Source organism: Vanacampus margaritifer, unplaced genomic scaffold (genome assembly GCF_051991255.1).
Source record: "Vanacampus margaritifer isolate UIUO_Vmar unplaced genomic scaffold, RoL_Vmar_1.0 HiC_scaffold_21, whole genome shotgun sequence".
In the NCBI taxonomy this organism is placed as follows: Eukaryota; Metazoa; Chordata; class Actinopteri; order Syngnathiformes; family Syngnathidae; genus Vanacampus; species Vanacampus margaritifer.
This window is the reverse complement of record NW_027520731.1, coordinates 2483369-2626625: the sequence shown is the minus strand read 5'-3', so window position 1 is coordinate 2626625 and position 143257 is coordinate 2483369.

Here is a 143257-nt window from a genome sequence, read left to right as displayed (position 1 = left end):
AACATCCAGAGCCTTCAGGAACTCCGGGCGGATCTCATCCACCCCCGAGGCCCTGCCACCGAGAAGCTTTCCAACCACCTCGGCGACTTCGACCCCAGAGATAGGGGAGCCCACTTCAGAGTCCCCAGACCCTGCTTCCTCAAAGGAAGGCGTGTTGGTGGAATTGAGGAGGTCTTCGAAGTACTCTCCCCACCGGTTCACGACGTCCCGAGTCGAGGTCAACAGCACTCCGTCTCCACTATACACAGTGTTAACGGTGCACTGCTTTGCTCTCCTGAGACGCCGGATGGTGGACCAGAATTTCCTCGAAGCCGTCCGGAAGTCGTTTTCCATGGCCTCACCGAACTCCTCCCATGCCCGAGTTTTTGCCTCAGCGACCGCCAAAGCCGCATTCCGCTTGGCCAGCCGGTACCCGTCAGCAGCCTCCGGAGTCCCACAGGCCAAAAAGGCCCGATAGGACTCCTTCTTCAGCTTGACGGCATCCCTTACCGCTGGTGTCCACCAGCGGGTTCGAGGATTGCCGCCACGACAGGCACCAACCACCTTACGGCCACAGCTCCGATCGGCCGCCTCAACAATTGAAGCGCGGAACATGGTCCACTCGGACTCAATGTCCCCCGCCTCCCCCGGGACAATGGAGAAGCTCTGCCGGAGATGGGCGTTGAAACTCTTTCTGACAGGGGATTCTGCCAGACGTTCCCAGCAGACCCTCACAGTACGTTTGGGCCTGCCTGGTCGGACCGGCATCTTACCCCGCCATCGGAGCCAACACACCACCAGGTGGTGATCAGTTGACAGCTCCGCCCCTCTCTTAACCCGAGTGTCCAACACATACGGCCGCAAGTCCGATGACACGACTACAAAGTCGATCATCGAACTACGGCCTAGGGTGTCCTGGTGCCAGGTGCACATATGGACACTCTTGTGTTTGAACATGGTGTTCGTTATGGACAGTCCGTGGCGAGCACAGAAGTCCAGTAACAAAACACCACTCGGGTTTCGATCGGGGGGGCCATTCCTCCCAATCACGCCCCTCCAGGTCTCACTGTCATTACCCACGTGAGCGTTGAAGTCCCCCAGTAGAACGAGGGAGTCTCCAGGGGGTGCGCTCTCCAGCACACCCTCCAAGGACTCCAGAAAGGGTGGGTACTCTGAGCTGCTGTTCGGTGCATAAGCACAAACAACAGTCATGACCCGTCCCCCCACCCGAAGGCGGAGGGAGGCTACCCTCTCATTCACCGGGGTAAACCCCAACGTACAGGCGGCTAGCTGGGGGGCAATGAGTATGCCCACACCTGCTCTGCGCCTCTCACCGTGGGCAACTCCAGAGTGGAAGAGGGTCCAGCCCCTCTCGAGAGGATTGGTACCAGAACCCAAGCCGTGTGTGGAGGTGAGTCCGACTATATCTAGTCGGAACTTCTCAGCCTCGCACACCAGTTCGAGCTCCTTCCCTGTCAGAGAGGTGACATTCCATGTCCCCAGAGCTAGCTTCAGTAGCCGGGGGTCAGACCGCCAAGGCCCCCGCCTTTGGCTGCCACCCAACTCACTGCGCACCCGACCCCTTTGGCCCCTTCCACCGGTGGTGAGCCCATGGGAAGGGGGACCCACGTTGCCTTTTCGGGCTGTGCCCGGCCGGTCCCCATGGGTATAGGCCCGGCCACCAGACGCTCGCCTTCGAGCCCCACCTCCAGGCCTAGCTCCAGAGGGGGGCCCCGGTGACCCGCGTCCGGGCAAGGGAAACGAAAATCCAATGTTTGTACTCATCATTGGGGTCGTTTGAGCCATGCTTTGTCTGGTCCCTCACCTAGGACCTGTTTGCCTTGGGTGGCCCTACCAGGGGCATGAAGCCCCGGACAACATAGCTCCCAGGCTCATTGGGACACGCAAACCCCTCCACCACGATAAGGTGATGACTCACGGAGAGGTACATTAGGGTCAGGGTTTCAAACTAGGGTTTTGCATTAGGGTTAGGGTTTCAAATTAGGTTTTATCATTAGGGTTAGGGTTTCAAACTAGGGTTTTACATTAGGGTTAGGGTTTCAAACTAGGGTTTAACATTAGGGTTAGGGTTACAAACTAGGGTTTTACATTACGGTTAGGGTTTCAAACTAGGGTTTTACATTAGGGTAAGAGTTTCAAACTAGGGTTATAATTTAGGGTTATTGCTTCAAACTAGGGTTTTACATTAGGGTTAGGGTTTCAAACTAGGGTTTTACATTAGGGTTAGGGTTTCAAACTATGGTTTTACATTAGTGTTAGGGTTACAAACTAGGGTTATACATTAGGGTTAGGGTTTCAAACTAGGGTTTTACCTTAGGGTTAGGGTTTCAAACTAGGGTTTTACATTAGGGTTAGGGTTTCAAACTAGGGTTTTACCTTAGGGTTAGGGTTTCAAACTAGGGTTTAAATTTAGGGTTAGGGTTTCAAACTAGGGTTTATCGTTAGGGTTAGGGTTTCAAACTAGGGTTTTACATTTGGGTTAGGGTTTCAAATTAGGGTTTAACATTAGGGTTAGCGTTTCAAACTAGTGTTTTACATTAGTGTTAGTGCTTCAAACTAGGGTTTTACACTAGGGTTAGCGTTTCAAACTAGTGTTTTACATTAGTGTTAGTGCTTCAAACTAGGGTTTTACACTAGGGTTAGGGTTTCAAACTAGGGTTTTACATTAGCGTTAGGGTTTCAAACTAGGGTTTTACATTAGGGTTAGGGTTTCAAACAAGGGTTTTACATTAGGGTTAGGGTTTCAAACTAGGGTTTAACATTAGGGTTAGGGTTTCAAACTAGGGTTTTACATTAGGGTTAGGGTTACAAACTAGGGTTTAACATTAGGATTAGGGTTTCAAACTAGGGTTTTACACTAGGGTTAGGGTTTCAAACTAGGGTTTAACATTAGGGTTAGGGTTTCAAACTAGGGTTTTACATTAGGGTTAGGGTTACAAACTAGGTTTTAACATTAGGAGTAGGGTTTCAAACTAGGGTTTTACATTAGGGTTAGGGTTTCAAACAAGGGTTTTACATTAGCGTTAGGGTTTCAAAACAGTCATTTTACATTAGGGTTAGGGTTACAAACTAGGGTTTTACATTAGGGTTAGGGTTTCAAACTAGTGTTTTACTTTAGGGTTAATGCTTCAAACTAGGGTTTTACATTAGGGTTAGCGTTTTAAACTAGGGTTTTACATTAGGGTTAGTGTTTCAAACTAGGCTTTTACATTTGGGTTAGGGTTACAAACTAGGGTTTTACATTAGGGTTAGGGTTTCAAACTAGAGTTTTACCTTAGGGTTAGGGTTTCAAACTAGGGTTTAAATTTAGGGTTAGGGTTTTAAACTAGGATTTATCATTAGGGTTAGGGTTTCAAACTAGGGTTTTACATTAGGGTTAGCGTTTCAAACTAGTATTTTACATTAGGGTTAGTGCTTCAAACTAGGGTTTTACATTAGGGTTAATGCTTCAAACTAGGGTTTTACATTAGGGTTAGGGTTACAAACTAGGGTTTTACATTAGGTTTAGGGTTTCAAACTAGGGTTTCAAATTAGGCTTAGGGTTTCAAACTAGGGTTTTACATTAGGGTTAGGGTTTCAAACTAGGGTTTAACATTAGGGTTAGGCTTTCAAACTAGGGTTTTACATTAGTGTTAGGTTTTCAAACTAGGGTTTTACATTTGGGTTAGGGTTACAAACTAGGGTTTTACATTAGGTTTAGGGTTTCAAACTAGGGTTTCAAATTAGGCTTAGGGTTTCAAACTAGGGTTTTACATTAGGGTTAGGGTTTCAAACTAGGGTTTAACATTAGGGTTAGGGTTTCAAACTAGGGTTTTACATTAGGGTTAGGGTTACAAACTAGGGTTTAACATTAGGATTAGGGTTTCAAACTAGGGTTTTACATTATGGTTAGGGTTTCAAACTAGGGTTTATCATTAGGGTTAGGGTTTCAAACTAGGGTTTTACATTAGGGTTACGGTCTCAAACTAGGGCTTATAATTAGGGTTAGGGTTTCAAACTAGTGTTTTACATTAGGGTTAATGCTTCAAACTAGGGTTTTACATTAGGGTTGGGTTTCAAACTAGGGTTTTACATTTGGGTTAGGGTTACAAACAAGGGTTTTACATTAGCGTTAGGGTTTCAAACTAGGGTTTTGCATTAGGGTTAGGGTTTCAAACTAGGGTTTAACATTAGGGTTAGGTTTTCAAACTAGGGTTTTACATTAGGGTTAGGGTTTCAAACTAGGGTTTAACATTAGGGTTAGGGTTACAAACTAGGGTTTTACATTACGGTTAGGGTTTCAAACTAGGGTTTTACATTAGGGTAAGAGTTTCAAACTAGGGTTATAATTTAGGGTTAGTGCTTCAAACTAGGGTTTTACATTAGGGTTAGTGCTTCAAACTAGGGTTTTACATTAGGGTTAATGCTTCAAACTATGGTTTTACATTAGGGTTAGGGTTTCAAACTAGGGTTTAACATTAGGGTTAGGGTTTCAAACTAGGGTTTTACATTAGGGTTAGGGTTACAAACTAGGGTTTTACATTAGGTTTAGGGTTTCAAACTAGGGTTTCAAATTAGGCTTAGGGTTTCAAACTAGGGTTTTACATTAGGGTTAGGGTTTCAAACAAGGGTTTTACATTAGGGTTAGGGTTTCAAACTAGGGTTTAACATTAGGGTTAGGGTTTCAAACTAGGGTTATAATTTAGGGTTAGTGCTTCAAACTAGGGTTTTACATTAGGGTTAGTGCTTCAAACTAGGGTTTTACATTAGGGTTAATGCTTCAAACAAGGGTTTTACATTAGGTTTAGGGTTTCAAACTAGGGTTTCAAATTAGGCTTAGGGTTTCAAACTAGGGTTTTACATTAGGGTTAGGGTTTCAAACTAGGGTTTAACATTAGGGTTAGGTTTTCAAACTAGGGTTTTACATTAGGGTTAGGGTTTCAAACTAGGGTTTTACATTAGGGTTAGGGTTTCAAACTAGGGTTTAACATTAGGGTTAGGGTTACAAACTAGGGTTTTACATTACGGTTAGGGTTTCAAACTAGGGTTTTACATTAGGGTAAGAGTTTCAAACTAGGGTTATAATTTAGGGTTAGTGCTTCAAACTAGGGTTTTACATTAGGGTTAGTGCTTCAAACTAGGGTTTTACATTAGGGTAAGAGTTTCAAACTAGGGTTATAATTTAGGGTTAGTGCTTCAAACTAGGGTTTTACATTAGGGTTAGTGCTTCAAACTAGGGTTTTACATTAGGGTTAATGCTTCAAACTATGGTTTTACATTAGGGTTAGGGTTTCAAACTAGGGTTTTACATTAGGGTTAGGGTTTCAAACTAGGGTTTTACATTTGGGTTAGGGTTTCAAACTAGAGTTTTACCTTAGGGTTAGGGTTTCAAACTAGGGTTTAAATTTAGGGTTAGGGTTTTAAACTAGGATTTATCATTAGGGTTAGGGTTTCAAACTAGGGTTTTACATTAGGGTTAGCGTTTCAAACTAGTATTTTACATTAGGGTTAGTGCTTCAAACTAGGGTTTTACATTAGGGTTAATGCTTCAAACTAGGGTTTTACATTAGGGTTAGGGTTACAAACTAGGGTTTTACATTAGGTTTAGGGTTTCAAACTAGGGTTTCAAATTAGGCTTAGGGTTTCAAACTAGGGTTTTACATTAGGGTTAGGGTTTCAAACTAGGGTTTAACATTAGGGTTAGGCTTTCAAACTAGGGTTTTACATTAGTGTTAGGTTTTCAAACTAGGGTTTTACATTTGGGTTAGGGTTACAAACTAGGGTTTTACATTAGGTTTAGGGTTTCAAACTAGGGTTTCAAATTAGGCTTAGGGTTTCAAACTAGGGTTTTACATTAGGGTTAGGGTTTCAAACTAGGGTTTAACATTAGGGTTAGGGTTTCAAACTAGGGTTTTACATTAGGGTTAGGGTTACAAACTAGGGTTTAACATTAGGATTAGGGTTTCAAACTAGGGTTTTACATTATGGTTAGGGTTTCAAACTAGGGTTTATCATTAGGGTTAGGGTTTCAAACTAGGGTTTTACATTAGGGTTACGGTCTCAAACTAGGGCTTATAATTAGGGTTAGGGTTTCAAACTAGTGTTTTACATTAGGGTTAATGCTTCAAACTAGGGTTTTACATTAGGGTTGGGTTTCAAACTAGGGTTTTACATTTGGGTTAGGGTTACAAACAAGGGTTTTACATTAGCGTTAGGGTTTCAAACTAGGGTTTTGCATTAGGGTTAGGGTTTCAAACTAGGGTTTAACATTAGGGTTAGGTTTTCAAACTAGGGTTTTACATTAGGGTTAGGGTTTCAAACTAGGGTTTAACATTAGGGTTAGGGTTACAAACTAGGGTTTTACATTACGGTTAGGGTTTCAAACTAGGGTTTTACATTAGGGTAAGAGTTTCAAACTAGGGTTATAATTTAGGGTTAGTGCTTCAAACTAGGGTTTTACATTAGGGTTAGTGCTTCAAACTAGGGTTTTACATTAGGGTTAATGCTTCAAACTATTGTTTTACATTAGGGTTAGGGTTTCAAACTAGGGTTTTACATTAGGGTTAGGGTTTCAAACTAGGGTTTTACATTTGGGTTAGGGTTACAAACTAGGGTTTTACATTAGGGTTAGGGTTTCAAACTAGGGTTTCAAATTAGGCTTAGGGTTTCAAACTAGGGTTTTACATTAGGGTTAGGGTTTTTAAACAAGGGTTTTACATTAGGGTTAGGGTTTCAAACTAGGGTTTAACATTAGGGTTAGGGTTTCAAACTAGGGTTTTACATTAGGGTTAGGGTTACAAACTAGGGTTTAACATTAGGGTTAGGGTTTCAAACTAGGGTTTCAAATTAGGCTTAGGGTTTCAATCTAGGGTTTTGTTTTAGGGTTAGGGTTTCAAACAAGGGTTTTACATTAGGGTTAGGGTTTCAAACTAGGGTTTTACATTAGGGTTAGGGTTTCAAACTAGGGTTTTACATTAGGGTTAGGGTTTCAAACTCGGGTTTTACATTAGGGTTAGGGTTTCAAACTAGGGTTTAAATTTAGGGTTAGTGTTTCAAACTAGGGTTTATCATTAGGGTTAGGGTTTCAAACTAGGGTTTTACATTAGGGTTAGGGTTTCAAATTAGGGTTTAACATTAGGGTTAGCGTTTCAAACTAGTGTTTTACATTAGGGTTAATGCTTCAAACTAGGGTTTTACATTAGGGTTAGGGTTTCAAACTAGGGTTTTACATTAGTGTTAGGTTTTCAAACTAGGGTTTTACATTTGGGTTAGGGTTACAAACTAGGGTTTTACATTAGGTTTAGGGTTTCAAACTAGGGTTTCAAATTAGGCTTAGGGTTTCAAACTAGGGTTTTACATTAGGTTTAGGGTTTCAAACAAGGGTTTTACATTAGGGTTAGGGTTTCAAACTAGGGTTTAACATTAGGGTTAGGGTTTCAAACTAGGGTTTTACATTAGGGTTAGGGTTACAAACTAGGGTTTAACATTAAGATTAGGGTTTCAAACTAGGGTTTTACATTAGGGTTAGGGTTTCAAACAAGGGTTTTACATTAGGGTTAGGGTTTCAAACTAGGGTTTTACATTAGGGTTAGGGTTTCAAACTAGGGTTTTACCTTAGGGTTAGGGTTTCAAACTAGGGTTTAAATTTAGGGTTAGTGTTTCAAACTAGGGTTTATCATTAGGGTTAGGGTTTCAAACTAGGGTTTTACATTAGGGTTAGGGTTTCAAATTAGGGTTTAACATTAGGGTTAGCGTTTCAAACTAGTGTTTTACATTAGGGTTAATGCTTCAAACTAGGGTTTTACATTAGGGTTAGAGTTTTAAACTAGGGTTTTACATTAGGGTTAGCGTTTCAAACTAGTGTTTTACATTAGGGTTAGTGCTTCAAACTAGGTTTTTACATTAGGGTTAATGCTTCAAACTAGGGTTTTACATTAGGGTTAGGGTTACAAACTAGGGTTTTACATTAGGTTTAGGGTTTCAAACTAGGGTTTCAAAATAGGCTTAGGGTTTCAAACTAGGGTTTTACATTAGGGTTAGGGTTTCAAACTAGGGTTTAACATTAGGGTTAGGCTTTCAAACTAGGGTTTTACATTAGTGTTAGGTTTTCAAACTAGGGTTTTACATTTGGGTTAGGGTTACAAACTAGGGTTTTACATTAGGTTTAGGGTTTCAAACTAGGGTTTCAAATTAGGCTTAGGGTTTCAAACTAGGGTTTTACATTAGGGTTAGGGTTTCAAACTAGGGTTTAACATTAGGGTTAGGCTTTCAAACTAGGGTTTTACATTAGTGTTAGGTTTTCAAACTAGGGTTTTACATTTGGGTTAGGGTTACAAACTAGGGTTTTACATTAGGTTTAGGGTTTCAAACTAGGGTTTCAAATTAGGCTTAGGGTTTCAAACTAGGGTTTTACATTAGGGTTAGGGTTTCAAACTAGGGTTTAACATTAGGGTTAGGGTTTCAAACTAGGGTTTTACATTAGGGTTAGGGTTACAAACTAGGGTTTAACATTAGGATTAGGGTTTCAAACTAGGGTTTTACATTATGGTTAGGGTTTCAAACTAGGGTTTATCATTAGGGTTAGGGTTTCAAACTAGGGTTTTACATTAGGGTTACGGTCTCAAACTAGGGCTTATAATTAGGGTTAGGGTTTCAAACTAGTGTTTTACATTAGGGTTAATGCTTCAAACTAGGGTTTTACATTAGGGTTGGGTTTCAAACTAGGGTTTTACATTTGGGTTAGGGTTACAAACAAGGGTTTTACATTAGCGTTAGGGTTTCAAACTAGGGTTTTGCATTAGGGTTAGGGTTTCAAACTAGGGTTTAACATTAGGGTTAGGTTTTCAAACTAGGGTTTTACATTAGGGTTAGGGTTTCAAACTAGGGTTTAACATTAGGGTTAGGGTTACAAACTAGGGTTTTACATTACGGTTAGGGTTTCAAACTAGGGTTTTACATTAGGGTAAGAGTTTCAAACTAGGGTTATAATTTAGGGTTAGTGCTTCAAACTAGGGTTTTACATTAGGGTTAGTGCTTCAAACTAGGGTTTTACATTAGGGTTAATGCTTCAAACTATTGTTTTACATTAGGGTTAGGGTTTCAAACTAGGGTTTTACATTAGGGTTAGGGTTTCAAACTAGGGTTTTACATTTGGGTTAGGGTTACAAACTAGGGTTTTACATTAGGGTTAGGGTTTCAAACTAGGGTTTCAAATTAGGCTTAGGGTTTCAAACTAGGGTTTTACATTAGGGTTAGGGTTTTTAAACAAGGGTTTTACATTAGGGTTAGGGTTTCAAACTAGGGTTTAACATTAGGGTTAGGGTTACAAACTAGGGTTTTACATTACGGTTAGGGTTTCAAACTAGGGTTTTACATTAGGGTAAGAGTTTCAAACTAGGGTTATAATTTAGGGTTAGTGCTTCAAACTAGGGTTTTACATTAGGGTTAGTGCTTCAAACTAGGGTTTTACATTAGGGTAAGAGTTTCAAACTAGGGTTATAATTTAGGGTTAGTGCTTCAAACTAGGGTTTTACATTAGGGTTAGTGCTTCAAACTAGGGTTTTACATTAGGGTTAATGCTTCAAACTATGGTTTTACATTAGGGTTAGGGTTTCAAACTAGGGTTTTACATTAGGGTTAGGGTTTCAAACTAGGGTTTTACATTTGGGTTAGGGTTTCAAACTAGAGTTTTACCTTAGGGTTAGGGTTTCAAACTAGGGTTTAAATTTAGGGTTAGGGTTTTAAACTAGGATTTATCATTAGGGTTAGGGTTTCAAACTAGGGTTTTACATTAGGGTTAGCGTTTCAAACTAGTATTTTACATTAGGGTTAGTGCTTCAAACTAGGGTTTTACATTAGGGTTAATGCTTCAAACTAGGGTTTTACATTAGGGTTAGGGTTACAAACTAGGGTTTTACATTAGGTTTAGGGTTTCAAACTAGGGTTTCAAATTAGGCTTAGGGTTTCAAACTAGGGTTTTACATTAGGGTTAGGGTTTCAAACTAGGGTTTAACATTAGGGTTAGGCTTTCAAACTAGGGTTTTACATTAGTGTTAGGTTTTCAAACTAGGGTTTTACATTTGGGTTAGGGTTACAAACTAGGGTTTTACATTAGGTTTAGGGTTTCAAACTAGGGTTTCAAATTAGGCTTAGGGTTTCAAACTAGGGTTTTACATTAGGGTTAGGGTTTCAAACTAGGGTTTAACATTAGGGTTAGGGTTTCAAACTAGGGTTTTACATTAGGGTTAGGGTTACAAACTAGGGTTTAACATTAGGATTAGGGTTTCAAACTAGGGTTTTACATTATGGTTAGGGTTTCAAACTAGGGTTTATCATTAGGGTTAGGGTTTCAAACTAGGGTTTTACATTAGGGTTACGGTCTCAAACTAGGGCTTATAATTAGGGTTAGGGTTTCAAACTAGTGTTTTACATTAGGGTTAATGCTTCAAACTAGGGTTTTACATTAGGGTTGGGTTTCAAACTAGGGTTTTACATTTGGGTTAGGGTTACAAACAAGGGTTTTACATTAGCGTTAGGGTTTCAAACTAGGGTTTTGCATTAGGGTTAGGGTTTCAAACTAGGGTTTAACATTAGGGTTAGGTTTTCAAACTAGGGTTTTACATTAGGGTTAGGGTTTCAAACTAGGGTTTAACATTAGGGTTAGGGTTACAAACTAGGGTTTTACATTACGGTTAGGGTTTCAAACTAGGGTTTTACATTAGGGTAAGAGTTTCAAACTAGGGTTATAATTTAGGGTTAGTGCTTCAAACTAGGGTTTTACATTAGGGTTAGTGCTTCAAACTAGGGTTTTACATTAGGGTTAATGCTTCAAACTATTGTTTTACATTAGGGTTAGGGTTTCAAACTAGGGTTTTACATTAGGGTTAGGGTTTCAAACTAGGGTTTTACATTTGGGTTAGGGTTACAAACTAGGGTTTTACATTAGGGTTAGGGTTTCAAACTAGGGTTTCAAATTAGGCTTAGGGTTTCAAACTAGGGTTTTACATTAGGGTTAGGGTTTTTAAACAAGGGTTTTACATTAGGGTTAGGGTTTCAAACTAGGGTTTAACATTAGGGTTAGGGTTTCAAACTAGGGTTTTACATTAGGGTTAGGGTTACAAACTAGGGTTTAACATTAGGGTTAGGGTTTCAAACTAGGGTTTCAAATTAGGCTTAGGGTTTCAATCTAGGGTTTTGTTTTAGGGTTAGGGTTTCAAACAAGGGTTTTACATTAGGGTTAGGGTTTCAAACTAGGGTTTTACATTAGGGTTAGGGTTTCAAACTAGGGTTTTACATTAGGGTTAGGGTTTCAAACTCGGGTTTTACATTAGGGTTAGGGTTTCAAACTAGGGTTTAAATTTAGGGTTAGTGTTTCAAACTAGGGTTTATCATTAGGGTTAGGGTTTCAAACTAGGGTTTTACATTAGGGTTAGGGTTTCAAATTAGGGTTTAACATTAGGGTTAGCGTTTCAAACTAGTGTTTTACATTAGGGTTAATGCTTCAAACTAGGGTTTTACATTAGGGTTAGGGTTTCAAACTAGGGTTTTACATTAGTGTTAGGTTTTCAAACTAGGGTTTTACATTTGGGTTAGGGTTACAAACTAGGGTTTTACATTAGGTTTAGGGTTTCAAACTAGGGTTTCAAATTAGGCTTAGGGTTTCAAACTAGGGTTTTACATTAGGTTTAGGGTTTCAAACAAGGGTTTTACATTAGGGTTAGGGTTTCAAACTAGGGTTTAACATTAGGGTTAGGGTTTCAAACTAGGGTTTTACATTAGGGTTAGGGTTACAAACTAGGGTTTAACATTAAGATTAGGGTTTCAAACTAGGGTTTTACATTAGGGTTAGGGTTTCAAACAAGGGTTTTACATTAGGGTTAGGGTTTCAAACTAGGGTTTTACATTAGGGTTAGGGTTTCAAACTAGGGTTTTACCTTAGGGTTAGGGTTTCAAACTAGGGTTTAAATTTAGGGTTAGTGTTTCAAACTAGGGTTTATCATTAGGGTTAGGGTTTCAAACTAGGGTTTTACATTAGGGTTAGGGTTTCAAATTAGGGTTTAACATTAGGGTTAGCGTTTCAAACTAGTGTTTTACATTAGGGTTAATGCTTCAAACTAGGGTTTTACATTAGGGTTAGGGTTTTAAACTAGGGTTTTACATTAGGGTTAGCGTTTCAAACTAGTGTTTTACATTAGGGTTAGTGCTTCAAACTAGGTTTTTACATTAGGGTTAATGCTTCAAACTAGGGTTTTACATTAGGGTTAGGGTTACAAACTAGGGTTTTACATTAGGTTTAGGGTTTCAAACTAGGGTTTCAAAATAGGCTTAGGGTTTCAAACTAGGGTTTTACATTAGGGTTAGGGTTTCAAACTAGGGTTTAACATTAGGGTTAGGCTTTCAAACTAGGGTTTTACATTAGTGTTAGGTTTTCAAACTAGGGTTTTACATTTGGGTTAGGGTTACAAACTAGGGTTTTACATTAGGTTTAGGGTTTCAAACTAGGGTTTCAAATTAGGCTTAGGGTTTCAAACTAGGGTTTTACATTAGGGTTAGGGTTTCAAACTAGGGTTTAACATTAGGGTTAGGGTTTCAAACTAGGGTTTTACATTAGGGTTAGGGTTACAAACTAGGGTTTAACATTAGGATTAGGGTTTCAAACTAGGGTTTTACATTATGGTTAGGGTTTCAAACTAGGGTTTATCATTAGGGTTAGGGTTTCAAACTAGGGTTTTACATTAGGGTTACGGTTTCAAACTAGGGCTTATAATTAGGGTTAGGGTTTCAAACTAGTGTTTTACATTATGGTTAATGCTTCAAACTAGGGTTTTACATTAGGGTTGGGTTTCAAACTAGGGTTTTACATTTGGGTTAGGGTTACAAACAAGGGTTTTACATTAGCGTTAGGGTTTCAAACTAGGGTTTTGCATTAGGGTTAGGGTTTCAAACTAGGGTTTAACATTAGGGTTAGGTTTTCAAACTAGGGTTTTACATTAGGGTTAGGGTTTCAAACTAGGGTTTAACATTAGGGTTAGGGTTACAAACTAGGGTTTTACATTACGGTTAGGGTTTCAAACTAGGGTTTTACATTAGGGTAAGAATTTCAAACTAGGGTTATAATTTAGGGTTAGTGCTTCAAACTAGGGTTTTACATTAGGGTTAGTGCTTCAAACTAGGGTTTTACATTAGGGTTAATGCTTCAAACTATGGTTTTACATTAGGGTTAGGGTTTCAAACTAGGGTTTTACATTAGGGTTAGGGTTTCAAACTAGGGTTTTACATTTGGGTTAGGGTTACAAACTAGGGTTTTACATTAGGGTTAGGGTTTCAAACTAGGGCTTATAATTAGGGTTAGGGTTTCAAACTAGTGTTTTACATTAGGGTTAATGCTTCAAACTAGGGTTTTGCATTAGGGTTAGGGTTTCAAATTAGGTTTTATCATTAGGGTTAGGGTTTCAAACTAGGGTTTTACATTAGGGTTAGGGTTTCAAACTAGGGTTTAACATTAGGGTTAGGGTTACAAACTAGGGTTTTACATTACGGTTAGGGTTTCAAACTAGGGTTTTACATTAGGGTAAGAGTTTCAAACTAGGGTTATAATTTAGGGTTATTGCTTCAAACTAGGGTTTTACATTAGGGTTAGGGTTTCAAACTAGGGTTTTACATTAGGGTTAGGGTTTCAAACTATGGTTTTACATTAGTGTTAGGGTTACAAACTAGGGTTATACATTAGGGTTAGGGTTTCAAACTAGGGTTTTACCTTAGGGTTAGGGTTTCAAACTAGGGTTTTACATTAGGGTTAGGGTTTCAAACTAGGGTTTTACCTTAGGGTTAGGGTTTCAAACTAGGGTTTAAATTTAGAGTTAGGGTTTCAAACTAGGGTTTATCGTTAGGGTTAGGGTTTCAAACTAGGGTTTTACATTTGGGTTAGGGTTTCAAATTAGGGTTTAACATTAGGGTTAGCGTTTCAAACTAGTGTTTTACATTAGTGTTAGTGCTTCAAACTAGGGTTTTACACTAGGGTTAGCGTTTCAAACTAGTGTTTTACATTAGTGTTAGTGCTTCAAACTAGGGTTTTACACTAAGGTTAGGGTTTCAAACTAGGGTTTTACATTAGCGTTAGGGTTTCAAACTAGGGTTTTACATTAGGGTTAGGGTTTCAAACAAGGGTTTTACATTAGGGTTAGGGTTTCAAACTAGGGTTTAACATTAGGGTTAGGGTTTCAAACTAGGGTTTTACATTAGGGTTAGGGTTACAAACTAGGGTTTAACATTAGGATTAGGGTTTCAAACTAGGGTTTTACACTAGGGTTAGGGTTTCAAACTAGGGTTTTACATTAGCGTTAGGGTTTCAAACTAGGGTTTTACATTAGGGTTAGGGTTTCAAACAAGGGTTTTACATTAGGGTTAGGGTTTCAAACTAGGGTTTAACATTAGGGTTAGGGTTTCAAACTAGGGTTTTACATTAGGGTTAGGGTTACAAACTAGGGTTTAACATTAGGATTAGGGTTTCAAACTAGGGTTTTACATTAGGGTTAGGGTTTCAAACAAGGGTTTTACATTAGCGTTAGGGTTTCAAAACAGTCATTTTACATTAGGGTTAGGGTTACAAACTAGGGTTTTACATTAGGGTTCGGTTTTCAAACTAGTGTTTTACTTTAGGGTTAATGCTTCAAACTAGGGTTTTACATTAGGGTTAGCGTTTCAAACTAGGGTTTTACATTAGGGTTAGTGTTGCAAACTAGGGTTTTACATTTGGGTTAGGGTTACAAACTAGGGTTTTACATTAGGGTTAGGGTTTCAAACTAGGGTTTTACCTTAGGGTTAGGGTTTCAAACTAGGGTTTAAATTTAGGGTTAGGGTTTTAAACTTGGATTTATCATTAGGGTTAGGGTTTCAAACTAGGGTTTTACATTAGGGTTAGCGTTTCAAACTAGTGTTTTACATTAGGGTTAGTGCTTCAAACTAGGGTTTTACATTAGGGTTAATGCTTCAAACTAGGGTTTTACATTAGGGTTAGGGTTACAAACTAGGGTTTTACCTTAGGTTTAGGGTTTCAAACTAGGGTTTCAAATTAGGCTTAGGGTTTCAAACTAGGGTTTTACATTAGGGTTAGGGTTTCAAACTAGGGTTTAACATTAGGGATAGGCTTTCAAACTAGGGTTTTACATTAGTGTTAGGTTTTCAAACTAGGGTTTTACATTTGGGTTAGGGTTACAAACTAGGGTTTTACATTAGGTTTAGGGTTTCAAACTAGGGTTTCAAATTAGGCTTAGGGTTTCAAACTAGGGTTTTACATTAGGGTTAGGGTTTCAAACTAGGGTTTAACATTAGGGTTAGGGTTTCAAACTAGGGTTTTACATTAGGGTTAGGGTTACAAACTAAGGTTTAACATTAGGATTAGGGTTTCAAACTAGGGTTTTACATTATGGTTAGGGTTTCAAACTAGGGTTTATCATTAGGGTTAGGGTTTCAAACTAGGGTTTTACATTAGGGTTACGGTTTCAAACTAGGGCTTATAATTAGGGTTAGGGTTTCAAACTAGTGTTTTACATTAGGGTTAATGCTTCAAACTAGGGTTTTACATTAGGGTTGGGTTTCAAACTAGGGTTTTACATTTGGGTTAGGGTTACAAACAAGGGTTTTACATTAGCGTTAGGGTTTCAAACTAGGGTTTAACATTAGGGTTAGGGTTTCAAACTAGGGTTTAACATTAGGGTAAGAGTTTCAAACTAGGGTTATAATTTAGGGTTAGTGCTTCAAACTAGGGTTTTACATTAGGGTTAGTGCTTCAAACTAGGGTTTTACATTAGGGTTGGGTTTCAAACTAGGGTTTTACATTTGGGTTAGGGTTACAAACAAGGGTTTTACATTAGCGTTAGGGTTTCAAACTAGGGCTTTGCATTAGGGTTAGGGTTTCAAACTAGGGTTTAACATTAGGGTTAGGTTTTCAAACTAGGGTTTTACATTAGGGTTAGGGTTTCAAACTAGGGTTTAACATTAGGGTTAGGGTTACAAACAAGGGTTTTACATTACGGTTAGGGTTTCAAACTAGGGTTTTACATTAGGGTAAGAGTTTCAAACTAGGGTTATAATTTAGGGTTAGTGCTTCAAACTAGGGTTTTACATTAGGGTAAGAGTTTCAAACTAGGGTTATAATTTAGGGTTAGTGCTTCAAACTAGGGTTTTACATTAGGGTTAGTGCTTCAAACTATGGTTTTACATTAGGGTTAATGCTTCAAACTAGGGTTTTACATTAGGGTTGGGTTTCAAACTAGGGTTTTACATTTGGGTTAGGGTTACAAACAAGGGTTTTACATTAGCGTTAGGGTTTCAAACTAGGGTTTAACATTAGGGTTAGGGTTTCAAACTAGGGTTTAACATTAGGGTTAGGGTTTCAAACTAGTGTTTTACTTTAGGGTTAATGCTTCAAACTAGGGTTTTACATTAGGGTTAGCGTTTCAAACTAGGGTTTTACATTAGGGTAAGCGTTTCAAACTAGGGTTTCAATTTAGGGTTAGGGTTGCAAACTAGGGTTTATCATTAGGGTTAGGGTTTCAAACTAGGGTTTTACATTAGGGTTAGGGTTTCAAACTAGGGTTTCAAATTAGGGTTAGGGTTACAAACAAGGGGTTTTACATTAGGGTTAGGGTTTCAAACTAGGGTTTTACATTAGGGTTAGGGTTTCAATATCGGGTTTCAAACTAGGGTTAGGGTTTTCCAAACTAGGGCTTTACATTAGGGTTAGGGTTTAAAACTAGGGTTTCAAATTAGGCTTAGGGTTTCAATCTACGGTTTTGTTTTAGGGATAGGGTTTCAAACAAGGGTTTTACATTAGGGTTAGGGTTTCAAACTAGGGTTTTACATTAGGGTTAGGGTTTCAAACTAGGGTTTTCCATTAGAGTTAGGGTTACAAACTAGGGTTTTACATTAGGGTTAGGGTTTCAAACTAGGGTTTTACATTAGGGTTAGGGTTTCAAACTATGGTTTTACATTAGGGTTAGGGTTACAAACTAGGGTTTTACATTAGGGTTAGGGTTTCAAACTAGGGTTTTACCTTAGGGTTAGGGTTTCAAACTAGGGTTTAAATTTAGGGTTAGTGTTTCAAACTAGGGTTTATCATTAGGGTTAGGGTTTCAAACTAAGGTTTTACATTAGGGTTAGGGTTTCAAATTAGGGTTTAACATTAGGGTTAGCGTTTCAAACTAGTGTTTTACATTAGGGTTAATGCTTCAAACTAGGGTTTTACATTAGGGTTAGGGTTTTAAACTATGGTTTCAAATTAGATTTGGGAGTTCAAACTAGGGTTTTACATTAGGGTTAGCGTTTCAAACTAGTGTTTTACATTAGGGTTAGTGCTTCAAACTAGGGTTTTACATTAGGGTTAATGCTTCAAACTAGGGTTTTACATTAGGGTTAGGGTTTCAAACTAGGGTTTTACATTAGTGTTAGGTTTTCAAACTAGGGTTTTACATTAGGGTTAGGGTTACAAACTAGGGTTTTACATTAGGTTTAGGGTTTCAAACAAGGGTTTCAAATTAGGCTTAAGGTTTCAAACTAGGGTTTTACATTAGGGTTAGGGTTTCAAACAAGGGTTTTACATTAGGGTTTCAAACTAGGGTTTAACATTAGGGTTAGGGTTTCAAACTAGGGTTTTACATTAGGGTTAGGGTTACAAACTAGGGTTTAACATTAGGATTAGGGTTTCAAACTAGGGTTTTACATTAGGGTTAGGGTTTCAAACAAGGGTTTTACATTAGGGTTAGGGTTTCAAAACAGTCATTTTACATTAGGGTTAGGGTAACAAACTAGGGTTTTACATTAGGGTTAGGGTTTCAAACTAGGGTTTTACATTAGGGTTAGAGTTTCAAACTAGGGTTTCAAATAAGGCTTAGGGTTTCAAACAAGGGTTTTACATTAGGGTAAGTGTTTCAAAACAGGGGTTAAAAATTAGGGTTAGGGTTTCACACTAGGGTTTTACATTAGGGTTAGGTTTTCAAACTAGGGTTTTACATTCGGGTTAGGGTTTCAAACAAGGGTTTTACATTAGGGTTAGGGTTTCAAAACAGTCATTTTACATTAGGGTTAGGGTTACAAACTAGGGTTTTACATTAGGGTTAGGGTTTCAAACTATGGTTTTACATTAGGGTTAGGGTTTCAAACTAGGGTTTCAAATTAGGGTTAGGCTTTCATACTAAGGTTTTACATTATGGTTAGGGTTACAAACTAGGGTTTTACATTAGGGTTAGGGTTTCAAACTAGGGTTTTACATTAGGGTTAGGGTTTCAAACTAGGGTTTCAAATTAGGGTTAGGGTTTCATACTAAGGTTTTACATTAGGGTTAGGGTTACAAACTAGGGTTTTAAATTAGGGTTAGGGTTTCAAACTAGGGATTCAAACTAGGGTTTCAATTTAGGGTTAGGGTTTCAAACTAGGGTATAACATTAGGGTTAGGGTTTCAAACTAGGGTTTAACATTAGGGTTAATGCTTCAAACTAGGGTTTTACATTAGGGTTAGGGTTTCAAACTAGGGTTTTACATTAGGGTTAGGGTTTCAAACTAGGGTTTCAATTTAGGGTTAGGGTTTCAAACTAGGGTTTATCATTAGGGTTAGGGTTTCAAACTAGGGTTTTACATTAGGGTTAGGGTTTCAAACTAGGGTTTTACCTTAGGGTTAGGGTTTCAAACTAGGGTTTAAATTTAGGGTTAGTGTTTCAAACTAGGGTTTATCATTAGGGTTAGGGTTTCAAACTAGGGTTTTACATTAGGGTTAGGGTTTCAAATTAAGGTTTAACATTAGGGTTAGCGTTTCAAACTAGTGTTTTACATTAGGGTTAATGCTTCAAACTAGAGTTTTACATTAGGGTTAGGGTTTTAAACTATGGTTTCAAATTAGATTTGGGGTTTCAAACTAGGGTTTTACATTAGGGTTAGCGTTTCAAACTAGTGTTTTACATTAGGGTTAGCGTTTCAAACTAGTGTTTTACATTAGGGTTAGTGCTTCAAACTAGGGTTTTACATTAGGGTTAATGCTTCAAACTAGGGTTTTACATTAGGGTTAGGGTTTCAAACTAGGGTTTTACATTAGTGTTAGGTTTTCAAACTAGGGTTTTACATTAGGGTTAGGGTTACAAACTAGGGTTTTACATTAGGTTTAGGGTTTCAAACAAGGGTTTCAAATTAGGCTTAAGGTTTCAAACTAGGGTTTTACATTAGGGTTAGGGTTTCAAACTAGGGTTTAACATTAGGGTTAGGGTTTCAAACTAGGGTTTTACATTAGGGTTAGGGTTACAAACTAGGGTTTAACATTAGGATTAGGGTTTCAAACTAGGGTTTTACATTAGGGTTAGGGTTTCAAACAAGGGTTTTACATTAGGGTTAGGGTTTCAAAACAGTCATTTTACATTAGGGTTAGGGTTACAAACTAGGGTTTTACATTAGGGTTAGGGTTTCAAACTAGGGTTTTACATTAGGGTTAGAGTTTCAAACTAGGGTTTCAAATAAGGCTTAGGGTTTCAAACAAGGGTTTTACATTAGGGTAAGTGTTTCAAAACAGGGGTTAAAAATTAGGGTTAGGGTTTCACACTAGGGTTTTTTCATTAGGGTTAGGTTTTCAAACTAGGGTTTTACATTCGGGTTAGGGTTTCAAACAAGGGTTTTACATTAGGGTTAGGGTTTCAAACTAGGGTTTAACATTAGGGATAGGCTTTCAAACTAGGGTTTTACATTAGTGTTAGGTTTTCAAACTAGGGTTTTACATTTGGGTTAGGGTTACAAACTAGGGTTTTACATTAGGTTTAGGGTTTCAAACTAGGGTTTCAAATTAGGCTTAGGGTTTCAAACTAGGGTTTTACATTAGGGTTAGGGTTTCAAACTAGGGTTTAACATTAGGGTTAGGGTTTCAAACTAGGGTTTTACATTAGGGTTAGGGTTACAAACTAGGGTTTAACATTAGGATTAGGGTTTCAAACTAGGGTTTTACATTATGGTTAGGGTTTCAAACTAGGGTTTATCATTAGGGTTAGGGTTTCAAACTAGGGTTTTACATTAGGGTTACGGTTTCAAACTAGGGCTTATAATTAGGGTTAGGGTTTCAAACTAGTGTTTTACATTAGGGTTAATGCTTCAAACTAGGGTTTTACATTAGGGTTGGGTTTCAAACTAGGGTTTTACATTTGGGTTAGGGTTACAAACAAGGGTTTTACATTAGCGTTAGGGTTTCAAACTAGGGTTTAACATTAGGGTTAGGGTTTCAAACTAGGGTTTAACATTAGGGTTAGGGTTTCAAACTAGTGTTTTACTTTAGGGTTAATGCTTCAAACTAGGGTTTTACATTAGGGTTAATGCTTCAAACTAGGGTTTTACATTAGGGTTAGGGTTTCAAACTAGGGTTTTACATTAGTGTTAGGTTTTCAAACTAGGGTTTTACATTAGGGTTAGGGTTACAAACTAGGGTTTTACATTAGGTTTAGGGTTTCAAACAAGGGTTTCAAATTAGGCTTAAGGTTTCAAACTAGGGTTTTACATTAGGGTTAGGGTTTCAAACAAGGGTTTTACATTAGGGTTTCAAACTAGGGTTTAACATTAGGGTTAGGGTTTCAAACTAGGGTTTTACATTAGGGTTAGGGTTACAAACTAGGGTTTAACATTAGATTAGGGTTTCAAACTAGGGTTTTACATTAGGGTTAGGGTTTCAAACAAGGGTTTTACATTAGGGTTAGGGTTTCAAAACAGTCATTTTACATTAGGGTTAGGGTTACAAACTAGGGTTTTACATTAGGGTTAGGGTTTCAAACTAGGGTTTTACATTAGGGTTAGAGTTTCAAACTAGGGTTTCAAATAAGGCTTAGGGTTTCAAACAAGGGTTTTACATTAGGGTAAGTGTTTCAAAACAGGGGTTAAAAATTAGGGTTAGGGTTTCACACTAGGGTTTTACATTAGGGTTAGGTTTTCAAACTAGGGTTTTACATTCGGGTTAGGGTTTCAAACAAGGGTTTTACATTAGGGTTAGGGTTTCAAAACAGTCATTTTACAATAGGGTTAGGGTTACAAACTAGGGTTTTACATTAGGGTTAGGGTTTCAAACTATGGTTTTACATTAGGGTTAGGGTTTCAAACTAGGGTTTCAAATTAGGGTTAGGGTTTCATACTAAGGTTTTACATTATGGTTAGGGTTACAAACTAGGGTTTTACATTAGGGTTAGGGTTTCAAACTAGGGTTTTACATTAGGGTTAGGGTTTCAAACTAGGGTTTCAAATTAGGGTTAGGGTTTCATACTAAGGTTTTACATTAGGGTTAGGGTTACAAACTAGGGTTTTAAATTAGGGTTAGGGTTTCAAACTAGGGATTCAAACTAGGGTTTCAATTTAGGGTTAGGGTTTCAAACTAGGGTATAACATTAGGGTTAGGGTTTCAAACTAGGGTTTAACATTAGGGTTAATGCTTCAAACTAGGGTTTTACATTAGGGTTAGGGTTTCAAACTAGGGTTTTACATTAGGGTTAGGGTTTCAAACTAGGGTTTCAATTTAGGGTTAGGGTTTCAAACTAGGGTTTATCATTAGGGTTAGGGTTTCAAACTAGGGTTTTACATTAGGGTTAGGGTTTCAAACTAGGGTTTTACCTTAGGGTTAGGGTTTCAAACTAGGGTTTAAATTTAGGGTTAGTGTTTCAAACTAGGGTTTATCATTAGGGTTAGGGTTTCAAACTAGGGTTTTACATTAGGGTTAGGGTTTCAAATTAGGGTTTAACATTAGGGTTAGCGTTTCAAACTAGTGTTTTACATTAGGGTTAATGCTTCAAACTAGAGTTTTACATTAGGGTTAGGGTTTTAAACTATGGTTTCAAATTAGATTTGGGGTTTCAAACTAGGGTTTTACATTAGGGTTAGCGTTTCAAACTAGTGTTTTACATTAGGGTTAGCGTTTCAAACTAGTGTTTTACATTAGGGTTAGTGCTTCAAACTAGGGTTTTACATTAGGGTTAATGCTTCAAACTAGGGTTTTACATTAGGGATAGGGTTTCAAACTAGGGTTTTACATTAGTGTTAGGTTTTCAAACTAGGGTTTTACATTAGGGTTAGGGTTACAAACTAGGGTTTTACATTAGGTTTAGGGTTTCAAACAAGGGTTTCAAATTAGGCTTAAGGTTTCAAACTAGGGTTTTACATTAGGGTTAGGGTTTCAAACTAGGGTTTAACATTAGGGTTAGGGTTTCAAACTAGGGTTTTACATTAGGGTTAGGGTTACAAACTAGGGTTTAACATTAGGATTAGGGTTTCAAACTAGGGTTTTACATTAGGGTTAGGGTTTCAAACAAGGGTTTTACATTAGGGTTAGGGTTTCAAAACAGTCATTTTACATTAGGGTTAGGGTTACAAACTAGGGTTTTACATTAGGGTTAGGGTTTCAAACTAGGGTTTTACATTAGGGTTAGAGTTTCAAACTAGGGTTTCAAATAAGGCTTAGGGTTTCAAACAAGAGTTTTACATTAGGGTAAGTGTTTCAAAACAGGGGTTAAAAATTAGGGTTAGGGTTTCACACTAGGGTTTTTTCATTAGGGTTAGGTTTTCAAACTAGGGTTTTACATTCGGGTTAGGGTTTCAAACAAGGGTTTTACATTAGGGTTAGGGTTTCAAACTAGGGTTTAACATTAGGGATAGGCTTTCAAACTAGGGTTTTACATTAGTGTTAGGTTTTCAAACTAGGGTTTTACATTTGGGTTAGGGTTACAAACTAGGGTTTTACATTAGGTTTAGGGTTTCAAACTAGGGTTTCAAATTAGGCTTAGGGTTTCAAACTAGGGTTTTACATTAGGGTTAGGGTTTCAAACTAGGGTTTAACATTAGGGTTAGGGTTTCAAACTAGGGTTTTACATTAGGGTTAGGGTTACAAACTAGGGTTTAACATTAGGATTAGGGTTTCAAACTAGGGTTTTACATTATGGTTAGGGTTTCAAACTAGGGTTTATCATTAGGGTTAGGGTTTCAAACTAGGGTTTTACATTAGGGTTACGGTTTCAAACTAGGGCTTATAATTAGGGTTAGGGTTTCAAACTAGTGTTTTACATTAGGGTTAATGCTTCAAACTAGGGTTTTACATTAGGGTTGGGTTTCAAACTAGGGTTTTACATTTGGGTTAGGGTTACAAACAAGGGTTTTACATTAGCGTTAGGGTTTCAAACTAGGGTTTAACATTAGGGTTAGGGTTTCAAACTAGGGTTTAACATTAGGGTTAGGGTTTCAAACTAGTGTTTTACTTTAGGGTTAATGCTTCAAACTAGGGTTTTACATTAGGGTTAGCGTTTCAAACTAGGGTTTTACATTAGGGTTAGCGTTTCAAACTAGGGTTTCAATTTAGGGTTAGGGTTGCAAACTAGGGTTTATCATTAGGGTTAGGGTTTCAAACTAGGGTTTTACATTAGGGTTAGGGTTTCAAACTAGGGTTTCAAATTAGGGTTAGGGTTACAAACAAGGGGTTTTACATTAGGGTTAGGGTTTCAAACTAGGGTTTTACATTAGGGTTAGGGTTTCAATCTTGGGTTTCAAACTAGGGTTAGGGTTTTCCAAACTAGGGCTTTACATTAGGGTTAGGGTTTAAAACTAGGGTTTCAAATTAGGCTTAGGGTTTCAATCTACGGTTTTGTTTTAGGGATAGGGTTTCAAACAAGGGTTTTACATTAGGGTTAGGGTTTCAAACTAGGGTTTTACATTAGGGTTAGGGTTTCAAACTAGGGTTTTACATTAGAGTTAGGGTTACAAACTAGGGTTTTACATTAGGGTTAGGGTTTCAAACTAGGGTTTTACATTAGGGTTAGGGTTTCAAACTATGGTTTTACATTAGGGTTAGGGTTACAAACTAGGGTTTTACATTAGGGTTAGGGTTTCAAACTAGGGTTTTACCTTAGGGTTAGGGTTTCAAACTAGGGTTTAAATTTAGGGTTAGTGTTTCAAACTAGGGTTTATCATTAGGGTTAGGGTTTCAAACTAGGGTTTTACATTAGGGTTAGGGTTTCAAATTAGGGTTTAACATTAGGGTTAGCGTTTCAAACTAGTGTTTTACATTAATGTTAATGCTTCAAACTAGGGTTTTACATTAGGGTTAGGGTTTTAAACTATGGTTTCAAATTAGATTTGGGGTTTCAAACTAGGGTTTTACATTAGGGTTAGCGTTTCAAACTAGTGTTTTACATTAGGGTTAGTGCTTCAAACTAGGGTTTTACATTAGGGTTAATGCTTCAAACTAGGGTTTTACATTAGGGTTAGGGTTTCAAACTAGGGTTTTACATTAGTGTTAGGTTTTCAAACTAGGGTTTTACATTAGGGTTAGGGTTACAAACTAGGGTTTTACATTAGGTTTAGGGTTTCAAACAAGGGTTTCAAATTAGGCTTAAGGTTTCAAACTAGGGTTTTACATTAGGGTTAGGGTTTCAAACAAGGGTTTTACATTAGGGTTTCATACTAGGGTTTAACATTAGGGTTAGGGTTTCAAACTAGGGTTTTACATTAGGGTTAGGGTTACAAACTAGGGTTTAACATTAGGATTAGGGTTTCAAACTAGGGTTTTACATTAGGGTTAGGGTTTCAAACAAGGGTTTTACATTAGGGTTAGGGTTTCAAAACAGTCATTTTACATTAGGGTTAGGGTTTCAAACTAGGGTTTTACATTAGGGTTAGGGTTTCAAACTAGGGTTTCAAATTAGGGTTAGGGTTTCATACTAAGGTTTTACATTAGGGTTAGGGTTACAAACTAGGGTTTTAAATTAGGGTTAGGGTTTCAAACTAGGGTTTCAAACTAGGGTTTCAATTTAGGGTTAGGGTTTCAAACTAGGGTATAACATTAGGGTTAGGGTTTCAAACTAGGGTTTAACATTAGGGTTAATGCTTCAAACTAGGGTTTTACATTAGGGTTAGGGTTTCAAACTAGGGTTTCAATTTAGGGTTAGGGTTTCAAACTAGGGTTTATCATTAGGGTTAGGGTTTCAAACTAGGGTTTTACATTAGGGTTAGGGTTTCAAACTAGGGTTTTACCTTAGGGTTAGGGTTTCAAACTAGGGTTTAAATTTAGGGTTAGTGTTTCAAACTAGGGTTTATCATTAGGGTTAGGGTTTCAAACTAGGGTTTTACATTAGGGTTAGGGTTTCAAATTAGGGTTTAACATTAGGGTTAGCGTTTCAAACTAGTGTTTTACATTAGGGTTAATGCTTCAAACTAGAGTTTTACATTAGGGTTAGGGTTTTAAACTATGGTTTCAAATTAGATTTGGGGTTTCAAACTAGGGTTTTACATTAGGGTTAGCGTTTCAAACTAGTGTTTTACATTAGGGTTAGCGTTTCAAACTAGTGTTTTACATTAGGGTTAGTGCTTCAAACTAGGGTTTTAAATTAGGGTTAATGCTTCAAACTAGGGTTTTACATTAGGGTTAGGGTTTCAAACTAGGGTTTTACATTAGTGTTAGGTTTTCAAACTAGGGTTTTACATTAGGGTTAGGGTTACAAACTAGGGTTTTACATTAGGTTTAGGGTTTCAAACAAGGGTTTCAAATTAGGCTTAAGGTTTCAAACTAGGGTTTTACATTAGGGTTAGGGTTTCAAACAAGGGTTTTACATTAGGGTTTCAAACTAGGGTTTAACATTAGGGTTAGGGTTTCAAACTAGGGTTTTACATTAGGGTTAGGGTTACAAACTAGGGTTAAACATTAGGATTAGGGTTTCAAACTAGGGTTTTACATTAGGGTTAGGGTTTCAAACAAGGGTTTTACATTAGGGTTAGGGTTTCAAAACAGTCATTTTACATTAGGGTTAGGGTTACAAACTAGGGTTTTACATTAGGGTTAGGGTTTCAAACTAGGGTTTTACATTAGGGTTAGAGTTTCAAACTAGGGTTTTACATTAGGGTTAGGGTTTCAAAACAGTCATTTTACATTAGGGTTAGGGTTACAAACTAGGGTTTTACATTAGGGTTAGGGTTTCAAACTAGGGTTTCAAACTAGGGTTTCAATTTAGGGTTAGGGTTTCAAACTAGGGTATAACATTAGGGTTAGGGTTTCAAACTAGGGTTTAACATTAGGGTTAATGCTTCAAACTAGGGTTTTACATTAGGGTTAGGGTTTCAAACTAGGGTTTTACATTAGGGTTAGGGTTTCAAACTAGGGTTTCAATTTAGGGTTAGGGTTTCAAACTAGGGTTTATCATTAGGGTTAGGGTTTCAAACTAGGGTTTTACATTAGGGTTAGGGTTTCAAACTAGGGTTTTACCTTAGGGTTAGGGTTTCAAACTAGGGTTTAAATTTAGGGTTAGTGTTTCAAACTAGGGTTTATCATTAGGGTTAGGGTTTCAAACTAGGGTTTTACATTCGTGTTAGGTTTTCAAACTAGGGTTTTACATTAGGGTTAGGGTTACAAACTAGGGTTTTACATTAGGTTTAGGGTTTCAAACAAGGGTTTCAAATTAGGCTTAAGGTTTCAAACTAGGGTTTTACATTAGGGTTAGGGTTTCAAACAAGGGTTTTACATTAGGGTTTCAAACTAGGGTTTAACATTAGGGTTAGGGTTTCAAACTAGGGTTTTACATTAGGGTTAGGGTTACAAACTAGGGTTTAACATTAGGATTAGGGTTTCAAACTAGGGTTTTACATTAGGGTTAGGGTTTCAAACAAGGGTTTTACATTAGGGTTAGGGTTTCAAAACAGTCATTTTACATTAGGGTTAGGGTTACAAACTAGGGTTTTACATTAGGGTTAGGGTTTCAAACTAGGGTTTTACATTAGGGTTAGAGTTTCAAACTAGGGTTTCAAATAAGGCTTAGGGTTTCAAACAAGGGTTTTACATTAGGGTAAGTGTTTCAAAACAGGGGTTAAAAATTAGGGTTAGGGTTTCACACTAGGGTTTTTTCATTAGGGTTAGGTTTTCAAACTAGGGTTTTACATTCGGGTTAGGGTTTCAAACAAGGGTTTTACATTAGGGTTAGGGTTTCAAAACAGTCATTTTACATTAGGGTTAGGGTTACAAACTAGGGTTTTACATTAGGGTTAGGGTTTCAAACTATCGTTTTACATTAGGGTTAGGGTTTCAAACTAGGGTTTCAAATTAGGGTTAGGGTTTCATACTAAGGTTTTACATTAGGGTTAGGGTTACAAACTAGGGTTTTACATTAGGGTTAGGGTTTCAAACTAGGGTTTTACATTAGGGATAGGGTTTCAAACTAGGGTTTCAAATTAGGGTTAGGGTTTCATACTAAGGTTTTACATAAGGCTTAGGGTTACAAACTAGGGTTTTAAATTAGGGTTAGGGTTTCAAACTAGGGTTTCAAACTAGGGTTTCAATTTAGGGTTAGGGTTTCAAACTAGGGTTTAACATTAGGGTTAGGGTTTCAAACTAGGGTTTAACATTAGGGTTAATGCTTCAAACTAGGGTTTTACATTAGGGTTAGGGTTTCAAACTAGGGTTTTACATTAGGGTTAGGGTTTCAAACTAGGGTTTCAATTTAGGGTTAGGGTTTCAAACTAGGGTTTATCATTAGGGTTAGGGTTTCAAACTAGGGTTTTACATTAGGGTTAGGGTTTCAAACTAGGGTTTATAATTAGGGTTAGGGTTTCAAACTAGTGTTTTACATTAGGGTTAATGCTTCAAACTAGGGTTTTACATTAGGGTTGGGTTTCAAACTAGGGTTTTACATTTGGGTTAGGGTTACAAACAAGGGTTTTACATTAGGGTTAGGGTTTCAAACTAGGGTTTTGCATTAGGGTTAGGGTTTCAAACTAGGGTTTATCATTAGGGTTAGGGTTTCAAACTAGGGTTTTACATTTGGGTTAGGGTTTCAAACTAGGGTTTAACAATAGGGTTAGGGTTACAAACTAGGGTTTTACATTACGGTTAGGGTTTCAAACTGGGGTTTTACGTTAGGGTAAGAGTTTCAAACTAGGGTTATAATTTAGGGTTAGTGCTTCAAACTAGGGTTTTACATTAGGGTTAGGGTTTCAAACTATGGTTTTACCTTAGGGTTAGGGTTTCAAACTAGGGTTTAAATTTAGGGTTAGGGTTTCAAACTAGGGTTTATCATTAGGGTTAGGGTTTCAAACTAGGGTTTTACATTAGGGTTAGGGTTTCAAATTAGGGTTTAACATTAGGGTTAGCGTTTCAAACTAGTGTTTTACATTAGGGTTAATGCTTCAAACTAGGGTTTTATATTAGGTTTAGGGTTTTAAACTATGGTTTCAAATTAGATTTGGGGTTTCAAACTAGGGTTTTACATTAGGGTTAGCGTTTCAAACTAGTGTTTTACATTAGGGTTAGTGCTTCAAACTAGGGTTTTACATTAGGGTTAGGGTTTCAAACTAGGGTTTTACATTAGCATTAGGGTTTCAAACTAGGGTTTAACATTAGGGTTAGGGTTTCAAACTAGGGTTTCAAATTAGGGTTAGGGTTACAAACAAAGGGTTTTACATTATGGTTAGGGTTTCAAACTAGGGTTTTACATTAGGGTTAGGGTTTCAATCTCGGGTTTCAAACTAGGGTTAGGGTTTTCCAAACTAGGGCTTTACATTAGGGTTAGGGTTTAAAACTAGGGTTTCAAATTAGGCTTAGGGTTTCAATCTAGGGTTTTGTTTTAGGGTTAGGGTTTCAAACAAGGGTTTTACATTAGGGTTAGGGTTTCAAACTAGGGTTTTACATTAGGGTTAGGGTTTCAAACTAGGGTTTTACATTAGAGTTAGGGTTACAAACTAAGGTTTTACATTAGGGTTAGGGTTTCAAACTAGGGTTTTACATTAGGGTTAGGGTTTCAAACTTTGGTTTTACATTAGGGTTAGGGTTACAAACTAGGGTTTTACATTAGGGTTAGGGTTTCAAACTAGGGTTTTATCTTAGGGTTAGGGTTTCAAACTAGGGTTTAAATTTAGGGTTAGTGTTTCAAACTAGGGTTTATCATTAGGGTTAGGGTTTCAAACTAGGGTTTTACATTAGGGTTAGGGTTTCAAATTAGGGTTTAACATTCGGGTTAGCGTTTCAAACTAGTGTTTTACATTAGTGTTAATGCTTCAAACTAGGGTTTTACATTAGGGTTAGGGTTTCAAACTAGTGTTTTACATTAGGGTTAGTGCTTCAAACTAGGGTTTTACATTAGGGTTAATGCTTCAAACTAGGGTTTTACATTAGGGTTAGGGTTTCAAACTAGGGTTTTACATTAGTGTTAGGTTTTCAAACTAGGGTTTTACATTAGGGTTAGGGTTACAAACTAGGGTTTTACATTAGGTTTAGGGTTTCAAACAAGTGTTTCAAATTAGGCTTAAGGTTTCAAACTAGGGTTTTACATTAGGGTTAGGGTTTCAAACAAGGGTTTTACATTAGGGTTTCAAACTAGGGTTTAACATTAGGGTTAGGGTTTCAAACTAGGGTTTTACATTAGGGTTAGGGTTACAAACTAGGGTTTAACATTAGGATTAGGGTTTCAAACTAGGGTTTTACATTAGGGTTAGGGTTTCAAACAAGGGTTTTACATTAGGGTTAGGGTTTCAAAACAGTCATTTTACATTAGGGTTAGGGTTACAAACTAGGGTTTACATTAGGGTTAGGGCTTCAAACTAGGGTTTCAAATAAGGCTTAGGGTTTCAAACTAGGGTTTTACATTAGGGTTAGGGTTTCAAACAAGGGTTTTACATTAGGGTAAGTGTTTCAAAACAGGGGTTAAAAATTAGGGTTAGGGTTTCACACTAGGGTTTTACATTAGGGTTAGGGTTTCAAACTAGGGTTTTGCATTAGGGTTAGGGTTTCAAACTAGGGTTTATCATTAGGGTTAGGGTTTCAAACTAGGGTTTTACATTAGGGTTAGGGTTTCAAACTAGGGTTTAACAATAGGGTTAGGGTTACAAACTAGGGTTTTACATTACGGTTAGGGTTTCAAACTGGGGTTTTACATTAGGGTAAGAGTTTCAAACTAGGGTTATAATTTAGGGTTAGTGCTTCAAACTAGGGTTTTACATTAGGGTTAGGGTTTAAAACTAGGGTTTTAAATTAGGTTTTCGGTTTCAAACTATGGTTTTACCTTAGGGTTAGGGTTTCAAACTAGGGTTTAAATTTAGGGTTAGGGTTTCAAACTAGGGTTTATCATTAGGGTTAGGGTTTCAAACTAGGGTTTTACATTAGGGTTAGGGTTTCAAATTAGGGTTTAACATTAGGGTTAGCGTTTCAAACTAGTGTTTTACATTAGGGTTAATGCTTCAAACTAGGGTTTTATATTAGGTTTAGGGTTTTAAACTATGGTTTCAAATTAGATTTGGGGTTTCAAACTAGGGTTTTACATTAGGGTTAGCGTTTCAAACTAGTGTTTTACATTAGGGTTAGTGCTTCAAACTAGGGTTTTACATTAGGGTTAGGGTTTCAAACTAGGGTTTTACATTAGCGTTAGGGTTTCAAACTAGGGTTTAACATTAGGGTTAGGGTTTCAAACTAGGGTTTTACATTAGGGTTAGGGTTTCAATCTCGGGTTTCAAACTAGGGTTAGGGTTTTCCAAACTAGGGCTTTACATTAGGGTTAGGGTTTAAAACTAGGGTTTCAAATTAGGCTTAGGGTTTCAATCTAGGGTTTTGTTTTAGGGTTAGGGTTTCAAACAAGGGTTTTACATTAGGGTTAGGGTTTCAAACTAGGGTTTTACATTAGGGTTAGGGTTTCAAACTAGGGTTTTACATTAGAGTTAGGGTTACAAACTAAGGTTTTACATTAGGGTTAGGGTTTCAAACTAGGGTTTTACATTAGGGTTAGGGTTTCAAACTTTGGTTTTACATTAGGGTTAGGGTTACAAACTAGGGTTTTACATTAGGGTTAGGGTTTCAAACTAGGGTTTTATCTTAGGGTTAGGGTTTCAAACTAGGGTTTAAATTTAGGGTTAGTGTTTCAAACTAGGGTTTATCATTAGGGTTAGGGTTTCAAACTAGGGTTTTACATTAGGGTTAGGGTTTCAAATTAGGGTTTAACATTAGGGTTAGCGTTTCAAACTAGTGTTTTACATTAGTGTTAATGCTTCAAACTAGGGTTTTACATTAGGGTTAGGGTTTCAAACTAGTGTTTTACATTAGGGTTAGTGCTTCAAACTAGGGTTTTACATTAGGGTTAATGCTTCAAACTAGGGTTTTACATTAGGGTTAGGGTTTCAAACTAGGGTTTTACATTAGTGTTAGGTTTTCAAACTAGGGTTTTACATTAGGGTTAGGGTTACAAACTAGGGTTTTACATTAGGTTTAGGGTTTCAAACAAGGGTTTCAAATTAGGCTTAAGGTTTCAAACTAGGGTTTTACATTAGGGTTAGGGTTTCAAACAAGGGTTTTACATTAGGGTTTCAAACTAGGGTTTAACATTAGGGTTAGGGTTTCAAACTAGGGTTTTACATTAGGGTTAGGGTTACAAACTAGGGTTTAACATTAGGATTAGGGTTTCAAACTAGGGTTTTACATTAGGGTTAGGGTTTCAAACAAGGGTTTTACATTAGGGTTAGGGTTTCAAAACAGTCATTTTACATTAGGGTTAGGGTTACAAACTAGGGTTTACATTAGGGTTAGGGCTTCAAACTAGGGTTTCAAATAAGGCTTAGGGTTTCAAACTAGGGTTTTACATTAGGGTTAGGGTTTCAAACAAGGGTTTTACATTAGGGTAAGTGTTTCAAAACAGGGGTTAAAAATTAGGGTTAGGGTTTCACACTAGGGTTTTACATTAGGGTTAGCTTTTCAAACTAGTGTTTTACATTAGGGTTAGTGCTTCAAACTAGGGTTTTACATTAGGGTTAGGGTTTCAAACTAGGGTTTTACATTAGGGTTAGGGTTTCAAACTAGGGTTTTACATTAGGGTTAGGGTTACAAACTAGGGTTTTACATTAGGGTTAGGGTTTCAAACTAGGGTTTTACATTAGGGTTAGGGTTTCAAACTAGGGTTTCAATTTAGGGTTAGGGTTGCAAACTAGGGTTTATCATTAGGGTTAGTGTTTCAAACTAGGGTTTTACATTAGGTTTAGGGTTTCAAACTAGGGTTTAACATTAGGGTTAGGGTTTCAAACTAGTGTTTTACTTTAGGGTTAATGCTTCAAACTAGGGTTTTACATTAGGGTTAGCGTTTCAAACTAGGGTTTTACATTAGGGTTAGCGTTTCAAACTAGGGTTTCAATTTAGGGTTAGGGTTGCAAACTAGGGTTTATCATTAGGGTTAGGGTTTCAAACTAGGGTTTAACATTAGGGTTAGGGTTTCAAACTAGGGTTTCAAATTAGGGTTAGGGTTACAAACAAGGGGTTTTACATTAGGGTTAGGGTTTCAAACTAGGGTTTTACATTAGGGTTAGGGTTTCAATCTCGGGTTTCAAACTAGGGTTAGGGTTTTCCAAACTAGGGCTTTACATTAGGGTTAGGGTTTAAAACTAGGGTTTCAAATTAGGCTTAGGGTTTCAATCTACGGTTTTGTTTTAGGGATAGGGTTTCAAACAAGGGTTTTACATTAGGGTTAGGGTTTCAAACTAGGGTTTTACATTAGGGTTAGGGTTTCAAACTAGGGTTTTACATTAGAGTTAGGGTTACAAACTAGGGTTTTACATTAGGGTTAGGGTTTCAAACTAGGGTTTTACATTAGGGTTAGGGTTTCAAACTATGGTTTTACATTAGGGTTAGGGTTAAAAACTAGGGTTTTACATTAGGGTTAGGGTTTCAAACTAGGGTTTTACCTTAGGGTTAGGGTTTCAAACTAGGGTTTAAATTTAGGGTTAGTGTTTCAAACTAGGGTTTATCATTAGGGTTAGGGTTTCAAACTAGGGTTTTACATTAGGGTTAGGGTTTCAAATTAGGGTTTAACATTAGGGTTAGCGTTTCAAACTAGTGTTTTACATTAGGGTTAATGCTTCAAACTAGGGTTTTACATTAGGGTTAGGGTTTTAAACTATGGTTTCAAATTAGATTTGGGGTTTCAAACTAGGGTTTTACATTAGGGTTAGCGTTTCAAACTAGTCTTTTACATTAGGGTTAGTGCTTCAAACTAGGGTTTTACATTAGGGTTAATGCTTCAAACTAGGGTTTTACATTAGGGTTAGGGTTTCAAACTAGGGTTTTACATTAGTGTTAGGTTTTCAAACTAGGGTTTTACATTAGGGTTAGGGTTACAAACTAGGATTTTACATTAGGTTTAGGGTTTCAAACAAGGGTTTCAAATTAGGCTTAAGGTTTCAAACTAGGGTTTTACATTAGGGTTAGGGTTTCAAACAAGGGTTTTACATTAGGGTTTCAAACTAGGGTTTAACATTAGGGTTAGGGTTTCAAACTAGGGTTTTACATTAGGGTTAGGGTTACAAACTAGGGTTTAACATTAGGATTAGGGTTTCAAACTAGGGTTTTACATTAGGGTTAGGGTTTCAAACAAGGGTTTTACATTAGGGTTAGGGTTTCAAAACAGTCATTTTACATTAGGGTTAGGGTTACAAACTAGGGTTTTACATTAGGGTTAGGGTTTCAAACTAGGGTTTCAAATTAGGGTTAGGGTTTCATACTAAGGTTTTACATTATGGTTAGGGTTACAAACTAGGGTTTTACATTAGGGTTAGGGTTTCAAACTAGGGTTTTACATTAGGGTTAGGGTTTCAAACTAGGGTTTCAAATTAGGGTTAGGGTTTCATACTAAGGTTTTACATTAGGGTTAGGGTTACAAACTAGGGTTTTAAATTAGGGTTAGGGTTTCAAACTAGGGTTTCAAACTAGGGTTTCAATTTAGGGTTAGGGTTTCAAACTAGGGTATAACATTAGGGTTAGGGTTTCAAACTAGGGTTTAACATTAGGGTTAATGCTTCAAACTAGGGTTTTACATTAGGGTTAGGGTTTCAAACTAGGGTTTTACATTAGGGTTAGGGTTTCAAACTAGGGTTTCAATTTAGGGTTAGGGTTTCAAACTAGGGTTTATCATTAGGGTTAGGGTTTCAAACTAGGGTTTTACATTAGGGTTAGGGTTTCAAACTAGGGTTTTACCTTAGGGTTAGGGTTTCAAACTAGGGTTTAAATTTAGGGTTAGTGTTTCAAACTAGGGTTTATCATTAGGGTTAGGGTTTCAAACTAGGGTTTTACATTAGGGTTAGGGTTTCAAATTAGGGTTTAACATTAGGGTTAGCGTTTCAAACTAGTGTTTTACATTAGGGTTAATGCTTCAAACTAGAGTTTTACATTAGGGTTAGGGTTTTAAACTATGGTTTCAAATTAGATTTGGGGTTTCAAACTAGGGTTTTACATTAGGGTTAGCGTTTCAAACTAGTGTTTTACATTAGGGTTAGCGTTTCAAACTAGTGTTTTACATTAGGGTTAGTGCTTCAAACTAGGGTTTTACATTAGGGTTAATGCTTCAAACTAGGGTTTTACATTAGGGTTAGGGTTTCAAACTAGGGTTTTACATTAGTGTTAGGTTTTCAAACTAGGGTTTTACATTAGGGTTAGGGTTACAAACTAGGGTTTTACATTAGGTTTAGGGTTTCAAACAAGGGTTTCAAATTAGGCTTAAGGTTTCAAACTAGGGTTTTACATTAGGGTTAGGGTTTCAAACAAGGGTTTTACATTAGGGTTTCAAACTAGGGTTTAACATTAGGGTTAGGGTTTCAAACTAGGGTTTTACATTAGGGTTAGGGTTACAAACTAGGGTTTAACATTAGGATTAGGGTTTCAAACTAGGGTTTTACATTAGGGTTAGGGTTTCAAACAAGGGTTTTACATTAGGGTTAGGGTTTCAAAACAGTCATTTTACATTAGGGTTAGGGTTACAAACTAGGGTTTTACATTAGGGTTAGGGTTTCAAACTAGGGTTTTACATTAGGGTTAGAGTTTCAAACTAGGGTTTCAAATAAGGCTTAGGGTTTCAAACAAGGGTTTTACATTAGGGTAAGTGTTTCAAAACAGGGGTTAAAATTTAGGGTTAGGGTTTCACACTAGGGTTTTTTCATTAGAGTTAGGTTTTCAAACTAGGGTTTTACATTCGGGTTAGGGTTTCAAACAAGGGTTTTACATTAGGGTTAGGGTTTCAAAACAGTCATTTTACATTAGGGTTAGGGTTACAAACTAGGGTTTTACATTAGGGTTAGGGTTTCAAACTATCGTTTTACATTAGGGTTAGGGTTTCAAACTCGTGTTTCAAATTAGGGTTAGGGTTTCATACTAAGGTTTTACATTAGGGTTAGGGTTACAAACTAGGGTTTTACATTAGGGTTAGGGTTTCAAACTAGGGTTTTACATTAGGGATAGGGTTTCAAACTAGGGTTTCAAATTAGGGTTAGGGTTTCATACTAAGGTTTTACATTAGGGTTAGGGTTACAAACTAGGGTTTTAAATTAGGGTTAGGGTTTCAAACTAGGGTTTCAAACTAGGGTTTCAAACTAGGGTTTCAATTTAGGGTTAGGGTTTCAAACTAGGGTTTAACATTAGGGTTAGGGTTTCAAACTAGGGTTTAACATTAGGGTTAATGCTTCAAACTAGGGTTTTACATTAGGGTTAGAGTTTCAAACTAGGGTTTTACATTAGGGTTAGGGTTTCAAACTAGGGTTTCAATTTAGGGTTAGGGTTTCAAACTAGGGTTTATCATTAGGGTTAGGGTTACAAACTAGGGTTTTAAATTAGGGTTAGGGTTTCAAACTAGGGTTTCAAACTAGGGTTTCAATTTAGGGTTCGGGTTGCAAACTAGGGTTTATCATTAGGGTTAGGGTTTCAAACTAGGGTTTTACATTAGGGTTAGGGTTTCAAACTAGGGTTTCAAATTAGGGTTAGGGTTACAAACAAGGGGTTTTACATTAGGGTTAGGGTTTCAAACTAGGGTTTTACATTAGGGTTAGGGTTTCAATCTCGGGTTTCAAAATAGGGTTAGGGTTTTCCAAACTAGGGCTTTACATTAGGGTTAGGGTTTAAAACTAGGGTTTCAAATTAGGCTTAGGGTTTCAATCTACGGTTTTGTTTTAGGGATAGGGTTTCAAACAAGGGTTTTACATTAGGGTTAGGGTTTCAAACTAGGGTTTTACATTAGGGTTAGGGTTTCAAACTAGGGTTTTACATTAGAGTTAGGGTTACAAACTAGGGTTTTACATTAGGGTTAGGCTTTCAAACTAGGGTTTTACATTAGGTTTAGGGTTTCAAACAAGGGTTTCAAATTAGGCTTAAGGTTTCAAACTAGGGTTTTACATTAGGGTTAGGGTTTCAAACAAGGGTTTTACATTAGGGTTTCAAACTAGGGTTTAACATTAGGGTTAGGGTTTCAAACTAGGGTTTTACATTAGGGTTAGGGTTACAAACTAGGGTTTAACATTAGGATTAGGGTTTCAAACTAGGGTTTTACATTAGGGTTAGGGTTTCAAACAAGGGTTTTACATTAGGGTTAGGGTTTCAAAACAGTCATTTTACATTAGGGTTAGGGTTACAAACTAGGGTTTTACATTAGGGTTAGGGTTTCAAACTAGGGTTTTACATTAGGGTTAGAGTTTCAAACTAGGGTTTTACATTAGGGTTAGGGTTTCAAAACAGTCATTTTACATTAGGGTTAGGGTTACAAACTAGGGTTTTACATTAGGGTTAGGGTTTCAAACTAGGGTTTCAAACTAGGGTTTCAATTTAGGGTTAGGGTTTCAAACTAGGGTATAACATTAGGGTTAGGGTTTCAAACTAGGGTTTAACATTAGGGTTAATGCTTCAAACTAGGGTTTTACATTAGGGTTAGGGTTTCAAACTAGGGTTTTACATTAGGGTTAGGGTTTCAAACTAGGGTTTCAATTTAGGGTTAGGGTTTCAAACTAGGGTTTATCATTAGGGTTAGGGTTTCAAACTAGGGTTTTACATTAGGGTTAGGGTTTCAAACTAGGGTTTTACCTTAGGGTTAGGGTTTCAAACTAGGGTTTAAATTTAGGGTTAGTGTTTCAAACTAGGGTTTATCATTAGGGTTAGGATTTCAAACTAGGGTTTTACATTCGTGTTAGGTTTTCAAACTAGGGTTTTACATTAGGGTTAGGGTTACAAACTAGGGTTTTACATTAGGTTTAGGGTTTCAAACAAGGGTTTCAAATTAGGCTTAAGGTTTCAAACTAGGGTTTTACATTAGGGTTAGGGTTTCAAACAAGGGTTTTACATTAGGGTTTCAAACTAGGGTTTAACATTAGGGTTAGGGTTTCAAACTAGGGTTTTACATTAGGGTTAGGGTTACAAACTAGGGTTTAACATTAGGATTAGGGTTTCAAACTAGGGTTTTACATTAGGGTTAGGGTTTCAAACAAGGGTTTTACATTAGGGTTAGGGTTTCAAAACAGTCATTTTACATTAGGGTTAGGGTTACAAACTAGGGTTTTACATTAGGGTTAGGGTTTCAAACTAGGGTTTTACATTAGGGTTAGAGTTTCAAACTAGGGTTTCAAATAAGGCTTAGGGTTTCAAACAAGGGTTTTACATTAGGGTAAGTGTTTCAAAACAGGGGTTAAAAATTAGGGTTAGGGTTTCACACTAGGGTTTTTTCATTAGGGTTAGGTTTTCAAACTAGGGTTTTACATTCGGGTTAGGGTTTCAAACAAGGGTTTTACATTAGGGTTAGGGTTTCAAAACAGTCATTTTACATTAGGGTTAGGGTTACAAACTAGGGTTTTACATTAGGGTTAGGGTTTCAAACTATCGTTTTACATTAGGGTTAGGGTTTCAAACTAGGGTTTCAAATTAGGGTTAGGGTTTCATACTAAGGTTTTACATTAGGGTTAGGGTTACAAACTAGGGTTTTACATTAGGGTTAGGGTTTCAAACTAGGGTTTTACATTAGGGATAGGGTTTCAAACTAGGGTTTCAAATTAGGGTTAGGGTTTCATACTAAGGTTTTACATAAGGCTTAGGGTTACAAACTAGGGTTTTAAATTAGGGTTAGGGTTTCAAACTAGGGTTTCAAACTAGGGTTTCAATTTAGGGTTAGGGTTTCAAACTAGGGTTTAACATTAGGGTTAGGGTTTCAAACTAGGGTTTAACATTAGGGTTAATGCTTCAAACTAGGGTTTTACATTAGGGTTAGGGTTTCAAACTAGGGTTTTACATTAGGGTTAGGGTTTCAAACTAGGGTTTCAATTTAGGGTTAGGGTTTCAAACTAGGGTTTATCATTAGGGTTAGGGTTTCAAACTAGGGTTTTACATTAGGGTTAGGGTTTCAAACTAGGGTTTATAATTAGGGTTAGGGTTTCAAACTAGTGTTTTACATTAGGGTTAATGCTTCAAACTAGGGTTTTACATTAGGGTTGGGTTTCAAACTAGGGTTTTACATTTGGGTTAGGGTTACAAACAAGGGTTTTACATTAGGGTTAGGGTTTCAAACTAGGGTTTTGCATTAGGGTTAGGGTTTCAAACTAGGGTTTATCATTAGGGTTAGGGTTTCAAACTAGGGTTTTACATTTGGGTTAGGGTTTCAAACTAGGGTTTAACAATAGGGTTAGGGTTACAAACTAGGGTTTTACATTACGGTTAGGGTTTCAAACTGGGGTTTTACGTTAGGGTAAGAGTTTCAAACTAGGGTTATAATTTAGGGTTAGTGCTTCAAACTAGGGTTTTACATTAGGGTTAGGGTTTCAAACTATGGTTTTACCTTAGGGTTAGGGTTTCAAACTAGGGTTTAAATTTAGGGTTAGGGTTTCAAACTAGGGTTTATCATTAGGGTTAGGGTTTCAAACTAGGGTTTTACATTAGGGTTAGGGTTTCAAATTAGGGTTTAACATTAGGGTTAGCGTTTCAAACTAGTGTTTTACATTAGGGTTAATGCTTCAAACTAGGGTTTTATATTAGGTTTAGGGTTTTAAACTATGGTTTCAAATTAGATTTGGGGTTTCAAACTAGGGTTTTACATTAGGGTTAGCGTTTCAAACTAGTGTTTTACATTAGGGTTAGTGCTTCAAACTAGGGTTTTACATTAGGGTTAGGGTTTCAAACTAGGGTTTTACATTAGCATTAGGGTTTCAAACTAGGGTTTAACATTAGGGTTAGGGTTTCAAACTAGGGTTTCAAATTAGGGTTAGGGTTACAAACAAAGGGTTTTACATTATGGTTAGGGTTTCAAACTAGGGTTTTACATTAGGGTTAGGGTTTCAATCTCGGGTTTCAAACTAGGGTTAGGGTTTTCCAAACTAGGGCTTTACATTAGGGTTAGGGTTTAAAACTAGGGTTTCAAATTAGGCTTAGGGTTTCAATCTAGGGTTTTGTTTTAGGGTTAGGGTTTCAAACAAGGGTTTTACATTAGGGTTAGGGTTTCAAACTAGGGTTTTACATTAGGGTTAGGGTTTCAAACTAGGGTTTTACATTAGAGTTAGGGTTACAAACTAAGGTTTTACATTAGGGTTAGGGTTTCAAACTAGGGTTTTACATTAGGGTTAGGGTTTCAAACTTTGGTTTTACATTAGGGTTAGGGTTACAAACTAGGGTTTTACATTAGGGTTAGGGTTTCAAACTAGGGTTTTATCTTAGGGTTAGGGTTTCAAACTAGGGTTTAAATTTAGGGTTAGTGTTTCAAACTAGGGTTTATCATTAGGGTTAGGGTTTCAAACTAGGGTTTTACATTAGGGTTAGGGTTTCAAATTAGGGTTTAACATTCGGGTTAGCGTTTCAAACTAGTGTTTTACATTAGTGTTAATGCTTCAAACTAGGGTTTTACATTAGGGTTAGGGTTTCAAACTAGTGTTTTACATTAGGGTTAGTGCTTCAAACTAGGGTTTTACATTAGGGTTAATGCTTCAAACTAGGGTTTTACATTAGGGTTAGGGTTTCAAACTAGGGTTTTACATTAGTGTTAGGTTTTCAAACTAGGGTTTTACATTAGGGTTAGGGTTACAAACTAGGGTTTTACATTAGGTTTAGGGTTTCAAACAAGTGTTTCAAATTAGGCTTAAGGTTTCAAACTAGGGTTTTACATTAGGGTTAGGGTTTCAAACAAGGGTTTTACATTAGGGTTTCAAACTAGGGTTTAACATTAGGGTTAGGGTTTCAAACTAGGGTTTTACATTAGGGTTAGGGTTACAAACTAGGGTTTAACATTAGGATTAGGGTTTCAAACTAGGGTTTTACATTAGGGTTAGGGTTTCAAACAAGGGTTTTACATTAGGGTTAGGGTTTCAAAACAGTCATTTTACATTAGGGTTAGGGTTACAAACTAGGGTTTACATTAGGGTTAGGGCTTCAAACTAGGGTTTCAAATAAGGCTTAGGGTTTCAAACTAGGGTTTTACATTAGGGTTAGGGTTTCAAACAAGGGTTTTACATTAGGGTAAGTGTTTCAAAACAGGGGTTAAAAATTAGGGTTAGGGTTTCACACTAGGGTTTTACATTAGGGTTAGGGTTTCAAACTAGGGTTTTGCATTAGGGTTAGGGTTTCAAACTAGGGTTTATCATTAGGGTTAGGGTTTCAAACTAGGGTTTTACATTAGGGTTAGGGTTTCAAACTAGGGTTTAACAATAGGGTTAGGGTTACAAACTAGGGTTTTACATTACGGTTAGGGTTTCAAACTGGGGTTTTACATTAGGGTAAGAGTTTCAAACTAGGGTTATAATTTAGGGTTAGTGCTTCAAACTAGGGTTTTACATTAGGGTTAGGGTTTAAAACTAGGGTTTTAAATTAGGTTTTCGGTTTCAAACTATGGTTTTACCTTAGGGTTAGGGTTTCAAACTAGGGTTTAAATTTAGGGTTAGGGTTTCAAACTAGGGTTTATCATTAGGGTTAGGGTTTCAAACTAGGGTTTTACATTAGGGTTAGGGTTTCAAATTAGGGTTTAACATTAGGGTTAGCGTTTCAAACTAGTGTTTTACATTAGGGTTAATGCTTCAAACTAGGGTTTTATATTAGGTTTAGGGTTTTAAACTATGGTTTCAAATTAGATTTGGGGTTTCAAACTAGGGTTTTACATTAGGGTTAGCGTTTCAAACTAGTGTTTTACATTAGGGTTAGTGCTTCAAACTAGGGTTTTACATTAGGGTTAGGGTTTCAAACTAGGGTTTTACATTAGCGTTAGGGTTTCAAACTAGGGTTTAACATTAGGGTTAGGGTTTCAAACTAGGGTTTTACATTAGGGTTAGGGTTTCAATCTCGGGTTTCAAACTAGGGTTAGGGTTTTCCAAACTAGGGCTTTACATTAGGGTTAGGGTTTAAAACTAGGGTTTCAAATTAGGCTTAGGGTTTCAATCTAGGGTTTTGTTTTAGGGTTAGGGTTTCAAACAAGGGTTTTACATTAGGGTTAGGGTTTCAAACTAGGGTTTTACATTAGGGTTAGGGTTTCAAACTAGGGTTTTACATTAGAGTTAGGGTTACAAACTAAGGTTTTACATTAGGGTTAGGGTTTCAAACTAGGGTTTTACATTAGGGTTAGGGTTTCAAACTTTGGTTTTACATTAGGGTTAGGGTTACAAACTAGGGTTTTACATTAGGGTTAGGGTTTCAAACTAGGGTTTTATCTTAGGGTTAGGGTTTCAAACTAGGGTTTAAATTTAGGGTTAGTGTTTCAAACTAGGGTTTATCATTAGGGTTAGGGTTTCAAACTAGGGTTTTACATTAGGGTTAGGGTTTCAAATTAGGGTTTAACATTAGGGTTAGCGTTTCAAACTAGTGTTTTACATTAGTGTTAATGCTTCAAACTAGGGTTTTACATTAGGGTTAGGGTTTCAAACTAGTGTTTTACATTAGGGTTAGTGCTTCAAACTAGGGTTTTACATTAGGGTTAATGCTTCAAACTAGGGTTTTACATTAGGGTTAGGGTTTCAAACTAGGGTTTTACATTAGTGTTAGGTTTTCAAACTAGGGTTTTACATTAGGGTTAGGGTTACAAACTAGGGTTTTACATTAGGTTTAGGGTTTCAAACAAGGGTTTCAAATTAGGCTTAAGGTTTCAAACTAGGGTTTTACATTAGGGTTAGGGTTTCAAACAAGGGTTTTACATTAGGGTTTCAAACTAGGGTTTAACATTAGGGTTAGGGTTTCAAACTAGGGTTTTACATTAGGGTTAGGGTTACAAACTAGGGTTTAACATTAGGATTAGGGTTTCAAACTAGGGTTTTACATTAGGGTTAGGGTTTCAAACAAGGGTTTTACATTAGGGTTAGGGTTTCAAAACAGTCATTTTACATTAGGGTTAGGGTTACAAACTAGGGTTTACATTAGGGTTAGGGCTTCAAACTAGGGTTTCAAATAAGGCTTAGGGTTTCAAACTAGGGTTTTACATTAGGGTTAGGGTTTCAAACAAGGGTTTTACATTAGGGTAAGTGTTTCAAAACAGGGGTTAAAAATTAGGGTTAGGGTTTCACACTAGGGTTTTACATTAGGGTTAGGTTTTCAAACTAGTGTTTTACATTAGGGTTAGTGCTTCAAACTAGGGTTTTACATTAGGGTTAGGGTTTCAAACTAGGGTTTTACATTAGGGTTAGGGTTTCAAACTAGGGTTTTACATTAGGGTTAGGGTTACAAACTAGGGTTTTACATTAGGGTTAGGGTTTCAAACTAGGGTTTTACATTAGGGTTAGGGTTTCAAACTAGGGTTTCAATTTAGGGTTAGGGTTGCAAACTAGGGTTTATCATTAGGGTTAGTGTTTCAAACTAGGGTTTTACATTAGGTTTAGGGTTTCAAACTAGGGTTTAACATTAGGGTTAGGGTTTCAAACTAGTGTTTTACTTTAGGGTTAATGCTTCAAACTAGGGTTTTACATTAGGGTTAGCGTTTCAAACTAGGGTTTTACATTAGGGTTAGCGTTTCAAACTAGGGTTTCAATTTAGGGTTAGGGTTGCAAACTAGGGTTTATCATTAGGGTTAGGGTTTCAAACTAGGGTTTAACATTAGGGTTAGGGTTTCAAACTAGGGTTTCAAATTAGGGTTAGGGTTACAAACAAGGGGTTTTACATTAGGGTTAGGGTTTCAAACTAGGGTTTTACATTAGGGTTAGGGTTTCAATCTCGGGTTTCAAACTAGGGTTAGGGTTTTCCAAACTAGGGCTTTACATTAGGGTTAGGGTTTAAAACTAGGGTTTCAAATTAGGCTTAGGGTTTCAATCTACGGTTTTGTTTTAGGGATAGGGTTTCAAACAAGGGTTTTACATTAGGGTTAGGGTTTCAAACTAGGGTTTTACATTAGGGTTAGGGTTTCAAACTAGGGTTTTACATTAGAGTTAGGGTTACAAACTAGGGTTTTACATTAGGGTTAGGGTTTCAAACTAGGGTTTTACATTAGGGTTAGGGTTTCAAACTATGGTTTTACATTAGGGTTAGGGTTAAAAACTAGGGTTTTACATTAGGGTTAGGGTTTCAAACTAGGGTTTTACCTTAGGGTTAGGGTTTCAAACTAGGGTTTAAATTTAGGGTTAGTGTTTCAAACTAGGGTTTATCATTAGGGTTAGGGTTTCAAACTAGGGTTTTACATTAGGGTTAGGGTTTCAAATTAGGGTTTAACATTAGGGTTAGCGTTTCAAACTAGTGTTTTACATTAGGGTTAATGCTTCAAACTAGGGTTTTACATTAGGGTTAGGGTTTTAAACTATGGTTTCAAATTAGATTTGGGGTTTCAAACTAGGGTTTTACATTAGGGTTAGCGTTTCAAACTAGTCTTTTACATTAGGGTTAGTGCTTCAAACTAGGGTTTTACATTAGGGTTAATGCTTCAAACTAGGGTTTTACATTAGGGTTAGGGTTTCAAACTAGGGTTTTACATTAGTGTTAGGTTTTCAAACTAGGGTTTTACATTAGGGTTAGGGTTACAAACTAGGATTTTACATTAGGTTTAGGGTTTCAAACAAGGGTTTCAAATTAGGCTTAAGGTTTCAAACTAGGGTTTTACATTAGGGTTAGGGTTTCAAACAAGGGTTTTACATTAGGGTTTCAAACTAGGGTTTAACATTAGGGTTAGGGTTTCAAACTAGGGTTTTACATTAGGGTTAGGGTTACAAACTAGGGTTTAACATTAGGATTAGGGTTTCAAACTAGGGTTTTACATTAGGGTTAGGGTTTCAAACAAGGGTTTTACATTAGGGTTAGGGTTTCAAAACAGTCATTTTACATTAGGGTTAGGGTTACAAACTAGGGTTTTACATTAGGGTTAGGGTTTCAAACTAGGGTTTCAAATTAGGGTTAGGGTTTCATACTAAGGTTTTACATTATGGTTAGGGTTACAAACTAGGGTTTTACATTAGGGTTAGGGTTTCAAACTAGGGTTTTACATTAGGGTTAGGGTTTCAAACTAGGGTTTCAAATTAGGGTTAGGGTTTCATACTAAGGTTTTACATTAGGGTTAGGGTTACAAACTAGGGTTTTAAATTAGGGTTAGGGTTTCAAACTAGGGTTTCAAACTAGGGTTTCAATTTAGGGTTAGGGTTTCAAACTAGGGTATAACATTAGGGTTAGGGTTTCAAACTAGGGTTTAACATTAGGGTTAATGCTTCAAACTAGGGTTTTACATTAGGGTTAGGGTTTCAAACTAGGGTTTTACATTAGGGTTAGGGTTTCAAACTAGGGTTTCAATTTAGGGTTAGGGTTTCAAACTAGGGTTTATCATTAGGGTTAGGGTTTCAAACTAGGGTTTTACATTAGGGTTAGGGTTTCAAACTAGGGTTTTACCTTAGGGTTAGGGTTTCAAACTAGGGTTTAAATTTAGGGTTAGTGTTTCAAACTAGGGTTTATCATTAGGGTTAGGGTTTCAAACTAGGGTTTTACATTAGGGTTAGGGTTTCAAATTAGGGTTTAACATTAGGGTTAGCGTTTCAAACTAGTGTTTTACATTAGGGTTAATGCTTCAAACTAGAGTTTTACATTAGGGTTAGGGTTTTAAACTATGGTTTCAAATTAGATTTGGGGTTTCAAACTAGGGTTTTACATTAGGGTTAGCGTTTCAAACTAGTGTTTTACATTAGGGTTAGCGTTTCAAACTAGTGTTTTACATTAGGGTTAGTGCTTCAAACTAGGGTTTTACATTAGGGTTAATGCTTCAAACTAGGGTTTTACATTAGGGTTAGGGTTTCAAACTAGGGTTTTACATTAGTGTTAGGTTTTCAAACTAGGGTTTTACATTAGGGTTAGGGTTACAAACTAGGGTTTTACATTAGGTTTAGGGTTTCAAACAAGGGTTTCAAATTAGGCTTAAGGTTTCAAACTAGGGTTTTACATTAGGGTTAGGGTTTCAAACAAGGGTTTTACATTAGGGTTTCAAACTAGGGTTTAACATTAGGGTTAGGGTTTCAAACTAGGGTTTTACATTAGGGTTAGGGTTACAAACTAGGGTTTAACATTAGGATTAGGGTTTCAAACTAGGGTTTTACATTAGGGTTAGGGTTTCAAACAAGGGTTTTACATTAGGGTTAGGGTTTCAAAACAGTCATTTTACATTAGGGTTAGGGTTACAAACTAGGGTTTTACATTAGGGTTAGGGTTTCAAACTAGGGTTTTACATTAGGGTTAGAGTTTCAAACTAGGGTTTCAAATAAGGCTTAGGGTTTCAAACAAGGGTTTTACATTAGGGTAAGTGTTTCAAAACAGGGGTTAAAATTTAGGGTTAGGGTTTCACACTAGGGTTTTTTCATTAGAGTTAGGTTTTCAAACTAGGGTTTTACATTCGGGTTAGGGTTTCAAACAAGGGTTTTACATTAGGGTTAGGGTTTCAAAACAGTCATTTTACATTAGGGTTAGGGTTACAAACTAGGGTTTTACATTAGGGTTAGGGTTTCAAACTATCGTTTTACATTAGGGTTAGGGTTTCAAACTCGTGTTTCAAATTAGGGTTAGGGTTTCATACTAAGGTTTTACATTAGGGTTAGGGTTACAAACTAGGGTTTTACATTAGGGTTAGGGTTTCAAACTAGGGTTTTACATTAGGGATAGGGTTTCAAACTAGGGTTTCAAATTAGGGTTAGGGTTTCATACTAAGGTTTTACATTAGGGTTAGGGTTACAAACTAGGGTTTTAAATTAGGGTTAGGGTTTCAAACTAGGGTTTCAAACTAGGGTTTCAATTTAGGGTTAGGGTTTCAAACTAGGGTTTAACATTAGGGTTAGGGTTTCAAACTAGGGTTTAACATTAGGGTTAATGCTTCAAACTAGGGTTTTACATTAGGGTTAGAGTTTCAAACTAGGGTTTTACATTAGGGTTAGGGTTTCAAACTAGGGTTTCAATTTAGGGTTAGGGTTTCAAACTAGGGTTTATCATTAGGGTTAGGGTTACAAACTAGGGTTTTAAATTAGGGTTAGGGTTTCAAACTAGGGTTTCAAACTAGGGTTTCAATTTAGGGTTCGGGTTGCAAACTAGGGTTTATCATTAGGGTTAGGGTTTCAAACTAGGGTTTTACATTAGGGTTAGGGTTTCAAACTAGGGTTTCAAATTAGGGTTAGGGTTACAAACAAGGGGTTTTACATTAGGGTTAGGGTTTCAAACTAGGGTTTTACATTAGGGTTAGGGTTTCAATCTCGGGTTTCAAAATAGGGTTAGGGTTTTCCAAACTAGGGCTTTACATTAGGGTTAGGGTTTAAAACTAGGGTTTCAAATTAGGCTTAGGGTTTCAATCTACGGTTTTGTTTTAGGGATAGGGTTTCAAACAAGGGTTTTACATTAGGGTTAGGGTTTCAAACTAGGGTTTTACATTAGGGTTAGGGTTTCAAACTAGGGTTTTACATTAGAGTTAGGGTTACAAACTAGGGTTTTACATTAGGGTTAGGCTTTCAAACTAGGGTTTTACATTAGGGTTAGGGTTTCAAACTATGGTTTTACATTAGGGTTAGGGTTACAAACTAGGGTTTTACATTAGGGTTAGGGTTTCAAACTAGGGTTTTACCTTAGGGTTAGGGTTTCAAACTAGGGTTTAAATTTAGGGTTAGTGTTTCAAACTAGGGTTTATCATTAGGGTTAGGGTTTCAAACTAGGGTTTTACATTAGGGTTAGGGTTTCAAATTAGGGTTTAACATTAGGGTTAGCGTTTCAAACTAGTGTTTTACATTAGGGTTAATGCTTCAAACTAGGGTTTTACATTAGGGTTAGGGTTTTAAACTATGGTTTCAAATTAGATTTGGGGTTTCAAACTAGGGTTTTACATTAGGGTTAGCGTTTCAAACTAGTGTTTTACATTAGGGTTAGTGCTTCAAACTAGGGTTTTACATTAGGGTTAATGCTTCAAACTAGGGTTTTACATTAGGGTTAGGGTTTCAAACTAGGGTTTTACATTAGTGTTAGGTTTTCAAACTAGGGTTTTACATTAGGGTTAGGGTTACAAAATAGGGTTTTACATTAGGTTTAGGGTTTCAAACAAGGGTTTCAAATTAGGCTTAAGGTTTCAAACTAGGGTTTTACATTAGGGTTAGGGTTTCAAACAAGGGTTTTACATTAGGGTTTCAAACTAGGGTTTAACATTAGGGTTAGGGTTTCAAACTAGGGTTTTACATTAGGGTTAGGGTTACAAACTAGGGTTTAACATTAGGATTAGGGTTTCAAACTAGGGTTTTACATTAGGGTTAGGGTTTCAAACAAGGGTTTTACATTAGGGTTAGGGTTTCAAAACAGTCATTTTACATTAGGGTTAGGGTTACAAACTAGGGTTTTACATTAGGGTTAGGGTTTCAAACTAGGGTTTTACATTAGGGTTAGAGTTTCAAACTAGGGTTTCAAATAAGGCTTAGGGTTTCAAACAAGGGTTTTACATTAGGGTAAGTGTTTCAAAACAGGGGTTAAAAATTAGGGTTAGGGTTTCACACTAGGGTTTTACATTAGGGTTAGGTTTTCAAACTAGGGTTTTACATTCGGGTTAGGGTTTCAAACAAGGGTTTTACATTAGGGTTAGGGTTTCAAAACAGTCATTTTACATTAGGGTTAGGGTTACAAACTAGGGTTTTACATTAGGGTTAGGGTTTCAAACTATGGTTTTACATTAGGGTTAGGGTTTCAAACTAGGGTTTCAAATTAGGGTTAGGGTTTCATACTAATGTTTTACATTATGGTTAGGGTTACAAACTAGGGTTTTACATTAGGGTTAGGGTTTCAAACTAGGGTTTTACATTAGGGTTAGGGTTTCAAACTAGGGTTTCAAATTAGGGTTAGGGTTTCATACTAAGGTTTTACATTAGGGTTAGGGTTACAAACTAGGGTTTTAAATTAGGGTTAGGGTTTCAAACTAGGGTTTCAAACTAGGGTTTCAATTTAGGGTTAGGGTTTCAAACTAGGGTATAACATTAGGGTTAGGGTTTCAAACTAGGGTTTAACATTAGGGTTAATGCTTCAAACTAGGGTTTTACATTAGGGTTAGGGTTTCAAACTAGGGTTTTACATTAGGGTTAGGGTTTCAAACTAGGGTTTCAATTTAGGGTTAGGGTTTCAAACTAGGGTTTATCATTAGGGTTAGGGTTTCAAACTAGGGTTTTACATTAGGGTTAGGGTTTCAAACTAGGGTTTCACCTTAGGGTTAGGGTTTCAAACTAGGGTTTAAATTTAGGGTTAGTGTTTCAAACTCGGGTTTATCATTAGGGTTAGGGTTTCAAACTAGGGTTTTACATTAGGGTTAGGGTTTCAAATTAGGGTTTAACATTAGGGTTAGCGTTTCAAACTAGTGTTTTACATTAGGGTTAATGCTTCAAACTAGAGTTTTACATTAGGGTTAGGGTTTTAAACTATGGTTTCAAATTAGATTTGGGGTTTCAAACTAGGGTTTTACATTAGGGTTAGTGTTTCAAACTAGTGTTTTACATTAGGGTTAGCGTTTCAAACTAGTGTTTTACATTAGGGTTAGTGCTTCAAACTAGGGTTTTACATTAGGGTTAATGCTTCAAACTAGGGTTTTACATTAGGGTTAGGGTTTCAAACTAGGGTTTTACATTAGTGTTAGGTTTTCAAACTAGGGTTTTACATTAGGGTTAGGGTTACAAACTAGGGTTTTACATTAGGTTTAGGGTTTCAAACAAGGGTTTCAAATTAGGCTTAAGGTTTCAAACTAGGGTTTTACATTAGGGTTAGGGTTTCAAACAAGGGTTTTACATTAGGGTTTCAAACTAGGGTTTAACATTAGGGTTAGGGTTTCAAACTAGGGTTTTACATTAGGGTTAGGGTTACAAACTAGGGTTTAACATTAGGATTAGGGTTTCAAACTAGGGTTTTACATTAGGGTTAGGGTTTCAAACAAGGGTTTTACATTAGGGTTAGAGTTTCAAACTAGGGTTTCAAATAAGGCTTAGGGTTTCAAACAAGGGTTTTACATTAGGGTAAGTGTTTCAAAACAGGGGTTAAAAATTAGGGTTAGGGTTTCACACTAGGGTTTTTTCATTAGGGTTAGGTTTTCAAACTAGGGTTTTACATTCGGGTTAGGGTTTCAAACAAGGGTTTTACATTAGGGTTAGGTTTTCAAAACAGTCATTTTACATTAGGGTTAGGGTTACAAACTAGGGTTTTACATTAGGGTTAGGGTTTCAAACTATCGTTTTACATTAGGGTTAGGGTTTCAAACTAGGGTTTCAAATTAGGGTTAGGGTTTCATACTAAGGTTTTACATTAGGGTTAGGGTTACAAACTAGGGTTTTACATTAGGGTTAGGGTTTCAAACTAGGGTTTTACATTAGGGATAGGGTTTCAAACTAGGGTTTCAAATTAGGGTTAGGGTTTCATTCTAAGGTTTTACATTAGGCTTAGGGTTACAAACTAGGGTTTTAAATTAGGGTTAGGGTTTCAAACTAGGGTTTCAAACTAGGGTTTCAATTTAGGGTTAGGGTTTCAAACTAGGGTTTAACATTAGGGTTAGGGTTTCAAACTAGGGTTTAACATTAGGGTTAATGCTTCAAACTAGGGTTTTACATTAGGGTTAGGGTTTCAAACTAGGGTTTTACATTAGGGTTAGGGTTTCAAACTAGGGTTTCAATTTAGGGTTAGGGTTTCAAACTAGGGTTTATCATTAGGGTTAGGGTTTCAAACTAGGGTTTTACATTAGGGTTAGGGTTTCAAACTAGGGTTTATAATTAGGGTTAGGGTTTCAAACTAGTGTTTTACATTAGGGTTAATGCTTCAAACTAGGGTTTTACATTAGGGTTGGGTTTCAAACTAGGGTTTTACATTTGGGTTAGGGTTACAAACAAGGGTTTTACATTAGGGTTAGGGTTTCAAACTAGGGTTTTGCATTAGGGTTAGGGTTTCAAACTAGGGTTTATCATTAGGGTTAGGGTTTCAAACTAGGGTTTTACATTAGGGTTAGGGTTTCAAACTAGGGTTTAACAATAGGGTTAGGGTTACAAACTAGGGTTTTACATTACGGTTAGGGTTTCAAACTGGGGTTTTACATTAGGGTAAGAGTTTCAAACTAGGGTTATAATTTAGGGTTAGTGCTTCAAACTAGGGTTTTACATTAGGGTTAGGGTTTCAAACTAGGGTTTTAAATTAGGTTTAGGGTTTCAAACTATGGTTTTACCTTAGGGTTAGGGTTTCAAACTAGGGTTTAAATTTAGGGTTAGGGTTTCAAACTAGGGTTTATCATTAGGGTTAGGGTTTCAAACTAGGGTTTTACATTAGGGTTAGGGTTTCAAATTAGGGTTTAACATTAGGGTTAGCGTTTCAAACTAGTGTTTTACATTAGGGTTAATGCTTCAAACTAGGGTTTTATATTAGGTTTAGGGTTTTAAACTATGGTTTCAAATTAGATTTGGGGTTTCAAACTAGGGTTTTACATTAGGGTTAGCGTTTCAAACTAGTGTTTTACATTAGGGTTAGTGCTTCAAACTAGGGTTTTACATTAGGGTTAGGGTTTCAAACTAGGGTTTTACATTAGCGTTAGGGTTTCAAACTAGGGTTTAACATTAGGGTTAGGGTTTCAAACTAGGGTTTCAAATTAGGGTTAGGGTTACAAACAAAGGGTTTTACATTATGGTTAGGGTTTCAAACTAGGGTTTTACATTAGGGTTAGGGTTTCAATCTCGGGTTTCAAACTAGGGTTAGGGTTTTCCAAACTAGGGCTTTACATTAGGGTTAGGGTTTAAAACTAGGGTTTCAAATTAGGCTTAGGGTTTCAATCTAGGGTTTTGTTTTAGGGTTAGGGTTTCAAACAAGGGTTTTACATTAGGGTTAGGGTTTCAAACTAGAGTTTTACATTAGGGTTAGGGTTTCAAACTAGGGTTTTACATTAGAGTTAGGGTTACAAACTAAGGTTTTACATTAGGGTTAGGGTTTCAAACTAGGGTTTTACATTAGGGTTAGGGTTTCAAACTTTGGTTTTACATTAGGGTTAGGGTTACAAACTAGGGTTTTACATTAGGGTTAGGGTTTCAAACTAGGGTTTTATCTTAGGGTTAGGGTTTCAAACTAGGGTTTAAATTTAGGGTTAGTGTTTCAAACTAGGGTTTATCATTAGGGTTAGGGTTTCAAACTAGGGTTTTACATTAGGGTTAGGGTTTCAAATTAGGGTTTAACATTCGGGTTAGCGTTTCAAACTAGTGTTTTACATTAGTGTTAATGCTTCAAACTAGGGTTTTACATTAGGGTTAGGGTTTCAAACTAGTGTTTTACATTAGGGTTAGTGCTTCAAACTAGGGTTTTATATTAGGTTTAGGGTTTTAAACTATGGTTTCAAATTAGATTTGGGGTTTCAAACTAGGGTTTTACATTAGGGTTAGCGTTTCAAACTAGTGTTTTACATTAGGGTTAGTGCTTCAAACTAGGGTTTTACATTAGGGTTAGGGTTTCAAACTAGGGTTTTACATTAGCGTTAGGGTTTCAAACTAGGGTTTAACATTAGGGTTAGGGTTTCAAACTAGGGTTTCAAATTAGGGTTAGGGTTACAAACAAAGGGTTTTACATTATGGTTAGGGTTTCAAACTAGGGTTTTACATTAGGGTTAGGGTTTCAATCTCGGGTTTCAAACTAGGGTTAGGGTTTTCCAAACTAGGGCTTTACATTAGGGTTAGGGTTTAAAACTAGGGTTTCAAATTAGGCTTAGGGTTTCAATCTAGGGTTTTGTTTTAGGGTTAGGGTTTCAAACAAGGGTTTTACATTAGGGTTAGGGTTTCAAACTAGGGTTTTACATTAGGGTTAGGGTTTCAAACTAGGGTTTTACATTAGAGTTAGGGTTACAAACTAAGGTTTTACATTAGGGTTAGGGTTTCAAACTAGGGTTTTACATTAGGGTTAGGGTTTCAAACTTTGGTTTTACATTAGGGTTAGGGTTACAAACTAGGGTTTTACATTAGGGTTAGGGTTTCAAACTAGGGTTTTATCTTAGGGTTAGGGTTTCAAACTAGGGTTTAAATTTAGGGTTAGTGTTTCAAACTAGGGTTTATCATTAGGGTTAGGGTTTCAAACTAGGGTTTTACATTAGGGTTAGGGTTTCAAATTAGGGTTTAACATTCGGGTTAGCGTTTCAAACTAGTGTTTTACATTAGTGTTAATGCTTCAAACTAGGGTTTTACATTAGGGTTAGGGTTTCAAACTAGTGTTTTACATTAGGGTTAGTGCTTCAAACTAGGGTTTTACATTAGGGTTAATGCTTCAAACTAGGGTTTTACATTAGGGTTAGGGTTTCAAACTAGGGTTTTACATTAGTGTTAGGTTTTCAAACTAGGGTTTTACATTAGGGTTAGGGTTACAAACTAGGGTTTTACATTAGGTTTAGGGTTTCAAACAAGTGTTTCAAATTAGGCTTAAGGTTTCAAACTAGGGTTTTACATTAGGGTTAGGGTTTCAAACAAGGGTTTTACATTAGGGTTTCAAACTAGGGTTTAACATTAGGGTTAGGGTTTCAAACTAGGGTTTTACATTAGGGTTAGGGTTACAAACTAGGGTTTAACATTAGGATTAGGGTTTCAAACTAGGGTTTTACATTAGGGTTAGGGTTTCAAACAAGGGTTTTACATTAGGGTTAGGGTTTCAAAACAGTCATTTTACATTAGGGTTAGGGTTACAAACTAGGGTTTACATTAGGGTTAGGGCTTCAAACTAGGGTTTCAAATAAGGCTTAGGGTTTCAAACTAGGGTTTTACATTAGGGTTAGGGTTTCAAACAAGGGTTTTACATTAGGGTAAGTGTTTCAAAACAGGGGTTAAAAATTAGGGTTAGGGTTTCACACTAGGGTTTTACATTAGGGTTAGGGTTTCAAACTAGGGTTTTGCATTAGGGTTAGGGTTTCAAACTAGGGTTTATCATTAGGGTTAGGGTTTCAAACTAGGGTTTTACATTAGGGTTAGGGTTTCAAACTAGGGTTTAACAATAGGGTTAGGGTTACAAACTAGGGTTTTACATTACGGTTAGGGTTTCAAACTGGGGTTTTACATTAGGGTAAGAGTTTCAAACTAGGGTTATAATTTAGGGTTAGTGCTTCAAACTAGGGTTTTACATTAGGGTTAGGGTTTCAAACTAGGGTTTTAAATTAGGTTTTCGGTTTCAAACTATGGTTTTACCTTAGGGTTAGGGTTTCAAACTAGGGTTTAAATTTAGGGTTAGGGTTTCAAACTAGGGTTTATCATTAGGGTTAGGGTTTCAAACTAGGGTTTTACATTAGGGTTAGGGTTTCAAATTAGGGTTTAACATTAGGGTTAGCGTTTCAAACTAGTGTTTTACATTAGGGTTAATGCTTCAAACTAGGGTTTTATATTAGGTTTAGGGTTTTAAACTATGGTTTCAAATTAGATTTGGGGTTTCAAACTAGGGTTTTACATTAGGGTTAGCGTTTCAAACTAGTGTTTTACATTAGGGTTAGTGCTTCAAACTAGGGTTTTACATTAGGGTTAGGGTTTCAAACTAGGGTTTTACATTAGCGTTAGGGTTTCAAACTAGGGTTTAACATTAGGGTTAGGGTTTCAAACTAGGGTTTCAAATTAGGGTTAGGGTTACAAACAAAGGGTTTTACATTATGGTTAGGGTTTCAAACTAGGGTTTTACATTAGGGTTAGGGTTTCAATCTCGGGTTTCAAACTAGGGTTAGGGTTTTCCAAACTAGGGCTTTACATTAGGGTTAGGGTTTAAAACTAGGGTTTCAAATTAGGCTTAGGGTTTCAATCTAGGGTTTTGTTTTAGGGTTAGGGTTTCAAACAAGGGTTTTACATTAGGGTTAGGGTTTCAAACTAGGGTTTTACATTAGGGTTAGGGTTTCAAACTAGGGTTTTACATTAGAGTTAGGGTTACAAACTAAGGTTTTACATTAGGGTTAGGGTTTCAAACTAGGGTTTTACATTAGGGTTAGGGTTTCAAACTTTGGTTTTACATTAGGGTTAGGGTTACAAACTAGGGTTTTACATTAGGGTTAGGGTTTCAAACTAGGGTTTTATCTTAGGGTTAGGGTTTCAAACTAGGGTTTAAATTTAGGGTTAGTGTTTCAAACTAGGGTTTATCATTAGGGTTAGGGTTTCAAACTAGGGTTTTACATTAGGGTTAGGGTTTCAAATTAGGGTTTAACATTAGGGTTAGCGTTTCAAACTAGTGTTTTACATTAGTGTTAATGCTTCAAACTAGGGTTTTACATTAGGGTTAGGGTTTCAAACTAGTGTTTTACATTAGGGTTAGTGCTTCAAACTAGGGTTTTACATTAGGGTTAATGCTTCAAACTAGGGTTTTACATTAGGGTTAGGGTTTAAAACTAGGGTTTTACATTAGTGTTAGGTTTTCAAACTAGGGTTTTACATTAGGGTTAGGGTTACAAACTAGGGTTTTACATTAGGTTTAGGGTTTCAAACAAGGGTTTCAAATTAGGCTTAAGGTTTCAAACTAGGGTTTTACATTAGGGTTAGGGTTTCAAACAAGGGTTTTACATTAGGGTTTCAAACTAGGGTTTAACATTAGGGTTAGGGTTTCAAACTAGGGTTTTACATTAGGGTTAGGGTTACAAACTAGGGTTTAACATTAGGATTAGGGTTTCAAACTAGGGTTTTACATTAGGGTTAGGGTTTCAAACAAGGGATTTACATTAGGGTTAGGGTTTCAAAACAGTCATTTTACATTAGGGTTAGGGTTACAAACTAGGGTTTACATTAGGGTTAGGGCTTCAAACTAGGGTTTCAAATAAGGCTTAGGGTTTCAAACTAGGGTTTTACATTAGGGTTAGGGTTTCAAACAAGGGTTTTACATTAGGGTAAGTGTTTCAAAACAGGGGTTAAAAATTAGGGTTAGGGTTTCACACTAGGGTTTTACATTAGGGTTAGGTTTTCAAACTAGTGTTTTACATTAGGGTTAGTGCTTCAAACTAGGGTTTTACATTAGGGTTAGGGTTTCAAACTAGGGTTTTACATTAGGGTTAGGGTTTCAAACTAGGGTTTTACATTAGGGTTAGGGTTACAAACTAGGGTTTTACATTAGGGTTAGAGTTTCAAACTAGGGTTTTACATTAGGGTTAGGGTTTCAAACTAGGGTTTCAATTTAGGGTTAGGGTTGCAAACTAGGGTTTATCATTAGGGTTAGTGTTTCAAACTAGGGTTTTACATTAGGTTTAGGGTTTCAAACTAGGGTTTAACATTAGGGTTAGGGTTTCAAACTAGTGTTTTACTTTAGGGTTAATGCTTCAAACTAGGGTTTTACATTAGGGTTAGCGTTTCAAACTAGGGTTTTACATTAGGGTTAGCGTTTCAAACTAGGGTTTCAATTTAGGGTTAGGGTTGCAAACTAGGGTTTATCATTAGGGTTAGGGTTTCAAACTAGGGTTTAACATTAGGGTTAGGGTTTCAAACTAGGGTTTCAAATTAGGGTTAGGGTTACAAACAAGGGGTTTTACATTAGGGTTAGGGTTTCAAACTAGGGTTTTACATTAGGGTTAGGGTTTCAATCTCGGGTTTCAAACTAGGGTTAGGGTTTTCCAAACTAGGGCTTTACATTAGGGTTAGGGTTTAAAACTAGGGTTTCAAATTAGGCTTAGGGTTTCAATCTAGGGTTTTGTTTTAGGGTTAGGGTTTCAAACAAGGGTTTTACATTAGGGTTAGGGTTTCAAACTAGGGTTTTACATTAGGGTTAGGGTTTCAAACTAGGGTTTAACATTAGGATTAGGGTTTCAAACTAGGGTTTTACATTAGGGTAAGTGTTTCAAAACAGGGGTTAAAAATTAGGGTTAGGGTTTCACACTAGGGTTTTTTCATTAGGGTTAGGTTTTCAAACTAGGGTTTTACATTCGGGTTAGGGTTTCAAACAAGGGTTTTACATTAGGGTTAGGGTTTCAAACTATCGTTTTACATTAGGGTTAGGGTTTCAAACTAGGGTTTCAAATTAGGGTTAGGGTTTCATACTAAGGTTTTACATTAGGGTTAGGGTTACAAACTAGGGTTTTACATTAGGGTTAGGGTTTCAAACTATCGTTTTACATTAGGGTTAGGGTTTCAAACTAGGGTTTCAAATTAGGGTTAGGGTTTCATACTAAGGTTTTACATTAGGGTTAGGGTTACAAACTAGGGTTTTACATTAGGGTTAGGGTTTCAAACTAGGGTTTTACATTTGGGATAGGGTTTCAAACTAGGGTTTCAAATTAGGGTTAGGGTTTCATACTAAGGTTTTACATTAGGGTTAGGGTTACAAACTAGGATTTTAAATTAGGGTTAGGGTTTCAAACTAGGGTTTCAAACTAGGGTTTCAATTTAGGGTTAGGGTTTCAAACTAGGGTTTAACATTAGGGTTAGGGTTTCAAACTTGGGTTTAACATTAGGGTTAATGCTTCAAACTAGGGTTTTACATTAGGGTTAGGGTTTCAAACTAGGGTTTTACATTAGGGTTAGGGTTTCAAACTAGGGTTTCAATTTAGGGTTAGGGTTTCAAACTAGGGTTTATCATTAGGGTTAGGGTTTCAAACTAGGGTTTTACATTAGGGTTAGGGTTTCAAACTAGGGTTTATAATTAGGGTTAGGGTTTCAAACTAGTGTTTTACATTAGGGTTAATGCTTCAAACTAGGGTTTTACATTAGGGTTGGGTTTCAAACTAGGGTTTTACATTTGGGTTAGGGTTACAAACAAGGGTTTTACATTAGGGTTAGGGTTTCAAACTAGGGTTTTGCATTAGGGTTAGGGTTTCAAACTAGGGTTTATCATTAGGGTTAGGGTTTCAAACTAGGGTTTTACATTAGGGTTAGGGTTTCAAACTAGGGTTTAACATTAGGGTTAGGGTTACAAACTAGGGTTTTACATTACGGTTAGGGTTTCAAACTGGGGTTTTACATTAGGGTAAGAGTTTCAAACTAGGGTTATAATTTAGGGTTAGTGCTTCAAACTAGGGTTTTACATTAGGGTTAGGGTTTCAAACTAGGGTTTTAAATTAGGTTTAGGGTTTCAAACTATGGTTTTACCTTAGGGTTAGGGTTTCAAACTAGGGTTTAAATTTAGGGTTAGGGTTTCAAACTAGGGTTTATCATTAGGGTTAGGGTTTCAAACTAGGGTTTTACATTAGGGTTAGGGTTTCAAATTAGGGTTTAACATTAGGGTTAGCGTTTCAAACTAGTGTTTTACATTAGGGTTAATGCTTCAAACTAGGGTTTTATATTAGGTTTAGGGTTTTAAACTATGGTTTCAAATTAGATTTGGGGTTTCAAACTAGGGTTTTACATTAGGGTTAGCGTTTCAAACTAGTGTTTTACATTAGGGTTAGTGCTTCAAACTAGGGTTTTACATTAGGGTTAGGGTTTCAAACTAGGGTTTTACATTAGCGTTAGGGTTTCAAACTAGGGTTTAACATTAGGGTTAGGGTTTCAAACTAGGGTTTCAAATTAGGGTTAGGGTTACAAACAAAGGGTTTTACATTATGGTTAGGGTTTCAAACTAGGGTTTTACATTAGGGTTAGGGTTTCAATCTCGGGTTTCAAACTAGGGTTAGGGTTTTCCAAACTAGGGCTTTACATTAGGGTTAGGGTTTAAAACTAGGGTATCAAATTAGGCTTAGGGTTTCAATCTAGGGTTTTGTTTTAGGGTTAGGGTTTCAAACAAGGGTTTTACATTAGGGTTAGGGTTTCAAACTAGGGTTTTACATTAGGGTTAGGGTTTCAAACTAGGGTTTTACATTAGAGTTAGGGTTACAAACTAGGGTTTTACATTAGGGTTAGGGTTTCAAACTAGGGTTTTACATTAGGGTTAGGGTTTCAAACTTTGGTTTTACATTAGGGTTAGGGTTACAAACTAGGGTTTTACATTAGGGTTAGGGTTTCAAACTAGGGTTTTATCTTAGGGTTAGGGTTTCAAACTAGGGTTTAAATTTAGGGTTAGTGTTTCAAACTAGGGTTTATCATTAGGGTTAGGGTTTCAAACTAGGGTTTTACATTAGGGTTAGGGTTTCAAATTAGGGTTTAACATTAGGGTTAGCGTTTCAAACTAGTGTTTTACATTAGTGTTAATGCTTCAAACTAGGGTTTTACATTAGGGTTAGGGTTTTAAACTATGGTTTCAAATTAGATTTGGGGTTTCAAACTAGGGTTTTACATTAGGGTTAGCGTTTCAAACTAGTGTTTTACATTAGGGTTAGTGCTTCAAACTAGGGTTTTACATTAGGGTTAATGCTTCAAACTAGGGTTTTACATTAGGGTTAGGGTTTCAAACTAGGGTTTTACATTAGTGTTAGGTTTTCAAACTAGGGTTTTACATTAGGGTTAGGGTTACAAACTAGGGTTTTACATTAGGTTTAGGGTTTCAAACAAGGGTTTCAAATTAGGCTTAAGGTTTCAAACTAGGGTTTTACATTAGGGTTAGGGTTTCAAACAAGGGTTTTACATTAGGGTTTCAAACTAGGGTTTAACATTAGGGTTAGGGTTTCAAACTAGGGTTTTACATTAGGGTTAGGGTTACAAACTAGGGTTTAACATTAGGATTAGGGTTTCAAACTAGGGTTTTACATTAGGGTTAGGGTTTCAAACAAGGGTTTTACATTAGGGTTAGGGTTTCAAAACAGTCATTTTACATTAGGGTTAGGGTTACAAACTAGGGTTTACATTAGGGTTAGGGCTTCAAACTAGGGTTTCAAATAAGGCTTAGGGTTTCAAACTGGGGTTTTACATTAGGGTTAGGGTTTCAAACAAGGGTTTTACATTAGGGTAAGTGTTTCAAAACAGGGGTTAAAAATTAGGGTTAGGGTTTCACACTAGGGTTTTACATTAGGGTTAGGTTTTCAAACTAGTGTTTTACATTAGGGTTAGTGCTTCAAACTAGGGTTTTACATTAGGGTTAGGGTTTCAAACTAGGGTTTTACATTAGGGTTAGGGTTTCAAACTAGGGTTTTACATTAGGGTTAGGGTTACAAACTAGGGTTTTACATTAGGGTTAGGGTTTCAAACTAGGGTTTTACATTAGGGTTAGGGTTTCAAACTAGGGTTTCAATTTAGGGTTAGGGTTGCAAACTAGGGTTTATCATTAGGGTTAGTGTTTCAAACTAGGGTTTTACATTAGGGTTAGGGTTTCAAACTAGGGTTTAACATTAGGGTTAGGGTTTCAAACTAGTGTTTTACTTTAGGGTTAATGCTTCAAACTAGGGTTTTACATTAGGGTTAGCGTTTCAAACTAGGGTTTTACATTAGGGTTAGCGTTTCAAACTAGGGTTTCAATTTAGGGTTAGGGTTGCAAACTAGGGTTTATCATTAGGGTTAGGGTTTCAAACTAGGGTTTAACATTAGGGTTAGGGTTTCAAACTAGGGTTTCAAATTAGGGTTAGGGTTACAAACAAGGGGTTTTACATTAGGGTTAGGGTTTCAAACTAGGGTTTTACATTAGGGTTAGGGTTTCAATCTCGGGTTTCAAACTAGGGTTAGGGTTTTCCAAACTAGGGCTTTACATTAGGGTTAGGGTTTAAAACTAGGGTTTCAAATTAGGCTTAGGGTTTCAATCTAGGGTTTTGTTTTAGGGTTAGGGTTTCAAACAAGGGTTTTACATTAGGGTTAGGGTTTCAAACTAGGGTTTTACATTAGGGTTAGGGTTTCAAACTAGGGTTTAACATTAGGATTAGGGTTTCAAACTAGGGTTTTACATTAGGGTTAGGGTTTCAAACAAGGGTTTTACATTAGGGTTAGGGTTTCAAACTAGGGTTTTACATTAGGGTTAGGGTTTCAAACTAGGGTCTAACATTAGGATTAGGGTTTCAAACTAGGGTTTTACATTAGGGTTAGGGTTTCAAACTAGGGTTTAACATTAGGATTAGGGTTTCAAACTAGGGTTTTACATTAGAGTTAGGGTTACAAACTAGGGTTTTACATTAGGGTTAGGGTTTCAAACTAGGGTTTTACATTAGGGTTAGGGTTTCAAACTATGGTTTTACGTTAGGGTTACAAACTAGGGTTTTACATTAGGATTAGGGTTTCAAACTAGGGTTTTACCTTAGGGTTAGGGTTTCAAACTAGGGTTTAAATTTAGGGTTAGTGTTTCAAACTAGGGTTTATCATTAGGGTTAGGGTTTCAAACTAGGGTTTTACATTAGGGTTAGGGTTTCAAATTAGGGTTTAACCTTAGGGTTAGCGTTTCAAACTAGTGTTTTACATTAGGGTTAATGCTTCAAACTAGGGTTTTACATTAGGGTTAGGGTTTTAAACTATGGTTTCAAATTAGATTTGGGGTTTCAAACTAGGGTTTTACATTAGGGTTAGCGTTTCAAACTAGTGTTTTACATTAGGGTTAGTGCTTCAAACTAGGGTTTTACATTAGGGTTAATGCTTCAAACTAGGGTTTTACATTAGGGTTAGGATTTCAAACTAGGGTTTTACATTAGTGTTAGGTTTTCAAACTAGGGTTTTACATTAGGGTTAGGGTTACAAACTAGGGTTTTACATTGGGTTTAGGGTTTCAAACAAGGGTTTCAAATTAGGCTTAAGGTTTCAAACTAGGGTTTTACATTAGGGTTAGGGTTTCAAACAAGGGTTTTACATTAGGGTTTCAAACTAGGGTTTAACATTAGGGTTAGGGTTTCAAACTAGGGTTTTACATTAGGGTTAGGGTTACAAACTAGGGTTTAACATTAGGATTAGGGTTTCAAACTAGGGTTTTACATTAGGGTTAGGGTTTCAAACAAGGGTTTTACATTAGGGTTAGGGTTTCAAAACAGTCATTTTACATTAGGGTTAGGGTTATAAACTAGGGTTTTACATTAGGGTTAGGGTTTCAAACTAGGGTTTTACATTAGGGTTAGGGTTTCAAACTAGGGTTTCAAATAAGGCTTAGGGTTTCAAACTAGGGTTTTACATTAGGGTTAGGGTTTCAAACAAGGGTTTTACATTAGGGTAAATGTTTCAAAACAGGGGTTAAAAATTAGGGTTAGGGTTTCAACCTAGGGTTTTACATTAGGGTTAGGTTTTCAAACTAGGGTTTTACATTAGGGTTAGGGTTTCAAACAAGGGTTTTACATTAAGGTTAGGGTTTCAAAACAGTCATTTTACATTAGGGTTAGGGTTACAAACTAGGGTTTTACAATAGAGTTAGGGTTTCAAACTAGGGTTTTACATTAGGGTTAGGGTTTCAAACTAGGGTTTCAAATTAGGGTTAGGGTTTCATACTAAGGTTTTACATTAGGGTTAGGGTTACAAACTAGGGTTTTACATTAGGGTTAGGGTTTCAAACTAGGGTTTTACATTAGGGTTAGGGTTTCAAATTAGGGTTAGGGTTTCATACTAAGGTTTTACATTAGGGTTAGGGTTACAAACTAGGGTTTTACATTAGGGTTAGGGTTTCAAACTAGGGTTTCAATTTAGGGTTAGGGTTTCAAACTAGGGTTTAACATTAGGGTTAGGGTTTCAAACTAGGGTTTAACATTAGGGTTAATGCTTCAAACTAGGGTTTTACATTAGGGTTAGCGTTTCAAACTAGGGTTTTACATTAGGGTTAGCGTTTCAAACTAGGGTTTCAATTTAGGGTTAGGGTTGCAAACTAGGGTTTATCATTAGGGTTAGGGTTTCAAACTAGGGTTTTACATTAGTGTTAGGGTTTCAAACTAGGGTTTCAAATTAGGGTTAGGGTTACAAACAAGGGGTTTTACATTAGGGTTAGGGTTTCAATCTCGGGTTTCAAACTAGGGTTAGGGTTTTCCAAACTAGGGCTTTACATTAGGGTTAGGGTTTAAAACTAGGGTTTCAAATTAGGCTTAGGGTTTCAATCTACGGTTTTGTTTTAGGGATAGGGTTTCAAACAAGGGTTTTACATTAGGGTTAGGGTTTCAAACTAGGGTTTTACATTAGGGTTAGGGTTTCAAACTAGGGTTTTACATTAGAGTTAGGGTTACAAACTAGGGTTTTACATTAGGGTTAGGGTTTCAAACTAGGGTTTTACATTAGGGTTAGGGTTTCAAACTATGGTTTTACATTAGGGTTAGGGTTACAAACTAGGGTTTTACATTAGGGTTAGTGTTTCAAACTAGGGTTTTACCTTAGGGTTAGGGTTTCAAACTAGGGTTTAAATTTAGGGTTAGTGTTTCAAACTAGGGTTTATCATTAGGGTTAGGGTTTCAAACTAGGGTTTTACATTAGGGTTAGGGTTTCAAATTAGGGTTTAACATTAGGGTTAGCGTTTCAAACTAGTGTTTTACATTAGGGTTAATGCTTCAAACTAGGGTTTTACATTAGGGTTAGGGTTTTAAACTATGGTTTCAAATTAGATTTGGGGTTTCAAACTAGGGTTTTACATTAGGGTTAGCGTTTCAAACTAGTGTTTTACATTAGGGTTAGTGCTTCAAACTAGGGTTTTACATTAGGGTTAATGCTTCAAACTAGGGTTTTACATTAGGGTTAGGGTTTCAAACTAGGGTTTTACATTAGTGTTAGGTTTTCAAACTAGGGTTTTACATTAGAGTTAGGGTTACAAACTAGGGTTTTACATTAGGTTTAGGGTTTCAAACAAGGGTTTCAAATTAGGCTTAAGGTTTCAAACTAGGGTTTTACATTAGGGTTAGGGTTTCAAACAAGGGTTTTACATTAGGCTTTCAAACTAGGGTTTAACATTAGGGTTAGGGTTTCAAACTAGGGTTTTACATTAGGGTTAGGGTTTCAAAACAGTCATTTTACATTAGGGTTAGGGTTACAAACTAGGGTTTTACAATAGAGTTAGGGTTTCAAACTAGGGTTTTACATTAGGGTTAGGGTTTCAAACTAGGGTTTCAAATTAGGGTTAGGGTTTCATACTAAGGTTTTACATTAGGGTTAGGGTTACAAACTAGGGTTTTACATTAGGGTTAGGGTTTCAAACTAGGGTTTTACATTAGGGTTAGGGTTTCAAATTAGGGTTAGGGTTTCATACTAAGGTTTTACATTAGGGTTAGGGTTACAAACTAGGGTTTTACATTAGGGTTAGGGTTTCAAACTAGGGTTTCAATTTAGGGTTAGGGTTTCAAACTAGGGTTTAACATTAGGGTTAGGGTTTCAAACTAGGGTTTAACATTAGGGTTAATGCTTCAAACTAGGGTTTTACATTAGGGTTAGCGTTTCAAACTAGGGTTTTACATTAGGGTTAGCGTTTCAAACTAGGGTTTCAATTTAGGGTTAGGGTTGCAAACTAGGGTTTATCATTAGGGTTAGGGTTTCAAACTAGGGTTTTACATTAGTGTTAGGGTTTCAAACTAGGGTTTCAAATTAGGGTTAGGGTTACAAACAAGGGGTTTTACATTAGGGTTAGGGTTTCAATCTCGGGTTTCAAACTAGGGTTAGGGTTTTCCAAACTAGGGCTTTACATTAGGGTTAGGGTTTAAAACTAGGGTTTCAAATTAGGCTTAGGGTTTCAATCTACGGTTTTGTTTTAGGGATAGGGTTTCAAACAAGGGTTTTACATTAGGGTTAGGGTTTCAAACTAGGGTTTTACATTAGGGTTAGGGTTTCAAACTAGGGTTTTACATTAGAGTTAGGGTTACAAACTAGGGTTTTACATTAGGGTTAGGGTTTCAAACTAGGGTTTTACATTAGGGTTAGGGTTTCAAACTATGGTTTTACATTAGGGTTAGGGTTACAAACTAGGGTTTTACATTAGGGTTAGTGTTTCAAACTAGGGTTTTACCTTAGGGTTAGGGTTTCAAACTAGGGTTTAAATTTAGGGTTAGTGTTTCAAACTAGGGTTTATCATTAGGGTTAGGGTTTCAAACTAGGGTTTTACATTAGGGTTAGGGTTTCAAATTAGGGTTTAACATTAGGGTTAGCGTTTCAAACTAGTGTTTTACATTAGGGTTAATGCTTCAAACTAGGGTTTTACATTAGGGTTAGGGTTTTAAACTATGGTTTCAAATTAGATTTGGGGTTTCAAACTAGGGTTTTACATTAGGGTTAGCGTTTCAAACTAGTGTTTTACATTAGGGTTAGTGCTTCAAACTAGGGTTTTACATTAGGGTTAATGCTTCAAACTAGGGTTTTACATTAGGGTTAGGGTTTCAAACTAGGGTTTTACATTAGTGTTAGGTTTTCAAACTAGGGTTTTACATTAGAGTTAGGGTTACAAACTAGGGTTTTACATTAGGTTTAGGGTTTCAAACAAGGGTTTCAAATTAGGCTTAAGGTTTCAAACTAGGGTTTTACATTAGGGTTAGGGTTTCAAACAAGGGTTTTACATTAGGCTTTCAAACTAGGGTTTAACATTAGGGTTAGGGTTTCAAACTAGGGTTTTACATTAGGGTTAGGGTTACAAACTAGGGTTTAACATTAGGGTTAGGGTTTCAAACTAGGGTTTTACATTAGGGTTAGGGTTACAAACTAGGGTTTAACATTAGGGTTAGGGTTTCAAACTAGGGTTTTACATTAGGGTTAGAGTTTCAAACTAGGGTTTCAAATAAGACTTAGGGTTTCAAACAAGGGTTTTACATTAGGGTAAGTGTTTCAAAACAGGGGTTAAAAATTAGGGTTAGGGTTTCACACTAGGGTTTTACATTAGGGTTAGGTTTTCAAACTAGGGTTTTACATTCGGGTTAGGGTTTCAAACAAGGGTTTTACATTAGGGTTAGGGTTTCAAAACAGTCATTTTACATTAGGGTTAGGGTTACAAACTAGGGTTTTACATTAGGGTTAGGGTTTCAAACTATGGTTTTACATTAGGGTTAGGGTTTCAAACTAGGGTTTCAAATTAGGGTTAGGGTTTCATACTAAGGTTTTACATTAGGGTTAGGGTTACAAACTAGGGTTTTACATTAGGGTTAGGGTTTCAAACTAGGGTTTTACATTAGGGTTAGGGTTTCAAACTAGGGTTTTACATTAGGGTTAGGGTTTCAAACTAGGGTTTCAAATTAGGGTTAGGGTTACAAACAAGGGGTTTTACATTAGGGTTAGGGTTTCAAACTAGGGTTTTACATTAGGGTTAGGGTTTCAAACAAGGGTTTTACATTAGGGTTAGGGTTTCAAAACAGTCATTTTACATTAGGGTTAGGGTTACAAACTAGGGTTTTACATTAGGGTTAGGGTTTCAAACTATGGTTTTACATTAGGGTTAGGGTTTCAAACTAGGGTTTCAAATTATGGTTAGGGTTTCATACTAAGGTTTTACATTAGGGTTAGGGTTACAAACTAGGGTTTTACATTAGGGTTAGGGTTTCAAACTAGGGTTTTACATTAGGGTTAGGGTTTCAAACTAGGGTTTTACATTAGGGTTAGGGTTTCAATCTCGGGTTTCAAACTAGGGTTAGGGTTTTCCAAACTAGGGCTTTACATTAGGGTTAGGGTTTAAAACTAGGGTTTCAAATTAGGCTTAGGGTTTCAATCTACGGTTTTGTTTTAGGGATAGGGTTTCAAACAAGGGTTTTACATTAGGGTTAGGGTTTCAAACTAGGGTTTTACATTAGGGTTAGGGTTTCAAACTAGGGTTTTACATTAGAGTTAGGGTTACAAACTAGGGTTTTACATTAGGGTTAGGGTTTCAAACTAGGGTTTTACATTAGGGTTAGGGTTTCAAACTATGGTTTTACATTAGGGTTAGGGTTACAAACTAGGGTTTTACATTAGGGTTAGGGTTTCAAACTAGGGTTTTACCTTAGGGTTAGGGTTTCAAACTAGGGTTTAAATTTAGGGTTAGTGTTTCAAACTAGGGTTTATCATTAGGGTTAGGGTTTCAAACTAGGGTTTTACATTAGGGTTAGGGTTTCAAATTAGGGTTTAACATTAGGGTTAGCGTTTCAAACTAGTGTTTTACATTAGGGTTAATGCTTCAAACTAGGGTTTTACTTTAGGGTTAGGGTTTTAAACTATGGTTTCAAATTAGATTTGGGGTTTCAAACTAGGGTTTTACATTAGGGTTAGCGTTTCAAACTAGTGTTTTACATTAGGGTTAGTGCTTCAAACTAGGGTTTTACATTAGGGTTAATGCTTCAAACTAGGGTTTTACATTAGGGTTAGGGTTTCAAACTAGGGTTTTACATTAGTGTTAGGTTTTCAAACTAGGGTTTTACATTAGAGTTAGGGTTACAAACTAGGGTTTTACATTAGGTTTAGGGTTTCAAACAAGGGTTTCAAATTAGGCTTAAGGTTTCAAACTAGGGTTTTACATTAGGGTTAGGGTTTCAAACAAGGGTTTTACATTAGGGTTTCAAACTGGGTTTAACATTAGGGTTAGTGCTTCAAACTAGGGTTTTACATTAGGGTTAATGCTTCAAACTAGGGTTTTACATTAGGGTTAGGGTTTCAAACTAGGGTTTTACATTAGTGTTAGGTTTTCAAACTAGGGTTTTACATTAGGGGTAGGGTTTCAAAACAGTCATTTTACATTAGGGTTAGGGTTACAAACTAGGGTTTTACATTAGGGTTAGGGTTTCAAACTAGGGTTTTACATTAGGGTTAGAGTTTCAAACTAGGGTTTCAAATAAGGCTTAGGGTTTCAAACAAGGGTTTTACATTAGGGTAAGTGTTTCAAAACAGGGGTTAAAAATTAGGGTTAGGGTTTCACACTAGGGTTTTACATTAGGGTTACGTTTTCAAACTAGGGTTTTACATTCGGGTTAGGGTTTCAAACAAGGGTTTTACATTAGGGTTAGGGTTTCAAAACAGTCATTTTACATTAGGGTTAGGGTTACAAACTAGGGTTTTACATTAGGGTTAGGGTTTCAAACTATGTTTTTACATTAGGGTTAGGGTTTCAAACTAGGGTTTCAAATTAGGGTTAGGGTTTCATACTAAGGTTTTACATTAGGGTTAGGGTTACAAACTAGGGTTTTACATTAGGGTTAGGGTTTCAAACTAGGGTTTTACATTAGGGTTAGGGTTTCAAACTAGGGTTTCAAATTAGGGTTAGGGTTTCATACTAAGGTTTTACATTAGGGTTAGGGTTACAAACTAGGGTTTTAAATTAGGGTTAGGGTTTCAAACTAGGGTTTCAAACTAGGGTTTCAATTTAGGGTTAGGGTTTCAAACTAGGGTTTAACATTAGGGTTAGGGTTTCAAACTAGGGTTTAACATTAGGGTTAATGCTTCAAACTAGGGTTTTACATTAGGGTTAGGGTTTCAAACTAGGGTTTTACATTAGGGTTAGGGTTTCAAACTAGGGTTTCAATTTAGGGTTAGGGTTTCAAACTAGGGTTTATCATTAGGGTTAGGGTTTCAAACAAGGGTTTTACATTAGGGTTAGGGTTTCAAACTAGGGTTTTACCTTAGGGTTAGGGTTTCAAACTAGGGTTTAAATTTAGGGTTAGTGTTTCAAACTAGGGTTTTACATTAGGGTTAGGGTTTCAAACTAGGGTTTAACATTAGGGTTAGGGTTTCAAACTAGTGTTTTACTTTAGGGTTAATGCTTCAAACTAGGGTTTTACATTAGGGTTAGCGTTTCAAACTAGGGTTTTACATTAGGGTTAGCGTTTCAAACTAGGGTTTCAATTTAGGGTTAGGGTTGCAAACTAGGGTTTATCATTAGGGTTAGGGTTTCAAACTAGGGTTTAACATTAGGGTTAGGTTTCAAACTAGGGTTTCAAATTAGGGTTAGGGTTACAAACAAGGGGTTTTACATTAGGGTTAGGGTTTCAAACTAGGGTTTTACATTAGGGTTAGGGTTTCAATCTCGGGTTTCAAACTAGGGTTAGGGTTTTCCAAACTAGGGCTTTACATTAGGGTTAGGGTTTAAAACTAGGGTTTCAAATTAGGCTTAGGGTTTCAATCTAGGGTTTTGTTTTAGGGTTAGGGTTTCAAACAAGGGTTTTACATTAGGGTTAGGGTTTCAAACTAGGGTTTTACATTAGGGTTAGGGTTTCAAACTAGGGTTTAACATTAGGATTAGGGTTTCAAACTAGGGTTTTACATTAGGGTTAGGGTTTCAAACAAGGGTTTTACATTAGGGTTAGGGTTTCAAACTAGGGTTTTACATTAGGGTTAGGGTTTCAAACTAGGGTTTAACATTAGGATTAGGGTTTCAAACTAGGGTTTTACATTAGGGTTAGGGTTTCAAACTAGGGTTTAACATTAGGATTAGGGTTTCAAACTAGGGTTTTACATTAGAGTTAGGGTTACAAACTAGGGTTTTACATTAGGGTTAGGGTTTCAAACTAGGGTTTTACATTAGGGTTAGGGTTTCAAACTATGGTTTTACGTTAGGGTTACAAACTAGGGTTTTACATTAGGATTAGGGTTTCAAACTAGGGTTTTACCTTAGTGTTAGGGTTTCAAACTAGGGTTTAAATTTAGGGTTAGTGTTTCAAACTAGGGTTTATCATTAGGGTTAGGGTTTCAAACTAGGGTTTTACATTAGGGTTAGGGTTTCAAATTAGGTTTTAACATTAGGGTTAGCGTTTCAAACTAGTGTTTTACATTAGGGTTAATGCTTCAAACTAGGGTTTTACATTAGGGTTAGGGTTTTAAACTATGGTTTCAAATTAGATTTGGGGTTTCAAACTAGGGTTTTACATTAGGGTTAGCGTTTCAAACTAGTGTTTTACATTAGGGTTAGTGCTTCAAACTAGGGTTTTACATTAGGGTTAATGCTTCAAACTAGGGTTTTACATTAGGGTTAGGGTTTCAAACTAGGGTTTTACATTAGTGTTAGGGTTACAAACTAGGGTTTTACATTGGGTTTAGGGTTTCAAACAAGGGTTTCAAATTAGGCTTAAGGTTTCAAACTAGGGTTTTACATTAGGGTAAGGGTTTCAAACAAGGGTTTTACATTAGGGTTTCAAACTAGGGTTTAACATTAGGGTTAGGGTTTCAAACTAGGGTTTTACATTAGGGTTAGGGTTACAAACTAGGGTTTAACATTAGGATTAGGGTTTCAAACTAGGGTTTTACATTAGGGTTAGGGTTTCAAACAAGGGTTTTACATTAGGGTTAGGGTTTCAAAACAGTCATTTTACATTAGGGTTAGGGTTACAAACTAGGGTTTTACATTAGGGTTAGGGTTTCAAACTAGGGTTTTACATTAGGGTTAGGGTTTCAAACTAGGGTTTCAAATAAGGCTTAGGGTTTCAAACTAGGGTTTTACATTAGGGTTAGGGTTTCAAACAAGGGTTTTACATTAGGGTAAATGTTTCAAAACAGGGGTTAAAAATTAGGGTTAGGGTTTCAACCTAGGGTTTTACATTATGGTTAGGTTTTCAAACTAGGGTTTTACATTAGGGTTAGGGTTTCAAACAAGGGTTTTACATTAGGGTTAGGGTTTCAAAACAGTCATTTTACATTAGGGTTAGGGTTACAAACTAGGGTTTTACAATAGAGTTAGGGTTTCAAACTAGGGTTTTACATTAGGGTTAGGGTTTCAAACTAGGGTTTCAAATTAGGGTTAGGGTTTCATACTAAGGTTTTACATTAGGGTTAGGGTTACAAACTAGGGTTTTACATTAGGGTTAGGGTTTCAAACTAGGGTTTTACATTAGGGTTAGGGTTTCAAATTAGGGTTAGGGTTTCATACTAAGGTTTTACATTAGGGTTAGGGTTACAAACTAGGGTTTTACATTAGGGTTAGGGTTTCAAACTAGGCTTTCAATTTAGGGTTAGGGTTTCAAACTAGGGTTTAACATTAGGGTTAGGGTTTCAAACTAGGGTTTAACATTAGGGTTAATGCTTCAAACTAGGGTTTTACATTAGGGTTAGCGTTTCAAACTAGGGTTTTACATTAGGGTTAGCGTTTCAAACTAGGGTTTCAATTTAGGGTTAGGGTTGCAAACTAGGGTTTATCATTAGGGTTAGGGTTTCAAACTAGGGTTTTACATTAGGGTTAGGGTTTCAAACTAGGGTTTCAAATTAGGGTTAGGGTTACAAACAAGGGGTTTTACATTAGGGTTAGGGTTTCAAACTAGGGTTTTACATTAGGGTTAGGGTTTCAATCTCGGGTTTCAAACTAGGGTTAGGGTTTTCCAAACTAGGGCTTTACATTAGGGTTAGGGTTTAAAACTAGGGTTTCAAATTAGGCTTAGGGTTTCAATCTACGGTTTTGTTTTAGGGATAGGGTTTCAAACAAGGGTTTTACATTAGGGTTAGGGTTTCAAACTAGGGTTTTACATTAGGGTTAGGGTTTCAAACTAGGGTTTTACATTAGAGTTAGGGTTACAAACTAGGGTTTTACATTAGGGTTAGGGTTTCAAACTAGGGTTTTACATTAGGGTTAGGGTTTCAAACTATGGTTTTACATTAGGGTTAGGGTTACAAACTAGGGTTTTACATTAGGGTTAGTGTTTCAAACTAGGATTTTACCTTAGGGTTAGGGTTTCAAACTAGGGTTTAAATTTAGGGTTAGTGTTTCAAACTAGGGTTTATCATTAGGGTTAGGGTTTCAAACTAGGGTTTTACATTAGGGTTAGGGTTTCAAATTAGGGTTTAACATTAGGGTTAGCGTTTCAAACTAGTGTTTTACATTAGGGTTAATGCTTCAAACTAGGGTTTTACATTAGGGTTAGGGTTTTAAACTATGGTTTCAAATTAGATTTGGGGTTTCAAACTAGGGTTTTACATTAGGGTTAGCGTTTCAAACTAGTGTTTTACATTAGGGTTAGTGCTTCAAACTAGGGTTTTACATTAGGGTTAATGCTTCAAACTAGGGTTTTACATTAGGGTTAGGGTTTCAAACTAGGGTTTTACATTAGTGTTAGGTTTTCAAACTAGGGTTTTACATTAGAGTTAGGGTTACAAACTAGGGTTTTACATTAGGTTTAGGGTTTCAAACAAGGGTTTCAAATTAGGCTTAAGGTTTCAAACTAGGGTTTTACATTAGGGTTAGGGTTTCAAACAAGGGTTTTACATTAGGGTTTCAAACTAGGGTTTAACATTAGGGTTAGGGTTTCAAACTAGGGTTTTACATTAGGGTTAGGGTTACAAACTAGGGTTTAACATTAGGATTAGGGTTTCAAACTAGGGTTTTACATTAGGGTTAGGGTTTCAAACAAGGGTTTTACATTAGGGTTAGGGTTTCAAAACAGTCATTTTACATTAGGGTTAGGGTTACAAACTAGGGTTTTACATTAGGGTTAGGGTTTCAAACTAGGGTTTTACATTAGTGTTAGAGTTTCAAACTAGGGTTTCAAATAAGGCTTAGGGTTTCAAACAAGGGTTTTACATTAGGGTAAGTGTTTCAAAACAGGGGTTAAAAATTAGGGTTAGGGTTTCACACTAGGGTTTTACATTAGGGTTAGGTTTTCAAACTAGGGTTTTACATTCGGGTTAGGGTTTCAAAACAGTCATTTTACATTAGGGTTAGGGTTACAAACTAGGGTTTTACATTAGGGTTAGGGTTTCAAACTATGGTTTTACATTAGGGTTAGGGTTTCAAACTAGGGTTTCAAATTAGGGTTAGGGTTTCATACTAAGGTTTTACATTAGGGTTAGGGTTACAAAATAGGGTTTTACATTAGGGTTAGGGTTTCAAACTAGGGTTTTACATTAGGGTTAGGGTTTCAAACTAGGGTTTCAAATTAGGGTTAGGGTTTCATACTAAGGTTTTACATTAGGGTTAGGGTTACAAACTAGGGTTTTAAATTAGGGTTAGGGTTTCAAACTAGGGTTTCAAACTAGGGTTTCAATTTAGGGTTAGGGTTTCAAACTAGGGTTTAACATTAGGGTTAGGGTTTCAAACTAGGGTTTAACATTAGGGTTAATGCTTCAAACTAGGGTTTTACATTAGGGTTAGGGTTTCAAACTAGGGTTTTACATTAGGGTTAGGGTTTCAAACTAGGGTTTCAATTTAGGGTTAGGGTTTCAAACTAGGGTTTATCATTAGGGTTAGGGTTTCAAACTAGGGTTTTACATTAGGGTTAGGGTTTCAAACTAGGGTTTTACCTTAGGGTTAGGGTTTCAAACTAGGGTTTAAATTTAGGGTTAGTGTTTCAAACTAGGGTTTATCATTAGGGTTAGGGTTTCAAACTAGGGTTTTACATTAGGGTTAGGGTTTCAAATTAGGGTTTAACATTAGGGTTAGCGTTTCAAACTAGTGTTTTACATTAGGGTTAATGCTTCAAACTAGGGTTTTACATTAGGGTTAGGGTTTTAAACTATGGTTTCAAATTAGATTTGGGGTTTCAAACTAGGGTTTTACATTAGGGTTAGCGTTTCAAACTAGGGTTTTACATTAGGGTTAATGCTTCAAACTAGGGTTTTACATTAGGGTTAGGGTTTCAAACTAGGGTTTTACATTAGTGTTAGGTTTTCAAACTAGGGTTTTACATTAAGGTTAGGGTTACAAACTAGGGTTTTACATTGGGTTTAGGGTTTCAAACAAGGGTTTCAAATTAGGCTTAAGGTTTCAAACTAGGGTTTTACATTAGGGTTAGGGTTTCAAACAAGGGTTTTACATTAGGGTTTCAAACTAGGGTTTAACATTAGGGTTAGGGTTTCAAACTAGGGTTTTACATTAGGGTTAGGGTTACAAACTAGGGTTTAACATTAGGATTAGGGTTTCAAACTAGGGTTTTACATTAGGGTTAGGGTTTCAAACAAGGGTTTTACATTAGGGTTAGGGTTTCAAAACAGTCATTTTACATTAGGGTTAGGGTTACAAACTAGGGTTTTACATTAGGGTTAGGGTTTCAAACTAGGGTTTTACATTAGGGTTAGGGTTTCAAACTAGGGTTTCAAATAAGGCTTAGGGTTTCAAACTAGGGTTTTACATTAGGGTTAGGGTTTCAAACAAGGGTTTTACATTAGGGTAAATGTTTCAAAACAGGGGTTAAAAATTAGGGTTAGGGTTTCAACCTAGGGTTTTACATTAGGGTTAGGTTTTCAAACTAGGGTTTTACATTAGGGTTAGGGTTTCAAACAAGGGTTTTACATTAGGGTTAGGGTTTCAAAACAGTCATTTTACATTAGGGTTAGGGTTACAAACTAGGGTTTTACAATAGAGTTAGGGTTTCAAACTAGGGTTTTACATTAGGGTTAGGGTTTCAAACTAGGGTTTCAAATTAGGGTTAGGGTTTCATACTAAGGTTTTACATTAGGGTTAGGGTTTCAAACTAGGGTTTTACATTAGGGTTAGGGTTTCAAATTAGGGTTAGGGTTTCATACTAAGGTTTTACATTAGGGTTAGGGTTACAAACTAGGGTTTTACATTAGGGTTAGGGTTTCAAACTAGGGTTTCAATTTAGGGTTAGTGTTTCAAACTAGGGTTTAACATTAGGGTTAGGGTTTCAAACTAGGGTTTAACATTAGGGTTAATGCTTCAAACTAGGGTTTTACATTAGGGTTAGCGTTTCAAACTAGGGTTTTACATTAGGGTTAGCGTTTCAAACTAGGGTTTCAATTTAGGGTTAGGGTTGCAAACTAGGGTTTATCATTAGGGTTAGGGTTTCAAACTAGGGTTTTACATTAGGGTTAGGGTTTCAAACTAGGGTTTCAAATTAGGGTTAGGGTTACAAACAAGGGGTTTTACATTAGGGTTAGGGTTTCAAACTAGGGTTTTACATTAGGGTTAGGGTTTCAATCTCGGGTTTCAAACTAGGGTTAGGGTTTTCCAAACTAGGGCTTTACATTAGGGTTAGGGTTTAAAACTAGGGTTTCAAATTAGGCTTAGGGTTTCAATCTACGGTTTTGTTTTAGGGATAGGGTTTCAAACAAGGGTTTTACATTAGGGTTAGGGTTTCAAACTAGGGTTTTACATTAGGGTTAGGGTTTCAAACTAGGGTTTTACATTAGAGTTAGGGTTACAAACTAGGGTTTTACATTAGGGTTAGGGTTTCAAACTAGGGTTTTACATTAGGGTTAGGGTTTCAAACTATGGTTTTACATTAGGGTTAGGGTTACAAACTAGGGTTTTACATTAGGGTTAGGGTTTCAAACTAGGGTTTTACCTTAGGGTTAGGGTTTCAAACTAGGGTTTAAATTTAGGGTTAGTGTTTCAAACTAGGGTTTATCATTAGGGTTAGGGTTTCAAACTAGGGTTTTACATTAGGGTTAGGGTTTCAAATTAGGGTTTAACATTAGGGTTAGCGTTTCAAACTAGTGTTTTACATTAGGGTTAATGCTTCAAACTAGGGTTTTACATTAGGGTTAGGGTTTTAAACTATGGTTTCAAATTAGATTTGGGGTTTCAAACTAGGGTTTTACATTAGGGTTAGCGTTTCAAACTAGTGTTTTACATTAGGGTTAGTGCTTCAAACTAGGGTTTTACATTAGGGTTAATGCTTCAAACTAGGGTTTTACATTAGGGTTAGGGTTTCAAACTAGGGTTTTACATTAGTGTTAGGTTTTCAAACTAGGGTTTTACATTAGAGTTAGGGTTACAAACTAGGGTTTTACATTAGGTTTAGGGTTTCAAACAAGGGTTTCAAATTAGGCTTAAGGTTTCAAACTAGGGTTTTACATTAGGGTTAGGGTTTCAAACAAGGGTTTTACATTAGGGTTTCAAACTGGGTTTAACATTAGGGTTAGGGTTTCAAACTAGGGTTTTACATTAGGGTTAGGTTTACAAACTAGGGTTTAACCTTAGGATTAGGGTTTCAAACTAGGGTTTTACATTAGGGTTAGGGTTTCAAACAAGGGTTTTACATTAGGGGTAGGGTTTCAAAACAGTCATTTTACATTAGGGTTAGGGTTACAAACTAGGGTTTTACATTAGGGTTAGGGTTTCAAACTAGGGTTTTACATTAGGGTTAGAGTTTCAAACTAGGGTTTCAAATAAGGCTTAGGGTTTCAAACAAGGGTTTTACATTAGGGTAAGTGTTTCAAAACAGGGGTTAAAAATTAGGGTTAGGGTTTCACACTAGGGTTTTACATTAGGGTTAGGTTTTCAAACTAGGGTTTTACATTCGGGTTAGGGTTTCAAACAAGGGTTTTACATTAGGGTTAGGGTTTCAAAACAGTCATTTTACATTAGGGTTAGGGTTACAAACTAGGGTTTTACATTAGGGTTAGGGTTTCAAACTATGTTTTTACATTAGGGTTAGGGTTTCAAACTAGGGTTTTACATTAGGGTTAGGGTTTCAAACTAGGGTTTCAAATTAGGGTTAGGGTTTCATACTAAGGTTTTACATTAGGGTTAGGGTTACAAACTAGGGTTTTAAATTAGGGTTAGGGTTTCAAACTAGGGTTTCAAACTAGGGTTTCAATTTAGGGTTAGGGTTTCAAACTAGGGTTTAACATTAGGGTTAGGGTTTCAAACTAGGGTTTAACATTAGGGTTAATGCTTCAAACTAGGGTTTTACATTAGGGTTAGGGTTTCAAACTAGGGTTTTACATTAGGGTTAGGGTTTCAAACTAGGGTTTCAATTTAGGGTTAGGGTTTCAAACTAGGGTTTATCATTAGGGTTAGGGTTTCAAACAAGGGTTTTACATTAGGGTTAGGGTTTCAAACTAGGGTTTTACCTTAGGGTTAGGGTTTCAAACTAGGGTTTAAATTTAGGGTTAGTGTTTCAAACTAGGGTTTATCATTAGGGTTAGGGTTTCAAACTAGGGTTTTACATTAGGGTTAGGGTTTCAAATTAGGGTTTAACATTAGGGTTAGCGTTTCAAACTAGTGTTTTACATTAGGGTTAATGCTTCAAACTAGGGTTTTACATTAGGGTTAGGGTTTTAAACTATGGTTTCAAATTAGATTTGGGGTTTCAAACTAGGGTTTTACATTAGGGTTAGCATTTCAAACTAGTGTTTTACATTAGGGTTAGTGCTTCAAACTAGGGTTTTACATTAGGGTTAATGCTTCAAACTAGGGTTTTATATTAGGGTTAGGGTTTCAAACTAGGGTTTTACATTAGTGTTAGGTTTTCAAACTAGGATTTTACATTAGAGTTAGGGTTACAAACTAGGGTTTTACATTAGGTTTAGGGTTTCAAACAAGGGTTTCAAAATAGGCTTAAGGTTTCAAACTAGGGTTTTACATTAGGGTTAGGGTTTCAAACAAGGGTTTTACATTAGGGTTTCAAACTGGGTTTAACATTAGGGTTAGGGTTTCAAACTAGGGTTTTACATTAGGGTTAGGGTTACAAACTAGGGTTTAACCTTAGGATTAGGGTTTCAAACTAGGGTTTTACATTAGGGTTAGGGTTTCAAACAAGGGTTTTACATTAGGGTTAGGGTTTCAAAACAGTCATTTTACATTAGGGTTAGGGTTACAAACTAGGGTTTTACATTAGGGTTAGGGTTTCAAACTAGGGTTTTACATTAGGGTTAGAGTTTCAAACTAGGGTTTTACATTAGGGTAAGTGTTTCAAAACAGGGGTTAAAAATTAGGGTTAGGGTTTCACACTAGGGTTTTACATTAGGGTTAGGTTTTCAAACTAGGGTTTTACATTCGGGTTAGGGTTTCAAACAAGGGTTTTACATTAGGGTTAGGGTTTCAAAACAGTCATTTTACATTAGGGTTAGGGTTACAAACTAGGGTTTTACATTAGGGTTAGGGTTTCAAACTATGGTTTTACATTAGGGTTAGGGTTTCAAACTAGGGTTTCAAATTAGGGTTAGGGTTTCATACTAAGGTTTTACATTAGGGTTAGGGTTACAAACTAGGGTTTTACATTAGGGTTAGGGTTTCAAACTAGGGTTATACATTAGGGTTAGGGTTTCAAACTAGGGTTTCAAATTAGGGTTAGGGTTTCATACTAAGGTTTTACATTAGGGTTAGGGTTACAAACTAGGGTTTTAAATTAGGGTTAGGGTTTCAAACTAGGGTTTCAAACTAGGGTTTCAATTTAGGGTTAGGGTTTCAAACTAGGGTTTAACATTAGGGTTAGGGTTTCAAACTAGGGTTTAACATTAGGGTTAATGCTTCAAACTAGGGTTTTACATTAGGGTTAGGGTTTCAAACTAGGGTTTTACATTAGGGTTAGGGTTTCAAACTAGGGTTTCAATTTAGGGTTAGGGTTTCAAACTAGGGTTTATCATTAGGGTTAGGGTTTCAAACTAGGGTTTTACATTAGGGTTTCAAACTAGGGTTTAACATTAGGGTTAATGCTTCAAACTAGGGTTTTACATTAGGGTTAGGGTTTCAAACAAGGGTTTTACATTAGGGTTTCAAACTAGGGTTTAACATTAGGGTTAGGGTTTCAAACTAGGGTTTTACATTAGGGTTAGGGTTACAAACTAGGGTTTAACATTAGGATTAGGGTTTCAAACTAGGGTTTTACATTAGGGTTAGGGTTTCAAACAAGGGTTTTACATTAGGGTTAGGGTTTCAAAACAGTCATTTTACATTAGGGTTAGGGTTACAAACTAGGGTTTTACATTAGGGTTAGGGTTTCAAACTAGGGTTTTACATTAGGGTTAGGGTTTCAAACTAGGGTTTCAAATAAGGCTTAGGGTTTCAAACTAGGGTTTTACATTAGGGTTAGGGTTTCAAACAAGGGTTTTACATTAGGGTAAATGTTTCAAAACAGGGGTTAAAAATTAGGGTTAGGGTTTCAACCTAGGGTTTTACATTAGGGTTAGGTTTTCAAACTAGGGTTTTACATTAGGGTTAGGGTTTCAAACAAGGGTTTTACATTAAGGTTAGGGTTTCAAAACAGTCATTTTACATTAGGGTTAGGGTTACAAACTAGGGTTTTACAATAGAGTTAGGGTTTCAAACTAGGGTTTTACATTAGGGTTAGGGTTTCAAACTAGGGTTTCAAATTAGGGTTAGGGTTTCATACTAAGGTTTTACATTAGGGTTAGGGTTACAAACTAGGGTTTTACATTAGGGTTAGGGTTTCAAACTAGGGTTTTACATTAGGGTTAGGGTTTCAAATTAGGGTTAGGGTTTCATACTAAGGTTTTACATTAGGGTTAGGGTTACAAACTAGGGTTTTACATTAGGGTTAGGGTTTCAAACTAGGGTTTCAATTTAGGGTTAGGGTTTCAAACTAGGGTTTAACATTAGGGTTAGGGTTTCAAACTAGGGTTTAACATTAGGGTTAATGCTTCAAACTAGGGTTTTACATTAGGGTTAGCGTTTCAAACTAGGGTTTTACATTAGGGTTAGCGTTTCAAACTAGGGTTTCAATTTAGGGTTAGGGTTGCAAACTAGGGTTTATCATTAGGGTTAGGGTTTCAAACTAGGGTTTTACATTAGGGTTAGGGTTTCAAACTAGGGTTTCAAATTAGGGTTAGGGTTACAAACAAGGGGTTTTACATTAGGGTTAGGGTTTCAATCTCGGGTTTCAAACTAGGGTTAGGGTTTTCCAAACTAGGGCTTTACATTAGGGTTAGGGTTTAAAACTAGGGTTTCAAATTAGGCTTAGGGTTTCAATCTACGGTTTTGTTTTAGGGATAGGGTTTCAAACAAGGGTTTTACATTAGGGTTAGGGTTTCAAACTAGGGTTTTACATTAGGGTTAGGGTTTCAAACTAGGGTTTTACATTAGAGTTAGGGTTACAAACTAGGGTTTTACATTAGGGTTAGGGTTTCAAACTAGGGTTTTACATTAGGGTTAGGGTTTCAAACTATGGTTTTACATTAGGGTTAGGGTTACAAACTAGGGTTTTCCATTAGGGTTAGTGTTTCAAACTAGGGTTTTACCTTAGGGTTAGGGTTTCAAACTAGGGTTTAAATTTAGGGTTAGTGTTTCAAACTAGGGTTTATCATTAGGGTTAGGGTTTCAAACTAGGGTTTTACATTAGGGTTAGGGTTTCAAATTAGGGTTTAACATTAGGGTTAGCGTTTCAAACTAGTGTTTTACATTAGGGTTAATGCTTCAAACTAGGGTTTTACATTAGGGTTAGGGTTTTAAACTATGGTTTCAAATTAGATTTGGGGTTTCAAACTAGGGTTTTACATTAGGGTTAGCGTTTCAAACTAGTGTTTTACATTAGGGTTAGTGCTTCAAACTAGGGTTTTACATTAGGGTTAATGCTTCAAACTAGGGTTTTACATTAGGGTTAGGGTTTCAAACTAGGGTTTTACATTAGTGTTAGGTTTTCAAACTAGGGTTTTACATTAGAGTTAGGGTTACAAACTAGGGTTTTACATTAGGTTTAGGGTTTCAAACAAGGGTTTCAAATTAGGCTTAAGGTTTCAAACTAGGGTTTTACATTAGGGTTAGGGTTTCAAACAAGGGTTTTACATTAGGGTTTCAAACTAGGGTTTAACATTAGGGTTAGGGTTTCAAACTAGGGTTTTACATTAGGGTTAGGGTTACAAACTAGGGTTTAACATTAGGGTTAGGGTTTCAAACTAGGGTTTTACATTAGGGTTAGAGTTTCAAACTAGGGTTTCAAATAAGACTTAGGGTTTCAAACAAGGGTTTTACATTAGGGTAAGTGTTTCAAAACAGGGGTTAAAAATTAGGGTTAGGGTTTCACACTAGGGTTTTACATTAGGGTTAGGTTTTCAAACTAGGGTTTTACATTCGGGTTAGGGTTTCAAACAAGGGTTTTACATTAGGGTTAGGGTTTCAAAACAGTCATTTTACATTAGGGTTAGGGTTACAAACTAGGGTTTTACATTAGGGTTAGGGTTTCAAACTATGGTTTTACATTAGGGTTAGGGTTTCAAACTAGGGTTTCAAATTAGGGTTAGGGTTTCATACTAAGGTTTTACATTAGGGTTAGGGTTACAAACTAGGGTTTTACATTAGGGTTAGGGTTTCAAACTAGGGTTTTACATTAGGGTTAGGGTTTCAAACTAGGGTTTTAGATTAGGGTTAGGGTTTCAAACTAGGGTTTCAAATTAGGGTTAGGGTTACAAACAAGGGGTTTTACATTAGGGTTAGGGTTTCAAACTAGGGTTTTACATTAGGGTTAGGGTTTCAAACAAGGGTTTTACATTAGGGTTAGGGTTTCAAAACAGTCATTTTACATTAGGGTTAGGGTTACAAACTAGGGTTTTACATTAGGGTTAGGGTTTCAAACTATGGTTTTACATTAGGGTTAGGGTTTCAAACTAGGGTTTCAAATTATGGTTAGGGTTTCATACTAAGGTTTTACATTAGGGTTAGGGTTACAAACTAGGGTTTTACATTAGGGTTAGGGTTTCAAACTAGGGTTTTACATTAGGGTTAGGGTTTCAAACTAGGGTTTTACATTAGGGTTAGGGTTTCAATCTCGGGTTTCAAACTAGGGTTAGGGTTTTCCAAACTAGGGCTTTACATTAGGGTTAGGGTTTAAAACTAGGGTTTCAAATTAGGCTTAGGGTTTCAATCTACGGTTTTGTTTTAGGGATAGGGTTTCAAACAAGGGTTTTACATTAGGGTTAGGGTTTCAAACTAGGGTTTTACATTAGGGTTAGGGTTTCAAACTAGGGTTTTACATTAGAGTTAGGGTTACAAACTAGGGTTTTACATTAGGGTTAGGGTTTCAAACTAGGGTTTTACATTAGGGTTAGGGTTTCAAACTATGGTTTTACATTAGGGTTAGGGTTACAAACTAGGGTTTTACATTAGGGTTAGGGTTTCAAACTAGGGTTTTACCTTAGGGTTAGGGTTTCAAACTAGGGTTTAAATTTAGGGTTAGTGTTTCAAACTAGGGTTTATCATTAGGGTTAGGGTTTCAAACTAGGGTTTTACATTAGGGTTAGGGTTTCAAATTAGGGTTTAACATTAGGGTTAGCGTTTCAAACTAGTGTTTTACATTAGGGTTAATGCTTCAAACTAGGGTTTTACTTTAGGGTTAGGGTTTTAAACTATGGTTTCAAATTAGATTTGGGGTTTCAAACTAGGGTTTTACATTAGGGTTAGCGTTTCAAACTAGTGTTTTACATTAGGGTTAGTGCTTCAAACTAGGGTTTTACATTAGGGTTAATGCTTCAAACTAGGGTTTTACATTAGGGTTAGGGTTTCAAACTAGGGTTTTACATTAGTGTTAGGTTTTCAAACTAGGGTTTTACATTAGAGTTAGGGTTACAAACTAGGGTTTTACATTAGGTTTAGGGTTTCAAACAAGGGTTTCAAATTAGGCTTAAGGTTTCAAACTAGGGTTTTACATTAGGGTTAGGGTTTCAAACAAGGGTTTTACATTAGGGTTTCAAACTGGGTTTAACATTAGGGTTAGGGTTTCAAACTAGGGTTTTACATTAGGGTTTGGGTTACAAACTAGGGTTTAACCTTAGGATTAGGGTTTCAAACTAGGGTTTTACATTAGGGTTAGGGTTTCAAACAAGGGTTTTACATTAGGGGTAGGGTTTCAAAACAGTCATTTTACATTAGGGTTAGGGTTACAAACTAGGGTTTTACATTAGGGTTAGGGTTTCAAACTAGGGTTTTACATTAGGGTTAGAGTTTCAAACTAGGGTTTCAAATAAGGCTTAGGGTTTCAAACAAGGGTTTTACATTAGGGTAAGTGTTTCAAAACAGGGGTTAAAAATTAGGGTTAGGGTTTCACACTAGGGTTTTACATTAGGGTTACGTTTTCAAACTAGGGTTTTACATTCGGGTTAGGGTTTCAAACAAGGGTTTTACATTAGGGTTAGGGTTTCAAAACAGTCATTTTACATTAGGGTTAGGGTTACAAACTAGGGTTTTACATTAGGGTTAGGGTTTCAAACGATGTTTTTACATTAGGGTTAGGGTTTCAAACTAGGGTTTCAAATTAGGGTTAGGGTTTCATACTAAGGTTTTACATTAGGGTTAGGGTTACAAACTAGGGTTTTACATTAGGGTTAGGGTTTCAAACTAGGGTTTTACATTAGGGTTAGGGTTTCAAACTAGGGTTTCAAATTAGGGTTAGGGTTTCATACTAAGGTTTTACATTAGGGTTAGGGTTACAAACTAGGGTTTTAAATTAGGGTTAGGGTTTCAAACTAGGGTTTCAAACTAGGGTTTCAATTTAGGGTTAGGGTTTCAAACTAGGGTTTAACATTAGGGTTAGGGTTTCAAACTAGGGTTTAACATTAGGGTTAATGCTTCAAACTAGGGTTTTACATTAGGGTTAGGGTTTCAAACTAGGGTTTTACATTAGGGTTAGGGTTTCAAACTAGGGTTTCAATTTAGGGTTAGGGTTTCAAACTAGGGTTTATCATTAGGGTTAGGGTTTCAAACAAGGGTTTTACATTAGGGTTAGGGTTTCAAACTAGGGTTTTACCTTAGGGTTAGGGTTTCAAACTAGGGTTTAAATTTAGGGTTAGTGTTTCAAACTAGGGTTTTACATTAGGGTTAGGGTTTCAAACTAGGGTTTAACATTAGGGTTAGGGTTTCAAACTAGTGTTTTACTTTAGGGTTAATGCTTCAAACTAGGGTTTTACATTAGGGTTAGGGTTTCAAACTAGGGTTTTACATTAGTGTTAGGTTTTCAAACTAGGGTTTTACATTAGGGGTAGGGTTTCAAAACAGTCATTTTACATTAGGGTTAGGGTTACAAACTAGGGTTTTACATTAGGGTTAGGGTTTCAAACTAGGGTTTTACATTAGGGTTAGAGTTTCAAACTAGGGTTTCAAATAAGGCTTAGGGTTTCAAACAAGGGTTTTACATTAGGGTAAGTGTTTCAAAACAGGGGTTAAAAATTAGGGTTAGGGTTTCACACTAGGGTTTTACATTAGGGTTACGTTTTCAAACTAGGGTTTTACATTCGGGTTAGGGTTTCAAACAAGGGTTTTACATTAGGGTTAGGGTTTCAAAACAGTCATTTTACATTAGGGTTAGGGTTACAAACTAGGGTTTTACATTAGGGTTAGGGTTTCAAACTATGTTTTTACATTAGGGTTAGGGTTTCAAACTAGGGTTTCAAATTAGGGTTAGGGTTTCATACTAAGGTTTTACATTAGGGTTAGGGTTACAAACTAGGGTTTTACATTAGGGTTAGGGTTTCAAACTAGGGTTTTACATTAGGGTTAGGGTTTCAAACTAGGGTTTCAAATTAGGGTTAGGGTTTCATACTAAGGTTTTACATTAGGGTTAGGGTTACAAACTAGGGTTTTAAATTAGGGTTAGGGTTTCAAACTAGGGTTTCAAACTAGGGTTTCAATTTAGGGTTAGGGTTTCAAACTAGGGTTTAACATTAGGGTTAGGGTTTCAAACTAGGGTTTAACATTAGGGTTAATGCTTCAAACTAGGGTTTTACATTAGGGTTAGGGTTTCAAACTAGGGTTTTACATTAGGGTTAGGGTTTCAAACTAGGGTTTCAATTTAGGGTTAGGGTTTCAAACTAGGGTTTATCATTAGGGTTAGGGTTTCAAACAAGGGTTTTACATTAGGGTTAGGGTTTCAAACTAGGGTTTTACCTTAGGGTTAGGGTTTCAAACTAGGGTTTAAATTTAGGGTTAGTGTTTCAAACTAGGGTTTTACATTAGGGTTAGGGTTTCAAACTAGGGTTTAACATTAGGGTTAGGGTTTCAAACTAGTGTTTTACTTTAGGGTTAATGCTTCAAACTAGGGTTTTACATTAGGGTTAGCGTTTCAAACTAGGGTTTTACATTAGGGTTAGCGTTTCAAACTAGGGTTTCAATTTAGGGTTAGGGTTGCAAACTAGGGTTTATCATTAGGGTTAGGGTTTCAAACTAGGGTTTAACATTAGGGTTAGGGTTTCAAACTAGGGTTTCAAATTAGGGTTAGGGTTACAAACAAGGGGTTTTACATTAGGGTTAGGGTTTCAAACTAGGGTTTTACATTAGGGTTAGGGTTTCAATCTCGGGTTTCAAACTAGGGTTAGGGTTTTCCAAACTAGGGCTTTACATTAGGGTTAGGGTTTAAAACTAGGGTTTCAAATTAGGCTTAGGGTTTCAATCTAGGGTTTTGTTTTAGGGTTAGGGTTTCAAACAAGGGTTTTACATTAGGGTTAGGGTTTCAAACTAGGGTTTTACATTAGGGTTAGGGTTTCAAACTAGGGTTTAACATTAGGATTAGGGTTTCAAACTAGGGTTTTACATTAGGGTTAGGGTTTCAAACAAGGGTTTTACATTAGGGTTAGGGTTTCAAACTAGGGTTTTACATTAGGGTTAGGGTTTCAAACTAGGGTTTAACATTAGGATTAGGGTTTCAAACTAGGGTTTTACATTAGGGTTAGGGTTTCAAACTAGGGTTTAACATTAGGATTAGGGTTTCAAACTAGGGTTTTACATTAGAGTTAGGGTTACAAACTAGGGTTTTACATTAGGGTTAGGGTTTCAAACTAGGGTTTTACATTAGGGTTAGGGTTTCAAACTATGGTTTTACGTTAGGGTTACAAACTAGGGTTTTACATTAGGATTAGGGTTTCAAACTAGGGTTTTACCTTAGTGTTAGGGTTTCAAACTAGGGTTTAAATTTAGGGTTAGTGTTTCAAACTAGGGTTTATCATTAGGGTTAGGGTTTCAAACTAGGGTTTTACATTAGGGTTAGGGTTTCAAATTAGGTTTTAACATTAGGGTTAGCGTTTCAAACTAGTGTTTTACATTAGGGTTAATGCTTCAAACTAGGGTTTTACATTAGGGTTAGGGTTTTAAACTATGGTTTCAAATTAGATTTGGGGTTTCAAACTAGGGTTTTACATTAGGGTTAGCGTTTCAAACTAGGGTTTTACATTAGGGTTAGGGTTTCAAACTAGGGTTTAACATTAGGGTTAGGGTTTCAAACTAGTGTTTTACTTTAGGGTTAATGCTTCAAACTAGGGTTTTACATTAGGGTTAGGGTTTCAAACTAGGGTTTTACATTAGTGTTAGGTTTTCAAACTAGGGTTTTACATTAGGGGTAGGGTTTCAAAACAGTCATTTTACATTAGGGTTAGGGTTACAAACTAGGGTTTTACATTAGGGTTAGGGTTTCAAACTAGGGTTTTACATTAGGGTTAGAGTTTCAAACTAGGGTTTCAAATAAGGCTTAGGGTTTCAAACAAGGGTTTTACATTAGGGTAAGTGTTTCAAAACAGGGGTTAAAAATTAGGGTTAGGGTTTCACACTAGGGTTTTACATTAGGGTTACGTTTTCAAACTAGGGTTTTACATTCGGGTTAGGGTTTCAAACAAGGGTTTTACATTAGGGTTAGGGTTTCAAAACAGTCATTTTACATTAGGGTTAGGGTTACAAACTAGGGTTTTACATTAGGGTTAGGGTTTCAAACTATGTTTTTACATTAGGGTTAGGGTTTCAAACTAGGGTTTCAAATTAGGGTTAGGGTTTCATACTAAGGTTTTACATTAGGGTTAGGGTTACAAACTAGGGTTTTACATTAGGGTTAGGGTTTCAAACTAGGGTTTTACATTAGGGTTAGGGTTTCAAACTAGGGTTTCAAATTAGGGTTAGGGTTTCATACTAAGGTTTTACATTAGGGTTAGGGTTACAAACTAGGGTTTTAAATTAGGGTTAGGGTTTCAAACTAGGGTTTCAAACTAGGGTTTCAATTTAGGGTTAGGGTTTCAAACTAGGGTTTAACATTAGGGTTAGGGTTTCAAACTAGGGTTTAACATTAGGGTTAATGCTTCAAACTAGGGTTTTACATTAGGGTTAGGGTTTCAAACTAGGGTTTTACATTAGGGTTAGGGTTTCAAACTAGGGTTTCAATTTAGGGTTAGGGTTTCAAACTAGGGTTTATCATTAGGGTTAGGGTTTCAAACAAGGGTTTTACATTAGGGTTAGGGTTTCAAACTAGGGTTTTACCTTAGGGTTAGGGTTTCAAACTAGGGTTTAAATTTAGGGTTAGTGTTTCAAACTAGGGTTTTACATTAGGGTTAGGGTTTCAAACTAGGGTTTAACATTAGGGTTAGGGTTTCAAACTAGTGTTTTACTTTAGGGTTAATGCTTCAAACTAGGGTTTTACATTAGGGTTAGCGTTTCAAACTAGGGTTTTACATTAGGGTTAGCGTTTCAAACTAGGGTTTCAATTTAGGGTTAGGGTTGCAAACTAGGGTTTATCATTAGGGTTAGGGTTTCAAACTAGGGTTTAACATTAGGGTTAGGGTTTCAAACTAGGGTTTAACATTAGGATTAGGGTTTCAAACTAGGGTTTTACATTAGGGTTAGGGTTTCAAACTAGGGTTTAACATTAGGATTAGGGTTTCAAACTAGGGTTTTACATTAGAGTTAGGGTTACAAACTAGGGTTTTACATTAGGGTTAGGGTTTCAAACTAGGGTTTTACATTAGGGTTAGGGTTTCAAACTATGGTTTTACGTTAGGGTTACAAACTAGGGTTTTACATTAGGATTAGGGTTTCAAACTAGGGTTTTACCTTAGTGTTAGGGTTTCAAACTAGGGTTTAAATTTAGGGTTAGTGTTTCAAACTAGGGTTTATCATTAGGGTTAGGGTTTCAAACTAGGGTTTTACATTAGGGTTAGGGTTTCAAATTAGGTTTTAACATTAGGGTTAGCGTTTCAAACTAGTGTTTTACATTAGGGTTAATGCTTCAAACTAGGGTTTTACATTAGGGTTAGGGTTTTAAACTATGGTTTCAAATTAGATTTGGGGTTTCAAACTAGGGTTTTACATTAGGGTTAGCGTTTCAAACTAGGGTTTTACATTAGGGTTAGGGTTTCAAACTAGGGTTTAACATTAGGGTTAGGGTTTCAAACTAGTGTTTTACTTTAGGGTTAATGCTTCAAACTAGGGTTTTACATTAGGGTTAGGGTTTCAAACTAGGGTTTTACATTAGTGTTAGGTTTTCAAACTAGGGTTTTACATTAGGGGTAGGGTTTCAAAACAGTCATTTTACATTAGGGTTAGGGTTACAAACTAGGGTTTTACATTAGGGTTAGGGTTTCAAACTAGGGTTTTACATTAGGGTTAGAGTTTCAAACTAGGGTTTCAAATAAGGCTTAGGGTTTCAAACAAGGGTTTTACATTAGGGTAAGTGTTTCAAAACAGGGGTTAAAAATTAGGGTTAGGGTTTCACACTAGGGTTTTACATTAGGGTTACGTTTTCAAACTAGGGTTTTACATTCGGGTTAGGGTTTCAAACAAGGGTTTTACATTAGGGTTAGGGTTTCAAAACAGTCATTTTACATTAGGGTTAGGGTTACAAACTAGGGTTTTACATTAGGGTTAGGGTTTCAAACTATGTTTTTACATTAGGGTTAGGGTTTCAAACTAGGGTTTCAAATTAGGGTTAGGGTTTCATACTAAGGTTTTACATTAGGGTTAGGGTTACAAACTAGGGTTTTACATTAGGGTTAGGGTTTCAAACTAGGGTTTTACATTAGGGTTAGGGTTTCAAACTAGGGTTTCAAATTAGGGTTAGGGTTTCATACTAAGGTTTTACATTAGGGTTAGGGTTACAAACTAGGGTTTTAAATTAGGGTTAGGGTTTCAAACTAGGGTTTCAAACTAGGGTTTCAATTTAGGGTTAGGGTTTCAAACTAGGGTTTAACATTAGGGTTAGGGTTTCAAACTAGGGTTTAACATTAGGGTTAATGCTTCAAACTAGGGTTTTACATTAGGGTTAGGGTTTCAAACTAGGGTTTTACATTAGGGTTAGGGTTTCAAACTAGGGTTTCAATTTAGGGTTAGGGTTTCAAACTAGGGTTTATCATTAGGGTTAGGGTTTCAAACAAGGGTTTTACATTAGGGTTAGGGTTTCAAACTAGGGTTTTACCTTAGGGTTAGGGTTTCAAACTAGGGTTTAAATTTAGGGTTAGTGTTTCAAACTAGGGTTTTACATTAGGGTTAGGGTTTCAAACTAGGGTTTAACATTAGGGTTAGGGTTTCAAACTAGTGTTTTACTTTAGGGTTAATGCTTCAAACTAGGGTTTTACATTAGGGTTAGCGTTTCAAACTAGGGTTTTACATTAGGGTTAGCGTTTCAAACTAGGGTTTCAATTTAGGGTTAGGGTTGCAAACTAGGGTTTATCATTAGGGTTAGGGTTTCAAACTAGGGTTTAACATTAGGGTTAGGGTTTCAAACTAGGGTTTCAAATTAGGGTTAGGGTTACAAACAAGGGGTTTTACATTAGGGTTAGGGTTTCAAACTAGGGTTTTACATTAGGGTTAGGGTTTCAATCTCGGGTTTCAAACTAGGGTTAGGGTTTTCCAAACTAGGGCTTTACATTAGGGTTAGGGTTTAAAACTAGGGTTTCAAATTAGGCTTAGGGTTTCAATCTAGGGTTTTGTTTTAGGGTTAGGGTTTCAAACAAGGGTTTTACATTAGGGTTAGGGTTTCAAACTAGGGTTTTACATTAGGGTTAGGGTTTCAAACTAGGGTTTAACATTAGGATTAGGGTTTCAAACTAGGGTTTTACATTAGGGTTAGGGTTTCAAACAAGGGTTTTACATTAGGGTTAGGGTTTCAAACTAGGGTTTTACATTAGGGTTAGGGTTTCAAACTAGGGTTTAACATTAGGATTAGGGTTTCAAACTAGGGTTTTACATTAGGGTTAGGGTTTCAAACTAGGGTTTAACATTAGGATTAGGGTTTCAAACTAGGGTTTTACATTAGAGTTAGGGTTACAAACTAGGGTTTTACATTAGGGTTAGGGTTTCAAACTAGGGTTTTACATTAGGGTTAGGGTTTCAAACTATGGTTTTACGTTAGGGTTACAAACTAGGGTTTTACATTAGGATTAGGGTTTCAAACTAGGGTTTTACCTTAGTGTTAGGGTTTCAAACTAGGGTTTAAATTTAGGGTTAGTGTTTCAAACTAGGGTTTATCATTAGGGTTAGGGTTTCAAACTAGGGTTTTACATTAGGGTTAGGGTTTCAAATTAGGTTTTAACATTAGGGTTAGCGTTTCAAACTAGTGTTTTACATTAGGGTTAATGCTTCAAACTAGGGTTTTACATTAGGGTTAGGGTTTTAAACTATGGTTTCAAATTAGATTTGGGGTTTCAAACTAGGGTTTTACATTAGGGTTAGCGTTTCAAACTAGTGTTTTACATTAGGGTTAGTGCTTCAAACTAGGGTTTTACATTAGGGTTAATGCTTCAAACTAGGGTTTTACATTAGGGTTAGGGTTTCAAACTAGGGTTTTACATTAGTGTTAGGGTTACAAACTAGGGTTTTACATTGGGTTTAGGGTTTCAAACAAGGGTTTCAAATTAGGCTTAAGGTTTCAAACTAGGGTTTTACATTAGGGTAAGGGTTTCAAACAAGGGTTTTACATTAGGGTTTCAAACTAGGGTTTAACATTAGGGTTAGGGTTTCAAACTAGGGTTTTACATTAGGGTTAGGGTTACAAACTAGGGTTTAACATTAGGATTAGGGTTTCAAACTAGGGTTTTACATTAGGGTTAGGGTTTCAAACAAGGGTTTTACATTAGGGTTAGGGTTTCAAAACAGTCATTTTACATTAGGGTTAGGGTTACAAACTAGGGTTTTACATTAGGGTTAGGGTTTCAAACTAGGGTTTTACATTAGGGTTAGGGTTTCAAACTAGGGTTTCAAATAAGGCTTAGGGTTTCAAACTAGGGTTTTACATTAGGGTTAGGGTTTCAAACAAGGGTTTTACATTAGGGTAAATGTTTCAAAACAGGGGTTAAAAATTAGGGTTAGGGTTTCAACCTAGGGTTTTACATTATGGTTAGGTTTTCAAACTAGGGTTTTACATTAGGGTTAGGGTTTCAAACAAGGGTTTTACATTAGGGTTAGGGTTTCAAAACAGTCATTTTACATTAGGGTTAGGGTTACAAACTAGGGTTTTACAATAGAGTTAGGGTTTCAAACTAGGGTTTTACATTAGGGTTAGGGTTTCAAACTAGGGTTTCAAATTAGGGTTAGGGTTTCATACTAAGGTTTTACATTAGGGTTAGGGTTACAAACTAGGGTTTTACATTAGGGTTAGGGTTTCAAACTAGGGTTTTACATTAGGGTTAGGGTTTCAAATTAGGGTTAGGGTTTCATACTAAGGTTTTACATTAGGGTTAGGGTTACAAACTAGGGTTTTACATTAGGGTTAGGGTTTCAAACTAGGCTTTCAATTTAGGGTTAGGGTTTCAAACTAGGGTTTAACATTAGGGTTAGGGTTTCAAACTAGGGTTTAACATTAGGGTTAATGCTTCAAACTAGGGTTTTACATTAGGGTTAGCGTTTCAAACTAGGGTTTTACATTAGGGTTAGCGTTTCAAACTAGGGTTTCAATTTAGGGTTAGGGTTGCAAACTAGGGTTTATCATTAGGGTTAGGGTTTCAAACTAGGGTTTTACATTAGGGTTAGGGTTTCAAACTAGGGTTTCAAATTAGGGTTAGGGTTACAAACAAGGGGTTTTACATTAGGGTTAGGGTTTCAAACTAGGGTTTTACATTAGGGTTAGGGTTTCAATCTCGGGTTTCAAACTAGGGTTAGGGTTTTCCAAACTAGGGCTTTACATTAGGGTTAGGGTTTAAAACTAGGGTTTCAAATTAGGCTTAGGGTTTCAATCTACGGTTTTGTTTTAGGGATAGGGTTTCAAACAAGGGTTTTACATTAGGGTTAGGGTTTCAAACTAGGGTTTTACATTAGGGTTAGGGTTTCAAACTAGGGTTTTACATTAGAGTTAGGGTTACAAACTAGGGTTTTACATTAGGGTTAGGGTTTCAAACTAGGGTTTTACATTAGGGTTAGGGTTTCAAACTATGGTTTTACATTAGGGTTAGGGTTACAAACTAGGGTTTTACATTAGGGTTAGTGTTTCAAACTAGGATTTTACCTTAGGGTTAGGGTTTCAAACTAGGGTTTAAATTTAGGGTTAGTGTTTCAAACTAGGGTTTATCATTAGGGTTAGGGTTTCAAACTAGGGTTTTACATTAGGGTTAGGGTTTCAAATTAGGGTTTAACATTAGGGTTAGCGTTTCAAACTAGTGTTTTACATTAGGGTTAATGCTTCAAACTAGGGTTTTACATTAGGGTTAGGGTTTTAAACTATGGTTTCAAATTAGATTTGGGGTTTCAAACTAGGGTTTTACATTAGGGTTAGCGTTTCAAACTAGTGTTTTACATTAGGGTTAGTGCTTCAAACTAGGGTTTTACATTAGGGTTAATGCTTCAAACTAGGGTTTTACATTAGGGTTAGGGTTTCAAACTAGGGTTTTACATTAGTGTTAGGTTTTCAAACTAGGGTTTTACATTAGAGTTAGGGTTACAAACTAGGGTTTTACATTAGGTTTAGGGTTTCAAACAAGGGTTTCAAATTAGGCTTAAGGTTTCAAACTAGGGTTTTACATTAGGGTTAGGGTTTCAAACAAGGGTTTTACATTAGGGTTTCAAACTAGGGTTTAACATTAGGGTTAGGGTTTCAAACTAGGGTTTTACATTAGGGTTAGGGTTACAAACTAGGGTTTAACATTAGGATTAGGGTTTCAAACTAGGGTTTTACATTAGGGTTAGGGTTTCAAACAAGGGTTTTACATTAGGGTTAGGGTTTCAAAACAGTCATTTTACATTAGGGTTAGGGTTACAAACTAGGGTTTTACATTAGGGTTAGGGTTTCAAACTAGGGTTTTACATTAGTGTTAGAGTTTCAAACTAGGGTTTCAAATAAGGCTTAGGGTTTCAAACAAGGGTTTTACATTAGGGTAAGTGTTTCAAAACAGGGGTTAAAAATTAGGGTTAGGGTTTCACACTAGGGTTTTACATTAGGGTTAGGTTTTCAAACTAGGGTTTTACATTCGGGTTAGGGTTTCAAAACAGTCATTTTACATTAGGGTTAGGGTTACAAACTAGGGTTTTACATTAGGGTTAGGGTTTCAAACTATGGTTTTACATTAGGGTTAGGGTTTCAAACTAGGGTTTCAAATTAGGGTTAGGGTTTCATACTAAGGTTTTACATTAGGGTTAGGGTTACAAAATAGGGTTTTACATTAGGGTTAGGGTTTCAAACTAGGGTTTTACATTAGGGTTAGGGTTTCAAACTAGGGTTTCAAATTAGGGTTAGGGTTTCATACTAAGGTTTTACATTAGGGTTAGGGTTACAAACTAGGGTTTTAAATTAGGGTTAGGGTTTCAAACTAGGGTTTCAAACTAGGGTTTCAATTTAGGGTTAGGGTTTCAAACTAGGGTTTAACATTAGGGTTAGGGTTTCAAACTAGGGTTTAACATTAGGGTTAATGCTTCAAACTAGGGTTTTACATTAGGGTTAGGGTTTCAAACTAGGGTTTTACATTAGGGTTAGGGTTTCAAACTAGGGTTTCAATTTAGGGTTAGGGTTTCAAACTAGGGTTTATCATTAGGGTTAGGGTTTCAAACTAGGGTTTTACATTAGGGTTAGGGTTTCAAACTAGGGTTTTACCTTAGGGTTAGGGTTTCAAACTAGGGTTTAAATTTAGGGTTAGTGTTTCAAACTAGGGTTTATCATTAGGGTTAGGGTTTCAAACTAGGGTTTTACATTAGGGTTAGGGTTTCAAATTAGGGTTTAACATTAGGGTTAGCGTTTCAAACTAGTGTTTTACATTAGGGTTAATGCTTCAAACTAGGGTTTTACATTAGGGTTAGGGTTTTAAACTATGGTTTCAAATTAGATTTGGGGTTTCAAACTAGGGTTTTACATTAGGGTTAGCGTTTCAAACTAGGGTTTTACATTAGGGTTAATGCTTCAAACTAGGGTTTTACATTAGGGTTAGGGTTTCAAACTAGGGTTTTACATTAGTGTTAGGTTTTCAAACTAGGGTTTTACATTAAGGTTAGGGTTACAAACTAGGGTTTTACATTGGGTTTAGGGTTTCAAACAAGGGTTTCAAATTAGGCTTAAGGTTTCAAACTAGGGTTTTACATTAGGGTTAGGGTTTCAAACAAGGGTTTTACATTAGGGTTTCAAACTAGGGTTTAACATTAGGGTTAGGGTTTCAAACTAGGGTTTTACATTAGGGTTAGGGTTACAAACTAGGGTTTAACATTAGGATTAGGGTTTCAAACTAGGGTTTTACATTAGGGTTAGGGTTTCAAACAAGGGTTTTACATTAGGGTTAGGGTTTCAAAACAGTCATTTTACATTAGGGTTAGGGTTACAAACTAGGGTTTTACATTAGGGTTAGGGTTTCAAACTAGGGTTTTACATTAGGGTTAGGGTTTCAAACTAGGGTTTCAAATAAGGCTTAGGGTTTCAAACTAGGGTTTTACATTAGGGTTAGGGTTTCAAACAAGGGTTTTACATTAGGGTAAATGTTTCAAAACAGGGGTTAAAAATTAGGGTTAGGGTTTCAACCTAGGGTTTTACATTAGGGTTAGGTTTTCAAACTAGGGTTTTACATTAGGGTTAGGGTTTCAAACAAGGGTTTTACATTAGGGTTAGGGTTTCAAAACAGTCATTTTACATTAGGGTTAGGGTTACAAACTAGGGTTTTACAATAGAGTTAGGGTTTCAAACTAGGGTTTTACATTAGGGTTAGGGTTTCAAACTAGGGTTTCAAATTAGGGTTAGGGTTTCATACTAAGGTTTTACATTAGGGTTAGGGTTTCAAACTAGGGTTTTACATTAGGGTTAGGGTTTCAAATTAGGGTTAGGGTTTCATACTAAGGTTTTACATTAGGGTTAGGGTTACAAACTAGGGTTTTACATTAGGGTTAGGGTTTCAAACTAGGGTTTCAATTTAGGGTTAGTGTTTCAAACTAGGGTTTAACATTAGGGTTAGGGTTTCAAACTAGGGTTTAACATTAGGGTTAATGCTTCAAACTAGGGTTTTACATTAGGGTTAGCGTTTCAAACTAGGGTTTTACATTAGGGTTAGCGTTTCAAACTAGGGTTTCAATTTAGGGTTAGGGTTGCAAACTAGGGTTTATCATTAGGGTTAGGGTTTCAAACTAGGGTTTTACATTAGGGTTAGGGTTTCAAACTAGGGTTTCAAATTAGGGTTAGGGTTACAAACAAGGGGTTTTACATTAGGGTTAGGGTTTCAAACTAGGGTTTTACATTAGGGTTAGGGTTTCAATCTCGGGTTTCAAACTAGGGTTAGGGTTTTCCAAACTAGGGCTTTACATTAGGGTTAGGGTTTAAAACTAGGGTTTCAAATTAGGCTTAGGGTTTCAATCTACGGTTTTGTTTTAGGGATAGGGTTTCAAACAAGGGTTTTACATTAGGGTTAGGGTTTCAAACTAGGGTTTTACATTAGGGTTAGGGTTTCAAACTAGGGTTTTACATTAGAGTTAGGGTTACAAACTAGGGTTTTACATTAGGGTTAGGGTTTCAAACTAGGGTTTTACATTAGGGTTAGGGTTTCAAACTATGGTTTTACATTAGGGTTAGGGTTACAAACTAGGGTTTTACATTAGGGTTAGGGTTTCAAACTAGGGTTTTACCTTAGGGTTAGGGTTTCAAACTAGGGTTTAAATTTAGGGTTAGTGTTTCAAACTAGGGTTTATCATTAGGGTTAGGGTTTCAAACTAGGGTTTTACATTAGGGTTAGGGTTTCAAATTAGGGTTTAACATTAGGGTTAGCGTTTCAAACTAGTGTTTTACATTAGGGTTAATGCTTCAAACTAGGGTTTTACATTAGGGTTAGGGTTTTAAACTATGGTTTCAAATTAGATTTGGGGTTTCAAACTAGGGTTTTACATTAGGGTTAGCGTTTCAAACTAGTGTTTTACATTAGGGTTAGTGCTTCAAACTAGGGTTTTACATTAGGGTTAATGCTTCAAACTAGGGTTTTACATTAGGGTTAGGGTTTCAAACTAGGGTTTTACATTAGTGTTAGGTTTTCAAACTAGGGTTTTACATTAGAGTTAGGGTTACAAACTAGGGTTTTACATTAGGTTTAGGGTTTCAAACAAGGGTTTCAAATTAGGCTTAAGGTTTCAAACTAGGGTTTTACATTAGGGTTAGGGTTTCAAACAAGGGTTTTACATTAGGGTTTCAAACTGGGTTTAACATTAGGGTTAGGGTTTCAAACTAGGGTTTTACATTAGGGTTAGGTTTACAAACTAGGGTTTAACCTTAGGATTAGGGTTTCAAACTAGGGTTTTACATTAGGGTTAGGGTTTCAAACAAGGGTTTTACATTAGGGGTAGGGTTTCAAAACAGTCATTTTACATTAGGGTTAGGGTTACAAACTAGGGTTTTACATTAGGGTTAGGGTTTCAAACTAGGGTTTTACATTAGGGTTAGAGTTTCAAACTAGGGTTTCAAATAAGGCTTAGGGTTTCAAACAAGGGTTTTACATTAGGGTAAGTGTTTCAAAACAGGGGTTAAAAATTAGGGTTAGGGTTTCACACTAGGGTTTTACATTAGGGTTAGGTTTTCAAACTAGGGTTTTACATTCGGGTTAGGGTTTCAAACAAGGGTTTTACATTAGGGTTAGGGTTTCAAAACAGTCATTTTACATTAGGGTTAGGGTTACAAACTAGGGTTTTACATTAGGGTTAGGGTTTCAAACTATGTTTTTACATTAGGGTTAGGGTTTCAAACTAGGGTTTTACATTAGGGTTAGGGTTTCAAACTAGGGTTTCAAATTAGGGTTAGGGTTTCATACTAAGGTTTTACATTAGGGTTAGGGTTACAAACTAGGGTTTTAAATTAGGGTTAGGGTTTCAAACTAGGGTTTCAAACTAGGGTTTCAATTTAGGGTTAGGGTTTCAAACTAGGGTTTAACATTAGGGTTAGGGTTTCAAACTAGGGTTTAACATTAGGGTTAATGCTTCAAACTAGGGTTTTACATTAGGGTTAGGGTTTCAAACTAGGGTTTTACATTAGGGTTAGGGTTTCAAACTAGGGTTTCAATTTAGGGTTAGGGTTTCAAACTAGGGTTTATCATTAGGGTTAGGGTTTCAAACAAGGGTTTTACATTAGGGTTAGGGTTTCAAACTAGGGTTTTACCTTAGGGTTAGGGTTTCAAACTAGGGTTTAAATTTAGGGTTAGTGTTTCAAACTAGGGTTTATCATTAGGGTTAGGGTTTCAAACTAGGGTTTTACATTAGGGTTAGGGTTTCAAATTAGGGTTTAACATTAGGGTTAGCGTTTCAAACTAGTGTTTTACATTAGGGTTAATGCTTCAAACTAGGGTTTTACATTAGGGTTAGGGTTTTAAACTATGGTTTCAAATTAGATTTGGGGTTTCAAACTAGGGTTTTACATTAGGGTTAGCATTTCAAACTAGTGTTTTACATTAGGGTTAGTGCTTCAAACTAGGGTTTTACATTAGGGTTAATGCTTCAAACTAGGGTTTTATATTAGGGTTAGGGTTTCAAACTAGGGTTTTACATTAGTGTTAGGTTTTCAAACTAGGATTTTACATTAGAGTTAGGGTTACAAACTAGGGTTTTACATTAGGTTTAGGGTTTCAAACAAGGGTTTCAAAATAGGCTTAAGGTTTCAAACTAGGGTTTTACATTAGGGTTAGGGTTTCAAACAAGGGTTTTACATTAGGGTTTCAAACTGGGTTTAACATTAGGGTTAGGGTTTCAAACTAGGGTTTTACATTAGGGTTAGGGTTACAAACTAGGGTTTAACCTTAGGATTAGGGTTTCAAACTAGGGTTTTACATTAGGGTTAGGGTTTCAAACAAGGGTTTTACATTAGGGTTAGGGTTTCAAAACAGTCATTTTACATTAGGGTTAGGGTTACAAACTAGGGTTTTACATTAGGGTTAGGGTTTCAAACTAGGGTTTTACATTAGGGTTAGAGTTTCAAACTAGGGTTTTACATTAGGGTAAGTGTTTCAAAACAGGGGTTAAAAATTAGGGTTAGGGTTTCACACTAGGGTTTTACATTAGGGTTAGGTTTTCAAACTAGGGTTTTACATTCGGGTTAGGGTTTCAAACAAGGGTTTTACATTAGGGTTAGGGTTTCAAAACAGTCATTTTACATTAGGGTTAGGGTTACAAACTAGGGTTTTACATTAGGGTTAGGGTTTCAAACTATGGTTTTACATTAGGGTTAGGGTTTCAAACTAGGGTTTCAAATTAGGGTTAGGGTTTCATACTAAGGTTTTACATTAGGGTTAGGGTTACAAACTAGGGTTTTACATTAGGGTTAGGGTTTCAAACTAGGGTTATACATTAGGGTTAGGGTTTCAAACTAGGGTTTCAAATTAGGGTTAGGGTTTCATACTAAGGTTTTACATTAGGGTTAGGGTTACAAACTAGGGTTTTAAATTAGGGTTAGGGTTTCAAACTAGGGTTTCAAACTAGGGTTTCAATTTAGGGTTAGGGTTTCAAACTAGGGTTTAACATTAGGGTTAGGGTTTCAAACTAGGGTTTAACATTAGGGTTAATGCTTCAAACTAGGGTTTTACATTAGGGTTAGGGTTTCAAACTAGGGTTTTACATTAGGGTTAGGGTTTCAAACTAGGGTTTCAATTTAGGGTTAGGGTTTCAAACTAGGGTTTATCATTAGGGTTAGGGTTTCAAACTAGGGTTTTACATTAGGGTTTCAAACTAGGGTTTAACATTAGGGTTAATGCTTCAAACTAGGGTTTTACATTAGGGTTAGGGTTTCAAACAAGGGTTTTACATTAGGGTTTCAAACTAGGGTTTAACATTAGGGTTAGGGTTTCAAACTAGGGTTTTACATTAGGGTTAGGGTTACAAACTAGGGTTTAACATTAGGATTAGGGTTTCAAACTAGGGTTTTACATTAGGGTTAGGGTTTCAAACAAGGGTTTTACATTAGGGTTAGGGTTTCAAAACAGTCATTTTACATTAGGGTTAGGGTTACAAACTAGGGTTTTACATTAGGGTTAGGGTTTCAAACTAGGGTTTTACATTAGGGTTAGGGTTTCAAACTAGGGTTTCAAATAAGGCTTAGGGTTTCAAACTAGGGTTTTACATTAGGGTTAGGGTTTCAAACAAGGGTTTTACATTAGGGTAAATGTTTCAAAACAGGGGTTAAAAATTAGGGTTAGGGTTTCAACCTAGGGTTTTACATTAGGGTTAGGTTTTCAAACTAGGGTTTTACATTAGGGTTAGGGTTTCAAACAAGGGTTTTACATTAAGGTTAGGGTTTCAAAACAGTCATTTTACATTAGGGTTAGGGTTACAAACTAGGGTTTTACAATAGAGTTAGGGTTTCAAACTAGGGTTTTACATTAGGGTTAGGGTTTCAAACTAGGGTTTCAAATTAGGGTTAGGGTTTCATACTAAGGTTTTACATTAGGGTTAGGGTTACAAACTAGGGTTTTACATTAGGGTTAGGGTTTCAAACTAGGGTTTTACATTAGGGTTAGGGTTTCAAATTAGGGTTAGGGTTTCATACTAAGGTTTTACATTAGGGTTAGGGTTACAAACTAGGGTTTTACATTAGGGTTAGGGTTTCAAACTAGGGTTTCAATTTAGGGTTAGGGTTTCAAACTAGGGTTTAACATTAGGGTTAGGGTTTCAAACTAGGGTTTAACATTAGGGTTAATGCTTCAAACTAGGGTTTTACATTAGGGTTAGCGTTTCAAACTAGGGTTTTACATTAGGGTTAGCGTTTCAAACTAGGGTTTCAATTTAGGGTTAGGGTTGCAAACTAGGGTTTATCATTAGGGTTAGGGTTTCAAACTAGGGTTTTACATTAGGGTTAGGGTTTCAAACTAGGGTTTCAAATTAGGGTTAGGGTTACAAACAAGGGGTTTTACATTAGGGTTAGGGTTTCAATCTCGGGTTTCAAACTAGGGTTAGGGTTTTCCAAACTAGGGCTTTACATTAGGGTTAGGGTTTAAAACTAGGGTTTCAAATTAGGCTTAGGGTTTCAATCTACGGTTTTGTTTTAGGGATAGGGTTTCAAACAAGGGTTTTACATTAGGGTTAGGGTTTCAAACTAGGGTTTTACATTAGGGTTAGGGTTTCAAACTAGGGTTTTACATTAGAGTTAGGGTTACAAACTAGGGTTTTACATTAGGGTTAGGGTTTCAAACTAGGGTTTTACATTAGGGTTAGGGTTTCAAACTATGGTTTTACATTAGGGTTAGGGTTACAAACTAGGGTTTTCCATTAGGGTTAGTGTTTCAAACTAGGGTTTTACCTTAGGGTTAGGGTTTCAAACTAGGGTTTAAATTTAGGGTTAGTGTTTCAAACTAGGGTTTATCATTAGGGTTAGGGTTTCAAACTAGGGTTTTACATTAGGGTTAGGGTTTCAAATTAGGGTTTAACATTAGGGTTAGCGTTTCAAACTAGTGTTTTACATTAGGGTTAATGCTTCAAACTAGGGTTTTACATTAGGGTTAGGGTTTTAAACTATGGTTTCAAATTAGATTTGGGGTTTCAAACTAGGGTTTTACATTAGGGTTAGCGTTTCAAACTAGTGTTTTACATTAGGGTTAGTGCTTCAAACTAGGGTTTTACATTAGGGTTAATGCTTCAAACTAGGGTTTTACATTAGGGTTAGGGTTTCAAACTAGGGTTTTACATTAGTGTTAGGTTTTCAAACTAGGGTTTTACATTAGAGTTAGGGTTACAAACTAGGGTTTTACATTAGGTTTAGGGTTTCAAACAAGGGTTTCAAATTAGGCTTAAGGTTTCAAACTAGGGTTTTACATTAGGGTTAGGGTTTCAAACAAGGGTTTTACATTAGGGTTTCAAACTAGGGTTTAACATTAGGGTTAGGGTTTCAAACTAGGGTTTTACATTAGGGTTAGGGTTACAAACTAGGGTTTAACATTAGGGTTAGGGTTTCAAACTAGGGTTTTACATTAGGGTTAGAGTTTCAAACTAGGGTTTCAAATAAGACTTAGGGTTTCAAACAAGGGTTTTACATTAGGGTAAGTGTTTCAAAACAGGGGTTAAAAATTAGGGTTAGGGTTTCACACTAGGGTTTTACATTAGGGTTAGGTTTTCAAACTAGGGTTTTACATTCGGGTTAGGGTTTCAAACAAGGGTTTTACATTAGGGTTAGGGTTTCAAAACAGTCATTTTACATTAGGGTTAGGGTTACAAACTAGGGTTTTACATTAGGGTTAGGGTTTCAAACTATGGTTTTACATTAGGGTTAGGGTTTCAAACTAGGGTTTCAAATTAGGGTTAGGGTTTCATACTAAGGTTTTACATTAGGGTTAGGGTTACAAACTAGGGTTTTACATTAGGGTTAGGGTTTCAAACTAGGGTTTTACATTAGGGTTAGGGTTTCAAACTAGGGTTTTAGATTAGGGTTAGGGTTTCAAACTAGGGTTTCAAATTAGGGTTAGGGTTACAAACAAGGGGTTTTACATTAGGGTTAGGGTTTCAAACTAGGGTTTTACATTAGGGTTAGGGTTTCAAACAAGGGTTTTACATTAGGGTTAGGGTTTCAAAACAGTCATTTTACATTAGGGTTAGGGTTACAAACTAGGGTTTTACATTAGGGTTAGGGTTTCAAACTATGGTTTTACATTAGGGTTAGGGTTTCAAACTAGGGTTTCAAATTATGGTTAGGGTTTCATACTAAGGTTTTACATTAGGGTTAGGGTTACAAACTAGGGTTTTACATTAGGGTTAGGGTTTCAAACTAGGGTTTTACATTAGGGTTAGGGTTTCAAACTAGGGTTTTACATTAGGGTTAGGGTTTCAATCTCGGGTTTCAAACTAGGGTTAGGGTTTTCCAAACTAGGGCTTTACATTAGGGTTAGGGTTTAAAACTAGGGTTTCAAATTAGGCTTAGGGTTTCAATCTACGGTTTTGTTTTAGGGATAGGGTTTCAAACAAGGGTTTTACATTAGGGTTAGGGTTTCAAACTAGGGTTTTACATTAGGGTTAGGGTTTCAAACTAGGGTTTTACATTAGAGTTAGGGTTACAAACTAGGGTTTTACATTAGGGTTAGGGTTTCAAACTAGGGTTTTACATTAGGGTTAGGGTTTCAAACTATGGTTTTACATTAGGGTTAGGGTTACAAACTAGGGTTTTACATTAGGGTTAGGGTTTCAAACTAGGGTTTTACCTTAGGGTTAGGGTTTCAAACTAGGGTTTAAATTTAGGGTTAGTGTTTCAAACTAGGGTTTATCATTAGGGTTAGGGTTTCAAACTAGGGTTTTACATTAGGGTTAGGGTTTCAAATTAGGGTTTAACATTAGGGTTAGCGTTTCAAACTAGTGTTTTACATTAGGGTTAATGCTTCAAACTAGGGTTTTACTTTAGGGTTAGGGTTTTAAACTATGGTTTCAAATTAGATTTGGGGTTTCAAACTAGGGTTTTACATTAGGGTTAGCGTTTCAAACTAGTGTTTTACATTAGGGTTAGTGCTTCAAACTAGGGTTTTACATTAGGGTTAATGCTTCAAACTAGGGTTTTACATTAGGGTTAGGGTTTCAAACTAGGGTTTTACATTAGTGTTAGGTTTTCAAACTAGGGTTTTACATTAGAGTTAGGGTTACAAACTAGGGTTTTACATTAGGTTTAGGGTTTCAAACAAGGGTTTCAAATTAGGCTTAAGGTTTCAAACTAGGGTTTTACATTAGGGTTAGGGTTTCAAACAAGGGTTTTACATTAGGGTTTCAAACTGGGTTTAACATTAGGGTTAGGGTTTCAAACTAGGGTTTTACATTAGGGTTTGGGTTACAAACTAGGGTTTAACCTTAGGATTAGGGTTTCAAACTAGGGTTTTACATTAGGGTTAGGGTTTCAAACAAGGGTTTTACATTAGGGGTAGGGTTTCAAAACAGTCATTTTACATTAGGGTTAGGGTTACAAACTAGGGTTTTACATTAGGGTTAGGGTTTCAAACTAGGGTTTTACATTAGGGTTAGAGTTTCAAACTAGGGTTTCAAATAAGGCTTAGGGTTTCAAACAAGGGTTTTACATTAGGGTAAGTGTTTCAAAACAGGGGTTAAAAATTAGGGTTAGGGTTTCACACTAGGGTTTTACATTAGGGTTACGTTTTCAAACTAGGGTTTTACATTCGGGTTAGGGTTTCAAACAAGGGTTTTACATTAGGGTTAGGGTTTCAAAACAGTCATTTTACATTAGGGTTAGGGTTACAAACTAGGGTTTTACATTAGGGTTAGGGTTTCAAACGATGTTTTTACATTAGGGTTAGGGTTTCAAACTAGGGTTTCAAATTAGGGTTAGGGTTTCATACTAAGGTTTTACATTAGGGTTAGGGTTACAAACTAGGGTTTTACATTAGGGTTAGGGTTTCAAACTAGGGTTTTACATTAGGGTTAGGGTTTCAAACTAGGGTTTCAAATTAGGGTTAGGGTTTCATACTAAGGTTTTACATTAGGGTTAGGGTTACAAACTAGGGTTTTAAATTAGGGTTAGGGTTTCAAACTAGGGTTTCAAACTAGGGTTTCAATTTAGGGTTAGGGTTTCAAACTAGGGTTTAACATTAGGGTTAGGGTTTCAAACTAGGGTTTAACATTAGGGTTAATGCTTCAAACTAGGGTTTTACATTAGGGTTAGGGTTTCAAACTAGGGTTTTACATTAGGGTTAGGGTTTCAAACTAGGGTTTCAATTTAGGGTTAGGGTTTCAAACTAGGGTTTATCATTAGGGTTAGGGTTTCAAACAAGGGTTTTACATTAGGGTTAGGGTTTCAAACTAGGGTTTTACCTTAGGGTTAGGGTTTCAAACTAGGGTTTAAATTTAGGGTTAGTGTTTCAAACTAGGGTTTTACATTAGGGTTAGGGTTTCAAACTAGGGTTTAACATTAGGGTTAGGGTTTCAAACTAGTGTTTTACTTTAGGGTTAATGCTTCAAACTAGGGTTTTACATTAGGGTTAGGGTTTCAAACTAGGGTTTTACATTAGTGTTAGGTTTTCAAACTAGGGTTTTACATTAGGGGTAGGGTTTCAAAACAGTCATTTTACATTAGGGTTAGGGTTACAAACTAGGGTTTTACATTAGGGTTAGGGTTTCAAACTAGGGTTTTACATTAGGGTTAGAGTTTCAAACTAGGGTTTCAAATAAGGCTTAGGGTTTCAAACAAGGGTTTTACATTAGGGTAAGTGTTTCAAAACAGGGGTTAAAAATTAGGGTTAGGGTTTCACACTAGGGTTTTACATTAGGGTTACGTTTTCAAACTAGGGTTTTACATTCGGGTTAGGGTTTCAAACAAGGGTTTTACATTAGGGTTAGGGTTTCAAAACAGTCATTTTACATTAGGGTTAGGGTTACAAACTAGGGTTTTACATTAGGGTTAGGGTTTCAAACTATGTTTTTACATTAGGGTTAGGGTTTCAAACTAGGGTTTCAAATTAGGGTTAGGGTTTCATACTAAGGTTTTACATTAGGGTTAGGGTTACAAACTAGGGTTTTACATTAGGGTTAGGGTTTCAAACTAGGGTTTTACATTAGGGTTAGGGTTTCAAACTAGGGTTTCAAATTAGGGTTAGGGTTTCATACTAAGGTTTTACATTAGGGTTAGGGTTACAAACTAGGGTTTTAAATTAGGGTTAGGGTTTCAAACTAGGGTTTCAAACTAGGGTTTCAATTTAGGGTTAGGGTTTCAAACTAGGGTTTAACATTAGGGTTAGGGTTTCAAACTAGGGTTTAACATTAGGGTTAATGCTTCAAACTAGGGTTTTACATTAGGGTTAGGGTTTCAAACTAGGGTTTTACATTAGGGTTAGGGTTTCAAACTAGGGTTTCAATTTAGGGTTAGGGTTTCAAACTAGGGTTTATCATTAGGGTTAGGGTTTCAAACAAGGGTTTTACATTAGGGTTAGGGTTTCAAACTAGGGTTTTACCTTAGGGTTAGGGTTTCAAACTAGGGTTTAAATTTAGGGTTAGTGTTTCAAACTAGGGTTTTACATTAGGGTTAGGGTTTCAAACTAGGGTTTAACATTAGGGTTAGGGTTTCAAACTAGTGTTTTACTTTAGGGTTAATGCTTCAAACTAGGGTTTTACATTAGGGTTAGCGTTTCAAACTAGGGTTTTACATTAGGGTTAGCGTTTCAAACTAGGGTTTCAATTTAGGGTTAGGGTTGCAAACTAGGGTTTATCATTAGGGTTAGGGTTTCAAACTAGGGTTTAACATTAGGGTTAGGGTTTCAAACTAGGGTTTCAAATTAGGGTTAGGGTTACAAACAAGGGGTTTTACATTAGGGTTAGGGTTTCAAACTAGGGTTTTACATTAGGGTTAGGGTTTCAATCTCGGGTTTCAAACTAGGGTTAGGGTTTTCCAAACTAGGGCTTTACATTAGGGTTAGGGTTTAAAACTAGGGTTTCAAATTAGGCTTAGGGTTTCAATCTAGGGTTTTGTTTTAGGGTTAGGGTTTCAAACAAGGGTTTTACATTAGGGTTAGGGTTTCAAACTAGGGTTTTACATTAGGGTTAGGGTTTCAAACTAGGGTTTAACATTAGGATTAGGGTTTCAAACTAGGGTTTTACATTAGGGTTAGGGTTTCAAACAAGGGTTTTACATTAGGGTTAGGGTTTCAAACTAGGGTTTTACATTAGGGTTAGGGTTTCAAACTAGGGTTTAACATTAGGATTAGGGTTTCAAACTAGGGTTTTACATTAGGGTTAGGGTTTCAAACTAGGGTTTAACATTAGGATTAGGGTTTCAAACTAGGGTTTTACATTAGAGTTAGGGTTACAAACTAGGGTTTTACATTAGGGTTAGGGTTTCAAACTAGGGTTTTACATTAGGGTTAGGGTTTCAAACTATGGTTTTACGTTAGGGTTACAAACTAGGGTTTTACATTAGGATTAGGGTTTCAAACTAGGGTTTTACCTTAGTGTTAGGGTTTCAAACTAGGGTTTAAATTTAGGGTTAGTGTTTCAAACTAGGGTTTATCATTAGGGTTAGGGTTTCAAACTAGGGTTTTACATTAGGGTTAGGGTTTCAAATTAGGTTTTAACATTAGGGTTAGCGTTTCAAACTAGTGTTTTACATTAGGGTTAATGCTTCAAACTAGGGTTTTACATTAGGGTTAGGGTTTTAAACTATGGTTTCAAATTAGATTTGGGGTTTCAAACTAGGGTTTTACATTAGGGTTAGCGTTTCAAACTAGGGTTTTACATTAGGGTTAGGGTTTCAAACTAGGGTTTAACATTAGGGTTAGGGTTTCAAACTAGTGTTTTACTTTAGGGTTAATGCTTCAAACTAGGGTTTTACATTAGGGTTAGGGTTTCAAACTAGGGTTTTACATTAGTGTTAGGTTTTCAAACTAGGGTTTTACATTAGGGGTAGGGTTTCAAAACAGTCATTTTACATTAGGGTTAGGGTTACAAACTAGGGTTTTACATTAGGGTTAGGGTTTCAAACTAGGGTTTTACATTAGGGTTAGAGTTTCAAACTAGGGTTTCAAATAAGGCTTAGGGTTTCAAACAAGGGTTTTACATTAGGGTAAGTGTTTCAAAACAGGGGTTAAAAATTAGGGTTAGGGTTTCACACTAGGGTTTTACATTAGGGTTACGTTTTCAAACTAGGGTTTTACATTCGGGTTAGGGTTTCAAACAAGGGTTTTACATTAGGGTTAGGGTTTCAAAACAGTCATTTTACATTAGGGTTAGGGTTACAAACTAGGGTTTTACATTAGGGTTAGGGTTTCAAACTATGTTTTTACATTAGGGTTAGGGTTTCAAACTAGGGTTTCAAATTAGGGTTAGGGTTTCATACTAAGGTTTTACATTAGGGTTAGGGTTACAAACTAGGGTTTTACATTAGGGTTAGGGTTTCAAACTAGGGTTTTACATTAGGGTTAGGGTTTCAAACTAGGGTTTCAAATTAGGGTTAGGGTTTCATACTAAGGTTTTACATTAGGGTTAGGGTTACAAACTAGGGTTTTAAATTAGGGTTAGGGTTTCAAACTAGGGTTTCAAACTAGGGTTTCAATTTAGGGTTAGGGTTTCAAACTAGGGTTTAACATTAGGGTTAGGGTTTCAAACTAGGGTTTAACATTAGGGTTAATGCTTCAAACTAGGGTTTTACATTAGGGTTAGGGTTTCAAACTAGGGTTTTACATTAGGGTTAGGGTTTCAAACTAGGGTTTCAATTTAGGGTTAGGGTTTCAAACTAGGGTTTATCATTAGGGTTAGGGTTTCAAACAAGGGTTTTACATTAGGGTTAGGGTTTCAAACTAGGGTTTTACCTTAGGGTTAGGGTTTCAAACTAGGGTTTAAATTTAGGGTTAGTGTTTCAAACTAGGGTTTTACATTAGGGTTAGGGTTTCAAACTAGGGTTTAACATTAGGGTTAGGGTTTCAAACTAGTGTTTTACTTTAGGGTTAATGCTTCAAACTAGGGTTTTACATTAGGGTTAGCGTTTCAAACTAGGGTTTTACATTAGGGTTAGCGTTTCAAACTAGGGTTTCAATTTAGGGTTAGGGTTGCAAACTAGGGTTTATCATTAGGGTTAGGGTTTCAAACTAGGGTTTAACATTAGGGTTAGGGTTTCAAACTAGGGTTTCAAATTAGGGTTAGGGTTACAAACAAGGGGTTTTACATTAGGGTTAGGGTTTCAAACTAGGGTTTTACATTAGGGTTAGGGTTTCAATCTCGGGTTTCAAACTAGGGTTAGGGTTTTCCAAACTAGGGCTTTACATTAGGGTTAGGGTTTAAAACTAGGGTTTCAAATTAGGCTTAGGGTTTCAATCTAGGGTTTTGTTTTAGGGTTAGGGTTTCAAACAAGGGTTTTACATTAGGGTTAGGGTTTCAAACTAGGGTTTTACATTAGGGTTAGGGTTTCAAACTAGGGTTTAACATTAGGATTAGGGTTTCAAACTAGGGTTTTACATTAGGGTTAGGGTTTCAAACAAGGGTTTTACATTAGGGTTAGGGTTTCAAACTAGGGTTTTACATTAGGGTTAGGGTTTCAAACTAGGGTTTAACATTAGGATTAGGGTTTCAAACTAGGGTTTTACATTAGGGTTAGGGTTTCAAACTAGGGTTTAACATTAGGATTAGGGTTTCAAACTAGGGTTTTACATTAGAGTTAGGGTTACAAACTAGGGTTTTACATTAGGGTTAGGGTTTCAAACTAGGGTTTTACATTAGGGTTAGGGTTTCAAACTATGGTTTTACGTTAGGGTTACAAACTAGGGTTTTACATTAGGATTAGGGTTTCAAACTAGGGTTTTACCTTAGTGTTAGGGTTTCAAACTAGGGTTTAAATTTAGGGTTAGTGTTTCAAACTAGGGTTTATCATTAGGGTTAGGGTTTCAAACTAGGGTTTTACATTAGGGTTAGGGTTTCAAATTAGGTTTTAACATTAGGGTTAGCGTTTCAAACTAGTGTTTTACATTAGGGTTAATGCTTCAAACTAGGGTTTTACATTAGGGTTAGGGTTTTAAACTATGGTTTCAAATTAGATTTGGGGTTTCAAACTAGGGTTTTACATTAGGGTTAGCGTTTCAAACTAGTGTTTTACATTAGGGTTAGTGCTTCAAACTAGGGTTTTACATTAGGGTTAATGCTTCAAACTAGGGTTTTACATTAGGGTTAGGGTTTCAAACTAGGGTTTTACATTAGTGTTAGGGTTACAAACTAGGGTTTTACATTGGGTTTAGGGTTTCAAACAAGGGTTTCAAATTAGGCTTAAGGTTTCAAACTAGGGTTTTACATTAGGGTAAGGGTTTCAAACAAGGGTTTTACATTAGGGTTTCAAACTAGGGTTTAACATTAGGGTTAGGGTTTCAAACTAGGGTTTTACATTAGGGTTAGGGTTACAAACTAGGGTTTAACATTAGGATTAGGGTTTCAAACTAGGGTTTTACATTAGGGTTAGGGTTTCAAACAAGGGTTTTACATTAGGGTTAGGGTTTCAAAACAGTCATTTTACATTAGGGTTAGGGTTACAAACTAGGGTTTTACATTAGGGTTAGGGTTTCAAACTAGGGTTTTACATTAGGGTTAGGGTTTCAAACTAGGGTTTCAAATAAGGCTTAGGGTTTCAAACTAGGGTTTTACATTAGGGTTAGGGTTTCAAACAAGGGTTTTACATTAGGGTAAATGTTTCAAAACAGGGGTTAAAAATTAGGGTTAGGGTTTCAACCTAGGGTTTTACATTATGGTTAGGTTTTCAAACTAGGGTTTTACATTAGGGTTAGGGTTTCAAACAAGGGTTTTACATTAGGGTTAGGGTTTCAAAACAGTCATTTTACATTAGGGTTAGGGTTACAAACTAGAGTTTTACAATAGAGTTAGGGTTTCAAACTAGGGTTTTACATTAGGGTTAGGGTTTCAAACTAGGGTTTCAAATTAGGGTTAGGGTTTCATACTAAGGTTTTACATTAGGGTTAGGGTTACAAACTAGGGTTTTACATTAGGGTTAGGGTTTCAAACTAGGGTTTTACATTAGGGTTAGGGTTTCAAATTAGGGTTAGGGTTTCATACTAAGGTTTTACATTAGGGTTAGGGTTACAAACTAGGGTTTTACATTAGGGTTAGGGTTTCAAACTAGGCTTTCAATTTAGGGTTAGGGTTTCAAACTAGGGTTTAACATTAGGGTTAGGGTTTCAAACTAGGGTTTAACATTAGGGTTAATGCTTCAAACTAGGGTTTTACATTAGGGTTAGCGTTTCAAACTAGGGTTTTACATTAGGGTTAGCGTTTCAAACTAGGGTTTCAATTTAGGGTTAGGGTTGCAAACTAGGGTTTATCATTAGGGTTAGGGTTTCAAACTAGGGTTTTACATTAGGGTTAGGGTTTCAAACTAGGGTTTCAAATTAGGGTTAGGGTTACAAACAAGGGGTTTTACATTAGGGTTAGGGTTTCAAACTAGGGTTTTACATTAGGGTTAGGGTTTCAATCTCGGGTTTCAAACTAGGGTTAGGGTTTTCCAAACTAGGGCTTTACATTAGGGTTAGGGTTTAAAACTAGGGTTTCAAATTAGGCTTAGGGTTTCAATCTACGGTTTTGTTTTAGGGATAGGGTTTCAAACAAGGGTTTTACATTAGGGTTAGGGTTTCAAACTAGGGTTTTACATTAGGGTTAGGGTTTCAAACTAGGGTTTTACATTAGAGTTAGGGTTACAAACTAGGGTTTTACATTAGGGTTAGGGTTTCAAACTAGGGTTTTACATTAGGGTTAGGGTTTCAAACTATGGTTTTACATTAGGGTTAGGGTTACAAACTAGGGTTTTACATTAGGGTTAGTGTTTCAAACTAGGATTTTACCTTAGGGTTAGGGTTTCAAACTAGGGTTTAAATTTAGGGTTAGTGTTTCAAACTAGGGTTTATCATTAGGGTTAGGGTTTCAAACTAGGGTTTTACATTAGGGTTAGGGTTTCAAATTAGGGTTTAACATTAGGGTTAGCGTTTCAAACTAGTGTTTTACATTAGGGTTAATGCTTCAAACTAGGGTTTTACATTAGGGTTAGGGTTTTAAACTATGGTTTCAAATTAGATTTGGGGTTTCAAACTAGGGTTTTACATTAGGGTTAGCGTTTCAAACTAGTGTTTTACATTAGGGTTAGTGCTTCAAACTAGGGTTTTACATTAGGGTTAATGCTTCAAACTAGGGTTTTACATTAGGGTTAGGGTTTCAAACTAGGGTTTTACATTAGTGTTAGGTTTTCAAACTAGGGTTTTACATTAGAGTTAGGGTTACAAACTAGGGTTTTACATTAGGTTTAGGGTTTCAAACAAGGGTTTCAAATTAGGCTTAAGGTTTCAAACTAGGGTTTTACATTAGGGTTAGGGTTTCAAACAAGGGTTTTACATTAGGGTTTCAAACTAGGGTTTAACATTAGGGTTAGGGTTTCAAACTAGGGTTTTACATTAGGGTTAGGGTTACAAACTAGGGTTTAACATTAGGATTAGGGTTTCAAACTAGGGTTTTACATTAGGGTTAGGGTTTCAAACAAGGGTTTTACATTAGGGTTAGGGTTTCAAAACAGTCATTTTACATTAGGGTTAGGGTTACAAACTAGGGTTTTACATTAGGGTTAGGGTTTCAAACTAGGGTTTTACATTAGTGTTAGAGTTTCAAACTAGGGTTTCAAATAAGGCTTAGGGTTTCAAACAAGGGTTTTACATTAGGGTAAGTGTTTCAAAACAGGGGTTAAAAATTAGGGTTAGGGTTTCACACTAGGGTTTTACATTAGGGTTAGGTTTTCAAACTAGGGTTTTACATTCGGGTTAGGGTTTCAAAACAGTCATTTTACATTAGGGTTAGGGTTACAAACTAGGGTTTTACATTAGGGTTAGGGTTTCAAACTATGGTTTTACATTAGGGTTAGGGTTTCAAACTAGGGTTTCAAATTAGGGTTAGGGTTTCATACTAAGGTTTTACATTAGGGTTAGGGTTACAAAATAGGGTTTTACATTAGGGTTAGGGTTTCAAACTAGGGTTTTACATTAGGGTTAGGGTTTCAAACTAGGGTTTCAAATTAGGGTTAGGGTTTCATACTAAGGTTTTACATTAGGGTTAGGGTTACAAACTAGGGTTTTAAATTAGGGTTAGGGTTTCAAACTAGGGTTTCAAACTAGGGTTTCAATTTAGGGTTAGGGTTTCAAACTAGGGTTTAACATTAGGGTTAATGCTTCAAACTAGGGTTTTACATTAGGGTTAGGGTTTCAAACTAGGGTTTTACATTAGGGTTAGGGTTTCAAACTAGGGTTTCAATTTAGGGTTAGGGTTTCAAACTAGGGTTTATCATTAGGGTTAGGGTTTCAAACTAGGGTTTTACATTAGGGTTAGGGTTTCAAACTAGGGTTTTACCTTAGGGTTAGGGTTTCAAACTAGGGTTTAAATTTAGGGTTAGTGTTTCAAACTAGGGTTTATCATTAGGGTTAGGGTTTCAAACTAGGGTTTTACATTAGGGTTAGGGTTTCAAATTAGGGTTTAACATTAGGGTTAGCGTTTCAAACTAGTGTTTTACATTAGGGTTAATGCTTCAAACTAGGGTTTTACATTAGGGTTAGGGTTTTAAACTATGGTTTCAAATTAGATTTGGGGTTTCAAACTAGGGTTTTACATTAGGGTTAGCGTTTCAAACTAGGGTTTTACATTAGGGTTAATGCTTCAAACTAGGGTTTTACATTAGGGTTAGGGTTTCAAACTAGGGTTTTACATTAGTGTTAGGTTTTCAAACTAGGGTTTTACATTAGGGTTAGGGTTACAAACTAGGGTTTTACATTGGGTTTAGGGTTTCAAACAAGGGTTTCAAATTAGGCTTAAGGTTTCAAACTAGGGTTTTACATTAGGGTTAGGGTTTCAAACAAGGGTTTTACATTAGGGTTTCAAACTAGGGTTTAACATTAGGGTTAGGGTTTCAAACTAGGGTTTTACATTAGGGTTAGGGTTACAAACTAGGGTTTAACATTAGGATTAGGGTTTCAAACTAGGGTTTTACATTAGGGTTAGGGTTTCAAACAAGGGTTTTACATTAGGGTTAGGGTTTCAAAACAGTCATTTTACATTAGGGTTAGGGTTACAAACTAGGGTTTTACATTAGGGTTAGGGTTTCAAACTAGGGTTTTACATTAGGGTTAGGGTTTCAAACTAGGGTTTCAAATAAGGCTTAGGGTTTCAAACTAGGGTTTTACATTAGGGTTAGGGTTTCAAACAAGGGTTTTACATTAGGGTAAATGTTTCAAAACAGGGGTTAAAAATTAGGGTTAGGGTTTCAACCTAGGGTTTTACATTAGGGTTAGGTTTTCAAACTAGGGTTTTACATTAGGGTTAGGGTTTCAAACAAGGGTTTTACATTAGGGTTAGGGTTTCAAAACAGTCATTTTACATTAGGGTTAGGGTTACAAACTAGGGTTTTACAATAGAGTTAGGGTTTCAAACTAGGGTTTTACATTAGGGTTAGGGTTTCAAACTAGGGTTTCAAATTAGGGTTAGGGTTTCATACTAAGGTTTTACATTAGGGTTAGGGTTTCAAACTAGGGTTTTACATTAGGGTTAGGGTTTCAAATTAGGGTTAGGGTTTCATACTAAGGTTTTACATTAGGGTTAGGGTTACAAACTAGGGTTTTACATTAGGGTTAGGGTTTCAAACTAGGGTTTCAATTTAGGGTTAGTGTTTCAAACTAGGGTTTAACATTAGGGTTAGGGTTTCAAACTAGGGTTTAACATTAGGGTTAATGCTTCAAACTAGGGTTTTACATTAGGGTTAGCGTTTCAAACTAGGGTTTTACATTAGGGTTAGCGTTTCAAACTAGGGTTTCAATTTAGGGTTAGGGTTGCAAACTAGGGTTTATCATTAGGGTTAGGGTTTCAAACTAGGGTTTTACATTAGGGTTAGGGTTTCAAACTAGGGTTTCAAATTAGGGTTAGGGTTACAAACAAGAGGTTTTACATTAGGGTTAGGGTTTCAAACTAGGGTTTTACATTAGGGTTAGGGTTTCAATCTCGGGTTTCAAACTAGGGTTAGGGTTTTCCAAACTAGGGCTTTACATTAGGGTTAGGGTTTAAAACTAGGGTTTCAAATTAGGCTTAGGGTTTCAATCTACGGTTTTGTTTTAGGGATAGGGTTTCAAACAAGGGTTTTACATTAGGGTTAGGGTTTCAAACTAGGGTTTTACATTAGGGTTAGGGTTTCAAACTAGGGTTTTACATTAGAGTTAGGGTTACAAACTAGGGTTTTACATTAGGGTTAGGGTTTCAAACTAGGGTTTTACATTAGGGTTAGGGTTTCAAACTATGGTTTTACATTAGGGTTAGGGTTACAAACTAGGGTTTTACATTAGGGTTAGGGTTTCAAACTAGGGTTTTACCTTAGGGTTAGGGTTTCAAACTAGGGTTTAAATTTAGGGTTAGTGTTTCAAACTAGGGTTTATCATTAGGGTTAGGGTTTCAAACTAGGGTTTTACATTAGGGTTAGGGTTTCAAATTAGGGTTTAACATTAGGGTTAGCGTTTCAAACTAGTGTTTTACATTAGGGTTAATGCTTCAAACTAGGGTTTTACATTAGGGTTAGGGTTTTAAACTATGGTTTCAAATTAGATTTGGGGTTTCAAACTAGGGTTTTACATTAGGGTTAGCGTTTCAAACTAGTGTTTTACATTAGGGTTAGTGCTTCAAACTAGGGTTTTACATTAGGGTTAATGCTTCAAACTAGGGTTTTACATTAGGGTTAGGGTTTCAAACTAGGGTTTTACATTAGTGTTAGGTTTTCAAACTAGGGTTTTACATTAGAGTTAGGGTTACAAACTAGGGTTTTACATTAGGTTTAGGGTTTCAAACAAGGGTTTCAAATTAGGCTTAAGGTTTCAAACTAGGGTTTTACATTAGGGTTAGGGTTTCAAACAAGGGTTTTACATTAGGGTTTCAAACTGGGTTTAACATTAGGGTTAGGGTTTCAAACTAGGGTTTTACATTAGGGTTAGGTTTACAAACTAGGGTTTAACCTTAGGATTAGGGTTTCAAACTAGGGTTTTACATTAGGGTTAGGGTTTCAAACAAGGGTTTTACATTAGGGGTAGGGTTTCAAAACAGTCATTTTACATTAGGGTTAGGGTTACAAACTAGGGTTTTACATTAGGGTTAGGGTTTCAAACTAGGGTTTTACATTAGGGTTAGAGTTTCAAACTAGGGTTTCAAATAAGGCTTAGGGTTTCAAACAAGGGTTTTACATTAGGGTAAGTGTTTCAAAACAGGGGTTAAAAATTAGGGTTAGGGTTTCACACTAGGGTTTTACATTAGGGTTAGGTTTTCAAACTAGGGTTTTACATTCGGGTTAGGGTTTCAAACAAGGGTTTTACATTAGGGTTAGGGTTTCAAAACAGTCATTTTACATTAGGGTTAGGGTTACAAACTAGGGTTTTACATTAGGGTTAGGGTTTCAAACTATGTTTTTACATTAGGGTTAGGGTTTCAAACTAGGGTTTTACATTAGGGTTAGGGTTTCAAACTAGGGTTTCAAATTAGGGTTAGGGTTTCATACTAAGGTTTTACATTAGGGTTAGGGTTACAAACTAGGGTTTTAAATTAGGGTTAGGGTTTCAAACTAGGGTTTCAAACTAGGGTTTCAATTTAGGGTTAGGGTTTCAAACTAGGGTTTAACATTAGGGTTAGGGTTTCAAACTAGGGTTTAACATTAGGGTTAATGCTTCAAACTAGGGTTTTACATTAGGGTTAGGGTTTCAAACTAGGGTTTTACATTAGGGTTAGGGTTTCAAACTAGGGTTTCAATTTAGGGTTAGGGTTTCAAACTAGGGTTTATCATTAGGGTTAGGGTTTCAAACAAGGGTTTTACATTAGGGTTAGGGTTTCAAACTAGGGTTTTACCTTAGGGTTAGGGTTTCAAACTAGGGTTTAAATTTAGGGTTAGTGTTTCAAACTAGGGTTTATCATTAGGGTTAGGGTTTCAAACTAGGGTTTTACATTAGGGTTAGGGTTTCAAATTAGGGTTTAACATTAGGGTTAGCGTTTCAAACTAGTGTTTTACATTAGGGTTAATGCTTCAAACTAGGGTTTTACATTAGGGTTAGGGTTTTAAACTATGGTTTCAAATTAGATTTGGGGTTTCAAACTAGGGTTTTACATTAGGGTTAGCGTTTCAAACTAGTGTTTTACATTAGGGTTAGTGCTTCAAACTAGGGTTTTACATTAGGGTTAATGCTTCAAACTAGGGTTTTATATTAGGGTTAGGGTTTCAAACTAGGGTTTTACATTAGTGTTAGGTTTTCAAACTAGGATTTTACATTAGAGTTAGGGTTACAAACTAGGGTTTTACATTAGGTTTAGGGTTTCAAACAAGGGTTTCAAAATAGGCTTAAGGTTTCAAACTAGGGTTTTACATTAGGGTTAGGGTTTCAAACAAGGGTTTTACATTAGGGTTTCAAACTGGGTTTAACATTAGGGTTAGGGTTTCAAACTAGGGTTTTACATTAGGGTTAGGGTTACAAACTAGGGTTTAACCTTAGGATTAGGGTTTCAAACTAGGGTTTTACATTAGGGTTAGGGTTTCAAACAAGGGTTTTACATTAGGGTTAGGGTTTCAAAACAGTCATTTTACATTAGGGTTAGGGTTACAAACTAGGGTTTTACATTAGGGTTAGGGTTTCAAACTAGGGTTTTACATTAGGGTTAGAGTTTCAAACTAGGGTTTTACATTAGGGTAAGTGTTTCAAAACAGGGGTTAAAAATTAGGGTTAGGGTTTCACACTAGGGTTTTACATTAGGGTTAGGTTTTCAAACTAGGGTTTTACATTCGGGTTAGGGTTTCAAACAAGGGTTTTACATTAGGGTTAGGGTTTCAAAACAGTCATTTTACATTAGGGTTAGGGTTACAAACTAGGGTTTTACATTAGGGTTAGGGTTTCAAACTATGGTTTTACATTAGGGTTAGGGTTTCAAACTAGGGTTTCAAATTAGGGTTAGGGTTTCATACTAAGGTTTTACATTAGGGTTAGGGTTACAAACTAGGGTTTTACATTAGGGTTAGGGTTTCAAACTAGGGTTATACATTAGGGTTAGGGTTTCAAACTAGGGTTTCAAATTAGGGTTAGGGTTTCATACTAAGGTTTTACATTAGGGTTAGGGTTACAAACTAGGGTTTTAAATTAGGGTTAGGGTTTCAAACTAGGGTTTCAAACTAGGGTTTCAATTTAGGGTTAGGGTTTCAAACTAGGGTTTAACATTAGGGTTAGGGTTTCAAACTAGGGTTTAACATTAGGGTTAATGCTTCAAACTAGGGTTTTACATTAGGGTTAGGGTTTCAAACTAGGGTTTTACATTAGGGTTAGGGTTTCAAACTAGGGTTTCAATTTAGGGTTAGGGTTTCAAACTAGGGTTTATCATTAGGGTTAGGGTTTCAAACTAGGGTTTTACATTAGGGTTTCAAACTAGGGTTTAACATTAGGGTTAATGCTTCAAACTAGGGTTTTACATTAGGGTTAGGGTTTCAAACAAGGGTTTTACATTAGGGTTTCAAACTAGGGTTTAACATTAGGGTTAGGGTTTCAAACTAGGGTTTTACATTAGGGTTAGGGTTACAAACTAGGGTTTAACATTAGGATTAGGGTTTCAAACTAGGGTTTTACATTAGGGTTAGGGTTTCAAACAAGGGTTTTACATTAGGGTTAGGGTTTCAAAACAGTCATTTTACATTAGGGTTAGGGTTACAAACTAGGGTTTTACATTAGGGTTAGGGTTTCAAACTAGGGTTTTACATTAGGGTTAGGGTTTCAAACTAGGGTTTCAAATAAGGCTTAGGGTTTCAAACTAGGGTTTTACATTAGGGTTAGGGTTTCAAACAAGGGTTTTACATTAGGGTAAATGTTTCAAAACAGGGGTTAAAAATTAGGGTTAGGGTTTCAACCTAGGGTTTTACATTAGGGTTAGGTTTTCAAACTAGGGTTTTACATTAGGGTTAGGGTTTCAAACAAGGGTTTTACATTAAGGTTAGGGTTTCAAAACAGTCATTTTACATTAGGGTTAGGGTTACAAACTAGGGTTTTACAATAGAGTTAGGGTTTCAAACTAGGGTTTTACATTAGGGTTAGGGTTTCAAACTAGGGTTTCAAATTAGGGTTAGGGTTTCATACTAAGGTTTTACATTAGGGTTAGGGTTACAAACTAGGGTTTTACATTAGGGTTAGGGTTTCAAACTAGGGTTTTACATTAGGGTTAGGGTTTCAAATTAGGGTTAGGGTTTCATACTAAGGTTTTACATTAGGGTTAGGGTTACAAACTAGGGTTTTACATTAGGGTTAGGGTTTCAAACTAGGGTTTCAATTTAGGGTTAGGGTTTCAAACTAGGGTTTAACATTAGGGTTAGGGTTTCAAACTAGGGTTTAACATTAGGGTTAATGCTTCAAACTAGGGTTTTACATTAGGGTTAGCGTTTCAAACTAGGGTTTTACATTAGGGTTAGCGTTTCAAACTAGGGTTTCAATTTAGGGTTAGGGTTGCAAACTAGGGTTTATCATTAGGGTTAGGGTTTCAAACTAGGGTTTTACATTAGGGTTAGGGTTTCAAACTAGGGTTTCAAATTAGGGTTAGGGTTACAAACAAGGGGTTTTACATTAGGGTTAGGGTTTCAATCTCGGGTTTCAAACTAGGGTTAGGGTTTTCCAAACTAGGGCTTTACATTAGGGTTAGGGTTTAAAACTAGGGTTTCAAATTAGGCTTAGGGTTTCAATCTACGGTTTTGTTTTAGGGATAGGGTTTCAAACAAGGGTTTTACATTAGGGTTAGGGTTTCAAACTAGGGTTTTACATTAGGGTTAGGGTTTCAAACTAGGGTTTTACATTAGAGTTAGGGTTACAAACTAGGGTTTTACATTAGGGTTAGGGTTTCAAACTAGGGTTTTACATTAGGGTTAGGGTTTCAAACTATGGTTTTACATTAGGGTTAGGGTTACAAACTAGGGTTTTCCATTAGGGTTAGTGTTTCAAACTAGGGTTTTACCTTAGGGTTAGGGTTTCAAACTAGGGTTTAAATTTAGGGTTAGTGTTTCAAACTAGGGTTTATCATTAGGGTTAGGGTTTCAAACTAGGGTTTTACATTAGGGTTAGGGTTTCAAATTAGGGTTTAACATTAGGGTTAGCGTTTCAAACTAGTGTTTTACATTAGGGTTAATGCTTCAAACTAGGGTTTTACATTAGGGTTAGGGTTTTAAACTATGGTTTCAAATTAGATTTGGGGTTTCAAACTAGGGTTTTACATTAGGGTTAGCGTTTCAAACTAGTGTTTTACATTAGGGTTAGTGCTTCAAACTAGGGTTTTACATTAGGGTTAATGCTTCAAACTAGGGTTTTACATTAGGGTTAGGGTTTCAAACTAGGGTTTTACATTAGTGTTAGGTTTTCAAACTAGGGTTTTACATTAGAGTTAGGGTTACAAACTAGGGTTTTACATTAGGTTTAGGGTTTCAAACAAGGGTTTCAAATTAGGCTTAAGGTTTCAAACTAGGGTTTTACATTAGGGTTAGGGTTTCAAACAAGGGTTTTACATTAGGGTTTCAAACTAGGGTTTAACATTAGGGTTAGGGTTTCAAACTAGGGTTTTACATTAGGGTTAGGGTTACAAACTAGGGTTTAACATTAGGGTTAGGGTTTCAAACTAGGGTTTTACATTAGGGTTAGAGTTTCAAACTAGGGTTTCAAATAAGACTTAGGGTTTCAAACAAGGGTTTTACATTAGGGTAAGTGTTTCAAAACAGGGGTTAAAAATTAGGGTTAGGGTTTCACACTAGGGTTTTACATTAGGGTTAGGTTTTCAAACTAGGGTTTTACATTCGGGTTAGGGTTTCAAACAAGGGTTTTACATTAGGGTTAGGGTTTCAAAACAGTCATTTTACATTAGGGTTAGGGTTACAAACTAGGGTTTTACATTAGGGTTAGGGTTTCAAACTATGGTTTTACATTAGGGTTAGGGTTTCAAACTAGGGTTTCAAATTAGGGTTAGGGTTTCATACTAAGGTTTTACATTAGGGTTAGGGTTACAAACTAGGGTTTTACATTAGGGTTAGGGTTTCAAACTAGGGTTTTACATTAGGGTTAGGGTTTCAAACTAGGGTTTTAGATTAGGGTTAGGGTTTCAAACTAGGGTTTCAAATTAGGGTTAGGGTTACAAACAAGGGGTTTTACATTAGGGTTAGGGTTTCAAACTAGGGTTTTACATTAGGGTTAGGGTTTCAAACAAGGGTTTTACATTAGGGTTAGGGTTTCAAAACAGTCATTTTACATTAGGGTTAGGGTTACAAACTAGGGTTTTACATTAGGGTTAGGGTTTCAAACTATGGTTTTACATTAGGGTTAGGGTTTCAAACTAGGGTTTCAAATTATGGTTAGGGTTTCATACTAAGGTTTTACATTAGGGTTAGGGTTACAAACTAGGGTTTTACATTAGGGTTAGGGTTTCAAACTAGGGTTTTACATTAGGGTTAGGGTTTCAAACTAGGGTTTTACATTAGGGTTAGGGTTTCAATCTCGGGTTTCAAACTAGGGTTAGGGTTTTCCAAACTAGGGCTTTACATTAGGGTTAGGGTTTAAAACTAGGGTTTCAAATTAGGCTTAGGGTTTCAATCTACGGTTTTGTTTTAGGGATAGGGTTTCAAACAAGGGTTTTACATTAGGGTTAGGGTTTCAAACTAGGGTTTTACATTAGGGTTAGGGTTTCAAACTAGGGTTTTACATTAGAGTTAGGGTTACAAACTAGGGTTTTACATTAGGGTTAGGGTTTCAAACTAGGGTTTTACATTAGGGTTAGGGTTTCAAACTATGGTTTTACATTAGGGTTAGGGTTACAAACTAGGGTTTTACATTAGGGTTAGGGTTTCAAACTAGGGTTTTACCTTAGGGTTAGGGTTTCAAACTAGGGTTTAAATTTAGGGTTAGTGTTTCAAACTAGGGTTTATCATTAGGGTTAGGGTTTCAAACTAGGGTTTTACATTAGGGTTAGGGTTTCAAATTAGGGTTTAACATTAGGGTTAGCGTTTCAAACTAGTGTTTTACATTAGGGTTAATGCTTCAAACTAGGGTTTTACTTTAGGGTTAGGGTTTTAAACTATGGTTTCAAATTAGATTTGGGGTTTCAAACTAGGGTTTTACATTAGGGTTAGCGTTTCAAACTAGTGTTTTACATTAGGGTTAGTGCTTCAAACTAGGGTTTTACATTAGGGTTAATGCTTCAAACTAGGGTTTTACATTAGGGTTAGGGTTTCAAACTAGGGTTTTACATTAGTGTTAGGTTTTCAAACTAGGGTTTTACATTAGAGTTAGGGTTACAAACTAGGGTTTTACATTAGGTTTAGGGTTTCAAACAAGGGTTTCAAATTAGGCTTAAGGTTTCAAACTAGGGTTTTACATTAGGGTTAGGGTTTCAAACAAGGGTTTTACATTAGGGTTTCAAACTGGGTTTAACATTAGGGTTAGGGTTTCAAACTAGGGTTTCAAATAAGGCTTAGGGTTTCAAACAAGGGTTTTACATTAGGGTAAGTGTTTCAAAACAGGGGTTAAAAATTAGGGTTAGGGTTTCACACTAGGGTTTTACATTAGGGTTAGGTTTTCAAACTAGGGTTTTACATTCGGGTTAGGGTTTCAAAACAGTCATTTTACATTAGGGTTAGGGTTACAAACTAGGGTTTTACATTAGGGTTAGGGTTTCAAACTATGGTTTTACATTAGGGTTAGGGTTTCAATCTAGGGTTTCAAATTAGGGTTAGGGTTTCATACTAAGGTTTTACATTAGGGTTAGGGTTACAAAATAGGGTTTTACATTAGGGTTAGGGTTTCAAACTAGGGTTTTACATTAGGGTTAGGGTTTCAAACTAGGGTTTCAAATTAGGGTTAGGGTTTCATACTAAGGTTTTACATTAGGGTTAGGGTTACAAACTAGGGTTTTAAATTAGGGTTAGGGTTTCAAACTAGGGTTTCAAACTAGGGTTTCAATTTAGGGTTAGGGTTTCAAACTAGGGTTTAACATTAGGGTTAGGGTTTCAAACTAGGGTTTAACATTAGGGTTAATGCTTCAAACTAGGGTTTTACATTAGGGTTAGGGTTTCAAACTAGGGTTTTACATTAGGGTTAGGGTTTCAAACTAGGGTTTCAATTTAGGGTTAGGGTTTCAAACTAGGGTTTATCATTAGGGTTAGGGTTTCAAACTAGGGTTTTACATTAGGGTTAGGGTTTCAAACTAGGGTTTTACCTTAGGGTTAGGGTTTCAAACTAGGGTTTAAATTTAGGGTTAGTGTTTCAAACTAGGGTTTATCATTAGGGTTAGGGTTTCAAACTAGGGTTTTACATTAGGGTTAGGGTTTCAAATTAGGGTTTAACATTAGGGTTAGCGTTTCAAACTAGTGTTTTACATTAGGGTTAATGCTTCAAACTAGGGTTTTACATTAGGGTTAGGGTTTTAAACTATGGTTTCAAATTAGATTTGGGGTTTCAAACTAGGGTTTTACATTAGGGTTAGCGTTTCAAACTAGGGTTTTACATTAGGGTTAATGCTTCAAACTAGGGTTTTACATTAGGGTTAGGGTTTCAAACTAGGGTTTTACATTAGTGTTAGGTTTTCAAACTAGGGTTTTACATTAGGGTTAGGGTTACAAACTAGGGTTTTACATTGGGTTTAGGGTTTCAAACAAGGGTTTCAAATTAGGCTTAAGGTTTCAAACTAGGGTTTTACATTAGGGTTAGGGTTTCAAACAAGGGTTTTACATTAGGGTTTCAAACTAGGGTTTAACATTAGGGTTAGGGTTTCAAACTAGGGTTTTACATTAGGGTTAGGGTTACAAACTAGGGTTTAACATTAGGATTAGGGTTTCAAACTAGGGTTTTACATTAGGGTTAGGGTTTCAAACAAGGGTTTTACATTAGGGTTAGGGTTTCAAAACAGTCATTTTACATTAGGGTTAGGGTTACAAACTAGGGTTTTACATTAGGGTTAGGGTTTCAAACTAGGGTTTTACATTAGGGTTAGGGTTTCAAACTAGGGTTTCAAATAAGGCTTAGGGTTTCAAACTAGGGTTTTACATTAGGGTTAGGGTTTCAAACAAGGGTTTTACATTAGGGTAAATGTTTCAAAACAGGGGTTAAAAATTAGGGTTAGGGTTTCAACCTAGGGTTTTACATTAGGGTTAGGTTTTCAAACTAGGGTTTTACATTAGGGTTAGGGTTTCAAACAAGGGTTTTACATTAGGGTTAGGGTTTCAAAACAGTCATTTTACATTAGGGTTAGGGTTACAAACTAGGGTTTTACAATAGAGTTAGGGTTTCAAACTAGGGTTTTACATTAGGGTTAGGGTTTCAAACTAGGGTTTCAAATTAGGGTTAGGGTTTCATACTAAGGTTTTACATTAGGGTTAGGGTTTCAAACTAGGGTTTTACATTAGGGTTAGGGTTTCAAATTAGGGTTAGGGTTTCATACTAAGGTTTTACATTAGGGTTAGGGTTACAAACTAGGGTTTTACATTAGGGTTAGGGTTTCAAACTAGGGTTTCAATTTAGGGTTAGTGTTTCAAACTAGGGTTTAACATTAGGGTTAGGGTTTCAAACTAGGGTTTAACATTAGGGTTAATGCTTCAAACTAGGGTTTTACATTAGGGTTAGCGTTTCAAACTAGGGTTTTACATTAGGGTTAGCGTTTCAAACTAGGGTTTCAATTTAGGGTTAGGGTTGCAAACTAGGGTTTATCATTAGGGTTAGGGTTTCAAACTAGGGTTTTACATTAGGGTTAGGGTTTCAAACTAGGGTTTCAAATTAGGGTTAGGGTTACAAACAAGGGGTTTTACATTAGGGTTAGGGTTTCAAACTAGGGTTTTACATTAGGGTTAGGGTTTCAATCTCGGGTTTCAAACTAGGGTTAGGGTTTTCCAAACTAGGGCTTTACATTAGGGTTAGGGTTTAAAACTAGGGTTTCAAATTAGGCTTAGGGTTTCAATCTACGGTTTTGTTTTAGGGATAGGGTTTCAAACAAGGGTTTTACATTAGGGTTAGGGTTTCAAACTAGGGTTTTACATTAGGGTTAGGGTTTCAAACTAGGGTTTTACATTAGAGTTAGGGTTACAAACTAGGGTTTTACATTAGGGTTAGGGTTTCAAACTAGGGTTTTACATTAGGGTTAGGGTTTCAAACTATGGTTTTACATTAGGGTTAGGGTTACAAACTAGGGTTTTACATTAGGGTTAGGGTTTCAAACTAGGGTTTTACCTTAGGGTTAGGGTTTCAAACTAGGGTTTAAATTTAGGGTTAGTGTTTCAAACTAGGGTTTATCATTAGGGTTAGGGTTTCAAACTAGGGTTTTACATTAGGGTTAGGGTTTCAAATTAGGGTTTAACATTAGGGTTAGCGTTTCAAACTAGTGTTTTACATTAGGGTTAATGCTTCAAACTAGGGTTTTACATTAGGGTTAGGGTTTTAAACTATGGTTTCAAATTAGATTTGGGGTTTCAAACTAGGGTTTTACATTAGGGTTAGCGTTTCAAACTAGTGTTTTACATTAGGGTTAGTGCTTCAAACTAGGGTTTTACATTAGGGTTAATGCTTCAAACTAGGGTTTTACATTAGGGTTAGGGTTTCAAACTAGGGTTTTACATTAGTGTTAGGTTTTCAAACTAGGGTTTTACATTAGAGTTAGGGTTACAAACTAGGGTTTTACATTAGGTTTAGGGTTTCAAACAAGGGTTTCAAATTAGGCTTAAGGTTTCAAACTAGGGTTTTACATTAGGGTTAGGGTTTCAAACAAGGGTTTTACATTAGGGTTTCAAACTGGGTTTAACATTAGGGTTAGGGTTTCAAACTAGGGTTTTACATTAGGGTTAGGTTTACAAACTAGGGTTTAACCTTAGGATTAGGGTTTCAAACTAGGGTTTTACATTAGGGTTAGGGTTTCAAACAAGGGTTTTACATTAGGGGTAGGGTTTCAAAACAGTCATTTTACATTAGGGTTAGGGTTACAAACTAGGGTTTTACATTAGGGTTAGGGTTTCAAACTAGGGTTTTACATTAGGGTTAGAGTTTCAAACTAGGGTTTCAAATAAGGCTTAGGGTTTCAAACAAGGGTTTTACATTAGGGTAAGTGTTTCAAAACAGGGGTTAAAAATTAGGGTTAGGGTTTCACACTAGGGTTTTACATTAGGGTTAGGTTTTCAAACTAGGGTTTTACATTCGGGTTAGGGTTTCAAACAAGGGTTTTACATTAGGGTTAGGGTTTCAAAACAGTCATTTTACATTAGGGTTAGGGTTACAAACTAGGGTTTTACATTAGGGTTAGGGTTTCAAACTATGTTTTTACATTAGGGTTAGGGTTTCAAACTAGGGTTTTACATTAGGGTTAGGGTTTCAAACTAGGGTTTCAAATTAGGGTTAGGGTTTCATACTAAGGTTTTACATTAGGGTTAGGGTTACAAACTAGGGTTTTAAATTAGGGTTAGGGTTTCAAACTAGGGTTTCAAACTAGGGTTTCAATTTAGGGTTAGGGTTTCAAACTAGGGTTTAACATTAGGGTTAGGGTTTCAAACTAGGGTTTAACATTAGGGTTAATGCTTCAAACTAGGGTTTTACATTAGGGTTAGGGTTTCAAACTAGGGTTTTACATTAGGGTTAGGGTTTCAAACTAGGGTTTCAATTTAGGGTTAGGGTTTCAAACTAGGGTTTATCATTAGGGTTAGGGTTTCAAACAAGGGTTTTACATTAGGGTTAGGGTTTCAAACTAGGGTTTTACCTTAGGGTTAGGGTTTCAAACTAGGGTTTAAATTTAGGGTTAGTGTTTCAAACTAGGGTTTATCATTAGGGTTAGGGTTTCAAACTAGGGTTTTACATTAGGGTTAGGGTTTCAAATTAGGGTTTAACATTAGGGTTAGCGTTTCAAACTAGTGTTTTACATTAGGGTTAATGCTTCAAACTAGGGTTTTACATTAGGGTTAGGGTTTTAAACTATGGTTTCAAATTAGATTTGGGGTTTCAAACTAGGGTTTTACATTAGGGTTAGCGTTTCAAACTAGTGTTTTACATTAGGGTTAGTGCTTCAAACTAGGGTTTTACATTAGGGTTAATGCTTCAAACTAGGGTTTTATATTAGGGTTAGGGTTTCAAACTAGGGTTTTACATTAGTGTTAGGTTTTCAAACTAGGATTTTACATTAGAGTTAGGGTTACAAACTAGGGTTTTACATTAGGTTTAGGGTTTCAAACAAGGGTTTCAAAATAGGCTTAAGGTTTCAAACTAGGGTTTTACATTAGGGTTAGGGTTTCAAACAAGGGTTTTACATTAGGGTTTCAAACTGGGTTTAACATTAGGGTTAGGGTTTCAAACTAGGGTTTTACATTAGGGTTAGGGTTACAAACTAGGGTTTAACCTTAGGATTAGGGTTTCAAACTAGGGTTTTACATTAGGGTTAGGGTTTCAAACAAGGGTTTTACATTAGGGTTAGGGTTTCAAAACAGTCATTTTACATTAGGGTTAGGGTTACAAACTAGGGTTTTACATTAGGGTTAGGGTTTCAAACTAGGGTTTTACATTAGGGTTAGAGTTTCAAACTAGGGTTTTACATTAGGGTAAGTGTTTCAAAACAGGGGTTAAAAATTAGGGTTAGGGTTTCACACTAGGGTTTTACATTAGGGTTAGGTTTTCAAACTAGGGTTTTACATTCGGGTTAGGGTTTCAAACAAGGGTTTTACATTAGGGTTAGGGTTTCAAAACAGTCATTTTACATTAGGGTTAGGGTTACAAACTAGGGTTTTACATTAGGGTTAGGGTTTCAAACTATGGTTTTACATTAGGGTTAGGGTTTCAAACTAGGGTTTCAAATTAGGGTTAGGGTTTCATACTAAGGTTTTACATTAGGGTTAGGGTTACAAACTAGGGTTTTACATTAGGGTTAGGGTTTCAAACTAGGGTTATACATTAGGGTTAGGGTTTCAAACTAGGGTTTCAAATTAGGGTTAGGGTTTCATACTAAGGTTTTACATTAGGGTTAGGGTTACAAACTAGGGTTTTAAATTAGGGTTAGGGTTTCAAACTAGGGTTTCAAACTAGGGTTTCAATTTAGGGTTAGGGTTTCAAACTAGGGTTTAACATTAGGGTTAGGGTTTCAAACTAGGGTTTAACATTAGGGTTAATGCTTCAAACTAGGGTTTTACATTAGGGTTAGGGTTTCAAACTAGGGTTTTACATTAGGGTTAGGGTTTCAAACTAGGGTTTCAATTTAGGGTTAGGGTTTCAAACTAGGGTTTATCATTAGGGTTAGGGTTTCAAACTAGGGTTTTACATTAGGGTTTCAAACTAGGGTTTAACATTAGGGTTAATGCTTCAAACTAGGGTTTTACATTAGGGTTAGGGTTTCAAACAAGGGTTTTACATTAGGGTTTCAAACTAGGGTTTAACATTAGGGTTAGGGTTTCAAACTAGGGTTTTACATTAGGGTTAGGGTTACAAACTAGGGTTTAACATTAGGATTAGGGTTTCAAACTAGGGTTTTACATTAGGGTTAGGGTTTCAAACAAGGGTTTTACATTAGGGTTAGGGTTTCAAAACAGTCATTTTACATTAGGGTTAGGGTTACAAACTAGGGTTTTACATTAGGGTTAGGGTTTCAAACTAGGGTTTTACATTAGGGTTAGGGTTTCAAACTAGGGTTTCAAATAAGGCTTAGGGTTTCAAACTAGGGTTTTACATTAGGGTTAGGGTTTCAAACAAGGGTTTTACATTAGGGTAAATGTTTCAAAACAGGGGTTAAAAATTAGGGTTAGGGTTTCAACCTAGGGTTTTACATTAGGGTTAGGTTTTCAAACTAGGGTTTTACATTAGGGTTAGGGTTTCAAACAAGGGTTTTACATTAAGGTTAGGGTTTCAAAACAGTCATTTTACATTAGGGTTAGGGTTACAAACTAGGGTTTTACAATAGAGTTAGGGTTTCAAACTAGGGTTTTACATTAGGGTTAGGGTTTCAAACTAGGGTTTCAAATTAGGGTTAGGGTTTCATACTAAGGTTTTACATTAGGGTTAGGGTTACAAACTAGGGTTTTACATTAGGGTTAGGGTTTCAAACTAGGGTTTTACATTAGGGTTAGGGTTTCAAATTAGGGTTAGGGTTTCATACTAAGGTTTTACATTAGGGTTAGGGTTACAAACTAGGGTTTTACATTAGGGTTAGGGTTTCAAACTAGGGTTTCAATTTAGGGTTAGGGTTTCAAACTAGGGTTTAACATTAGGGTTAGGGTTTCAAACTAGGGTTTAACATTAGGGTTAATGCTTCAAACTAGGGTTTTACATTAGGGTTAGCGTTTCAAACTAGGGTTTTACATTAGGGTTAGCGTTTCAAACTAGGGTTTCAATTTAGGGTTAGGGTTGCAAACTAGGGTTTATCATTAGGGTTAGGGTTTCAAACTAGGGTTTTACATTAGGGTTAGGGTTTCAAACTAGGGTTTCAAATTAGGGTTAGGGTTACAAACAAGGGGTTTTACATTAGGGTTAGGGTTTCAATCTCGGGTTTCAAACTAGGGTTAGGGTTTTCCAAACTAGGGCTTTACATTAGGGTTAGGGTTTAAAACTAGGGTTTCAAATTAGGCTTAGGGTTTCAATCTACGGTTTTGTTTTAGGGATAGGGTTTCAAACAAGGGTTTTACATTAGGGTTAGGGTTTCAAACTAGGGTTTTACATTAGGGTTAGGGTTTCAAACTAGGGTTTTACATTAGAGTTAGGGTTACAAACTAGGGTTTTACATTAGGGTTAGGGTTTCAAACTAGGGTTTTACATTAGGGTTAGGGTTTCAAACTATGGTTTTACATTAGGGTTAGGGTTACAAACTAGGGTTTTCCATTAGGGTTAGTGTTTCAAACTAGGGTTTTACCTTAGGGTTAGGGTTTCAAACTAGGGTTTAAATTTAGGGTTAGTGTTTCAAACTAGGGTTTATCATTAGGGTTAGGGTTTCAAACTAGGGTTTTACATTAGGGTTAGGGTTTCAAATTAGGGTTTAACATTAGGGTTAGCGTTTCAAACTAGTGTTTTACATTAGGGTTAATGCTTCAAACTAGGGTTTTACATTAGGGTTAGGGTTTTAAACTATGGTTTCAAATTAGATTTGGGGTTTCAAACTAGGGTTTTACATTAGGGTTAGCGTTTCAAACTAGTGTTTTACATTAGGGTTAGTGCTTCAAACTAGGGTTTTACATTAGGGTTAATGCTTCAAACTAGGGTTTTACATTAGGGTTAGGGTTTCAAACTAGGGTTTTACATTAGAGTTAGGGTTACAAACTAGGGTTTTACATTAGGTTTAGGGTTTCAAACAAGGGTTTCAAATTAGGCTTAAGGTTTCAAACTAGGGTTTTACATTAGGGTTAGGGTTTCAAACAAGGGTTTTACATTAGGGTTTCAAACTAGGGTTTAACATTAGGGTTAGGGTTTCAAACTAGGGTTTTACATTAGGGTTAGGGTTACAAACTAGGGTTTAACATTAGGGTTAGGGTTTCAAACTAGGGTTTTACATTAGGGTTAGAGTTTCAAACTAGGGTTTCAAATAAGACTTAGGGTTTCAAACAAGGGTTTTACATTAGGGTAAGTGTTTCAAAACAGGGGTTAAAAATTAGGGTTAGGGTTTCACACTAGGGTTTTACATTAGGGTTAGGTTTTCAAACTAGGGTTTTACATTCGGGTTAGGGTTTCAAACAAGGGTTTTACATTAGGGTTAGGGTTTCAAAACAGTCATTTTACATTAGGGTTAGGGTTACAAACTAGGGTTTTACATTAGGGTTAGGGTTTCAAACTATGGTTTTACATTAGGGTTAGGGTTTCAAACTAGGGTTTCAAATTAGGGTTAGGGTTTCATACTAAGGTTTTACATTAGGGTTAGGGTTACAAACTAGGGTTTTACATTAGGGTTAGGGTTTCAAACTAGGGTTTTACATTAGGGTTAGGGTTTCAAACTAGGGTTTTAGATTAGGGTTAGGGTTTCAAACTAGGGTTTCAAATTAGGGTTAGGGTTACAAACAAGGGGTTTTACATTAGGGTTAGGGTTTCAAACTAGGGTTTTACATTAGGGTTAGGGTTTCAAACAAGGGTTTTACATTAGGGTTAGGGTTTCAAAACAGTCATTTTACATTAGGGTTAGGGTTACAAACTAGGGTTTTACATTAGGGTTAGGGTTTCAAACTATGGTTTTACATTAGGGTTAGGGTTTCAAACTAGGGTTTCAAATTATGGTTAGGGTTTCATACTAAGGTTTTACATTAGGGTTAGGGTTACAAACTAGGGTTTTACATTAGGGTTAGGGTTTCAAACTAGGGTTTTACATTAGGGTTAGGGTTTCAAACTAGGGTTTTACATTAGGGTTAGGGTTTCAATCTCGGGTTTCAAACTAGGGTTAGGGTTTTCCAAACTAGGGCTTTACATTAGGGTTAGGGTTTAAAACTAGGGTTTCAAATTAGGCTTAGGGTTTCAATCTACGGTTTTGTTTTAGGGATAGGGTTTCAAACAAGGGTTTTACATTAGGGTTAGGGTTTCAAACTAGGGTTTTACATTAGGGTTAGGGTTTCAAACTAGGGTTTTACATTAGAGTTAGGGTTACAAACTAGGGTTTTACATTAGGGTTAGGGTTTCAAACTAGGGTTTTACATTAGGGTTAGGGTTTCAAACTATGGTTTTACATTAGGGTTAGGGTTACAAACTAGGGTTTTACATTAGGGTTAGGGTTTCAAACTAGGGTTTTACCTTAGGGTTAGGGTTTCAAACTAGGGTTTAAATTTAGGGTTAGTGTTTCAAACTAGGGTTTATCATTAGGGTTAGGGTTTCAAACTAGGGTTTTACATTAGGGTTAGGGTTTCAAATTAGGGTTTAACATTAGGGTTAGCGTTTCAAACTAGTGTTTTACATTAGGGTTAATGCTTCAAACTAGGGTTTTACTTTAGGGTTAGGGTTTTAAACTATGGTTTCAAATTAGATTTGGGGTTTCAAACTAGGGTTTTACATTAGGGTTAGCGTTTCAAACTAGTGTTTTACATTAGGGTTAGTGCTTCAAACTAGGGTTTTACATTAGGGTTAATGCTTCAAACTAGGGTTTTACATTAGGGTTAGGGTTTCAAACTAGGGTTTTACATTAGTGTTAGGTTTTCAAACTAGGGTTTTACATTAGAGTTAGGGTTACAAACTAGGGTTTTACATTAGGTTTAGGGTTTCAAACAAGGGTTTCAAATTAGGCTTAAGGTTTCAAACTAGGGTTTTACATTAGGGTTAGGGTTTCAAACAAGGGTTTTACATTAGGGTTTCAAACTGGGTTTAACATTAGGGTTAGGGTTTCAAACTAGGGTTTTACATTAGGGTTTGGGTTACAAACTAGGGTTTAACCTTAGGATTAGGGTTTCAAACTAGGGTTTTACATTAGGGTTTGGGTTTCAAACAAGGGTTTTACATTAGGGGTAGGGTTTCAAAACAGTCATTTTACATTAGGGTTAGGGTTACAAACTAGGGTTTTACATTAGGGTTAGGGTTTCAAACTAGGGTTTTACATTAGGGTTAGAGTTTCAAACTAGGGTTTCAAATAAGGCTTAGGGTTTCAAACAAGGGTTTTACATTAGGGTAAGTGTTTCAAAACAGGGGTTAAAAATTAGGGTTAGGGTTTCACACTAGGGTTTTACATTAGGGTTACGTTTTCAAACTAGGGTTTTACATTCGGGTTAGGGTTTCAAACAAGGGTTTTACATTAGGGTTAGGGTTTCAAAACAGTCATTTTACATTAGGGTTAGGGTTACAAACTAGGGTTTTACATTAGGGTTAGGGTTTCAAACTATGTTTTTACATTAGGGTTAGGGTTTCAAACTAGGGTTTCAAATTAGGGTTAGGGTTTCATACTAAGGTTTTACATTAGGGTTAGGGTTACAAACTAGGGTTTTACATTAGGGTTAGGGTTTCAAACTAGGGTTTTACATTAGGGTTAGGGTTTCAAACTAGGGTTTCAAATTAGGGTTAGGGTTTCATACTAAGGTTTTACATTAGGGTTAGGGTTACAAACTAGGGTTTTAAATTAGGGTTAGGGTTTCAAACTAGGGTTTCAAACTAGGGTTTCAATTTAGGGTTAGGGTTTCAAACTAGGGTTTAACATTAGGGTTAGGGTTTCAAACTAGGGTTTAACATTAGGGTTAATGCTTCAAACTAGGGTTTTACATTAGGGTTAGGGTTTCAAACTAGGGTTTTACATTAGGGTTAGGGTTTCAAACTAGGGTTTCAATTTAGGGTTAGGGTTTCAAACTAGGGTTTATCATTAGGGTTAGGGTTTCAAACAAGGGTTTTACATTAGGGTTAGGGTTTCAAACTAGGGTTTTACCTTAGGGTTAGGGTTTCAAACTAGGGTTTAAATTTAGGGTTAGTGTTTCAAACTAGGGTTTTACATTAGGGTTAGGGTTTCAAACTAGGGTTTAACATTAGGGTTAGGGTTTCAAACTAGTGTTTTACTTTAGGGTTAATGCTTCAAACTAGGGTTTTACATTAGGGTTAGCGTTTCAAACTAGGGTTTTACATTAGGGTTAGCGTTTCAAACTAGGGTTTCAATTTAGGGTTAGGGTTGCAAACTAGGGTTTATCATTAGGGTTAGGGTTTCAAACTAGGGTTTAACATTAGGGTTAGGGTTTCAAACTAGGGTTTCAAATTAGGGTTAGGGTTACAAACAAGGGGTTTTACATTAGGGTTAGGGTTTCAAACTAGGGTTTTACATTAGGGTTAGGGTTTCAATCTCGGGTTTCAAACTAGGGTTAGGGTTTTCCAAACTAGGGCTTTACATTAGGGTTAGGGTTTAAAACTAGGGTTTCAAATTAGGCTTAGGGTTTCAATCTAGGGTTTTGTTTTAGGGTTAGGGTTTCAAACAAGGGTTTTACATTAGGGTTAGGGTTTCAAACTAGGGTTTTACATTAGGGTTAGGGTTTCAAACTAGGGTTTAACATTAGGATTAGGGTTTCAAACTAGGGTTTTACATTAGGGTTAGGGTTTCAAACAAGGGTTTTACATTAGGGTTAGGGTTTCAAACTAGGGTTTTACATTAGGGTTAGGGTTTCAAACTAGGGTTTAACATTAGGATTAGGGTTTCAAACTAGGGTTTTACATTAGGGTTAGGGTTTCAAACTAGGGTTTAACATTAGGATTAGGGTTTCAAACTAGGGTTTTACATTAGAGTTAGGGTTACAAACTAGGGTTTTACATTAGAGTTAGGGTTTCAATATAGGGTTTTACATTAGGGTTAGGGTTTCAAACTATGGTTTTACGTTAGGGTTACAAACTAGGGTTTTACATTAGGATTAGGGTTTCAAACTAGGGTTTTACCTTAGGGTTAGGGTTTCAAACTAGGGTTTAAATTTAGGGTTAGTGTTTCAAACTAGGGTTTATCATTAGGGTTAGGGTTTCAAACTAGGGTTTTACATTAGGGTTAGGGTTTCAAATTAGGTTTTAACATTAGGGTTAGCGTTTCAAACTAGTGTTTTACATTAGGGTTAATGCTTCAAACTAGGGTTTTACATTAGGGTTAGGGTTTTAAACTATGGTTTCAAATTAGATTTGGGGTTTCAAACTAGGGTTTTACATTAGGGTTAGCGTTTCAAACTAGTGTTTTACATTAGGGTTAGTGCTTCAAACTAGGGTTTTACATTAGGGTTAATGCTTCAAACTAGGGTTTTACATTAGGGTTAGGGTTTCAAACTAGGGTTTTACATTAGTGTTAGGGTTACAAACTAGGGTTTTACATTGGGTTTAGGGTTTCAAACAAGGGTTTCAAATTAGGCTTAAGGTTTCAAACTAGGGTTTTACATTAGGGTTAGGGTTTCAAACAAGGGTTTTACATTAGGGTTTCAAACTAGGGTTTAACATTAGGGTTAGGGTTTCAAACTAGGGTTTTACATTAGGGTTAGGGTTTCAAACAAGGGTTTTACATTAGGGTTAGGGTTTCAAAACAGTCATTTTACATTAGGGTTAGGGTTACAAACTAGGGTTTTACATTAGGGTTAGGGTTTCAAACTATGTTTTTACATTAGGGTTAGGGTTTCAAACTAGGGTTTCAAATTAGGGTTAGGGTTTCATACTAAGGTTTTACATTAGGGTTAGGGTTACAAACTAGGGTTTTACATTAGGGTTAGGGTTTCAAACTAGGGTTTTACATTAGGGTTAGGGTTTCAAACTAGGGTTTCAAATTAGGGTTAGGGTTTCATACTAAGGTTTTACATTAGGGTTAGGGTTACAAACTAGGGTTTTAAATTAGGGTTAGGGTTTCAAACTAGGGTTTCAAACTAGGGTTTCAATTTAGGGTTAGGGTTTCAAACTAGGGTTTAACATTAGGGTTAGGGTTTCAAACTAGGGTTTAACATTAGGGTTAATGCTTCAAACTAGGGTTTTACATTAGGGTTAGGGTTTCAAACTAGGGTTTTACATTAGGGTTAGGGTTTCAAACTAGGGTTTCAATTTAGGGTTAGGGTTTCAAACTAGGGTTTATCATTAGGGTTAGGGTTTCAAACAAGGGTTTTACATTAGGGTTAGGGTTTCAAACTAGGGTTTTACCTTAGGGTTAGGGTTTCAAACTAGGGTTTAAATTTAGGGTTAGTGTTTCAAACTAGGGTTTTACATTAGGGTTAGGGTTTCAAACTAGGGTTTAACATTAGGGTTAGGGTTTCAAACTAGTGTTTTACTTTAGGGTTAATGCTTCAAACTAGGGTTTTACATTAGGGTTAGCGTTTCAAACTAGGGTTTTACATTAGGGTTAGCGTTTCAAACTAGGGTTTCAATTTAGGGTTAGGGTTGCAAACTAGGGTTTATCATTAGGGTTAGGGTTTCAAACTAGGGTTTAACATTAGGGTTAGGGTTTCAAACTAGGGTTTCAAATTAGGGTTAGGGTTACAAACAAGGGGTTTTACATTAGGGTTAGGGTTTCAAACTAGGGTTTTACATTAGGGTTAGGGTTTCAATCTCGGGTTTCAAACTAGGGTTAGGGTTTTCCAAACTAGGGCTTTACATTAGGGTTAGGGTTTAAAACTAGGGTTTCAAATTAGGCTTAGGGTTTCAATCTAGGGTTTTGTTTTAGGGTTAGGGTTTCAAACAAGGGTTTTACATTAGGGTTAGGGTTTCAAACTAGGGTTTTACATTAGGGTTAGGGTTTCAAACTAGGGTTTAACATTAGGATTAGGGTTTCAAACTAGGGTTTTACATTAGGGTTAGGGTTTCAAACAAGGGTTTTACATTAGGGTTAGGGTTTCAAACTAGGGTTTTACATTAGGGTTAGGGTTTCAAACTAGGGTTTAACATTAGGATTAGGGTTTCAAACTAGGGTTTTACATTAGGGTTAGGGTTTCAAACTAGGGTTTAACATTAGGATTAGGGTTTCAAACTAGGGTTTTACATTAGAGTTAGGGTTACAAACTAGGGTTTTACATTAGAGTTAGGGTTTCAATATAGGGTTTTACATTAGGGTTAGGGTTTCAAACTATGGTTTTACGTTAGGGTTACAAACTAGGGTTTTACATTAGGATTAGGGTTTCAAACTAGGGTTTTACCTTAGGGTTAGGGTTTCAAACTAGGGTTTAAATTTAGGGTTAGTGTTTCAAACTAGGGTTTATCATTAGGGTTAGGGTTTCAAACTAGGGTTTTACATTAGGGTTAGGGTTTCAAATTAGGTTTTAACATTAGGGTTAGCGTTTCAAACTAGTGTTTTACATTAGGGTTAATGCTTCAAACTAGGGTTTTACATTAGGGTTAGGGTTTTAAACTATGGTTTCAAATTAGATTTGGGGTTTCAAACTAGGGTTTTACATTAGGGTTAGCGTTTCAAACTAGTGTTTTACATTAGGGTTAGTGCTTCAAACTAGGGTTTTACATTTGGGTTAATGCTTCAAACTAGGGTTTTACATTAGGGTTAGGGTTTCAAACTAGGGTTTTACATTAGTGTTAGGGTTACAAACTAGGGTTTTACATTGGGTTTAGGGTTTCAAACAAGGGTTTCAAATTAGGCTTAAGGTTTCAAACTAGGGTTTTACATTAGGGTTAGGGTTTCAAACAAGGGTTTTACATTAGGGTTTCAAACTAGGGTTTAACATTAGGGTTAGGGTTTCAAACTAGGGTTTTACATTAGGGTTAGGGTTACAAACTAGGGTTTAACATTAGGATTAGGGTTTCAAACTAGGGTTTTACATTAGGGTTAGGGTTTCAAACAAGGGTTTTACATTAGGGTTAGGGTTTCAAAACAGTCATTTTACATTAGGGTTAGGGTTACAAACTAGGGTTTTACATTAGGGTTAGGGTTTCAAACTAGGGTTTTACATTAGGGTTAGGGTTTCAAACTAGGGTTTCAAATAAGGCTTAGGGTTTCAAACTAGGGTTTTACATTAGGGTTAGGGTTTCAAACAAGGGTTTTACATTAGGGTAAATGTTTCAAAACAGGGGTTAAAAATTAGGGTTAGGGTTTCAACCTAGGGTTTTACATTATGGTTAGGTTTTCAAACTAGGGTTTTACATTAGGGTTAGGGTTTCAAACAAGGGTTTTACATTAGGGTTAGGGTTTCAAAACAGTCATTTTACATTAGGGTTAGGGTTACAAACTAGGGTTTTACAATAGAGTTAGGGTTTCAAACTAGGGTTTTACATTAGGGTTAGGGTTTCAAACTAGGGTTTCAAATTAGGGTTAGGGTTTCATACTAAGGTTTTACATTAGGGTTAGGGTTACAAACTAGGGTTTTACATTAGGGTTAGGGTTTCAAACTAGGGTTTTACATTAGGGTTAGGGTTTCAAATTAGGGTTAGGGTTTCATACTAAGGTTTTACATTAGGGTTAGGGTTACAAACTAGGGTTTTACATTAGGGTTAGGGTTTCAAACTAGGCTTTCAATTTAGGGTTAGGGTTTCAAACTAGGGTTTAACATTAGGGTTAGGGTTTCAAACTAGGGTTTAACATTAGGGTTAATGCTTCAAACTAGGGTTTTACATTATGGTTAGCGTTTCAAACTAGGGTTTTACATTAGGGTTAGCGTTTCAAACTAGGGTTTCAATTTAGGGTTAGGGTTGCAAACTAGGGTTTATCATTAGGGTTAGGGTTTCAAACTAGGGTTTTACATTAGGGTTAGGGTTTCAAACTAGGGTTTCAAATTAGGGTTAGGGTTACAAACAAGGGGTTTTACATTAGGGTTAGGGTTTCAAACTAGGGTTTTACATTAGGGTTAGGGTTTCAATCTCGGGTTTCAAACTAGGGTTAGGGTTTTCCAAACTAGGGCTTTACATTAGGGTTAGGGTTTAAAACTAGGGATTCAAATTAGGCTTAGGGTTTCAATCTACGGTTTTGTTTTAGGGATAGGGTTTCAAACAAGGGTTTTACATTAGGGTTAGGGTTTCAAACTAGGGTTTTACATTAGGGTTAGGGTTTCAAACTAGGGTTTTACATTAGAGTTAGGGTTACAAACTAGGGTTTTACATTAGGGTTAGGGTTTCAAACTAGGGTTTTACATTAGGGTTAGGGTTTCAAACTATGGTTTTACATTAGGGTTAGGGTTACAAACTAGGGTTTTACATTAGGGTTAGTGTTTCAAACTAGGATTTTACCTTAGGGTTAGGGTTTCAAACTAGGGTTTAAATTTAGGGTTAGTGTTTCAAACTAGGGTTTATCATTAGGGTTAGGGTTTCAAACTAGGGTTTTACATTAGGGTTAGGGTTTCAAATTAGGGTTTAACATTAGGGTTAGCGTTTCAAACTAGTGTTTTACATTAGGGTTAATGCTTCAAACTAGGGTTTTACATTAGGGTTAGGGTTTTAAACTATGGTTTCAAATTAGATTTGGGGTTTCAAACTAGGGTTTTACATTAGGGTTAGCGTTTCAAACTAGTGTTTTACATTAGGGTTAGTGCTTCAAACTAGGGTTTTACATTAGGGTTAATGCTTCAAACTAGGGTTTTACATTAGGGTTAGGGTTTCAAACTAGGGTTTTACATTAGTGTTAGGTTTTCAAACTAGGGTTTTACATTAGAGTTAGGGTTACAAACTAGGGTTTTACATTAGGTTTAGGGTTTCAAACAAGGGTTTCAAATTAGGCTTAAGGTTTCAAACTAGGGTTTTACATTAGGGTTAGGGTTTCAAACAAGGGTTTTACATTAGGGTTTCAAACTAGGGTTTAACATTAGGGTTAGGGTTTCAAACTAGGGTTTTACATTAGGGTTAGGGTTACAAACTAGGGTTTAACATTAGGATTAGGGTTTCAAACTAGGGTTTTACATTAGGGTTAGGGTTTCAAACAAGGGTTTTACATTAGGGTTAGGGTTTCAAAACAGTCATTTTACATTAGGGTTAGGGTTACAAACTAGGGTTTTACATTAGGGTTAGGGTTTCAAACTAGGGTTTTACATTAGGGTTAGAGTTTCAAACTAGGGTTTCAAATAAGGCTTAGGGTTTCAAACAAGGGTTTTACATTAGGGTAAGTGTTTCAAAACAGGGGTTAAAAATTAGGGTTAGGGTTTCACACTAGGGTTTTACATTAGGGTTAGGTTTTCAAACTAGGGTTTTACATTCGGGTTAGGGTTTCAAAACAGTCATTTTACATTAGGGTTAGGGTTACAAACTAGGGTTTTACATTAGGGTTAGGGTTTCAAACTATGGTTTTACATTAGGGTTAGGGTTTCAAACTAGGGTTTCAAATTAGGGTTAGGGTTTCATACTAAGGTTTTACATTAGGGTTAGGGTTACAAAATAGGGTTTTACATTAGGGTTAGGGTTTCAAACTAGGGTTTTACATTAGGGTTAGGGTTTCAAACTAGGGTTTCAAATTAGGGTTAGGGTTTCATACTAAGGTTTTACATTAGGGTTAGGGTTACAAACTAGGGTTTTAAATTAGGGTTAGGGTTTCAAACTAGGGTTTCAAACTAGGGTTTCAATTTAGGGTTAGGGTTTCAAACTAGGGTTTAACATTAGGGTTAGGGTTTCAAACTAGGGTTTAACATTAGGGTTAATGCTTCAAACTAGGGTTTTACATTAGGGTTAGGGTTTCAAACTAGGGTTTTACATTAGGGTTAGGGTTTCAAACTAGGGTTTCAATTTAGGGTTAGGGTTTCAAACTAGGGTTTATCATTAGGGTTAGGGTTTCAAACTAGGGTTTTACATTAGGGTTAGGGTTTCAAACTAGGGTTTTACCTTAGGGTTAGGGTTTCAAACTAGGGTTTAAATTTAGGGTTAGTGTTTCAAACTAGGGTTTATCATTAGGGTTAGGGTTTCAAACTAGGGTTTTACATTAGGGTTAGGGTTTCAAATTAGGGTTTAACATTAGGGTTAGCGTTTCAAACTAGTGTTTTACATTAGGGTTAATGCTTCAAACTAGGGTTTTACATAAGGGTTAGGGTTTTAAACTATGGTTTCAAATTAGATTTGGGGTTTCAAACTAGGGTTTTACATTAGGGTTAGCGTTTCAAACTAGGGTTTTACATTAGGGTTAATGCTTCAAACTAGGGTTTTACATTAGGGTTAGGGTTTCAAACTAGGGTTTTACATTAGTGTTAGGTTTTCAAACTAGGGTTTTACATTAGGGTTAGGGTTACAAACTAGGGTTTTACATTGGGTTTAGGGTTTCAAACAAGGGTTTCAAATTAGGCTTAAGGTTTCAAACTAGGGTTTTACATTAGGGTTAGGGTTTCAAACAAGGGTTTTACATTAGGGTTTCAAACTAGGGTTTAACATTAGGGTTAGGGTTTCAAACTAGGGTTTTACATTAGGGTTAGGGTTACAAACTAGGGTTTAACATTAGGATTAGGGTTTCAAACTAGGGTTTTACATTAGGGTTAGGGTTTCAAACAAGGGTTTTACATTAGGGTTAGGGTTTCAAAACAGTCATTTTACATTAGGGTTAGGGTTACAAACTAGGGTTTTACATTAGGGTTAGGGTTTCAAACTAGGGTTTTACATTAGGGTTAGGGTTTCAAACTAGGGTTTCAAATAAGGCTTAGGGTTTCAAACTAGGGTTTTACATTAGGGTTAGGGTTTCAAACAAGGGTTTTACATTAGGGTAAATGTTTCAAAACAGGGGTTAAAAATTAGGGTTAGGGTTTCAACCTAGGGTTTTACATTAGGGTTAGGTTTTCAAACTAGGGTTTTACATTAGGGTTAGGGTTTCAAACAAGGGTTTAACATTAGGGTTAGGGTTTCAAAACAGTCATTTTACATTAGGGTTAGGGTTACAAACTAGGGTTTTACAATAGAGTTAGGGTTTCAAACTAGGGTTTTACATTAGGGTTAGGGTTTCAAACTAGGGTTTCAAATTAGGGTTAGGGTTTCATACTAAGGTTTTACATTAGGGTTAGGGTTTCAAACTAGGGTTTTACATTAGGGTTAGGGTTTCAAATTAGGGTTAGGGTTTCATACTAAGGTTTTACATTAGGGTTAGGGTTACAAACTAGGGTTTTACATTAGGGTTAGGGTTTCAAACTAGGGTTTCAATTTAGGGTTAGTGTTTCAAACTAGGGTTTAACATTAGGGTTAGGGTTTCAAACTAGGGTTTAACATTAGGGTTAATGCTTCAAACTAGGGTTTTACATTAGGGTTAGCGTTTCAAACTAGGGTTTTACATTAGGGTTAGCGTTTCAAACTAGGGTTTCAATTTAGGGTTAGGGTTGCAAACTAGGGTTTATCATTAGGGTTAGGGTTTCAAACTAGGGTTTTACATTAGGGTTAGGGTTTCAAACTAGGGTTTCAAATTAGGGTTAGGGTTACAAACAAGGGGTTTTACATTAGGGTTAGGGTTTCAAACTAGGGTTTTACATTAGGGTTAGGGTTTCAATCTCGGGTTTCAAACTAGGGTTAGGGTTTTCCAAACTAGGGCTTTACATTAGGGTTAGGGTTTAAAACTAGGGTTTCAAATTAGGCTTAGGGTTTCAATCTACGGTTTTGTTTTAGGGATAGGGTTTCAAACAAGGGTTTTACATTAGGGTTAGGGTTTCAAACTAGGGTTTTACATTAGGGTTAGGGTTTCAAACTAGGGTTTTACATTAGAGTTAGGGTTACAAACTAGGGTTTTACATTAGGGTTAGGGTTTCAAACTAGGGTTTTACATTAGGGTTAGGGTTTCAAACTATGGTTTTACATTAGGGTTAGGGTTACAAACTAGGGTTTTACATTAGGGTTAGGGTTTCAAACTAGGGTTTTACCTTAGGGTTAGGGTTTCAAACTAGGGTTTAAATTTAGGGTTAGTGTTTCAAACTAGGGTTTATCATTAGGGTTAGGGTTTCAAACTAGGGTTTTACATTAGGGTTAGGGTTTCAAATTAGGGTTTAACATTAGGGTTAGCGTTTCAAACTAGTGTTTTACATTAGGGTTAATGCTTCAAACTAGGGTTTTACATTAGGGTTAGGGTTTTAAACTATGGTTTCAAATTAGATTTGGGGTTTCAAACTAGGGTTTTACATTAGGGTTAGCGTTTCAAACTAGTGTTTTACATTAGGGTTAGTGCTTCAAACTAGTGTTTTACATTAGGGTTAGTGCTTCAAACTAGGGTTTTACATTAGGGTTAATGCTTCAAACTAGGGTTTTACATTAGGGTTAGGGTTTCAAACTAGGGTTTTACATTAGTGTTAGGTTTTCAAACTAGGGTTTTACATTAGAGTTAGGGTTACAAACTAGGGTTTTACATTAGGTTTAGGGTTTCAAACAAGGGTTTCAAATTAGGCTTAAGGTTTCAAACTAGGGTTTTACATTAGGGTTAGGGTTTCAAACAAGGGTTTTACATTAGGGTTTCAAACTGGGTTTAACATTAGGGTTAGGGTTTCAAACTAGGGTTTTACATTAGGGTTAGGGTTACAAACTAGGGTTTAACCTTAGGATTAGGGTTTCAAACTAGGGTTTTACATTAGGGTTAGGGTTTCAAACAAGGGTTTTACATTAGGGGTAGGGTTTCAAAACAGTCATTTTACATTAGGGTTAGGGTTACAAACTAGGGTTTTACATTAGGGTTAGGGTTTCAAACTAGGGTTTTACATTAGGGTTAGAGTTTCAAACTAGGGTTTCAAATAAGGCTTAGGGTTTCAAACAAGGGTTTTACATTAGGGTAAGTGTTTCAAAACAGGGGTTAAAAATTAGGGTTAGGGTTTCACACTAGGGTTTTACATTAGGGTTAGGTTTTCAAACTAGGGTTTTACATTCGGGTTAGGGTTTCAAACAAGGGTTTTACATTAGGGTTAGGGTTTCAAAACAGTCATTTTACATTAGGGTTAGGGTTACAAACTAGGGTTTTACATTAGGGTTAGGGTTTCAAACTATGTTTTTACATTAGGGTTAGGGTTTCAAACTAGGGTTTCAAATTAGGGTTAGGGTTTCATACTAAGGTTTTACATTAGGGTTAGGGTTACAAACTAGGGTTTTACATTAGGGTTAGGGTTTCAAACTAGGGTTTTACATTAGGGTTAGGGTTTCAAACTAGGGTTTAACATTAGGGTTAGGGTTTCAAACTAGGGTTTAACATTAGGGTTAATGCTTCAAACTAGGGTTTTACATTAGGGTTAGGGTTTCAAACTAGGGTTTTACATTAGGGTTAGGGTTTCAAACTAGGGTTTCAATTTAGGGTTAGGGTTTCAAACTAGGGTTTATCATTAGGGTTAGGGTTTCAAACAAGGGTTTTACATTAGGGTTAGGGTTTCAAACTAGGGTTTTACCTTAGGGTTAGGGTTTCAAACTAGGGTTTAAATTTAGGGTTAGTGTTTCAAACTAGGGTTTATCATTAGGGTTAGGGTTTCAAACTAGGGTTTTACATTAGGGTTAGGGTTTCAAATTAGGGTTTAACATTAGGGTTAGCGTTTCAAACTAGTGTTTTACATTAGGGTTAATGCTTCAAACTAGGGTTTTACATTAGGGTTAGGGTTTTAAACTATGGTTTCAAATTAGATTTGGGGTTTCAAACTAGGGTTTTACATTAGGGTTAGCGTTTCAAACTAGTGTTTTACATTAGGGTTAGTGCTTCAAACTAGGGTTTTACATTAGGGTTAATGCTTCAAACTAGGGTTTTATATTAGGGTTAGGGTTTCAAACTAGGGTTTTACATTAGTGTTAGGTTTTCAAACTAGGGTTTTACATTAGAGTTAGGGTTACAAACTAGGGTTTTACATTAGGTTTAGGGTTTCAAACAAGGGTTTCAAATTAGGCTTAAGGTTTCAAACTAGGGTTTTACATTAGGGTTAGGGTTTCAAACAAGGGTTTTACATTAGGGTTTCAAACTGGGTTTAACATTAGGGTTAGGGTTTCAAACTAGGGTTTTACATTAGGGTTAGGGTTACAAACTAGGGTTTAACCTTAGGATTAGGGTTTCAAACTAGGGTTTTACATTAGGGTTAGGGTTTCAAACAAGGGTTTTACATTAGGGTTAGGGTTTCAAAACAGTCATTTTACATTAGGGTTAGGGTTACAAACTAGGGTTTTACATTAGGGTTAGGGTTTCAAACTAGGGTTTTACATTAGGGTTAGAGTTTCAAACTAGGGTTTTACATTAGGGTTAGCGTTTCAAACTAGGGTTTCAATTTAGGGTTAGGGTTGCAAACTAGGGTTTATCATTAGGGTTAGAGTTTCAAACTAGGGTTTTACATTAGGGTTAGGGTTTCAAACTAGGGTTTCAAATTAGGGTTAGGGTTACAAACAAGGGGTTTTACATTAGGGTTAGGGTTTCAAACTAGGGTTTTACATTAGGGTTAGGGTTTCAATCTCGGGTTTCAAACTAGGGTTAGGGTTTTCCAAACTAGGGCTTTACATTAGGGTTAGGGTTTAAAACTAGGGTTTCAAATTAGGCTTAGGGTTTCAATCTACGGTTTTGTTTTAGGGATAGGGTTTCAAACAAGGGTTTTACATTAGGGTTAGGGTTTCAAACTAGGGTTTTACATTAGGGTTAGGGTTTCAAACTAGGGTTTTACATTAGAGTTAGGGTTACAAACTAGGGTTTTACATTAGGGTTAGGGTTTCAAACTAGGGTTTTACATTAGGGTTAGGGTTTCAAACTATGGTTTTACATTAGGGTTAGGGTTACAAACTAGGGTTTTACATTAGGGTTAGGGTTTCAAACTAGGGTTTTACCTTAGGGTTAGGGTTTCAAACTAGGGTTTAAATTTAGGGTTAGTGTTTCAAACTAGGGTTTATCATTAGGGTTAGGGTTTCAAACTAGGGTTTTACATTAGGGTTAGGGTTTCAAATTAGGGTTTAACATTAGGGTTAGCGTTTCAAACTAGTGTTTTACATTAGGGTTAATGCTTCAAACTAGGGTTTTACATTAGGGTTAGGGTTTTAAACTATGGTTTCAAATTAGATTTGGGGTTTCAAACTAGGGTTTTACATTAGGGTTAGCGTTTCAAACTAGTGTTTTACATTAGGGTTAGTGCTTCAAACTAGGGTTTTACATTAGGGTTAATGCTTCAAACTAGGGTTTTACATTAGGGTTAGGGTTTCAAACTAGGGTTTTACATTAGTGTTAGGTTTTCAAACTAGGGTTTTACATTAGAGTTAGGGTTACAAACTAGGGTTTTACATTAGGTTTAGGGTTTCAAACAAGGGTTTCAAATTAGGCTTAAGGTTTCAAACTAGGGTTTTACATTAGGGTTAGGGTTTCAAACAAGGGTTTTACATTAGGGTTTCAAACTGGGTTTAACATTAGGGTTAGGGTTTCAAACTAGGGTTTTACATTAGGGTTAGTGTTACAAACTAGGGTTTAACCTTAGGATTAGGGTTTCAAACTAGGGTTTTACATTAGGGTTAGGGTTTCAAACAAGGGTTTTACATTAGGGGTAGGGTTTCAAAACAGTCATTTTACATTAGGGTTAGGGTTACAAACTAGGGTTTTACATTAGGGTTAGGGTTTCAAACTAGGGTTTTACATTAGGGTTAGAGTTTCAAACTAGGGTTTCAAATAAGGCTTAGGGTTTCAAACAAGGGTTTTACATTAGGGTAAGTGTTTCAAAACAGGGGTTAAAAATTAGGGTTAGGGTTTCACACTAGGGTTTTACATTAGGGTTAGGTTTTCAAAATAGGGTTTTACATTCGGGTTAGGGTTTCAAACAAGGGTTTTACATTAGGGTTAGGGTTTCAAAACAGTCATTTTACATTAGGGTTAGGGTTACAAACTAGGGTTTTACATTAGGGTTAGGGTTTCAAACTATGTTTTTACATTAGGGTTAGGGTTTCAAACTAGGGTTTCAAATTAGGGTTAGGGTTTCATACTAAGGTTTTACATTAGGGTTAGGGTTACAAACTAGGGTTTTACATTAGGGTTAGG